The following is a 109,739-nucleotide window of genomic DNA, read 5'->3' as shown; positions in this document are numbered from 1 at the left end:
AAATTATCACACCGACAAAGCCGGTTATAATAGAAAACAAACACGATCCACGTTCCATGGTTTAACGCAGCTTTTTTGTTTCGTGAAGAAACCAAAAATGTTGCAGAATTTTTTTCTTTGGGAAGTTTAGAAACGGTTGAAAACGCCCATAGATACCGGTTTTCCAACTGATACCCGCAAACCGAGACCAATGACCTCACCCTAGGACACCGGGTTTTTCACCCGGTGCCTTAGACATCCATTGATACCGGTTGGAAAGACCAACCGGTACCAAAGTATTTTTGGCAAACAAAAAAAATAAGCCTGTTCGGCGGTCGGCCTGGGGCGGCGCGGCCGGCGCGCGGATCCAGGCGGGCGTCACGGCGGCCGGCGGCAAGCGAAGGAGCCCAGCGTCATCAACAGCCGCTCCACCTCCCTGGCATCCATCTCCGGTGGGCACTCGCCACTACTATGCTCGCACCGCCGCGGATCCACGCGCAGTCCGGTAGTTCCCGCCGCCGGCGCGCGCGAGGCCGCGGCGCGGCTCCCTCCTCTTGTGGGTCACCGGCGCCGTGCTCACGTTGGTGTTCCTCTGGTGGGTCACCGGCGCCGTGCCGCTGGAGGTTGCGTCCATGGCGCCGCTGGAGGTTGCGTCCATGGTGCCGCTCTTCCTCTTCCCTCCTCGAGCTCCGCCGCATGAGCTCGGTCACCACCATGGATCGCCTTCTTGAGCTCCACGCGCACGCCATGGAGGGCCTCCTCGTGCTCCACCGGATCTGGCGCGGTGGCGCCCCCTTGAGCTCCGCCGGTTCTGGTGGCCCCTCGAGATCCGCCGGATCTGGCGCTCCCTTGAGCTCCGCCGGATCTACGGGCCCCACCGCCGGATCAAGGGGCCCCGGCGAGGCACGACGACGGTGGGTCGGGCGAGGCACCGCGGCTCCCACGGCCACCTTCTGCAGCGGCCGGCTCCCACTGCCAGCTCCTACGGCGGCGACGTCCCGCGCACCCCACGGCGGCGGCGGCGGCCGCCGGCTGCCCGTGCGCTTGCGCCCCACGGCCGGGCCGCCGCTCCTCCCGTGCCGGGCCGCCGCTCCTCCAGAGGATGAGAGGAGAAATGAGAGGAAAAAGGAGAAATGAGAAGGGTAGAGAGACGCGAGAGAGAGGACGGCCATCACTCAGAAATATCCAGACGCGAGAGGACATCGGTACCGGGTGGTTTTTTCCACCGGTGCTCATTCTCAAACATTTGGTACCGGTTCGTTTTATCACCATGTGTCATGGTGAGAGAAATAGCTCTGGCACCGGGTCATGGCATGACCCGGTGCTAATGTCTGCTCTATAAGCACCGGGTCGTGCCACTACCCGGTGCCATTGATGCATCGTTTATTTGGTACCGGCTCATGACTTTAACCAGTGCCTTTGTTAGTGCATTGGCACCGATTTGTGCCGTGGCACGTCTTGCCAGCGCTCGGCGCGGGCCAAGAATACTGGCTATTGTTGCAGCCGGTGCTGATGTCTCACATTAGTACTGGTTCAAACAATAAATTGTACTTTTAGCCTAGATGTTTGACCTATTTTTTAAGCAGTGGATCGAGCCATGGCGGTGGCGTCGTATCTCCAGCCGATCGAGGTCATTCTTGTCTCATCTCCCGGCGGCGGTGCGAGCCATACGGCCCGTACCCAACCTACTCAACAACCCGCTGACGTACGCGGAGGTAGGCCGCGGTGCGCCATTCCGAACGGCATCTCGGCTGGCTGCTCCACGGTGGCGCGCATGCAGACCGTCCCCGCGCGCGCCCTGCGAGCGCATCGTGACAGTTTAGTATCGTGACAGCGCATCCATTGAACGAACGGGGAAGATGAGATGAGTTACGCGGGATTATTTTGTCCTGTGGTGAGCTATTACGCTGATGTTCCCATATCTCTACTTTTTTCGAAACAAAATACAAAGGCTCTCAAATGCATGCGCACTCATTCTTATGAATACACGCACACAATTCTATCTTTATGAGCATCTCCGAAAGACTAAACCAGCAGATCCTTAAGATTGGTGAAGTCACTGCTGGTGCCACGCTATCGACGGGCAAATCGTCTACCAGTGAAAGAATAGCGCTGGTTAAATCTTTGGAAAAATTTCAAAAAATATGAGCACCAGTGCTGAGTCAATGACTCAAATCCTGGTGGGCAGGTTCCACCACAGTAAACTTTACCAGCTGCGCTACGCTCAGTTCACATCTCTACTTCTTTCTAAAGCAAGCAAGCAATGATTCCACGATCCGTCAATCCAAATTCTAATCGGGGACTATCAATACCTCATGCGGTCACGGCACGGCCTGTATACAAAGTGCAAGAGCACAAAGTTGATATATAGTCTCATATACTTAGATACAATTTATATTACCCGTAGCAATGCACGAGTAATGTACGGGCGCTCAAGTCCTGATGCTGAATAAGCGAAGATACTTACTGTTACCTTGTCAACTTCGTTTGCTCCACCGTTGCGACATGTGGCCCTAGTTCAGTTGCACTGGTTCAGCATATCGTTTGCTCCACCACTCCATTAATAATTTCGGATTAACATGTCATGCAACTAGAGTTAAATGTTGTACAAAAATTGCTCTTGACTTATTCTCTCACACTTCTGAACAAGCTTTTTTAATGATCCATGTGTTAATTTGAACATATTGCAGTTCTGTTTTAATGTATTAAAAGTGTCTTATCAGTGTTCCAAAATATATAGTTGAACTACTACCAAGTTGATATAGTACTAGTAGCCGTTAGTCACACCTTGTTCATCCTAGATGATGTAACGCATGCTGAATTATGGTTAATCGAGAGTATAATGAATAAAACTCTTCTGTTATTGCCATTCTGTATTCTGTTATTTTTAGAATTTTATTTGATTTTTCAGTAGCAATAAGCAGTACGTAGTGTATTAGTGAAACTAGGATGAATGGCGCGCTACGCCGCGCCCGTAAAGACTGTGTTGTTTTTAGAAAAAACGAAGTATAGAGAATATATATTGTGATTAACTTCTTTTAAATAAAGTATAGGCAATATATGCCGTGACTGCAGTAGTAGTTATGTGCTTTTACGGCGTTTCATTCTGTTTGGCCTGGTCTGCACTTACGAAATCATCAAGTGGGTTGGCCCATTTCACAATTACACATGGTGGCTCAGCAGCCTGGCCCTTCGAAGAAATTGAGAATGGAAAGGGAATGCGCTAGTTTTAGTTTTCTATAGAATCCCTAAAGTTGTATAATAAATAGTACCGATATGAAATGCATCCAAGCAGGAGCAGCTCTGGTGACACCCCTGAATTTGAGCTCCTCAAGGCTCTTCCGGTGGTTGCCATCGTACGGACACTTCATCATGCACCAACCTACAAAGCGGGCTGCAGGGTGTTGGGTGCGGGTGCTACCTTGCCTTCTTCAAGAGGTGCCGTGGTCAAGGCTGGTTTGAGATGAAGGAGGATGCCTGCAAAGTTGAGTAGGACGGCAGGCTTGGAGGCTCGTGATCGCGGAGGAGGAAGAAGAGTCACATGTTCGTTTAAACGACAGTTTAAACAACATTTTAAATGTCAATATTAGCGTAAATAGTAAACTTTAAACGCTAAATGACCAATCACTTATTGTTTAGCTATTTATTGGATTAAACGATCATTTAAACGGGTTACACGATCATTAAATGGGATAAACGGTTGATTAAATGGGTACAGTTAGGCACCGTGCAACATTTACATGGCGCGTAAACAGGTTAAACGACCACCGAGGTAAACCGTGCCAAAGACAAATAGAGGTAAATTGTATTATTTAGCCGGTAAACGGTGTATTAATTATTAGATGATTGTGTATTAATTATTAGATGATTGACGTTTAATAAATGGAAGGTGTAAATAGTATGGACGGATAACAGAACAGAATTAAATATTATTAGATAGGCTAAATGGCAGGTTAACACACTGTTTAGTAAAATAAAGATAAATCCACTTGCATTCTTACATGTATACATATTTATATATGTATACTTGATTTCATACATGCATAAATTTATACACTTGATCTTTGTATGCATAAACACATATCAGTTGAAATTCTTAACTTTGCAATCATGAATATACATATTTGATGATATGATATAAAATTATTGAGCTTGTTTAGTTTCATTTAAATACCGTTCAAACCATGTAAACACTAAATAAAGAGTTACTAACCGTTGAGCACTATCGTTTAAGACAATATTGACCGGACTAAATTGTTTGGAAAGCAAGGATGGCCGTGGCCACGCGTCGAGGAAGCAGAACCGTTTAAGACAAATCCTACCACAGTGGGTGGCAGTGGAAGGCGTGTTCAATTTCTTCACGGGACACCGGCGTCACTCACGCGCTCGAAAATTCTGGCTGGCAGAAAAGCACACAGTCCCGGGTACGTGGCATGCAATCATTTAATAAAAAATGGTAACAGTAGATCGATGCTCCCGTTGGCCTTCTTTTCCTTCGGGAGTAAGAAGGTGCATATTGGGCAGTAGAAGAATCGGAAGGCCACCAGCCTATGGATGGCCTGATTCACCAGCACACGCAGTATGCGGAATTCTGCGGGTTCCAACACAGAAGCTGCAAGGACCTCAAATATATAGAGAACATATCATATGCAAATCAATCTTTCGGTATAAACCATGCAAACTCTGATTTCGGCTACCAGATCAACATCCACTGCCAGAAAAAAAAGCCGGGTAGCCGGTACTAAGTGGTCCACCATTTAGTACCGACCGTAGAGATCGGTACTAAATACACCATCCAAAAAAATAAAACCCCTGATAAATATGCGATATGCGTGCTCACAAGGATTCGAACCCACAACCTCCAATTTTGCACCCAGCTTCTCTGCCATCCCAACTAGGCTTCACATGTGGTTGCGTGAAGGATGCTTTCTTTTTGAATAACCCGTAAAGTATCATTCAGTACCGGGCCAAGACACCGACTGGTACTAAATGTCACCTTTTAGTAATGGCGTGGCCATTTTAGTACCGGACAAAACACCAACCGGTACTAAAAGGTGATATTTAGTACCGGACGGAGGTATGACCCGGTACTAAATGATTTCAAAAGGTGTTAAAATTTAGAACCGGTACTAATATGACCGGTACAAAGGCTGATGGATGAATGACTATTTTTCTTGTAGTGATCACAGGGGGTGCAGAGGGAGTGAGAGGGGGAATTTACAAAAGTGTATTACCCAATTTAAGAGTAGGCGGTTAATTGTAAAATTATCCAATCCTCCATACCTCTTGAATGTTGATCCGGTGGCCTAAATTAGAGTTTGCACGATTTAAACAAATAGATTGGTTTACACCTGATATGTTCTCAAATATATAATTGTGATATTGTTGGGTTAGCGACTTAGCGGGCCAGCTGCAAACCCGCAAAATCTGTTTTGCGATGACCATTGTGGGCTGGACTGCTGTTTTTGGGCCAAAACTAAAGGGGCATGGTGGAAATCCAAAGCCGAGACAGACGCCATCAATCCCGGACAACCTAGGGCCCAGCTGTCCGAAAGCATGACAAAAGCCTTCGTTCCGGCCCGTGTCGAAGCCATTCCATCACAAATTGTCAATTCCAGTTTGCATCTGCTGACCATCTGAGTACAGACGCATCACAAAACACTGTTGGTCCATCCAAAACCTGCATGTATAGGATGATTCCGAATACGGATTCTATCTCCCGGTTGTTTTTGTGCTTTGAATTCACTCGTTTTTTTGTACGGCACAGATTGTATTTGCATTCGTGCAGGCGCTTCTAGTGGGCCCATTGTTTTCTGTCTATGCCGGCCCGTTTGCTTTCTTTCTGCTCATTTTGATTCACTCGTCACTCCCTTCTACACCCCAGAACAACAATTTCAAAATTTGGCTTCACCCATTATAACGACAACCGTCTTCCCGTCCCTTACTTTTTATTACACATCTAGCATCTATTTATCCAAATTTTAATACACATGGCTCAGGAGCGCGCGTCATGCACTAGTAACTATGTAAACTACGTTATCTATGCTCATCTTTCCTGCTGCAGGAAAAAAATAGTTAGTCGTAAATGCAACAACCAATGCTGAGTTTGAGCATTTGTGGACTTGGTGCCATTTATGAAGGCTATCATTTGAATTGTTGCAAAAATACTAACTGGATTGCTTTTTTTTTGAGATTACTCCAACTGGATTGGTGTCCCACCAAAAAGAATTTGATTGGTGTTTCTCCGAAGTTGGGAGAATTCGGAGAATCCACTGCCTATTCAAAATTTCAAGCGTTGCAGGCCCGTTACGACCAAGGGCTGACAAACTGATTTTGTCCGTGGCCCGGCCCATCCACCCAGCGGTTCCCCGCTCCTCCGGTTAGCAGCGCCAGAGCGCCGCCAATCCCCTTCTGCCGTCCTAAACCCTAGACCCTGCTTCCACCTCCGCCGGCCTCCCGCCTCCCGCCTCCTCTCCCAAGCGGACACAGCACGCCAAGCTTCCGGCGCCGAAAATGGGCCACAGCGACGGCGAGCACGAGCTCGAGGGCGACGACCTCTCCGCCGACGACTCTTCGTGGAGCGACGGCGTCTGGTCCGAGGACGACGATGAGGTGGGGTTTTTTTTTTATAACTCTGCCCCAATGTTTTTGCGCCGTTCTATTTTTGACCAAGTTTTGGGGGTTTTGTGAGGGATGCAGGAGTCGCTGTCGTTCGAGGACAGCGGCGAGGGCTCCGGCTCCGACGCCGATTCTGACGAGGCAGCGGCTGCGGAAGAGAGCGACTCTTCGGAGGATGAGGTGAAGCATTCGCGCCCTTGGTGATGGTGTTTGCGTTGCTTCAGCTGCTGATTCACGGACTGTTTTGCTTTTCCTTGTTGCTTGCCTGAGTATTAGAGATTTTAAATGATGTTGCTGTTATTTGCAGGTGGCGCCAAGGAACACCGTGGGGGACGTGCCTCTGGAGTGGTACAAGGACGAAGAGCACATTGGGTATGACATCGACGGGAGGAAGATCAAGAAGCGCGATAGGGAGGGGCAAATTGAAGCCTACCTCAAAAACGCGGACGATGCCAAGAATTGGTAAGTCTTGAACTGCTCTGTTGCAGGCACTTAATCAGCTGTTATCAATTTTGACCACTATTGAATGGATTAATGTTTAAGCTCTGAGAATTTCTCCATGCCAACGAGACATGTTTTAATGCAATATATTCGTTACTTGGGATGATTTGCTCGGTAGGTGGTAAACAACCCTACAGAAATTTTGTAAAAACCTGAAAAATAACATCAGCATACCACAAATAAGTTGCCCTGGAACTTATCAAGTTCACATTGGAACTATTTTCCAATTTAAACATCTTTAGAGGTGTCTCAACTTATTTCTCCCCTGTGTTTTTAGCATGTTAGGGTTAACTGTTTCTGCCAAAACTTGTGTTTCTTGGGGAGATTGCAAGGTTAAAAACATCTCTAGGCTGAATGAGCTAATTGGAGATATGTCTGTGGCCATGGTTTATACATGATATTTTTAACATTAAAGAGTGCCTTCTTAATCTATCCACAACTGATTTCAGCACATCAATTGTAATTGTTGGGATAATAACTCGTGCTAGTTTCATCTGGGCTTACTTGGTATGCTGACATCTCACATCTATCATAGATTCTGTTCTTGAATTATCACCCTACCCAACAATGGCCTTGCTAATCCTTGTTACCTCAGACTTATTTCTAAAGAAGCGAGGATGTAAGCAATAGAACTGCTACATGCTTTTAGGCTCATCCTACTTATGGATTGGGCCTTAGCATTTTGGTTATTACCACTAAGAATGTTAACTTAAACAGTTAAATCACTTCATCCTGATATGAAAAATTGAGCTTTCAATTGCTGTCAAGAAGGCTTAGTCACATGACATTTCTATACATCTCTAGATCTTACAACAGGACATGGAATGATAAAGTTCTTGAAAATCATTTTGGTTTAATCTCTGCCTGACATTTCTCCACATTTATAGTTTTTCTAAGGACATAAAATAAACAAGGGATTGACAATCATTTTGATTCAGTGCTCCAGCCTACATGTCTAGGTTTCTTTCAGAATATGCATGAACCTCTGAGAACCATGATTATTCAAATCAAATATGGAAAATTGGATATCCCTGCACCAATTAGCAGATGCATCCGATTGTTTACCTTCCATACAAACTCTTTATCCTTACACCTTGTACCATTTGGTTGCTGCAACCTTGTGTTCGGTATAATTTTTCTTGCTCAATTAATTCAATCTTATAATTTCTTTTCTTCATCACCAAATGTAGGAGAAAGATCTATGATGAGTATAATGACGAGGAGGTTCAGATTACAAAGGAAGAGGCTAAGATAATTAGTAGATTGCTAAAGGGAAAGACTCCACATGCCAATGTTGATCCATATCCAGTATGTACTACAAATCCTTATCTATTATATATTATATATTTGCTCAATGTGCCAAGTTTAAATGTTAAGTATATGATCATCCAAAGGCGGAACAGCCTAGTATTATTTTTGTGAATGACTGGACACCAGCATGAATTGTGTTACTAAAACTTTTATACGAGATCTTATTCCGTCGATAGTTCATGTGCAATGTGTGCTTTTCTTATTCTGTCGATAGTTCATGTGCAATGTGTGCTTGCTTATTCCTTGCTAATATATGAGCTGTTTACGACTTAGTTTCACTGGTAATAACCTTTACTGATATATTCATCCATAGTATTGAATTTTTATGCATGGTGCTAATGAATGCTATCCAGATTCATGCAAATAGATTGCTCTTTTGCAGTTAAATGATTTCTTTTTGTTTCTCCATATGTTTATAGTGCACAGATGCAGCATACTGATTAACTTGTATTCTAGGATTATGTTGATTGGTTTGAATACGAGGATAAAGGTCATCCACTTTCTAGTGCCCCTGAACCAAAGAGGCGATTTGTGCCTTCAAAGTGGGAGCAGAAGAAGGTACATAGTCCATTTCATCTATCTCCTGTAATTTTGGACCATTCTCTTTATTTGTTTTCAGTTTTTTTTTTCAAAATCTGACTGCTTGGATTATGAATGTGTTATTACTGTTTTCTTTCCAGACTCTATATACTAATTCATTTAAATACTGTATCCCATTGAGCAGTGATTATGCAATGATCTAATGAATAATCCTGACTTAAACATTCAATTTTTTTTTTTATGATTAGCTATCTCTGCCCTTTTTTTCTGAATTCAGCGTACCACTTCATTTCATGTTATAATTACAGTGTTTAAAATTTGACGCCTAGCTGATATAAAATAGAAGTCACCTAGGCAGTGGCTACAAACTTGGTGGTGGTTTTGTAATTCCGCACTGATTATGGGGTAATCCGCATGTCAAATCACCTACATGGTAAAACATTTGAAAGAATGTAGCTACACATGCCATCACTTCACTCACCTGGAAGATATTTTTGGTTGTCCAGGCAAGTAGGATGCTTGCTACTAAGTGTCAGTCTTTATTGATCGTTGGATCATAACCGTATAAACACCACCAAAAGGGCTGCCAGGCTTTGGTGACTGCTAGGGATGAGATAGACTACGCATGAGAGATGACCCATGATATAGACAGCTGGGGAGAGTGGAACTAGATTGTTTCATTGTTTATTACTTAATTGTAAGCTTATCTTTCTAATATTAACAATCATAACTTAATTGTTTAGAGTTAAGATTGATTCATTTCGGCCATACTGCTACAGTATGGTACAGTACTGTCCAATTCCTCTGCACATGGCACATGTGCCAGCCCACAAAGGCCTCCATCATACCACATATTTAGGAAGTAACAGTACTGGATTCTGACTGAGCTATGCATTCACTAGTGAATTTGTGAACTTACATAACTTACTGTTATTCTGTTGCGGAGCTTGTTTATTGTTTGATCAGGACAAAATCTTGTGATGTAGATCCTGCATAAGTGTCACTAACCACAAAGCCTGTTTTGGATCTTCTCTATTTAACTGCTCTGTGATTGTATTGCGTCTTAAGTTATTTGCATCACTGCTCAGTCTTACCTTTTAGCTCATGTGTTCTGGTGGCAGGTTGTTAAACTTGTGAGAGCCATTCGTAATGGATGGATAAAGTTGGACAAGCCAAAGGAGGAATCTAACTTATATCTTTTATGGGGAGATGAAACTGATACAGCAGACAATAAGCGGCAAGGCTTGAGCTACATTCCCGCTCCTAAACCTAATTTACCAGGTATCGTCATTCCTTTTTCAGCATTAGTAGCTTCTATAATAATCTGTTGGAACTTGTTGAAACATGTTTTCACTTAGATTTTCTTATACTCAGTAACTTTCTATTGATTCTTCATGGGTATCCAGGTCATGAAGAGTCATATAATCCTTCTGTTGAATACATTCCGACACAAGAGGAAATAGATTCATACCAGCTTATGTATGAGGAGGATCGTCCAAAGTTCATTCCGAAACGGTACCATGTCTATCATTTTTACTTCCATTCTTCATTGACTTATATGGTCAGCATTTTGAATTTGAAGTCCCTCACTTCACCAGATTTGAGTCTCTTCGAAGTGTACCTGCATATGAGAAGGCACTAAGGGAAGGTTTTGATCGGTGTCTGGATCTTTATCTATGCCCTAGAACCCGCAAAAAGCGTGTAAGTTCAGCCCTACATTATTTCCGTAGCATTTATTGCTTTTAAGGACAATATTTGTCTCTAATTTGTGCCAATCATTTGATGTATCACAGATAAATATTGATCCTGAGTCACTCAAGCCCAAGTTACCAAGTAAAAAGGATTTGAGGCCATACCCAAAAACTTGTTACCTTGAGTTCAAGGGCCATACGAGTCCTGTGACGTCCATTTCAGTTGAAACAACAGGGCAGTGGCTCGCATCTGGTATGTGCTAATGATATTATTTTCTGTATTTATCTGAATATACATGCACAGAACATTTTGATACACAAATGGACTGATAATTATAAGTTTATAACTAATGCGAAAAGAACTCTGATGTTGTATTCACGTAGTCGGTTTTCGATATGTTGTAATTTATTGCTTAAAAATAGTAGCACTAACTATATAAAAAAAAAGGGCTGATCCAGTGCTGAAAGCTCCCACACAAGGTGGGGTCTGGGGAAGGGAATTCCTAGACAGCCTTACCGTTGCAAAATTCTCTTAAAATTCTGCAAAGAGGCTGGTTCGAACCCAGGACCTCTGGGCCACAAGTGGAGAGTCTCTACCTGTGCGCTAGGTCCGCCCTTCTAGTAGCACTAACTATATCATGGAATTGATTTTGCAAAAAGTAATAGTTGTTTCTTTAAGAAAATCTAGAATTTTGGTTAGCTTGAAATTGTAGGTTAATGTATAGCTCAGTTTTCCCTGCATATTAAAGAATGGAAGTATTACACATCTTACTGAATGCACATGGGAAGGGAGGTTAGTAGTCTCCTAATCTAACTGCTAAGCAAACCTGGGCTGAAGATATGTTCTTAATCAAGTGAAACAGTTCTTATATGGGGGATTAATTGTATTAGTATGATATGCAAAAAGTAATAAACCAAAACTGCTTTTGAGAAACAGCTGCAACTGCTAAGGTGAACTTATACTCGGGGGTTCTGTTTTACTACACATGGAATATTGTAACCCTGCGGTATATAAGGTTAACTGACATGAGCAGGTTTCCCCACTTTAGAAGATTTCATGAATTTGAGCATGATAATATTAAGTTACAATTGACTCTTTTCTGAAGGTTCTCGAGATGGTACAATTCGTGTTTGGGAGGTTGAAACTGGTCGCTGTCTTAAAGTTTGGAATGTCGGCGGTGATGTCCGTCATATTGCCTGGAATCCTTCACCTGACAGGCCTATTCTTGCTGCTATTGTGTACGCCTTTTGCTGTTCTAGCATATTTCTCCTGTCTATAAGCTTTATCTATTGTTGTCATTCATTTTTTCTTTTGATGTAGTGGACATGATCTGCTACTTATTAATGCTGAGGTGGGGAGTGAAGAAGTGCAAATGAGGGCAAAAGAGCTCCTGAAGATTGGTGAAATGGTTCCTCAAGATGATACTGGTGTGTTAAATTGATAGCCAATAAAATGTTCCATTGTATTACTGCCTTCTTCAGTCTTCTGAAATACTATATTACTATTATTATATTGCAGATGGTAAGAAACCAACTGTGAGGTGGATGAGGCATGAAAAACTTGATGGAATCACCTTGATTCATCATAAGGTCTGGTACCCATATTTTAACTTAATTTTTTTCCCTTTGAACTTAATAACTTGCTTTGCTTGCTTACCAATTTGTTTCTTCTTCAGGCTGTGTCAAATGTGGACTGGCATTTTAAGGGAGATTACTTCACCACAGTTGTGCCAAGTGATATCCTTTATGAATAATTTCTTATTGATTTTTTTTATTTCCATCTGTTCTTGTTTTCGTTTTCTTTTTATGTGTAGCCCCTCTCAACTTTTAGTTATATTAACTTCCGTGGCCACATTAAATATTGTGGGTCTATGACGTGACATCGTGATTTTGTTCCCCTTGTACACCTTAATTCCTTTGTACGTGATACAAGAGCTGTATTGCTGCATCAGCTCACAAAAAAGAACTCGCACCATCCTTTCCGTAAACTGCCAGGCCTTCCTGTTGCGGCAACATTCCATCCAAGTCAGAAGATGTTCTTTGTTGCTACTAAGAAGTTTGTTCGGGTTTATGATCTCCAGAAGGCAGAATTGGTAAAGAAGCTGGAGTCAGGTCTCCGTGAGATTTCCTCCATCTCAATCCATCCTGGTGGTAGGTCACAAATCAGCTTGATTGTTTTTTTTAAGAATTTTGAAATCTTCTAAGGAGTCGCTCCGAACTGATTGTACCTGTTGGTAGGTTAGTATCAATATTGACTGTATACATATTGTGATCACTTCACATTTCTTATGTGTAGGTGATAATGTTATTGTGGGAAGCAAAGATGGCAAACTATGCTGGTTTGATACTGATCTATCTACAAGACCATACAAGACTCTAAAGTATGTGTCTCTCTTATTTCAATCCCCTTTGAAAATAAAAAACACGTAATTTTTCTAGATAAAGATGTGTTGTCAAGTTTACCATTATAGGCATTGTTAAATTCTATGCATGGTATATGAACAATCCTACTGGTATGGATGCTGGAAGTCTCTCCCAGGAGAAATAATGGAAATTAAAATTGAGCATCGTAAAAGCTTATTTTTCATGTGTGCTCTTCCTTTAAGTTTAGGTTGCTCATTTTCTAATGTGTTCTGATCATAATCTCTTCAGCCACCATTATTTGAGGACTTTCCGCCGACATAATATTTGATGAATGTGTTGCAATATTTGTACAACATGGGCTGTATGCTTTGCTGTCTGGTTTGTGTGGTCACTGCTTGCACTTTTACAGTTGTGGTCATTGCTTGCACTTTTACAGTTGTCATCAACATATTTATTTGTCCACTGCATCATGAAGGTCAAAGTAATCTCTTGATATAAAGTTTGCACAGTTGTCTGCCAATTTTGCATTTTAATCCGTTACTTTTTCATTTCGATATACCAGTAACTTATTTGCTAAATTTCAGGATCCACTCAAAGGATATTACCAATGTTACTTTTCACCGAAAGTACCCTCTTTTTGCCTCATCCTCTGAGGATTGTACTACCTATGTATGTCATGGAATGGTCTATTCTGATCTTAATCAGAACCCACTTATTGTACCATTGGAAATTCTTCGCGGTCATTCTACTTTGGATGGAAGAGGTATGCATGTCATTGGTTCAATAGTTTTTACTCTTTTCTTCTAGATTTTTGTTCACTTGCATAGATTTTTAATTGTTTTCATTCATGCAGTTCAGATACTGGTAACCCAACTATGAAGCTAACGTATCATTCTCTTTTGTTGGGGAACTCATATATAAGTAAAATAGTTGCATTCCTGCTAGATAAAAATAGCTAGGGAAACTAGACCATGTTAGTTTGATATAGTGCTCTTAGTTTTTCTTGGAGATGCCCGACTGAGTGCAAAGATGATATTCATGGCATGACAAACCAATAACTTGATTTTCTTTTTGGAATAAAAAATATTTTGTTATTTACCCTTGGCACAGGTTCATTATGTTGCTCCGGGATATCTCAAGGCAATATTTAACCACTTTTCTGAGTTTGCAGGGGTTCTGGACTGCAAGTTCCATCCGAAACAACCTTGGTTGTTCACTGCAGGTGCTGACTCTGTGATTCGACTGTACTGTGACTAAGCATTCCTGCAAGGACGGTTCCTGATTTTGGCAGGTAAATGTGTAGCCTGTCATTGGGGCTCGGTATGGTGATGATTGCTATATTCTGGTACAAGCCCCTAACAGAAGCTTGGATGATGTGACAATTGGATCGGCTGTTGCGTGTGAAGCCATCAAGTCTGTCAGTTTTGATTCGGTTGACTGGTTTAGTGGAGGATCTTACTTCTGAAGAGAAACATTCAAATGAGTCCAAACTCCTGTAGCTGTGTAACATTAATACGAAAACAACACTTCAAACTGTAACAAAACCGATGTTAGTGGTTTGACAACAAAATTTCCTCGTCTGGAGCTTCAGCTGCTCCAGAAGCTTTTGAGGTGCTGTCACACATATCCCTCAGTTTTGTTAGTGGTTAGACAACAAAATTTCCTAGGGTAGGCCGTTGTATTCTTCCGTTATGTGAAAGCTGTAGCTAGCGGATGTAAAACCCATATCCCTCAGTTTGTACCATGAATCTTATAATACCGGATGCTGTACACCAGGCTCTATCAAGGCTGAGATTATTTACCCCCCACCCCGCTGCTGTGTTCCGATGGGTCCGCGATTAGGACCTGCTAAGTCCAGTCCGAGTTCGAGCCGGTTGCTGCCTCGAGTCCCACAGCAATATATAATCAGACCATTGTTGGCGCTGGACCGACAGCGAGTCCGGAGCAACAGCGAGCACGACCGACAGCTTCGCCAGCCGCGTGCTCCACCTCTGCAGCTGTATCTAAAGGAAAAAATGGAAACTCCTACTCACTCTAATGGTGCGCCTTCCTGGAGGCATCTATCAGATTTCAGAGCCCCGCTGGAAATCAAATCTTCCTGAAGAAGCTCAAGTTGGGGCTGCCAAAAGTGTAATTTCTGAACCTAGAGCGTGTCGTTCACCTGTGGAGCGAGCGCTCTTCTGTTTCTTCTTTTGGCTCTGCTTACTGTTCACTGTTCTCCCTATGGGACTGCTTACTGTTTTTCCCGTCTAAACCTGGTTCTTAGCGCGGCTGTGTGCCTTGCTGTTAGCTGTAGGCAACCAGTGTTAGGCCGCAGTTCGTCTCTTGTGCTACCTGAACGCTGTAAACCTGCCTGACATATTTTGGCTTTGTCGTAATGGATGGGGCTGAGCGTTTTTGCCGCCTCTTACTCTAAAAACTCTTACTCACTCTATAAAAAATAAAGATTTTTTTTGCCTTCTGGCATTGGTTCAGTGAACTAATAAATAATGAAATCCAAAGTATTAAATATCAACAAATAATGGAATCCACCAGATGCCTACTCACGTAAACCACCCTGGAAGATACCTGAAGCGAAAAATGGACTATGGGTTGCCACCTTAATCTACCAAGGGGTTTAGCACTAGTTACCGTCCAGTCTTTGCAGTCATGAGCTTCTCGCCTGGTTTGTTCACACGGCTGACAACCGACTTTCTGCACCAATCATCTTAGGAGTAACCACCAATCTTACAGGTTCACCTGGAAGGTTACAGCAATTCAACATTTGTTGTAACCACAGGCGATCAAAATCGAACGTCTGGGAGCGCTGCTGGTCCACGCAGCTTTGCCAGGTCTCAAATCAAACAAGCCCTTAGGCTAATCCCAGTAGAGAGTTTTATGTTGATGTTTCCAAGATAGCCACGTAAGTAAGAAAACTATGAAACAATGTTTGAAAGTATCTCCCAATGCATAATTTTATATTGTGGTTTCGTAGGATCTATATTGCATTTAATTTAAAGACTTATAGAGTGTTGGTATTCGTGTAGGGAGAGTTTCATCTAGATGAAACTAGTTTCTTCTAGATGAAACTAGTAAGTCTTTCTTCTTAAATTCTATGCCATGTCACCTTATGAAACCCCCACTGAGAATAGCCATAGTGCTTCGACGGACACTCCAGGTCCAACCCAAATGCTCCTCCGCCCAACATTTTTGGCTGAGACTTTGTTTGTTTCCATCAGCTTTTTTTAGCCACTATCACATCAAAAGGAATCTTACAATTTAGGAGTGTCAAATAAAATTTATTTATAATTTTTTTTGACAGATGGGTGCTAATTTGCGAGACGAATCTAATGAGCCTAATTAATCCATGATTTGCTACAATGATGCTACAGTAACCATCCGCCAATTATGAATTAATATATATCATTAAATTCGTCTCAATTTAGCTCCAGAGTTCTGCAGTTAGTTTTGTAATCAGACTTCATTTAATACTAATAAATATCAAGATTCTCTTTGATGTGATAGTCTAAAGTTTAGCCTCTGAAACCAAATAAACCCTGAGACAGTTGGACAGTTAGAGCCACTCAATTCAGGACATTTTGGGCCTAAAGATGGCCACAGTGGGAATTTTTTAAGCACAGTTTTTTTGGACAATAATTAATTAATAGGGAATGTCCTAATATCTGTTTTATAATTAGGGGCGAAACCACATTAAAACATTGTATTGCATTTTGCCAGTCATCCTTGCCCACGGTCGATCCCTATCAGTAGTATCATATGAGCTGTATCATCCTTGGACATGGGCCAGTCAGATTCCAATCGTTCTTTTCTTTATCGCCAGAGTAAAAGCCCGCGACTTTGGTTCCTTGGGCCCTTGCATACAATGCAACTAGCTTGAGAACCTAGCTCCTGTTTGGCAGAGCTCCGGCTTCTCCAAAAACAACTTCGGCTCCGGCTCATTTGGTGGAGCGGCTTCTCTAGTGGAGATAGAGTCATTTTGAAAAACGTTAGGCAAAATGACTTCACATATTGGATTGAGATTGTGAAATGTCTAAATTGTCATTTCCTATATTTTTCTTTATTTTTTCTTTTCCATTTTCTTTCTCTTCATCTTTTCCTCTCCTTTTCTTTTTCTCTCCCTCTTCTTTTTTCCTCCTCTCCTTCTTATCCAATCGCCCACTCCTCTCCTTCCTCTCTGTGCCTCCTGACCGCAGCGCCGCCGGCCTCCCGGCCTCCGCCCGCGCCGCCGCTTTCCGGCCTCCACCCGAGCCACCGGCAGCCTCCGCCAAATCCGCCGCCTCCCGGCATCCGTTCGCACCGCCAGCCTCCGCCCGAGCCGCCGCCTCCTGAGCCCTGGTGAGGGCAAGGTGGTCCAAGAGGGGGGAGGAGCTCCGCGGAGCCGCATGGAGCCACGATTTTGTGGCTCCATCTCCACCGTTCTACTCCAGAGAGCAGAAATTTCGGGGCTTCATCGCTAGAGCCGCGGTGCTCTACCCCGTTTGGTAGGGCTCCGCGTGGAGCCGGAGCTCTTTTTGGAGCCCTGCCAAACAGAACTCTAATGCTACATCAACAACTACCACCGGGCTGATGGAAAGAGACTGATATGAGTTTTGGGTGTGGGTTGCTCACGCACGTCCAAGTGGGTTACTGCCTTACTGGGTTGATGGGGGCAACGTGGGATAGTGGGAGTGCGGGTTTAAAATTTCTTGGCATGTTCTCAACGTGGAAATCTAGAATCTCAAATAATTAGCATATTTTTCTCGAAAAAGCTGAGTTTTTATGAAAAATTAAAAAAATAGTTTTCCGAGCTTTTAATAGCTTTAAACCAACCACAATTTTTAAGAAAAACTCAAAAGCTGAGCTGCAGCTGAAATAAACACATAGGTAGACCAGCTTGTGTTCGGAAAGGCTATGCATCACGCGCGTGATACATAGCCTGAAGGAGTGATTAATTTTCCTCATGTCTTATTGGGCCGAATTTTAGGTTTGCCTTCATTTGTTCCAACTGTTTCCATTCTTTCCCACGTGCGTGCATGCATGCAGGTGAAGACAAAATTGATGATATCATCAACACGAAGGGGAGTTCATACTAAAAAAAACTATAAATCTTAAACCACATCCAAATTAATTTTTGATTGCACCATTATCTTTTCATGTCAAGATCTTCAAAATAAGACCACACTTGTCTATGTTTGCATGATATTTTTGAAAAATAATTTTTTAATACTAAATAATTAATTTCGGTTTCTGGAACAAATATTTTAACAACACGAACAATGTTCGCGATGTTTAATATTTTGTTCGCTGTACATTATTATTTGTTCGGTATATTATGTTTTTTGTTCATCAAAATGATTATTTGTTCGTGTTGTTAAATTATTTGTTCCCGGGATCCGGAATTAATTATTTAATATAAAAGAAAATATTTTTAAAAAATATTATGCAAACATAAGCAAGTGTGATCTTATTTTAAAGATCTTGTCATAAGAAAGATAACGATGCAATCTAAATTTAATCTGAATACCTAATTTAATCGTTATAATTTTTTTAATTTCAGATCTACATGCATGTGAGTGATGTCAGCACTTTCATCTCTTCTGCATACATGAAAAGATTTTATTCTATTTAGCAGATAACATACACAACAATCTCTACTATTAATAGACCAGCTCAATATAATTTACCGAAAAAATTCATCTCGTGATGGTCCTTGAGCGATGGGTAACTGCGCTCTGACTGCTCGTCGGGCAGGAAGCTACGCGCCTACGCCGATGGGGGATGTGCGAAGATGGGCCGTGCACGGAGAAGTACGTCGGACAGTTCTGGGCCTGGGCCAAATAGTTAAAGAAACAGTTTCATGGGCTACAGTTTGGACCGGAATTGTAAAACTTCGGTCCGGCCCATCCAAACCTCGCCTGAACAAATCAATTGCCTCCTCGTTCGTCCGCCCGCATCAGGCGAGGCAGAGGAGAACCCACAGGCCACAGCCAGCCCCCTTCTTTGACAGCCATGTGGGCCATTTGGCAACCTATTTCTTTGTGATTTTTGGTTCAGCCCTGCACATGTATTGACTTTAGCCGTCCCCATATATAGGACATCAAAAACAGGCAACTGAACATGAATACACCAGCCCTATAACCCCAGCTTTGAAGAGCTCAAGCATTTACCAGAGGAAACTCATCCACACAGGAGAACATTGACTATATATATGCTCCGTCTTCTTCAACACTTCGATCTAGGAACAAATAGTGATCCATATGACACGCTTTTAAATTCGTGTTCCATTTATATTCATCTTACAAGCCACAGTACTCCCTTTCAGCGTTTCCTCTTCCCTGCGACAGGATGAACCCTGACCCAGCCAGCATCTGCTCCCTTAGATTCTTGATTGCTTGATATCTCTCCTCATCATGCTCAAAGTTGAGGATCCCGTTGCTGCACCCTTCTGCCCAGTCTCCCTCCAACTCTTCGTCCAGGTCCCGAAAGCTTCGCTCTAGGCGGCACGAATTGGCTCCATCCATCCCTCTATCCGAGAAGGATTCATGCCTCTGCCTGCCTTTTGAGGAAGGAGTGTAGCTCCATGTGTAGGTCTTGCTGATGCCGTCAACATTCAGCTCAATCGAGTGCATGCCACTTCCTTCTGATGCATCGTCTTGGCTGTCATCGCTGCAGTCCCCACCAGTTCTGCAAGCAACTGCAACAGCTGCAGCTGCGCCAGTTTCAGATGCATGGGACAATTGCATTGGATCATTTGCTGGTTCCTGCTCTTTCCTAGTATCCAGATACACTTGGAGCTCGTCGCGCAGCTGATTAACGGCTGCATTCTTCTCCTCAAACTGTAGCCGTGCTTCCAGCAGCTTCATCTGAACTCTCTGTTCGCGCCACTCATCCGCAAGCTGAAGCATCTCACGTTCTTTCTGAAGCTCTTCTTGTGCCTTCTCGGTTTCTCTCTTCAGCGCCTCCACCTCAGCCTTGTCCTCGTCGATGCCTCTGATTAGCTCGCTGTAGATCTTCTCAACTCTTCCTTTAGATTTCTTTTCCCTTTCGAGTTCTTTTGTTGCTGCCTGCAGCGAGGCCTCAGTGTTGGCTAAAGCAATGCTTAGCTTCTTGTTTGCCTTCTCTGCTCTTTTCCTTGACTTCTTCTCACTGTCCAGCTCCGAAACTATGAACTGGAGAGCATTTGCAACCTTCTCCTTTTGCTTCACCTTCCAAGATTCCATTTCTTCTGTAAGTTGCTTTTTTAAGCCCTCGATTTCGTGTGCATCTGATTTTTGTTCTCTGATAAACCTTCTTACATGAGCACGAGCAACATCAAGCTCAGAACGCAGTGCGGAAATGAGCGAGATAGCTGATGGCTTCAGTTCTCCAGGTCCCCAGATGTGGGCTAGTACTTTGACAAGTTCTTTAGATGCAATCAAGCTGTTGTGCAGATCCTGCAGGTTGAATGTTTTCTCCTCGGGACATCTTGAAACATCATCTTGGGAGCATGTACCTACCTAAAAAAGATTAACAATGCCTTTTAACTTCAATGACAAGTGCTATCATTCTTACAAAAAATGAATGTATTAATATGAAATGATCAAATTCAGCAGAACATTTTCCTAAGCGACCAACTAGTGATTGCCATTTCACAATGTTTAGATGGTGTTAAGCAAGAAGAAATACATCATATTCGAGTAAGTTTGCTAGATTTTCAAAGCATCATAAACTCAGTTATGGTAGATAAACCAGTCATATTTGTAGTTGATAAAAGAACACCAAGAAAGAACAAATCAGCTGCATACTAATATTGCTTATCAAAAGGAAAAATCAGCATCACTGAAACTGAATTCATTGCCCTGGAAAAGGAAAAGAAGCTAAAACTGAAACACATGTAAGCTACATAATCAAAGATCTCTGAGGCTGCAATCGTGCTCAAACATCACTTTGAATTATTTTCTATTTAATTGATTATTAGCTTCAAGCAACCTTGCAACCATCCAATTTGCCTTCCCAAAAGGTTCCAAGAGTATTCAACTCTTAACCAATGTGTTTACACCCCGTACACCTAAAAGGCAACTACTGCTCAATAACTAATAACAAATCCTCCTTAACAGCCTATCAATGGACAAAGTATCATTGAGCCACTTCATAGTACAATAAACAATTAAGCTGGTACAAGCTAGTTCATAGCCAGTTGCAGAAGTGGACAAGATGCATGTGTATATCAAAATACTTCCTTGGAGATGCGCATCGTGTTTCCACTGCTTTCATGTTTACACAATCAACTTGCACTTAAAGGTGTCCTATGTCTGAATGAGGCGTCAAAAGTTTACACTTTTGTGAAGTGAAACATTCCTTTTTCCATGCAACTAGGTCGGCGTTCTCTAGATTTATAAGTAGCTTCAGAACTCAACCATTAGGTGGTCATAGACATGATTTCTTAGAGCCTTGGAATAGCATATTGAATTTATGGAAACCAACTTGGGTGTCAAAAGTTATATTGGCTTTTTCAAGTGCAAGATACCTAATTCTTACAACTAGCTAGGTTTACGTTAAATACAATGGATAGCTTGATAACTCAGACTCAGAACCTATTCAGACACATCACACTTTACCTTTTTGGGTTAAATTACTGCAAATTTGCAGTGATCACTTCAATGATGACTGAATCAAGAAACTATATAGCTTTGCAAGTTAGATAAGCTTTCATGTTTACAGAATCAACTTGACCCTGATGGTGCACAACAATGAATGATGCGTGAAAAGTCTTGCCCTTCTGAATAAGTTACAACTAGGTCCGCATCCGTTTCAAAAAAAAAAAAACTAGGTCCACATTTTTCAAATTTATAAATAGCTTCAGAACTCAATAGTTAGCACCTTTCTATGCAGCCCACTATTCAGACTATTCTCAGGTGGTGGTCATAATAATTCTTCCTTAGAACCTTGGAATAGAGCATAAATACAATGGGACAGAGTGTTAAAAGCTATCACTTTTCCAAAGCAAGAGATTCTTTTCTTTCAATTAGTTGATTTATTATGCATCATCAGAAGCTGAGGACTTCACTTTTTGAGATCATAGATTCATAGCTGGACAATTCAGAGCCTATGCACATACTTTCCCGCTTACCATTTTGGTTAAATTTGTGATATATTGCAGGTAGCTTTGGAACTCAGCGGTGGTGTTCTTCCAAACGCAACCATATCACAACAAGAACGAGACTGTATCATGCACAGAAGTTTTAATGGTGTTTCTGGCGACCATTTTCAGCTGAATTGAGCTTATTGTGATTTTGCAAATTGTAATAGCACTACAGTCAGAGCTTTGCCAAATGCCAAATACGGTAAACTGCAGTGCGCAAACCAAATAGACTATTCATGAAAGAAAAATGTTTTAATGGTAAAAGCACAATGGCAGAACAATTTCTGGTTTTATTACCTCAATCGCACTGCCAATGCTCATCATATCCGCCGAGATCCACCGGCCATGGCTGTTGCGCCGGCTTCCCTTGCCATCCGCCTCCAAAATCTTGCTCCGGCTTCTTGACCTCTTGGACATCTGAATTACAAAACAGTCGATAGCACCTTGTCACCCACAAACGCCCCCCAAATAACGCAACCAAATAATCAATTTGCTCAAATGCGGCAGCGCTCACCTCCGTCGACGCGCCGCTCCAGGGAACCAAGCTCCGGCGCGCCGCCGCGGCGTCCGCTTCAAGCAGCATACCCTTGTCCATATTCTGCCAGAACGCGTCGACGAGCCTCCTCGCAGATGCCGACGCCGACGGCCGCGTGCCGTCGGCGCCGCCACGGCAATGCCGGCTCCGGGACGACGACTCCGGCATGTGCCGCAGCGGCAGCAGCACGGCGGGCCGCCTGGACCGCAGCCTCCTCCCGGCCGCCGGGTCCGAGGTCCCCGACGACGACACCGCGCGGCGCTTCCGGATCTTGTTGGCCAGCCTCACCGCGGCAGCCTCGTCGCCGGCAGCTCCCTCCTCCGCATCCCGCCTCGGCATTGCAGCCTCCCAGGATTCTTCTCGCCTCCTCCCGCTCCTCCTGCCCAGCAATAAGGAACAAGCAGAGGGCAATGCGGGTGGTGTCAGTGCTCGGTCTCGCCGGCCGCTGAAGCGGTCAAGAAGAGGGGGAGATGCCCATGATGGGAGGCCGTCACATCAGTCAGACGGACCGATCAAAGGGGAAAGCGAGACAACGAAAGCAAAAGCGGAAAAAGGATGGAATCGGCGCAGCTTTAAAAGAAGGAATTAGAAGCAGCAGGGGAGCAAGAACTGGCGAGCGAAAGCAAAGCGGGTCGATGTGATGTGACCATCACACACACTTGACAGAGAGAGACACACACACCTTTGCTAAGCACAGGAGGCCATTGGGATTTGGGAACCAAGATTCGTCCCCCCTCCTCTCGCCTTTGAACAGAGGAGCAAGCAACGAACCCGGCGACTGAAGAAGATGCAGCTGAATCGTCTCGAAAATGCGCGAAAAAAGGGACCGAAAATCACAGTGGGGGATGGATGGTATGGAGTAAAACGCGCTCGTTTAGCAAGCTGAAAATGGCAAAGGGATAAAGAAACGGGAGGGAAGGAAACAGCTTTCGCGGAGACCGAGGAAGACGCAGTTCCGAGGGCCCAAGAGCCAAACCAAGCTAATGGGAGGCAATGTCCTGCCCCCAAAGAATGGCGGCAGGCACGACCGAGCAGGAACCTCGAGATCGCAGGGGAAAAGCAGGGCCCAAAAGAAAAGGGAGGAGGAGGAGGAAGAAGAGCCGGCATGGGATGGGAGAGGAGAGGTGAGCCCCGAACCGAGTGGCGTACCCATTGATGAGCTGCCTGTCCGCCCGTCCGAGCTCGGGCCGATCAGCCGCTGCTGGCGCTGGCTGGTGCCGCCATCATGAGGGCTTTGGAGCTCCTGCGCAGCGCACGAGTGGGGGGGGGGGGGGGGGGGGGGGGGGGGGGGGAACGGACGGGGGACAGGGATGATGGCGCGGGGTGTTGTGGGTATGGTGTACGCGCGCGTGTATGTGTCGTCGTGTCGACCTGCTCGAGGCCAGGGGCGGGCAGCGCGCGTGAGCTGTCCGGGCCGGGGGCGTGGGTGCCTCGCATGATTGGGGCTTGTCGGAACGGCCGGCCGGCCGGTGGTGGAGCATGGACGCGGATGCGACGGCCGGCGTGAGGGGATGTATTATTGGCCAACAAATATAGCATTATAAAGGTTTAGAAATTTTCACGTTAATCAAAAAATAGAAAAATAAAAATTATCCACCACTGCCATTATGATAAAATTAGTCTAAAATACCCCTGCGTCTAATTAAAAATTACCCACCATTGACATTATGAAAAATTAAATATAAAATATCATTTAGCTATGTATCAATTATAAACATATACTATTAATAAAAACTAAAGTTATCAACAATCAATCAAAATAAAACGAAAATGAGAATAATTATATGCATAATATTATTAAAGCTCAACAAATCAAATTGTTATTATAGGTAGATCATATTTGAATTGTTTTAAACAGCAATAAGACATAATTTACGATAATGAAAAGAATGATGTATGGTAAAAAAAATAGTATAATCTTTAAGTAAAAATACAATGCCACATAAATTTTTAAATTTTCAATACTAATCGCGCAAATATGCGGAGTATACACCTCGTTGGTAGTAGGCGGCCGAGGGGCACGACTGCACGAGTAGTAGGACGGCGGCATGCCGGCGGGGGATACTGACTGGTGCGCTGTACGGGCCGAAGAAGATGGGTTGCGGACCTTGCGGTCTTTGGGGCTTTTTTTTTCCCCGCTATGCACGTGTGTATTTAAATATTTAAACATGCATGGTGTGTATGTGTGAATTTCAACAAATGTCAAGGGGCATTGGACTATTGATTGGTAACGCTCTCCATGTTAGGGTGAAGTTGGTGGAAAGAATGTAACTGTAGATTTATCCTAAGTCAAACTATCCTAAATCTAACTGAATCTAAAAAAGAATATTAATATCTGTGACGCACATACTGTAATATTTCATGATGAATTTGACGATATTCGGATTGTATCATACGCATTTATTATTTTTTCAAATTTGATCAAATTAAACGTGGTTTGATTTAGGATATATATTAAGGAGAGGCTGCCTATGTGGCAGGTGCTCATTCATTTAGCTGACTATCTCATCCATGATATACCGGCTTCCTTGTGCTAAGGGGTCGTGTTCCGCAAAATCATGGGCAGCACAATATAGACGCAGATGATCCTAGATCTCTACCATCCCCCCAGTGTCCCCTGCTCCAATCCAATCCATGGTGTTTTCTTTTGGGAAAATTCGATTCATGCCACCACAACTCCGTGAAATTGTGTGTCACGTTCAAAATCATGCCACTCAATGGCATGATTTTCAACATGAGATCCAATTTCAAAAAATTGGAGTGGCATGGATCCAACTGACCCTTTTCTTTTTCCTAGTAGAACGTACTTCCAGTTTTGTTCCAGCGGGACACCTGCATGTTCTGATGGGGCCAGCAGTAGTTGAGGCTTTGATCACGGTTCAGAAGAATCATGCAACGAAAAGAAACGAAACGAATTTCTCTGCAGCTCGTTGCGGACCAAGGGAACACAAACGTGTGATCATGCGATCTTCCAGGCAGCACATGCGCTGCTCTGCATTCTGGAGCAGGGGCGATCAAGCTGCAACTGCAAATAGTAACTCAGGAATGTTCAGACTCAAAGAGTCTACATGGCAGTATGACCACATGCGGAATGAAGCAAGAATGTAAAAGGTACCATAGCAACAAAAAAAAAAAAACTGTTCCAAAAATTTTGTAAACATTTTATCACACAAAATGCTTATTGCATGGGAGTACGAATGAGTAACTCTGACATGGATACATCAGGTTGCCAAAAAGAAATACACAAGATATTCGCTGATCGCTGAAACATACAAAAAACATGATCCGTGTCATTCTTCTGTTGTTAACAATGGGGGCATAAACCAAACATCAAAACTCAATGCTGTAAGGTGCAGCACTGTCTAAGAAACATCAGCCTGCAAAAGGGGTCGCTGGAAATGAGTATTTACAATGCCATGTCAACACAAAAAAAACTCACAGCATGGATGAAAGAGGCCAGATTGGATGACCAGGTACATGAGTGGTACTTGCTATCTGTACCTCAACCTGCTATAATTGATGGACGCAGGAACGCCCCCGCATATGATCAACCGCCAAAGAAAGGGAAATAACACCATATAAATGCTGTACAAGGAGAAGCAGCACCAGTGATCCTTCCATATCGGCCGTTCTTGGGTGGTACGGTTGTCTTGCTCACTATGCCCTTGCTAAAATAGTCCGCAACGACAGAAAACCCATCCTTCGAACCCCTCAACTGCCTGAAAAATAGGTCATGGTCCCTGGCGTTTTGTTCTAGCTTCTGCTTTGCCTCCATAACAGATCTATATTCAGGTGCACATTCCGGGCATTCTTTTTCATTGTCCCCAAGGCAGCGGAGGTGGAATGAATGCATGCGCATGAAATGGACAGCTGGAAGATCAAGGGTGAAAGTACAAGCTGTACACTTGCTGAGTTGGAAAACCTTTACATTTGTCTTGAGATCTTCAATCTCCCTTTTCATCAACTCTGTCTCCTCCTGTAAAAAGAGTAATGATTCACAGCATGTTCAATTTCAATCGTTGTGGATTATTCTTGCTACCAAGTTTCAAATATCCACTCACAAATCATGCTGCATCTGAAAAAAGATTATGGTGATCCTTCTTTCATACACAAGAAATAGAAAAAAAAAAGGTACTTGTGCATGTGCTTGTTATAGGACTGTTAATCTTTAGGCACGCTCAATTTGCATTATCAATACGACTTAAGTGAAACTCAGGTGTGGGTCATAGTCAATTTCAAGAATTTCACTGCCCTTTCAAGAAAGGGGAGTACCAAACCATTTAGGGAGGTTCTCACGTCTAAAGAAAGGGGAGTACTGAACCATTTAGGGAGGTATTCAGACAATTGCAAGCATCCAGGTTTGATTCAACCATGGGGAGAAGAACTTCCCCGTTGTCTCACGAAAGGGGAGTGTCGAACTATTTAGGGAGGTACTCACACAATTGCAAGCACCCAGGTTCATGCCCACAACTGGAGGCTCTGCCAACAAAGCTATTCTACCATAATTCTCCATATTAAACACTGCGTATTTCACATGAGAATCATTGCAGTTCAGAATTATATTTTAGTATATTAGAAAAAAATGACCGTGTCTAAAATAAGTCGGGAACAATTCATCATATTATGATGTATGGTTAAATAAAAGAAAACTAGAACTTTAATAATATTATCATGCTGCATTGTACGTATAAGACAATTTTAAAAATTCAGTGACCTGGGAGAATATGGTCCAATACATAGGTTTCTCACATGTAAAGGGTAGCTGCTGAATGCTGAGTGTAGCTGCTGAATGCTATGCTACCTCCAGCAACCCTGGTATACCAAGATTGCAGGGTACAAGGGGAAAATAAAACAAATTACTAGAACTACATTTGAGGTAGCATCATCTCAAATAACACCCTCATGTAATGAGTTAATGCCTACAACCAAACACCAATTTGCCATGTACTTATTTTAAATTGATCTTGAATTGTATCTAAAACCATTATTTTTTTTCTATCTTCAATTTATCAAAGAACCAATAACTTCACAATGGGAAACAAATGCCTTCTCCTACATATTTCAAAAGTACTAAGAATGGCAATGGGAACATATATCACAATAACTTCACAAATAAATTACTAACCTGATTCAATGGATTTTCTATCATCTTCAATAAACTTTGATTCTTGCTCAAGTTTGCGAGCAATGTAATCCTTGACAACTGAGAGCGTCAAGCATGGGTTTTTCGATAGTGTCTGTAGCACAACAATGTGAGGCACAACATCCTCCTTTTCAATGTAGGTCAAGACCTCTTTAACTTCTTTAGAACAATCTTCCTCGAGCTCCCCAAAATACTTCAATAGATCACCCCACACGGCCCACAGAGATGGATCCCCTCCTTGAGACGAGCCCCCAAGCTTCTTGCAGCATGCAATTAAACCTTGGTGATCGTGAGCTTGCTTGTAACAACTAATCACTTCTTTGTAAAGTTTTAGTTTCTCATACAGAAAGAACAATCCATCTTTGAATGCATGTGTATTACAAAGAATAAGAGCAAGATCAACATCATACAAAGGATCTTGCATCTCAGATGTCCAAGCAGACTTGAGTAATGCAAGCCCTTTCCTTCTCCTATCAACAATACTCTTTGCTATTTTAGTATCTTCTTCTCCAAGATTTGCTTTGTCTCTTGTTCCAGACTTATAGCCATTTGTAGTTTCCTTACCGTTCGTTTCTTTGGTATTGTGATTCTCAATGTGAGATAGAAGGGAAGCTCAAATCATTTGAAATATAGAGCTCCAGAAGGGTGTTATGAATTTCTGTCTGCGCAGGTGATTCCTTGACTGCTTTGATATAATTTTCCAGAAATTCCATAAGATATTGTGCGCTGTGCACAAATATGTTCACAAAATCCATTGGCGATGGTATGCGTGCCGTTTGAACCTCTTCTTGTTGTAGGATCTCCAAGATCGGTACAGCCTTAACAGTATTTCAACTGTTTCGGCAGGTCTATGTTCCACAAGAATTTTTCCATATTCTTTTGCAGTAAGACCCGCTTGGTTTGCCTCAAGACTAGATATATATTGCAGTGCCTCATCATATCTACCCAGATCCTCAAGTAAAAATTTCAAGTACAACTCATGCCTCCCAGCCTTTTTTGCCACAAACATAGCATGCTCATGATATCCAGCAGCATGGCACACTCTTATAGCAGTTTCCACATCAAACTTTATTTCACCTATCCCATCTTCATCTTTGATGAAATCGTTAAGTTTCTCCACATCTTTCAATTTGGTATAGCAATTCAACAGAAGCGTGGTGTGGTCTTTGGATGCTAACCCTCTATCATGTAACATCTCTAAATAATTTGTCAGGTTGTAGATGCGCTTTGCATCAAGGAACTTCTGTATAACATATGGTGGTTCAAGATAACCAATAGTGTGGATATACTGGGACATAGCCTCATCATATTCCTGTTTCCCATACAGATGGTCACCATACTTCTGCAGCACCTCACCAGTCAAAGCAGGATCAGCCTGCTGACTTTGTACAAGATTGATTGCAACTGTGTAAAGATTTTTCTTGAACAACATGTCAAGCTTACTTTCCATGTCTTTTTCTCCAATGCACAGAATCTTTTTGTCAGCCATAATAAGAATAACATAACCCCACTCACAGACCAAGTGTGAAACATCCCCCACAGGCATGCTATGTGCAATCAGCCGATTCTTAAGGTCATAAACATTAAGGGTACCCTTCAGAGTCCTCTGATCTTCAATAATGCAAAGTAAATAGCCTCGAAACCAACCTACAAGCTTTTTCTCACCATCAAATGCCCAGCAAGGACCCCTACCATCAACTTCATAGAAATACACAGCTTCAGGTCTACCGATAATTAGATCCTGTTGATTGAATATGGAATAAATCAAGTTTGCAGCTAGAAATATAGAGCTCTAATAACAAATGTATTAGAACAACACAGGCCTGATAGATAAAGAAGTGCATGCGCAAGAAAGTAAACAATTGGCCCAAACTATTAAACCAGCCTAAAGTTTCCTAATATCGTATACATTGTCTTGTGGACAAAACCATACGATAAACATATGTAACAAATTGGATAATGATCTGGTAGATTATGAGTCCCTTTTCAATATACTGAGACTATTTGGACAATTGACACACATTACCTGCCAAGAGTATCAATTGCTGCAGCAGCATTTTAGTTGGCAGGTTGCAGCAAATTTGAGGCTTACACTTAGGCGACGAAATAACTACGAAGTTCCAGCTAGTAAAGCTTCTTCTGGTCATGAACAGTACCCACCTGCCTAAATTATTTGTAAGTCGTGCAACTAACCAAACAAGTAACAGGTCATAAAGCATATTGAATTACCCAAAAATTTGCAAACAGAATCCACAAAGCTATATGGTTAGAAATTAGAAAATTAGCAGAGGGACATGTTTAATCCATCCTTACCATTCGGTCACTCATTGCCACAGCATTAGTCTGGCAACCAATCTGATCAAGTGTTTGCCTCCTTGGGGGTTGAACATGCAAGTTGAACAAGGTTACAGAACTAGGAGTTACAGCAAAGAGCTGATGTGCTTGCCCCTCAACTCGAAAACCAAGACCAGTGATAGGCAAACTAGTGCTGCCATCTGAAGCAGCCTCAACCTGCAACTTGAAGCGTGTAATACGCTCACGTGCAATGTCACCTTTGATGCAATAAATGAGACCATTGTCAAGTCCAATGGCAATCAACAGTATAGGTGGTGCTTCTTCTAGAACCATAAATGATGTAATCTGCGAAAGTCAGCAAAATAAGGCAATCAAACTAGAATCACATGTTAACATTAATATAACATATGCAAATCTTCATAATAAAAGATCATCTAAAATGCATTACATTGGGATCAAAATTAATTAGGAGAATTTACCTTTGCTTGAGGAAAGTGATCGGTGAAGACCCGCAAAATTTGAACACACAAAGGAGTTGTTGTACTTGATCCCTCTTCTTGTACTTTGTCAAGGTCGAAAACCTTGAGACATATTGGCGATGACTGCGAAGACGACTGATCAACATCTCCAACGGTGACAAGAACATTCCTTTGCTGATCACATAGACAGATAAGTTGTTATTAAGTATATGATGTTGGTGTAGTAATCACAATGATACAGTGCATAAATGTTTCACGGTGCAGTAATAGGAAATACATAATACGGAACTTGATGGGCCAAAACAAATGAAATCATTGATGCTAAATGTTGATGTAATCAATTAATTCAACAATATACTTGTCCAATTCCCGATACAATTTTCTGGCATTGCTTCAGAACTCAGAGTGTAAGACTTATGATTATCTGAGATTGGCCTGCTTCACGACAGTTGGTCATCATAAGCAGGAGCTGATTCCAAGTCGTAGGAAGAAATATGCCATTTTTTTATCATGTTGTTTCTAATGCACCCTAATTACACATGTACCAGTAGCACACGACATTGACTAGTACAGTAACAAGAAAGCTATCAACAAACCCAACAACTTCCCGAGGCGGAGAACAATCCCACCCGCAGCATCAATCAGATCGAGTCTGCGTGCCATGTACCTTGAGCTGCTGGAGGAAGAGGACGGAGGAGGCGTGAGCTTGGAAGCCGTAGGAGAGGCGGAACCCGCAGTCGAGGAGTCCAACGGTGCCGTCGTCGCACCCCACAGCGACGCGGCTGCGGCTGCCTGAGCAGCAGGTGACGCGGCCCGCGATATCGGCCGGCACAGCAGCGGACGACCCTCCGCCACCACCCCCTCCCCCGCCTCTGCCGCGGGCGGCCGCCTTATCCTCGAAGAACTCGAACTTGCGCCACTAGTACATGTCCGGCCAGCTCGGGGCGGGCAGATCGGGCGCCGGCGGGGTGAGGCGGCTCAGGTGCAGGGGTGGGCTTAGCATTTGGGAGATAGGTATTCAAAATTAAAAATTAGTGCAAAAAAATTGACAGTCTGAAGTATATATTAATGATGCATAGTTGAGTACCAATAACACAAATTATTCATAATATAAAATTGTTCAATATATAGATAATAGACTTACTAAATGATCACCATATTAAAGTAGAAATATCTTAAATTAATAGAGAACAAAATTTTGAAACTAAGAGTATTTACAAATTACAAGATAATTTTATGTTCCTTCATGAGTTGAAAATATTTGATGATATCCTCATTCTTCATTACTGCTAAGTGCTAAAATACCACAAATCCATAAGTTCACTAGGCTTGGCTCGGCTGGCATGCGTCCCTGCGCCGGCGGCCGGTGCGCTGCGTGCGGTAGGCCGTAGGCGGCTGGCGGCCGGAGCCTGGCCGGCTGGCCGGCTGGCCCGTGTGGCTGCGGGCTTGCCTGGCTGCCTGCGACCCTACGCGGGCGGGCCCCGAGCTCCGAGGGCGACGAGCGCGGGTGGCGTCACCGCCTCTAAAATCCTCTTAAAAATATATTTTTATGGGTGTATAATGTCATCATTCATCTTTAAAATATATTTTGCTAAATCAGATCAGTTTTTGGCCGTCATAAGAAAACATGGAACACCCCTACAAATTATTTTTGTAGCGTTGCAATGGACATATAATCAAGGCGGATTCATGGATCGAGAACCACCACACGCATGCACATCCTTTTTTTCGTCCAAAAGCTGTTTTTTCTTCTTCTTCTTTTTATCCTTGGAAAAGATAAAAATAAGCCTCAATAGTTTGGAAGATAGTCAAGGGCAGCAAAGAGCCAATGTAAGACAAGCGTGTTTACTTGTTCAGCTGCCAATTGACGGTGATTTTGCACTTGGCGGGCACGTGTAAGAACTCGTCAACGACGCCGTTGCATCAACGCGTACGTGACTGCCTCTTATTTGTCCAATCAAAGGAAAATGGATCGACCTCGTGCAGCCGTGTCGAACCATTGCCGCAGAAAGTATACCAAAAGAAGAAGAAATTCCTTGTAGAGTGCAAGAGAAGGAAACAAAATGAAATGACCCTAGTTAAAGAGGGTAAAAATCAGTGGAATTTATCTCCTTAACTAACGTCTTAACCAAAAATTAATTCCTCTTTCTGTGTACCGTTTCTACTAGACGTCAAGACCGTACCGCTTTCTTAACTAACGTTGGTCTAAAAGTCGCCCAAATTAAAGAAGAAAAAATTCCTTGTTCATACGATCATGAAAGAAAAGATGTCCCATATCTTTTTTAATTTATATTAGTACACATAAGGAAAACATATGTATTGATGATGTGATAAGAAAAGATGCTTCATACAATTCCCCGCACTTTTTTTATTTACTTTCTACACGACCTTTCGATTATTCCTTGATGAAGCCCTCAGATCGTACAGGGAGATAGATAGATAATTGGCCTTTTGAACTAACGATGGTGCTGATCGAGTTTAACTTGAAGCAGCAAGGTGGACTTGCATGTGACTGCGGCTTCAGTCAGCAGATCTACAGATGATGTGAAAGAAACCAACCACCAACGGACGAATGAACCATTAGCTCTCATCAATTGGTTCGAGTCTTCTTCAGTAGTCCTTGCTCGATCTCTGTTGCTGCAGACTATAGGATTCCGAGCATTCGCCGAGAGCACGTGCCACTTGGCAAAGCCTTAAAAGCATTAGGCAAAAACTTTGCTGAGTGCCACCCACGGCATACGTCACATGACATCCAAAGTGACGGCTACATGGTTTTGCCGAGTGCCACGATGGCAGGCACTTGGCAAAGCCTGCATAGTTTGCCGAGTACCCTACACACGTGGCACATGACAACAACCGATCTTTTGCCGAGTGTCTGGGTAGAAACACTCGGCAAAGCATGGACCTTTGTTGTGTGCCCTTGCCACTACACTCGGCCAAGGTGTTTTTCAGGGTTCACAAAAAGACACCTTTGTCGAGTGCTTTGGAAAAAACACTCGGCAAAGTGGCAAAGTGCCTAGATTTGTTCTGTTTTTATTATTCGGTCACGTATATGATGCCCCACTCAAATATTATCACAGACAGTTCATAAAAGCAAATAAACATTGTTATCGTTCATCCACAACTACAAATGGTCCACAAGTGCAAATACAAGAAAACTCATACAAATCAAGTTCATACAAAGTGTTCCACAACCATAAGTACTCACTAATGTGGCCATTGCTGCCACGGCGATAAATCCGGGTCATGAGGCCGATTATTCGATGCCCCCGAATGATTCTGCACAAAGAAGAAGATTTTACATATGTGAGACAAGATTTAAGCTAGAAACATACAAACTAAATTACTTATACTTACAGGAGTAGTTGTAGGAGGAGGTGGAGCAGAAAATTGCATCCACTAAAATATCTTCTCCATCCTCTGCCGATCGGCTTCTATCCTCAGTCGCTCGGCCTCCATCCTCTGTTCCATCTCCTCCCATCCCCTCCTCTCTTCTTCCGGCTAGGCCTACAACATTTCACCCTAATATTACAATGCAAAACAAACGTATCTAAAAATCAATGAACGACTAATAAAACTGAAATAACCTGGAGTGCCTCCATCTGGAACTGTGTAGTGTCCGGCCATGGGCATATGGCCGAGCTTGAGCTCGTGCTCCTCGCTCGAATCTGTGAGAGTGTGGGAGTAGTGGCCATATCGAGCGTGTTGTCGCCAATCCAGTACTGCCCATGCTTCTTGCCTCCTCCTACCCTCATGACGACTTCTCCATCAAGGGACTGGGTGCTCGAATCGTACTCTAGCGCATGGACCTCCCTTGCCACCGATGTGTACTCAGTGATGCTGCCATATGGACGGTCGCATTGCTGTACGCCGAGGGCGGGTCCTCCGGGTTGTAGTTGACATCGGACGTCGCCATGCCCTTGTGGGCCAAAACCCATGCCTTGAACTAGGAGCAAGGCTGGCCACCATGTGCCAGAGATCGGGGCAAAAACAGTAACATGATTAGAAATTATGCAGAATTGTGTGTTAGAATAAATAAAAGAATTCACATACCCCCCTTATGGTGTGGTGTGCCTGGCATCATCAAACGCCGCTCCCTGCAAGTGTTGTGCATCTCCAGGGCCGTATCTAGGCCCGTGCGGGTGTTGACGCTCACTAACGACCATTTCCAGGCGTCAACTTGATCAGAAAATCATGAGAGTTTGCATTTCTTACACGCATCCTTATCCAATAAAGTTCCTAAATCACACTTTACCTTTTAGAATATGCAAATTGTGTTTTCAAGCTAATATGCAGGTTACAAGCACACTTTGGCCCAACACAAAATCACAGAAAATATCAGAGTACCGATTCAGGCTCAAATGGACCAAGTGAAGCCCAAGAACTGAAGCAAACCCAGCTGGGGCAGGCCGTGCCTCAACTTTAGGACAAGGGGAGACCAAGACAAACCCACTCCAGAAAGTTGGGGGCGGTTGGCAGCCTGGGCAGGCCGACCGACCTACCTGGTCGGCCGGCCAGGCCCGTGGGCCCTACCGCCTCAACCAAGGCACGTGACGCTTCCCTGTTGGCTCACAACGTCGGTTTGGGGTGCTGCGGCTGGTGGATCCCTGCTATAAATAGAAGGGGGTAGAGAATAGAACACACACCACACACCTCTTCCTCTCTTGCATTCCTTGCATAGTCTTTAGGCTTAGTGGAGTTTAGGAGAAGTCTAGGAGTCATCGAGTTGCCGGAGTTGCTCGAGAGTCTGCTATGGGTTCATCTCTAGCTCTCTCTTGTAATATTCGGTCGTTTGTAATAGAATTAGACTATAGTTACCGATATTTGCTTGAAGTATATTCTGAGTTATCGAGTATATGCTTCTTGTCATGGTTGCGTTATTATTCAATGCTTGCATTGCATGATCGCCCTGTGCTGGAGATGGTTAGTCTTTTGTTCTTAGAACTCTATCAACTGTTCTAGTGTCGGTACCTCTGGACTAGGGTACCCCCTCTTGCTATATCCAGACTCGCGTAGTTATCCATGACTGCGCCCTAAGGAGCTGGGCAGCCGGACCCCTGGGGTCCGGCCCCACCTCACTGGACCAATGGTCCCAGACCCGCTTCCCGCTCAGGGACGGGTCCGGTGTCGCCACGTAACCCGGAGAGCGCTCAGGGCCAAAACGGCCGGGGGCCCCATACCTCCCACGGGGTCCCGGACCCCCGTATACTATCCGGACCCCTCTCCGGGGAAGGAACAGACACCCCGCCTGGGGTGGTCCGGAGCCGTCACGTGTCTGCAGGTGCAAGCACGCGCGCGGCCACCAGTCTTCCTTGGGAAGACTCGCCCACCTACCTCATTCAATACGGGAGACGTTAAGTGCGCCCTGGCCAGAGCAGAGCCCGAGGAGACTTTTTGCCAGGCTGTACTGTTGATCGCGCGTTACCAAGGCACTCAGTACAGCCGCTGGCACCACCCACGCCACGCGTGTCAGTCTACTACATCAGTTAGACACGACAGCTTGGCAACGGAGTATCATAACGCCTATGCGGTAGACCCAACAGTCTACGCCGCAACCTACACCGCCTCAACGGACGCCTCGCCGATGGGACTAAGGCTCCTTTCGGTTAGAGAGTCTACAGTGCGATGAAGCATATCCGGGAAGATATTCTCAACCACTGTAACACCATTAAAGTCTATTAATAGTATACTATACATCCTCGTTGGACCCACCTGTCGGGGCCCAACACCTGTGTACGCGCCTCCCTTGCGCTATAAAAGGGATGCGTCCGTTAGAGAAAGACTAAGTCCGGGAGGGGACTTGAAGGCAGAGGATAGACTCATCCACAGACACAAGAGCAATACATCTCTCAGTGGACGTAGGGTATTACGCTCCGGCGGCCCGAACCTAAAGTAACCTTTCTTCTTTTATTCAAGAGAGTAGTTTGTGTGTGTGTCATACTACCTCCTACCATGTTATTATCTTACCCCTGTTTATGCATGAGAATATCCAATCTAGATAGAGCTCACCAAATGATCTATATATTCTCTCACTCATCGCCTTCTCTGCGAAAATATAAATGACACCTCGGTATACCCTCGGGTAAAATGCTACAGCGGTATTCCGTGCGCTTGCGGGTCTATTCGTGGTTCATGAAATACTGCCGTCCCAAATTGGTGTCTGCGGGCGTCATCGCTAGGTGACGTTGGTAGGCGCCAACAGCGGGCCGTGCGGCCGCACAGGCCCGCAAATTTCAGGGGCCCCCAAAATATAATGAGTATAGTAGGTATAGTTATATAGTAGGCTTTGTTTTAGTTATCTTTTGGTCCAATACGAAGCAAGCTGTAGCTCAAATATGTCATAGAAGAGGAAATATGTCGCTCGATTTGTCTTTCGATCGAATCCGCAGACCGCAGTGCAATCTTTTCCGCTTCCACCATCACCGCTCACCAGGCACGACACGAGTCGTGATGTCTGCACTTCCACCTTTCGTACTTCACTGGTCACTAGTAGGCCGCAACGATGTCACCAGGGCCCAGTTCATAGTTTCGCACAGGGCCTCCGGATTTGCCGGTACAGCCCTGTGCATCTCCTCCCAACCCTCCACACACCACTTATCCACCATGTGGGCCCATCACTGGAAATTCCCGGTGACCCACCACGCAAGAACTTACACGACATCAAGTAAATCACATATAAAAGGATAAAATTAAGTGTACTTAGTATTAGAAAAAATCAGTAATGTTCGATATGAACCTGCATATATTGTTCCCTGGTTAGTCTCATGTTTCTTGCCTCAGCTTTTGACACTTTCACCTTAAGGAAGTTGGCATTGTAGGATATGACGGCCTGGACGTGCGCCTCGTAATGCATATCCTTCACGAGTTTGAAACAGGCTGTGTGAGCCAAAGCAGCCACCGTGCTCTCATGTCCGGGCGCGCATCTGTAGAAGTCCTGTATATAGACTTGGCAAATCTTATCATTAATTCACGAATTCCCTTTGAAAGCGATGTACATACCATTGTAGTGTGAGGAAGACTTATCCACAGTTCAACCATCACCCGCTCCGCCTTGTTTCTAAATACCCTATCTTCCCGATCTGGCATATCGAGAAAGGCGACGTAGTGCTCCAACGTGTACCCCGGTTCCATGGATCCACCAAATGCTACCATGCCTGGGAAGTGTTGCCTGCACAGAAGACCCAGGATGCCATTGGGAAGGCGTTTGTGAATATTTGGAGCAACCATCGTCCAATTCCTACGCAAGGGAATAAGATAAATTGTTAGTCTCTATTGTGTTAATGAAAAAGTATTACTTACCTTTCCCCAGTTGCGGAGGGAAGGTCAAGGGACCTCACAACTAGATGTTCATCGAGCCAGAGGAAGCAGAACCCTCTGTCTCCTCCTCCTCCTCCTCCTCCCCCTGTACCTCCTCCTCATCACCAGAGCTGTGAGTGGAAGGTACGTCATCCTCCTCCTCAAGCGACAATGAAGCTATAGGCGATGGTAACCTCGCAACCCCCTTACCTCAAGCCCTACCTCTCCCTCGAGGGCTGTTGGAGGCCTCAGCTGTAGTTGATCTCGATGTCGACCCCTCTTGGAGTTCTCAGCTGCATCGGACCCTCTGCTGTAAATCGCCGACACGGGCCTCATCACACCGCTGCCTACCATCTTTGCTCAATCACCTGCAATTAAAAAGAGTAAACCAATGAGTACATGTATTAGAAATTAATTTGTACAACTAGTAAAATAATCAGCAGGGATCATACATGTATTAGAAATAATCATCATGATCAGGATTAGCTGGACCATATGTCTCATCATCACTATCACGCATGTCCATATAATCTTGCTCGTGCTCCGAAGGAGGAATGTTGTCCTTACTGTCATTGCCTAGATATGATCGCTCAAGTAGTTCTAAGTCCTTCGTATTATGAACCTCATCTCCGGTAGTCTTGTGAAAAACCCTTTCACTGTCTACTTCCATTCCGATCACTTCGGTTAAGTCTACCTCAAAACTCCCTTCTAGCCCATCTTCTTGGAAGAACTTCATCATATGTGTTTGGGTCTATGGTGTAATCTTCATTGTTTGGGATAGGTACTTTAACATGTGGCGATACCTTGTATACAACATCTCAACCCTTGAGACAAATGTCTATTTGGTACCGGTATGAGAGATAATAAACTTGTGTGGCCTGTTGAGCCACAATGCAGACATCATCTCCTGGTACGATGGATGACTGTCAAATTTCGACTAGCCTAAGATTAGGGGTCCGTCTCACTACTTGAGGATCAAACCAATGGAATTTGAATATGATAGGATTCAGAGGTTTGCAACCATAAAACTTGAGTTTGTATATTGCTTCAATTCTTCCATAATACTCGACCCCATCAAGGCCTTGCGTAAAAACTCTGGTATTTGTGGTTTTTCAATTGGGCCGAATCTGCTCGTGCCTTGTTGTGTGAAAGTGATATTCATTCACGTCATAATCGGCAAATGACCTGACCCTATAGGCAAAGCGATCGGCAACCTGTCTCAACTCGGCACTCATAGACGCATCGGATTGCCCCTGCAAGCTCAAGCACGATAGTTCATTATATTATTCGCACGTACGAGGAACTTGTAATGTCATACTCAGTACGTACAAAATTGGATTGTACCTTTTGTTTGAACCAAGAAATGAAATCGAACATTCCATTTCCCGCACCCTGCCTAATAAGGGTATCAGCTTCCTGCGGGGTCCCTTGATCGAGTTCAGAATTGATGAAGAAATTCCCTGTACCAATGAGAAACGAGGGAGTTGGATGCAGAAGAGTGAGTAATCGAGAAAGTTTGTTGAGAACTTACCGCATGCACAGATCCACTTCGGAAAGGTTAGTCAGCACATATAGCATTATATTACGTCACTCTTGGTGGTTTAAGGTCTTGATGGTCGTATCACTTGCACTTCCGAATTGCCCTCGAAAAGTGCTGAGGTTCGATTGATCTTCACTGGCATTGTAACGAGGGGTGGATTATGTATGCTCGGAAGGTTATCAGCAGAGTATTTTGTTGTGAAGTTTGGCACCTCCTCCAGAATGTATGCCTCTGCAATGGAAGTTTTAATTTTGTATTTATTTTTACATTTTGTTCGAATAATCTTTTGACATCTCTCAATTGAATAGCACTGATGGCCTTGCACATGCCCTCCATTCCTATGCTGCATCTGATTGAAGAAGCTGGATGGAACAGCTCTGCACAGCCTGTTTGCAGAGTGCCTGATAAAAACGAACTTGGCAAAGCACAAGGCACTCAGGCAAATAGACGGGTTTCCGGTAGTGAGATGCCATGATGAATTGATGATGTGATACGATGCATTCTGCAGCGGCACAGTATGCATGCAGTCACTGGCCGGCTCGATCCTTGCGGATGAAAAAGAAGCAGGGTTCTAGCTGGACCCTGGATCTTGCAGACCAATGCAAATGTGTCGCACACCAAACCAGAGTACCAGACACGCGTGGCACAGTCGTCGTCGCCGCATGCACCTCAGCATCGTGACTTGGTTTCGTGCTGTTTCGATAGATTTCTCCACACACCTTTACGACCAGATCGCCTCTTTCAGCTTCGGTTCCAAGAGCAAGCAGCTATGCATCGTCACACCACTCAATACGTACGTGCTGGCGATCGCATTCGATTTTGCAGCTGATGAGGTTCGTTTCAACTGCGGTGATGCTACGACGAGACTGATGAATGAACACGTAACAAATTAAATCGGCTGATCGGCTGCTGTTCTTGAATTATTGTATCATATATACGCATGCAGGGATCGGGCTGCTGTCCATCCCCTACGCACTGTCGCAGGGCGGCTGGTCGAGCCTGGCCGTCTTCCTCGCCATCGCCGCCATCTGCTACTACACGGGCATCCTCCTGCAGCGCTGCATGGACGCCAGCCCGCTCGTGGACACCTACCCGGACATCGGCGCGCTGGCGTTCGGCCGCCGGGGCCGCCTCGCCGTCGCCGCCTTCATGTACCTCGAGCTCTACCTCGTCGCCGTCGACTTCCTCATCCTCGAGGGCGACAACCTGCGCAAGCTGTTCCCGGGCGCCGCGGGCTTCCGGCTCGGCGGCCTCCGCGTCGGCACCAAGCAGGGGTTCGTGCTCGCCGCCGCGCTCGCCGTGCTCCCGACCACGTGGTTCAGCAGCCTCAGCGTGCTCGCGTACGCGGCCGCCGGCGGCGCGCTCGCGTCCGTCGTCCTCATCGCCGCCGTCATGTGGGTCGCCGTGCTCGACGGGGTCGGGTTCCACGAGCGGGGCAGGCTCGTGCGCTGGGCCGGCATGCCCAGCGCCGTCAGCCTCTACTCCTTCTGCTTCAGCGGCCACGCCGTCTTCCCCATGATCTACAGCGGGATGAAGGACAGGAGGAGGTTCCCGAGGGCGCTCCTCATCTGCTTCGCCGTGAGCACGCTCAGCTACGGCTTCATGGGCGTCACCGGGTACCTCATGTACGGCGACGCGCTCATGTCGCAGGTTACCCTCAACCTCCCGTCCGGGAAGGTGAGCTCCAAGGTCGCCATCTACACTGTTAGGATAATAATGACTTAAGTTTGTTTCGAGTCAGTTTGATAGTTAGCGTGTGCGTGCGTTGCATGGTTTAGTCCGTAGATTAGTGCGTGTGTAGGCATGCAGCTAGTTGCGGTGTTTGCGTGAGGTAGTTGCAGAGCATCCAGGCATGCACTCACGATCAGTTTGGAGGGCGTCCAAGTCTTGCGGTTGTAGCAGTGGCTCACGTACGAGAAGACCGGATCGCTAGGAGCTCGTGCGTACGCGCACGCGTGATCGCAGGAGTTAGTTGCCAAGAGCTGCGGCTATAAAACAACCATGTATGCACTTCGTTCGGTTCAAGCCGAGCAGAGCATCCAGGCATGCACTCACGATCAGTTTGGAGGGCGTCCAAGTCTTGCGGTTGTAGCAGTGGCTCACGTACGAGAAGACCGGATCGCTAGGAGCTCGTGCGTACGTGCGCACGCGTGATCGCAGGAGTTAGTTGCCAAGAGCTGCGGCTATAAAACAACCATGTATGCACTTCGTTCGGTTCAAGCCGAGCAGAGATGAGTGAATAACAGGCCAAGATACAGGCGTTCGTCGCCGTGGCGTTCGTCGCCGCGGCGTTCGTCGCCGGAAATCCTTGTGTGTGTTCCTTGTTCTATGATCGTCCGTCGATCCTCGGTTCCAACAATTGGTATCAAAAGCTTGGTTGAGAAGAGGGGAGGCGGCCGGCGGCGCGGTGGCCAGCAGAGCCGCGGGCTGCGCTGCAGCACGCTGCAGGGCGCGGGCGCGACGTGCTGCGAGTCGCCGGTGGCGGCACGTGGGCGCAGGCACAGGCGCCACAGGCGTGGCGCACGGCGTGAGCGGCGGCGCGAGGCGGCTTGGAGGGCTGTGATATGGCGTGCGCGTGATGCTCGGCGTGGGTGCGGCACACGCACCGGCCAGCGGTGTGTGCTGCCGGCAAGGCAGCGGTGGGTCGGTGCAGCAAGGAGCGCGCTGGCGGCGGTGAGGCGAGGTCGCCTGGCTGTGTGTCGGCCTGTGCGTGATCGCCAATGGTGGCGCTGTGGCAGTGGATCGTGTGTCGATCCTGCCCGGCCTGATGCGGTCAGTGGCGTGTGTGTCGCCGGAGCTGGAGTCGCAGCGTGTGTCGCCGGAACCGTAGACGACGGCGTGTGTCGCCGGCGGAGAAGAAGCTCGGCGTGTGTCGCTGAGGAAGAAGATGGAGGTGCGTGGCGTCGATCCGCATGTAGGAGGCCGCGTCGTTCGGGCGAGCTAGTGGCTCATGGCGACACTGAGTGGGTGCTGCGGAAGACGGCATGTGTCGCTGGAGAACAAACAACAGCATGTGTCGCTGAAAAGAAGGTTGTGGCGTCCGTGTGGAGATGAGGCATGCAGCGATGGCTGAGTCCGGTCGGGCGGCCGTAGCGGCGGCCGGTGGCGATGAAGACGACGGCGAGCTTCAGCAACTCCGGCAATGGAAGTCATGATTAGGGGGAGTTTGTTAGGATAATCATGACTTGAGTTTGTTTCGAGTCAGTTTGATAGTTAGCGTGTGCGTGCGTTGCATGGTTTAGTCCGTAGATTAGTGCGTGTGTAGGCATGCAGCTAGTTGCGGTGTTTGCGTGAGGTAGTTGCAGAGCATCCAGGCATGCACTCACGATCAGTTTGGAGGGCGTCCAGGTCTTGCGGTTGTAGCAGTGGCTCACGTACGAGAAGACCGGATCGCTAGGAGCTCGTGAGTACGTGCGCACGCGTGATCGCAGGAGTTAGTTGCCAGGAGCTGCGGCTATAAAACAACCATGTATGAACTTCGTTCGGTTCGAGCCGAGCAGAGATGAGTGAATAACAGGCCAAGATACAGGCGTTCGTCGTCGGTAATCCTTGTATGTGTTCCTCGTGTTCTATGATCGTCCGTCGATCCTCGGTTCCAATAAATTGTTGGAATCGAGGATCGACGAACGATCACAAGAACACGAGGAACACATGCAATTGGCGACAAATGCCCCGGCCGCCGAACGGCCTGTATGTTGGCTGTTCTCTATTACATTTTGACTCGGCTCTTGTGATCATTCGTCGATCCTCGGTTCCAACAATTGGTATCAGAGCTTGGTTCAGAAGAGGGGAGGTGGTCGACAGCGCGCCGGCCAGTGGAGCCGAGCAGAGATGAGTGAATAACATGCCAAGATACAAGCGTTCGTCGCCGCGGCGTTCGTCGCTGAAAATCCTTGTGTGTGCTCGTGTTCTATGATTGTCTGTAGATCCTCGGTTCCAACAATCTCATGTCGCAGGTCACCCTCAACCTCCCGTCCGGGAAGGTGAGCTCCAAGGTCGCCATCTACACGACGCTGGTGAACCCGCTGACCAAGTACGCGCTGGTGGTGGCCCCGATCGCCGAGGCCATCGAGGCGGCGCTCGGCGTTCGAAAGAGCCGGCTCCTCTGTGCCCTCGTCCGGACGGCGCTAGTAGTCGGCACGGCCGTCGTCGCGCTGGCCGTGCCCTTCTTCGCCGATGTCGTCGCGCTCACCGGCGCGCTCCTCAGCTGCACGGCCACCTTGCTGCTGCCGAGCCTGTGCTACCTCAGGGTCCGCGCCAAGCTCGGGTACAAGAAGCCGTGGCTGGAGACGGCGGCCTGCGTGGCTATCGTCGCAGTTGGCGCGGCCATTGTTGTGCTAGGCACATACAGCTCTGTAAAGCAAATCGTCCAGAGGCTTAAATAGAGCAAGAGAAGCTGGCAAGGCAATGCATGGGCGGCCATGATGATGCTGCCAAATTGGAGATTGTATTTGTTTGTTAGTGCCATATTGATTTACCTTTTTGACCCTTTTTGTTTCGCAGATAATAAATAGGATTAGGTTTGTCACATCTATAGCATCAGTCTGCATGATTGTTCTGGAGCAGTCATCATAGCTTGCTTGCGCTTATTTGCATGATTTTCAACACAATACATATGCCCCCGTGCATATATAGTTTATCTTGACCCCCTTGAGATGATCACTACCATGGATATTGTCGGGCCCAACCCTAGCTAGCTATTATATATACGGACTTTACTATATATATAAAAGTAAACTCTATTTTTTTCAATCTTGAACTAGCGCGATCGTCCGATTTTGGTCCTTGAACTATGAAACCGGATATCCTACTCCTGCAACTGCCGAAACCGTTCGAAAAACAACCCTGTCCTCAGACTAAGACGGTTTTGCTACAGTATAATTCTCGAATTTCTAGGATTTAAAATATGATATTCATAATTTTTTTATTTAGTTTAATAAAGTATTTTTTATTGGTCCAAGTTTTATTGAAAGTTTTTGAATCCATTCACAGCGCTCAAATTTGAATCAAATTTGATTCCTCAAATTTCTAATTTAAGAATTTTCTATAGAACTTGGGCCAATAAAAAATAATTTGTTAAACTAAATAAAAAAGCATGAGTTATCATTTTTAATGCATTTTTATCAAAGGTTCAGCTAGCCTAAAAATTCAAGGAATTTTAAATTCTACCTATTTTTAAAATTTTATAATTCAAATTTCTTTATGTCTACTGTAGCACATCTAGCCAAAATAGATTCCTTGTATCTTGTTTTACCTCCCAGCAAAATATCATGATTTTTAGCCAATATTAACTATACTTTCTCCATTATTTATTGAGAGAGGTGTGAAATCCTAGAAATTCGGAAATTATACTGTAGCAAAACCGCCTTAGACTGAGGCCAGGTTTGTTTTTCAAACAGTTGCGGTAGTTTGAGGTGTAGGATGTCCGGTTTTGTAGTTCCAGGATCAAAATAATTGTGATAGTTCAAAGTTGAAAAACAGACTTTACCCTAATATATACTGCTTGCAATCCGATCGAGTAAAAAGAGCTTCATGTTAGAGCAAGGCTAACAATGAAGACATGATCTTATCTATCTATAACCAAGCCATGTAAACAATCTAACAACTAACTTACCTGTGCTTGGTAGGGCTCCAGCTACCTTAGAGGTTTGAGATCCTCTGCAGTCACAGAGGCTGTAACTTTGCCACTGACATATAGGTTTGATGGCGCCGGGGTCCATATGTTGGTGACAAAGTCACTGTGAAAATTGACTGCAAAGGAACTTCTCCCGTCCTTAGAAGCAGGTGAAATTAAAAAAAAAAGCTTCATCCAGCTTCTAGTTTATTTTGAACTTCTGTTTTTCTACAATGTTTTTGTCTCTCGTCCACCATAACCGCAGCGAGCAGTATGACATGGCAGTACATACGAGCATCGTTGTACTTGCCGTTATTGATTTACAGTAGTTTAGAGACTTGTTTGGTACGTGGACTGTTGTTGGCTATATATTGCACGGAGCAATATTTTAGATCACTTCAAGCTAGGCAACCAGCTTACCAAACAGTCCACTGCCGAGTCTTCGTTCCTCTGTTGATTGAATCTGGTCCATTGACAGTCAACTCTGCTTTTGGACTATTTCTTTTTATTTCGAGACTTTGCAATTTTCGGATTACACGCCTACGTGCTGGTGACTATTCTTCATCACATTAGCTGATAGTATTCATCACATTAGCTGATTCAAAAGTGACAACACAAAATTTAAGCATGCAACATTGCAAAGAAACTTTCGGTTACAAGTAAAAATCAAACAATTGCTGCAAGACACAGGAAAAGTGGAGTGCACCGGAAGAGTGAAAACCCTTCAAAATGTAGTAAGAGTACGTGACAACTGACAAGACAGCGCCCTTATTCCTCAGTCATAGGCATGTGCACTTTCAAAGATCAACGTCTTCCTTTGCGAGCATCTCCTCTGATGAAGTTTTCAGACCGTTTATACTCTTTTCAATGAAGTGTTTGATGATCCGTTGATTTCAAAAAGAATCTCAGGAAAGAAAGACCACAGTGTCACACCTAATAATAAGTACGTATCATTCACGACCACTATTGTTACAGCTTCTGAGTTCTGACACATGAACAACACCTGCAAGCACCTGTGCAGGTCCATTTCATCCGAAGTTTGACCAAATATATTTCGTGTAAGCCCTTGTTTAGATGCATAAAGTTTTGGATATAAAATACTGTAGCACTTTCGTTGGTATTTGGTAATTATTGTCCCGCCATGAGTTAAATAGGCTCAAAAGATTTGTCTCGTAAATTATAGACAAACTGTGTAATTAGTTATTTTATTTAACTACATTTAATGCTTCATACATGTGTTCAAAGATTCGATGTGACGGAGAATCTTGTAAAGTTTTGGAATTTTGAAGGCATCTAAACAAGGAGTAAGTCTATATTATACACAAGCATTTAGCTTTGAGAAAAGGTTTTTCTTGCATGAATTTCTCTTGATGAAATCGTATCATATTAATGTAGTCGACTAGACGACTACTAGCGCGCCGAGCTCAACTTGGAGGCTTAGGCAAATTCGTCATTTCCCATTAGACCTCTTCTGAAGTTTTGAAAAAAGCAAGAACTTCAAATATTTGAAATTACATGGGCCATGTAACAATTGGGCCTTCTTACTTCTCAACGTCGTTAACAGGGTTGCCCAAGAAGCCAAATGGGTGGACTCCGTCATCAATTCTTCTTCGTCCACCAAAAGCCTTGCTTCTTCGTTCTACTGACGCTGAAGCAATGAAATCATTGACGAGGCTTTGGTTGCATAGAGAGGATTGATGGAAAGTTAGTTTATTTTTCACTTGAAAACCACGCGTACTTTGAATGCATCTCTCTCCCACTCACATGTGATGTGTCGGTGGGATAGTAAGGGAGGCTTCCATGAGGCTTGAGGTCAGCTACAAATGCTGTTTGCAGGGGTGGGTAACACGCACGCCCCTTAAAAATCCGTTTCTAGGGACGGGTCATACCCTTAGCAAGGCAGGACATGGCCCGCCTCTATAAATAGATTTTTAGGGGTGTATCACGCCGCCAACCGTCCCTACACATCGAATAAAAAACAAAAAAAATTGCCAAAGCCGCCACCCGCTCTGGTTCCCCATGCTGGTCGACGCTCCGCTCCCCCATGCCGAGCCACCGCTGCAGCCTCGCATCACGACCGATGCTCAGCCACCGTGCACCACAGCCCGTGCTGTCACCACCGTGCGCTGCGGCCCAAGCATCGACAGAGAGGCTGAGCACGACGGACGGTGTCACCGCTGAGGCTGAGCACGACGCGGATGTCGCCGCCGTCATGGGGTTGGCCTCATCCCAGTAGACGAGGAAGCCGCCGTTGGTGGGGCACAGGAACGCGGAGGCGTTGGCCGCGTAGTTGATGGCAAAGGCTAGGATGAAGTGGAAGTCCGCGAATGTCCAGAGATCTCCACGGTAAAGTGAGGGGGAGGGGAGGTGGCTTCGCGGCAAGGGAGGGGAGGGGAGGTGCCAGCGCTTCCCTGCGCTGCAGGGAAGGGAGGTCGGGGAGGAGAGGTGGCATGTGGGAGAGAAAGAGATGGAGGAGACAGAGATAAGGAAGAGGGAGTGCATGTGTTGCTACTGATGTTCTTCCAGAGATAAGAGATAAGGAAGAGTGCACCTGCACGCCACTGCTTTTCGATTTTTTGGAGGCAGATGACGTCATCATATCCGCCCCTGAAAATGGTATTATTTTTAGTGGCAGATGATGGCATCACTCGCCTCTGAAAATCTATTTCTAGGGGCCGGTCAACTGCTACAGTAGTCTCACTCTCTTTGTAGGAACGGGTTATTTTTTGACCCGCTCCTAGAAAAATAGGGCGTTCTTACAAATTATTTTTATAGTGTAACTAACTCATGAAATAAATATTTTTGGTTAAAGTTTGAATAAAACAAATCTTTCATATATTTAATAATGGTGATAGTAAGTTTAACCGGGAGTAACACCATCCTAAATTTCTCTGTGAAAGAGTGAAGAGCGCTTCAACGCTAGGTAGGGCGGCCACCCAAGTGACCCAACCTCACTTCACTGAAATGCCCGCTCCGCGCATGAGATCCATAGAAGTTACACAACAACAAAAATGGTAAATCCTTGAAAGAGGAAAATTATTCAATTTGGAAATAACATACTAGAAAGCTGCTAGTGTCCGCTAGTGTCACATTGGGGAACAAGCTACTGTCATGCCACAACTTTCCCCAATGTAGCACATCTGCTCATTTTGCACAGTCCAATATACTTTAATATAACAAAACATGAAAGCAACGAATGGAATCTTGCTACTAACTTCCTACATATTGAATTTTTTACTTAATATTTGGACGTTCTACAACAACTAAAAATGATAACCGCAAATTATTTTAAGCTTTGCGTTATACTTATTACTTTGTTATTTTATTATTAAGAAGCGAAACACATACCACCATCATTCCAGATGAATTTTGTATAGTGTGAATCATGAGGAATTTGATTTTTTTTAAAAAAATTAATGGTCACCAACTCGCACTACGGGAAACTCTACATTTGCCGTGTGCCAACGAGTTTGCCGTGTGCAATTTCTCGGGCACACGGCAAAAAATAACTTTGCCGAGTGTCTACAAATAAACACACGGCAAACTCGTGGCACACAGCAAAGCCATGCTTTGCCGTGTACTTTACTTTGGCACACGGCAAAGCTATGTGTTTACTGTGTACATTTTTTTAGCACACGGCAAAGTATTAAAATTGTCGTGTGTTTTTTTTGCACACGGTAAAATAATAAAAAAAATTCCTCCTCTCACCTCAAAACTTTTTTTACTCTTCACATATGACATATGGTGCTTTATATTAAAAATTAGTATATTTTTGTTTTTATTTTCTATAATTAACTAATTAAATTTATTTTAAGCAATTTTTTCAATTAAGTCAAATTTGAACTGCAAGTGATTCAAGTAATAGAATAAAATGAGTAGAAAAATAATATTCATGTTATTTAACCTATTTTTAGGCCTTATTCATGAAATGAAATGAAATTTCGAACATCTTATTCAGAAAACATGACCACGAGCGTGTGCGCTAGTGATTTTAAAATTCTAGAAAAAACAAATAAATTCTGAAAATTATAAAATCTGCCAATAGCTCATGATATCATACGTGGAAGCTATGGTAAAAAATTGAGAAAGTTTCACACATTTTGTCACATACGATGTTTACAAATCGAAGCATCTCAAAGAAAGACTAGTAGCGTTAAGAATGATTCAATTAGATTTTAAAACAACAGTGATGGTTAAATTGTGGTTTGACTATAAAACCTTTTGTATAGACAATAGAGAATATATGTTATTTTATGTGAAATTTTGGTAATTTTTTTAGAATGTTTCATAATTTTAATGTTTAAAATGCAATTATAGAATAATTTAATTTAAGCTATAACTGCATAAATAATAAAATAATAAAAGTAGCAAATTAAATACATATTGTTGAGTAAATTTGACATAGTATTTTCAAAGTGCATCGTAATATATTTAGAAGAACGGAAAAAGAAGAAGAGAACAAAAAAATAAAAAAAATAATTTGCCGAGTGCTATCTATCTAGTACTCGGCAAAAAAGCTATTTGCCGAGAGCTTTCTTCTTGTCACTCGGCAAACAACAGTTGACACATCATCGATCCGCACCCCGGATCCTCTCTCCCCCCATCAGATAAGCCCCCTCATTCCCCCTCTCTCCCTGCCTTCGTCTCTCTCTCCCTCTCTCTCCGACCGTGGTGGTGGCGCAGGCGTAGAGCGTGGGGCCTATTGGGCGCGCCCGCACCAGCGCAGCGGCCGCCGCCGCCCAGGGGGTCAGCCGCCATCCCTGCCCTGCGGCGCGGGCATCGGGGTCGGCCTCGGGGGGGGCCCGCCGCGTCCCTGCGCTCCGCCGCCGCCATCCGCCCTGCACTCCGCCGCCGCCGGCAGTGAATGGCCGGCGCTGGCGGTGGTGTGTCTTCGAGCGCCGAACGGCGGAGGCCACCAGGTGGGGCCTCGAGCAGCGACCGGCCCCAGCGGGGAGCGTACGAACGGCGCCGCCGGAGGTGCAGCCTCGAGCACCAGCCCCGACGCGCCATCCTCGCCTGGTAGCTGCCCAGCCCCGCCTCTCCCTCACCGGCGATGGCCCGGCCCCTCCCCTCCCCAGATCTGTGACGTGGATGGCCGCCGCCGTCACTCCCTCCCCAGATCTGCGATGTGGATGGCCGTCGCCGCTCCCGCACGTGGATGGCCGTGTGCGCCGCCGCCGCCTCCCCCTCCTTGTAGTGCGCCCCCTGGCCCCGACCTGAGGTGGTGTCCCCGCCCCTCCTTGGCCTGCGGCGGCGCGGCACCGCCTCTTCCCGACAGCAATGGCAACGGCACGTCTCCAGCCTTCCCTCGACGGCCTGCAAGCGGCGTAGCGGGGGTGCGGCTGGGGCTGCTGCAGGGCGGCGGTGGCGGCGGACGTGGTGGTGGCTGGTTTTTTTATTTATTCCGAAAATTATTTGCCGAGTGTTAGTTGACACACGGCAAACACTCTTTGCCGAGTGCCCGAACATTGACCCACGGCAAACTTGCCTTTGCCGGCCGATCTATGCCGTGTGGGGTTAAACACGGCAAACTCTTTGCCGTGTGTAATACGGCCTTTGCCATGTGCCTTTGGCACACGGCAAATGTGGCGCATCCGGTAGTGTCGATGAGTTTGCATATTTTGCATATCTCTTCACATTAAACTTTTTTTTGAAACACAGTACAGACACAGACGGTCACATACACGTACGTATGTGAACTCAATTCTATAAATACATGCAAGCAATCCCTCCCTCTATGACCATACCAACTTATTACTTATACCATAACCCCCCTTTTGTACATACACACAGACATTTACCAATTCCTCAAACAACCATTGCTTCCTGGATGGAGGAGGTTAATGCGCGACCAGTCGCGCCGGAGGCGCAGCGCGCGACACCCCTCCCTTCTACTTTGACTTCTACGTACAGTATTAAGTTAAAATTACACTAACTTTTTTAGTACAAAATGACATTCTAAAAAATATTTTATCTCCTTCGTGCGAGCTCTGTTTTAAATACCAATTGCACCGTTGTGTTCTACGTGATGAGACGGTCAAAACAAGATCTCACTTGCATATATTTTGACGATATTTTGCAAAGGTAGCAAGTTGATATATGTTATAGCATAAGTTGCCACAAAAACAGAAGATTTCATGCACATGAGTTACCATACATATAAGATATAAGTTGCCACATATATATGATAAAAATATTTATAATTTATCACAAAAATAGTGCCACATAAGCAAAATATGTTGTAAACATCAATTGCCACGAACAATCATATACATAAGTTATCACAAATACAAAATGTTATACAGATAAGTAGTAAAAAAGTAAGTATCGAACTCATAAGTTTATATATAAATTATCATAAACATAAAAATTGTTATAAAAGTAAAACAAAAGTTGCCATAAAAACAAAATTTATGATGACATGAGTTGCCAAACATATAATATATGAGTTACCGTATATGTAAGATAATAATTATCAAAAAGAAATATTATAAGTTGTGAAAGAATAAAGTTGGCAAAAAAACATAATTTGTTAAAATAGAATCAGTCATATATGTAATATGAATAAGTTGTCACAATGATAAAGTGTTGTACACATAAGTAGTTAAAAAGGGGTAACTTGTCGTACACATAAATTTATATACAAATTGCTATAAAATTAAAAACACATAAATTTATATACAAATTGCTATACAAATAAAAATATTCGTACATGTAAAAATAAAAGTTGTCACAAAACCAACATCTATCATACACGAGTTTCCCCACATATAAGATACAAGTTGCCGCAAATAGAATTAATCATACATTGATACATATGAGTTAACACAAAATAATAGTTGATATACACATAAGTTGTTACTATATTAATATAACATACACTTAAGTTGCTACAGAAAGAGAGCAAGTGATCACATAAGTTGCTATAGTGAAAAACATCGTTAAAACATATGCAAGTGGGGTCTAGTTTTGTTCGTATTGTCGCGTAGAACGCATTGGTGCAATCGATTCTCGAAACAGAGGTACTATGAAGTAGATAAAATATTTTTTAGGAAAGCTTCATATACAGAAAGGGGTCCATTTCCTTCCATGAATGCTATGTGCCTGGGCAAATAAAAATGCAACAGCAACAACGTGCAGAGGTGTGTGGGTTGCTGGGCCATATGTGTATAACACAGTCTGGTATATGGGATTTGCTGGGCCGCGGCCCACGGATACATATTAGGTCGTAGGAGTCCTGCACACGGTCGCGCGCTCGCATCTCAGCGCGACTGATTGTAGGATAGTTTTTTCCTGGATATTAAGGATTACGATTATTTGTCGGTTTGTCTTCCTGGTCCGATGGACCGAGCAAATGGGGGCGGAGCCAGGGGGCCGTGCTGGCCGGGCGTGCTGCAGCATATGGGCCCAGCCCAGTTCATACCATGTAAATCCACTCTGATATTTAGGTCCAAAGCAGTAGGATTAATTAAGTGTAATTTTAGTCCATCTGGTATTTGCTCAATGGTTTAGCTCAGGCTGGAGAGACTTTCTAGCTCCACCCCCCTGCAAGCAAATGCACGTGTCAAAAAAAAAACAAAGCGTTGCACGCGCGCAGTGTGCAGTTGCTGCACGGCAGAGGAAATCCTGGCTTGATCACACACCTTGCTTGAGCGGCGGTCTAGTCATGACTCATGAGTCATCATGGACTCATGGTGCTCGACCACCCATGGCTCCCGGCCAGGCTTTTGGGGTGTATGAGTTTTTGTTGTTTGTTTCGTTTCCCTTTTTACACAGCCAGGCCAGCTAGCGAAGTTTGTTTGAACACCCGCATTTTACCTGTCTGCGCGCATACCGAGCGCTCATCATGCACCGTGCCAGCCAAGCTCGCCACCTATAGCTGTTTTTTGCGTTCCTCAAGAGCCAGACTCACTAGTCACTACCTCATGCATGTAACCAAACAAACTGAAATTGCAGCCCCGCGGGCCTAGCTCGAGGTTGATGCGGGAAACCATTCAATACCTTTATTTGTATGCCCTGAAAAACTGACATTTTGTTTTCTGTTTTTTTTCAGTCTTCGAGAAATGGTTTGCTAGAATAATTTCACCTTGATTAATAGAGCTTTGTTACAATGATTGTAAAGTACCAACAAGTATTTTCAGATACTGTTACTTTGAAATTTTTCTGGATGTTGATCAACGGAAGGTATTTATAAAAATTAAATTAAATTAGTATTCGGTCCCACTTTTGATACTTGGTCACACATTTTTGTACGACCAGGTACTTTAGTTTAGGCTTATATGTACTTCCTACCTTGACCACCGTACGATTGCACAGGTGTGTTTGTTTCAATAAAATCTTCAAAACAAGATCTCACACCACTATATTTTAATGATATAATTTTTTGAGAGAAAATATTTTTTCACGTATTCTAATTTGCCAATGATGTTTGCAAAAATTGCTTATGGGTTTACATCATGTTGCTTTTGCATGCCCGAGTTTAGTTAGGTGGACATTGTCGTTCATATTGTGAAGATAGAATGTTTAGTGTCAATAGTGGATAAGGGTAAACAATTTTGTTAGATAGGTGAATGTTTATCCCATGATCAATAATAGACAACTTTAGTAGATCGATTGAGCATTTTGACTAATTGATTTTGGCATTTTTTTTCATTGTACATAAATCAATTTATGTGTTTTGAAAATTATTTTCGAAATATATTCAAGTGGGGTCTTGTTTTGAAGGTCTCCTCAAAATAGATACAACTGTGCAATCGGATTTTGATTTTGATGCTCGGTGTTGAAACTATGATCATTTCTATTTTGAAATTTTGTGCATGCATGCGCTTTTTTTTCTCTCTTCTTGCCTGTCACATGCATGCACACATCAGGGGCGGCCGTACCACCATTTTAATTTAGGGCCGGCCACAAGTTAACCGCGTCCTAACAATATATATATGAAATAACAACAAATACTAAAGGTAGCATATATATTGTTCCATGCAATAACTAGTAACATTTTTTTGTTATTTTTCACTTGGTTAGCAAACAAATTCACAATGTAGTAACGCAAAGATTCGCAGCATCTACGCTCACACGGGTATGCTGATGGATCGCTTTATTCCTGGTCCTGGCAAGGGCAAAAAAATCTCCCGGGCCGGCACAGTGCGCCCCCACAGGAAACTCTGGCTCCGGGTTGCCCAAACGGCCGCGGCGGAGTTGGGGAAAGAAAGAGGCTGCGTGCGTGCGTCACCATGGTCCATGCATGCCATGGGCGGAGGCGGCTGCGTGGGGCTTTTTTCTTCTGATCTGAGCGGCTGGCCGGCTGGCAGGCAGGAGCCTTAGCGGCGAAGGCTTTCCCTCTGCGTGCAGGGCGCCGGCACTAGACGTTGGCGGGCACCTACAGGGTGTGGATGGGTAGTAGCCCTTCTACTTTTTTTTTACGCCGCCAGATCAAAGGGCAAGTGGTCTGAGATATACTCTGTCACTGGTTCATTTAAAAAACTTTACCGGGGGTGTAAAACGACCCTACCATTTTTTTCATTAAGAGGAAGCCTAACCGGCTTAACCGGGTAGAGAAACCCTCCGAACCTTGATCCATACCTGTGAGGGCCAAGCCTTGCGGCGAGCACAGCGAGAGTTTTTTCTCTCAACAGTTTAAAATTCGTTTCTGATGAGATTCGAACTCACAATCTGTTGAAAGCGCAACACTACCAGGCTTGGACTAAGCCAACCGGCCGCCCGACCTTTCGCGTCACTGGTTCATTTAACCTGCAGTTATTTTTGAAGCATTATATTTTGTACTGCACTTTTCTAAAAGCAGGATGAGGACGTCTCCATCTGCGGTAGTACATTCAGTTCGCTGCCTAACAGAACTGAGGTATGCATCGCATACTCAATCAGCCGATCCTTTCCCAAAATTTTTTGGGAAGAATCTTGCTAATTTAAGTACTAAATGAAGTATATTTATAAAAAAATTTCACAGACGGGTTGTAAATCGCGAGACGAATCTAATGATGGTAATTAATTCATAATCAATCCACAATTAGCGAATGATTATTGTAGCATCACTGTTGCAAATCATGAATTAAATAGACTCATTAGATTCGTCTCGCGATTTACAGCCCATCCGTATAAAAAGTTTTATAAATAAACTTCATTTAGTACTCCATGCATGTGTCCAAATATTTGATGTGATATTTTTTAATATAAAAATTTTGAATCTAAACAGACCCTAAGACGAAAGATCACGTTCTCCTTGCTTCTTGCCAACAATGCAAGGAATTCACCAGGATCATGCAGCATGTAAAAGCTAGACAAGCAAGAAAGCCCTGCATGCGCGCGGTGACATTTAATTTGCGTCACTAGCCTAGCAACCCGTGCAGTAGCATGGGGTAGTTAGAATTAATATAAAATTATCTATCTCACACTATCTTTCGTCTATTAAATAGTCTGATACATACTCTAAAATACATATTTGTCATTATCTAGTGGCACTAGATTTTATTTGCATCACATCTCCATGTGTGTTTGATACACACTCCCTCCGTTCTAAAAAATAAGTCATTCTAGGATTCAGATCTTGTTCCTAAAAACATGTCATTTTACCCTATTTAGTCTGTGCATGCGCATGTAAGAATCAATTAGTACCACGTATTGCTAATAAATAGGGGCAAGTAAGGTTATTTTTTACCACTTTCTTAATCTATCCTAAAATTTCTAAAGTGACTTGTTTTTTGAGACGAAGAGAGTATTTAATTGAATCATTTGTTTGTGAATTGGTATTTCTATCTCTTTCATCATAAATGAAAACATGGTGAAACATATCGTGGGTAGTACTTTTATATAAATAATAACATAAATAACATTAGAGTGGGGGTGCTAAGAAGAGAGATAAAAAGTGAAGTTGATGTGCTATACATTGGAGTGGGGTGCTATCCTAGCACCTCCTAGCACCGGTAGCAAGTTTGAGCATCCGATGCCTAGACTATTTTATTTGAAGCATTTAATGCTAACTGTTGGGTGGGAGGAAAACCGTTGGCTTGGTTGGTGGCTCCGCCCATACAAATAGCCGTGGGTCATTGCAGACAACTAGCAGGCCTTTAGCAATAATGATAGAAATAGTAATTTATAATTATATATTGATGTTTTTTTATATTTTATTGTAATTATATATATTAAATTCAGGTTTAGGGGTTATCTTAGCTTTTAGTTACAATATAATTGGATAATTTATTTAAAACTTCATAGGGTTATAGATGGGTAATTTACACAAAAATTAAAATATATATTTAGATTTTTTATAATGGTAGAGGTGGGTAATTTAGATACATGTTTAGGGGTTACTTTAGTCTAGGTGGATAATTTATTAGAAAAGATAACAGATCCAATGACTATTATTATTAGAGTTATTAGATGGATAGCCGGATGTTTCTGATCTTATGAGAATTTCTAGAACTTCTCTATTTTAGCCTCCAATTTAGTAATAGTAAGATAGTAGTAAGAACTAAATTGAGAAGAGGCTAAATAAAGGGTAAAGTACACCAAAGGTTTCTAAGTTTTTTCAGTTGTGTCATCTAGATCCCTAAACTCTTAAAATGCATTTAGATCCTTGAACTTGTTCCAAGGTGTCACATAGATCCCTAATCTCTCAAAATGCATTTTGTGGTTCATAAACTTCTTCTGCGATATCATGCAGATCCCTAAACTCTCAAGATGCTCTTTTTAATTTAATATAAATGTTGTTTTGCTACTTTAATTTTATAAAATTTCTATTTAAATTTTTATTAAGAATGGGAACAAATTATCTTAGTAAATTTATACAAACACCATGCAAAATATAAATATAGTAGGAAATATTCAGTACTAGTATTGATATCTCATGTTAAACGATAAAACTATAATATCCACCATTGATATCAAATGATCTAGATTAACCCATGATGTATGATTAATAAATTGCTAATTCAAAATCTTAAAATGGTCTTAGCGGTAACACTTCTAAATCAGTTGGCTGAAAAAAGAATAGTTTGATAAACAGTCTGTTTTAAAGTAGTTAACTATTTGCAATTTTTAGAGATACAAGAATTTATCTTGAGAGTTTAGGGATCGAAATAACACATTGAAACAAATTTGGGGATCTTAAGAGTTTACTGATCCGAATGACATCTCTAGATAAGTTTAGGGATCCAAAAATTTATTTTAAGAGTTTAGGGGTCTAGATGACACCTCGAGACAATCACCCATCTATTTTACTCCAAAAATAAAAATAAACCCAACATGCATGGGAACCGGAAAAACAAATTAGAAACTAGGGCCGTGCCCCGCTTTAGCCTGCCAACTGTTGCGCACGAGCCAGCGGCCGCCGCCGGCCAGCCGGCCGGCCGTGTATTAGTGTATATCCTCCGTTAAGTTCAAATATTTTCTCACAACACAACAACGTGAAGACACCACGCATCCTTGGACCATGGACGCCGACCCTTTTTCTCCAGGCATGCGTGCCCACCGCCGCCGCGCCTTTGGTAACACCTGCCTTTTGCTTTCGAGTTTTTTTTGCCAGCCAGCGCCGCGCCTTTCCTCGATTTGCCCGTTGCGTTCGTTCCTTAGCCGTCCTGTAAACCTGCCGCTTTCGTTTCTAGTGTGACGATGAAACGTCTAGCTACGAGCTGCACATGCAACGCAACCCCACTTGCTGACCTCCTCCTCCTGGCTCCGGCTCACCGGCCACCACCACCCTCCGGCCGGCCGGCCTATATAAACCCCTGGCGCCCCACGGGCCAAACTCCATGCCCAACCATCCAGCAACAACACTCACCCAGACCCAGTCACTACTGGTCACATAGCACCGCAAGCACGAATCACTCTCCTCCAATACCCAGCTCGATCGCTTGCTGTTGCTCCGACTCGATCAGCTGCAAGTCCAACAAGATGAAGACGAAGGCGTCATCCTTCTTCAAGCAGGTGGTGTCGGCGATCGTGGCGGCGGTGAAGGCCAAGTCCACGGCGGTGCGCGTCAAGACCAGCGCCCTCAAGACGCGCCTCCTCATCTTCGGCATCCTGCGCAACAAGAAGCTGCTCATGGCCGCCATCAACCACAAGATCGACGCCATCATGGGCCAGCAGCAACAGCAGGAGGAGGAGCAGCAGGCGGGCAAGGATCCGCTCGTCGACGGCGACGACGGCAAGAAGGCCATCGTGCTGTACACGGCGCCGAGCTTCAGCTTCTCCGCGGAGCTCGGCGCGCAAGAGGTGGAGGCGGCGGCGCGGGAGCAGGAGGAGCAGGAGGACAGCGACGACTACCTGACCCACTCGCTGTTCGCGGAGGAGGACGAGCTGGTGAGCGCGCCGGGGTCGGTCATCGACGTCATGCGCGACGCCCGGGACCGGGAGCGGGAGGCCGCCGGCGGGGGCGCCGAGTTCCGGCTCGAGGAGGAGATCGACCACGTCGCCGACGTCTTCATCCGCCGCATCCACCGCCAGCTCAAGCTGCAGAAGCTCGACTCCTTCAAGCGCTTCTGCGAGATGCTCGAGAGGGGCGCCTGATTGATCCATCCGATCCCGGCCTTAACTTCTGCTACCAAGCTGACTAACGCCTGATCCAGGCCACGGTTAATTATGTAATCAATTACTAGCAACTTGGAGAGATGAATTAATTCAATTCGTCCGTGCATGTAGATGGTTAAGTAGAAGGAATAAAGGTGGGCAGGGCGAGAAGATGCTTTCCTTGAGCTAGGGTTTAAGTAGTAGTAGTAGAAGGATGGCAGCTGGGTTTAACTAGTCATATGTTCTTTGGTTCTTTTGGGGAACATTGCTCATGTGCTGAAAGCTTTCCAGGAATCAATAAAAAGCGAGAAAAAAAGAGTGCATAGATTGGAAAAATAATGTACAGTGGGATCAGGATGGACCTGAACTTCTTTCTGTGTTTTTCATTTTTTTTCTTTTTTGCATCTACATATGCATGTATACTTGGATGCACTGTAACAGCTCACATCAAGTCATAGATAGTCTATCGATTTATCACAAAAGGGACAGCCAGATGCAGATATTTGTTACGAAACTAATTTTTTTGCATGTGATATAGTAACAAGCATGAATCTCTTTTCTCTTTAAGAAACAAAAGGAATAATGCACATATACAGCACGCACCAGTAAGCTCACCCCGGAGCTTTCGATCAACCGGCTAACTCATTATTACTGGTGGGGTTTTCTTTCCTGGTGGAAGCTAGGACAATGACAATCTGCTGAACCTGGATGAAGGACCTCTATCTAGTCAGTTTCGTCAGAGACGATAGATGAAGAACGTGACAGGCCTGTTCCGGTAGGTTGAACAGAAACAAGTTAAAGCAATCATCGGAAGGCATAACAAGCTTTAGCTGCATGATACTTATTGGTAGCTGCTGCACATCGATGATCGATCCCAAAGAAACAAAAAAATGTGCTTTGTTTCAACCCTGCTTTTTGGTACACACCCCAAGCCGCATCATAGCTGTGCTAGCTGTATGTAGTACGCCACAGTACTACGCCACAGTCACACCACGCGCATCTAGCTCACTCCCTCCACACTCCACGCCCAGCGGCGGCGAGATCATCATGCGCGATCATACTGAACTGGATCGAGTGGTGGCCAGACAGCTGGCTCCATCCGATCCGATCCACCTGGGCACGGCACAGCCACAGCGCTGCGTCCTGCGTGCGGCGATGGGCGGCGGGAGGACGGAGGCGATCAAGCGCGAGATCGGGAGGCGGCCTACGCGCCGAGCGGGACGAGGTGGACCGGGATTTGTTATTTCTTCTGTTTTGCTCATTAAGCTCATAGATTGGGGTCTCGCTAGTTTACGGTCAACCGTACGGGAGGCTCCCGTACGATCGATTATCCGACAGCAGTTTTGATATATCAAAAAAAAAAACTACCTCCCCCGCCGACGCCGCCGGCCTGCGGCACCGCCTCCCGTCGGCGGCCCGCCGCGCCGCTCATCCCCTCCTTGCCGCCGGACCGCCGAGCCTCCCCTCCCCGCCGCCGGCCATGGAGCAGAGAGAGGCCCGCTGGGCCTCCCCCTCCCCGCCGCCGGCCATGGAGCAGAGGGGGCCCGCCGCGCCTCCCCTCCCCCGCCGCCGGCCATGGAGCAGAGAGAGGCCCGCCGCGCCTCCCCTCCCCCGCCGCCGCCCACGGAGCAGAGGGGCCCGCCCGCCTCTCCTCCCCCGCCGCCGGCCATGGAGCAGAGAAAAAGGGGAGGGGAGGAGGACGGCCGGCCATGGAGCAGAGGAAGGGAGGGAGAGAGAGGAAGGGGGAGGCAGAGGAAAGGGATGGGGAGGAGGACGGCCGGCCATGGAGGAGAGGGAGGGGAAGGGGAGAGAGGAACTGAGGAAGGGAAATTTAGGATGAGAGAGAGATAAGGTTGACTGGTGGGTGGGAGAAGGAAGCAAAGGAGCGTGAGACACGTGATCGACCGTGACTTTGCATTCGTGCGGGCGACCGCAGATTCAGCTTCCCGCATAGATCGTTCTATGCGTTTCTGAGGTTCAAAGATTCGTCCAAGGTCATCAATTTGCGCGGTTTGTGGAGAAAATCTTTTTTTTTCACTCAACATGTTTTCATGATTGTTTGACTATGACAGCATCACAAAATCTTCAGGTTCTAGGAAGGTACATTCATTTCCTTTACCAAAATTAAAATGATTCTAGCTGGTTTCCTTAATAATCCCTTTTGGATTGACCTAAAACGCACACTGCTGATCCATATCATTCAGTTCCCACGGTGACTCTGTGGACTGTGGCTTGTCCGTTTGATGTGCAGCCGGAGCCCGGAGCCGCAAGCCTGAATTGTCGATCGAACTGAAAGATCGGCATTAAACACGCACGCGTACAAAAAGCAGACAAGCGTACACGAAGACAAGTTCTGTCCAAAATTTGAGTTTCTGACGAAATTCAAGCGATTCACGGATCAGAATACAGTGTTACTGTTTAACGCAAGAAAAATCAGCGCTGGGACCATTTCGCGTTGCCGGCGGCCGCCCTCCGGGCCTTCTCCAACTTCTCGTAAACCGCCGCCACGTCGGCGTCTCGCTCCTCGTCGGTGAGCCAGAAGGAGAATTTCTTAGTCTCCACGGCTTCCGCCGCCGCCTGCTGCTGCTGCTGCCGCCGCCGCCTCTGGTGGGCCTGGCCCTTCACGCCGGCGAACGCGTTCACCTCGTCTTGCAGGGCGTCCTTGCCCATCATCATGGCCGCCTCGATGCCCAGGCGGTAGCAGAGCTCGGGGTCGCCAGGCTCCCGCTGCGCCGCCGAGGCGGAGGCGGCGGAGGACGAGGGCGCCCCGCGGGCCTTGGGCGGCTTGGGAACGTGGTGATGCGGCGCGGCGGCCGGTTCCCGGATCAGCCTCGAAGAAGCCGCGCCCTGGTCGGCGTGGGCACCGCCGCCTCCCGACGAGCCTACGGCAGCAGCCTGGTGGTGCCTTGGCTTGCCGCCGATGACGACGCCGTTGGGTCTCGCCGTGACCGGCAGCGACTCGGACCGGCTGGAAGCTCGTGCGGGAACGCCGCCAGCGGCGGCCACCGAGCGCGCCGCGTGGGGCTTGGCCGTATTGTACTGGCGCGGCGACGGCGAGGCGTCAGGTGGTTCCCGGAGAAGCCGCGGCGAGGAGCTCGACGCGGTTGCCGCGTGAGCGCTGGCGGAGTAGGAACTGCCGCCTCCCGTGGAGGAGCTGCCGGCAGCACCAGCCTGATGCCTGTGCCTTCCGCCGATGACGATGGTGGCTCCGTGGCCGTGCTTGCCGGGGCTAGATTCCGTCCTTTCCGACGCCGGCGCGCGCGGCCGACGGTTCTGGCGGCGGGTGTCGGCCCCGCCGTCAGCGGCGACGTCGATCTCGGACGACCACGCCGCGGTTGCCGCCACTCCGGCACCTGCTGCGTCCTCGTGCTTCCTCCGCTTCCGCTCTTTGCCGCTGTCGTGCATCACTGCCGGCGCCACCGGCGTCGGCGGTTGGCCGTGGACGGCGGCGGCGTCGCTCGCCGCCGCGTGGCCCTTCGTGAGCGTATCCTGCGGCGGCATTGCCGGTATGTATGCCGGTCAGCGGCGGAACACGGCGGAGGCCGGCGATCGCAGGTGCCAGGTGGCCTACTAGCTTTGCAAATTGCAAGCAAAAAATGTACTCGATCGGGGGGCTTGATCTCGCTGCCGCCTCGTTCATTTATAAGCTCTCTCGCCGGCGTGCACGGGGCCGTGTCCGATGGCGACTCGCAGCAGTGGAAACCCTGGCCAGGCAGAACACGAGTCCCGGTCGGAACGGAACGGGAGTGAGATGTGATGTGGCCGCGCGCGGCGGCACGTGACGTGGCAGGCGCGGTCTCCGGGCCACGCGTTCGTGTGTTTGGGCCTAGTTCGCAGGCATACTAATAATCTCGTTCCTGGGTTGTGTGTTTGGACCGCCGCGTTGTCAAATTTTCGAGTTCCTTCCGCTTAAGAAAACCAAACATCGTAGTCCTCTCGTGAAAACACATATATACTAATAAAATATGGCAGAAATCGACATGAGATTCGTTGCAAATATATATCTTTGTGTGCGTCAGTCTCAGTAAGGGTGCACGAGAAATTTTATATAAGCATTAAATGTCGTATTAGCAAATTTACTGATATAGCGGGATCTTTATAAGAAGAGAGGAGAAAATATTTTATGAAATATGAGAGAAGCTTCGTTACCATGAAATCCAGCTTGTACAATCACCAAATTCTCATTTTTGATGACTTCTCACAATACAAATATATACTGACACTGGTTTTAGTATTTAGTCCATGCCGTCTTGTCAAATCATCATTAACCGCCCATCCACAGAAGTTGGCTGTTGGCACTCGTGAACAAAAAAACAATGGGAAGGCAGTGGAGAGATTAATCGGAGAAGGGGATAAGCACTGAGCCGCCGATGACGCTGCAGATGGCCCACTTGCCCCCCGGCCTGGCCCATCGCACCCAGCCCAGAGTCTTCTTGGCGCACCACTTGTGCAGACTGTGCAGTAGTCGTGCTACTTGCGTGTCTGACAGGCGGGGCTTCTGTTAGTTCTCATATATCAGTGCTGCTTCGCCTCGCCTCGGTGTTTCAAATTATCTACCATATTTTCAAATATTCTTTACGTGTATTATAGAGAAAGATTATTCAAATAAAACATTCGCGCTATTCTTAAGTACCTCTCCCACGGAGGAGACACCGTGGGACGTAGCGATTTTTAGTAGATAACCTGTAACAATTTTTAGTAGATAACCTCATAGTAACCATAATCTCTTAATTCGTAAATAAAAATGGTAAATGTTTAATATCAAAGAAGACTTCAAAAATACTCCCTCCGTTTCAAAATGTAGGTCGTTTTGACTTTTCTAGATTTACATATTTTGCTATGTACCTAGACATATGTTATATTTAGGTGCATAACAAATACTATGAATATAGAAAAGCCAAAACGACCTATATTTTGGAATGGAGGGAGTAGTAAAGTCTCAATCCTACGGTCCAGCTTCGTTTCGTGCTACAACAATTGAAATTATATATGACAATCTCCGAGATTACTAACGGTATATTCTCACCTTTTATGTCTCACAAAAAAGACTATAGTGCAGTGATAATGTATGCTTAAACCACTCCTCTATCTATGAAAAAATGCAACTCTTCTTTTCCAAGAAGTCAAATAAATTTAAATTTAACCATATTTATATAATAATACAATTTATATTATAAATATGTATTATTAGATTAATTATGTAATATTTTTTATACTAGATCTATTTGGAGATATGAATATTAGTAAATTTTCTATAATTTTAGTTAAATTTTCTATAATACGAAGACGGGGACGGAGAGAGTATCTTATAAGGAAAAAGGTATTTATCTCCTGATGGCTTCGTATATTTCTTTTAATCCTTGGAACGATGTAGATGCCAACGATGCATGTGTCATGTGACCAGAAGGAAGCACGAAAGCCACGTCGTCGTTCACTCTGTCCCGGTTTCAGTTGCCGCCGCAGCGGTTTTCTTTACTCCTACCAGAGGAAACCTGCCGGGTCCTGTCCCATCGTGTCCTCCCCTTTCAGTGACACGCGGGCCACATCATTCGTGGGTCCGAACGGTCAGTGGAATAGCTGCCCAGGTCGCGCGCGAGCAGGCATCGCCTTCGTCAGTTCGTCCCCCCTTCCGTTGACGCGGACAAGCGCAGAGCAGAGACCACCACACTCCAGCCTGCAGTCTGCGGAGAGCAAGGCGGCGGGTTTTTCCTAGTAGCTGCAGTCGATTGCTTGACATCGTTATCAGCCCGCGATTGCCCTGTCCCCCTCCTATAGTTATATCTCCAGAAATTGCAGCGCCAAGGTGGAAGCAGCACTTGACTACTTGAGAGAGAGAGAGAGAGAGAGAGAGAGTTCTTGGACGAATCCATCAAGGGAGTGGAGAGCGGTCGAGGGAGGAGAGGAGGGGGCTTCGGAGCTGGGAAGGGAACAGGGGATGGAGATGGACAGCCCGCGGAGCCCCGAGGCGGAGATCGGGCACCGGGTGGAGGACCTCTGGGAGGTGGCGGAGCCGCAGCTCTCGCCGTCCGAGAAGCTCAACTCCTGCTTCGAGGACATCCCCGTATCGTCCTTCCCGCGCACGCAGCCGTCGCAAGGTATGCTGCTACCTTCCTCACCAGTTTCGCACCGATCCCTGTCTTGGTTCAGACTTCAGAGGCCGTCAATTCCATCTTTCTTGCGAATCCGACAAAAAAAAAAGACATCTTTGATGCGGCGAAACGCGCGCGCACACACACACACACTCGTCGCAGGGTACTAGTATCATCCTGCTTATCAGCTTCGATGCGCTCCCTTTCCGGTCCTGGTTACATGCCGTTAGTTCGGTCCTGAATCCTGATTCGTATGCAGCGAAACGGAGAACACTGAAAGTAGCATTGTGTATGAGTTTGGATGCAATTAGATGCAGTCGACGAACAGTTCTCTCGGTGCCAATTGCATTTGCATCTGTATTATTGTTCGTTTGTTGGTGGTGTTAGGAGCCCCTTGCTCATCTGGCAGCTGGGGCTGGGGAGCTGATAGCTCTAACAGAGTCAGTCCACCATTTCGCCTTCGGTCATCAGCATTTCATCCTTTTCTGATGACTTCCACTGGAGAAACAACTATGGTCTTCTTTGTTTCCTTATGTAGCTCTTGTAATCAACTTAGTAGGCGTGTCTTTTCTGAAGCAAATGCACAGGCCGTGTCAAAGTGTTCTTGACAGAGTGATAGTTCGATACTATTTCTTGGGGATCAATATAACAAAAAATACTGTTTCAGTCTAATAGAGAAAGTTTTTATTTTCTTCCCGGACCTCTACAGCAGTTTCGCTGAACCTTGGAAAGAAGATAACTTTCTTTGTTGTCGTGATATGTGGCCGAACATTGTGATTCTGGTTGTTGGTTAAGGGTCCTTTTCCTCCCTTGACCAACTAAGCAGGAGCCAGGGAGCACTTTCTTTATTGTCATGATATGTGTCACTTTGTGAGTTGATGTGGATAATTATCAGCTTGCTCAGAAATGGCCCACCTGACATGATTGAAATATATATCTTCTGGAACAGTGAGGGTCCATGTTACCATTTTTCTTTTTGCTCTTACTTGTGATCTTATCTAGAGAACTAAGGTGTTGAACTGGCTAAAAAGGTATCTCAGCTAAGCTCCTCACAAATGTTTCTTCATTTGCATCAAAATGAATGTGCTTATACATGCTGGCTGACATGGATCATTTTGGACGTGCTGTGCCAATAAAGTCATGCAGAAATGTACAAAGATGCTTAGGTCGCATTCCAATAATAATAAAAATTTTCTCTACCCTGTCCCATATCTTCTTTCTTGGACACAATCTTCTGTTATCTGTTTAATCAAACAGGTGATGCTAGACTGAACAACTCCCACTCAAAGTCCAAGCAAGTTGGCAATGACAAGGCAACACCTCCAAAACTAAAGTGAATAGCATCAATGGCATGCCAAATATTCTTGGTGGTGCTGTTCCATTTTATATCCTAGAGCAAACATCTTTACTCTTTGATGTTCATGTACGCGCTAATCTAATTGATGATTTGCTTATGCATTCTTATCCATTAAATAAATGTATGCTTTCTTGAGTTTGCAGTTTGAACTTCCAGATCCTTTGATTTTCTTCAAACATTTTTTCAGCTTCTTAATTAAAAATATCAAATCCAAAGGCACAAAACTATTAAACTTCAAAGGTTGTTTTATGGTACTGATGAATATTCCATGTAATTATTTTGAGTTGATGGGGTACTGGAATACCTCAATGCTTTTTTGAAATTTCTTTTGTAGCCTAAGTCCTCCCTGCATTTTTAAATATAATCAAATAAAATTTTCTGGCTTTGAATGTCTAATGTGATGTTTCTCATGCAGTAATCGAGATATCCTCAGATGCCAGTCTTGCTGAAACTGTCGAAATATTGTCCAAAAACAAAATCCTGAGTGCACCCATAAGAAATGTTGAGGCTACAGAAGATGCTAGTTGGATGGACAAATACATCGGTATTGTGGAATTCGCTGGTATTGCCATGTGGCTGCTCAGTCAGGTCTGTAACCATGCACTGGAACATATATAAGCTTCTCAGTTCCCAAAGTAGGTAGATTGACTAGATATGTATAATTAACCTGGTAGTCAGAATATATTGATCTACTGCAGCTCTCTATGATTTATGTATTTCTGTTCAGTCTGGATACCATGATTTCGAATGTTGAATTATCTGCTGAATTTGAAGATTGTAATTTAACTCTGGACAACATACACAAACCAAAATAAAATATAAGCTACATTGAACTGTCCATCAAGTCCTTTGCTGCAGGATTAGCCCTTCCATGGTCTTGTTAGTATGAGTATTCAAGTTGATCATAATCCGGGTCCCTTTTCCTTTTCTAGGGGAAAACAGTATGGGAGGTCTCTACTCTATGTAATTCTGACCAGCGACAAATATTAGATATTTTAAATAATAACACGGTTCAGTAAACAAATAACCTTATGATGGCAGGAATCATTTTTTAATTAATATCACTATCACCTATGTACTGATATTTTATTCAACACTCATCTTTCTGAAATGATTTTTTTCTGCTTGGCAACAGTCTGATGCTACAGCTAATGGGATGGCTGGTTCTGGAATAGGATCACCTGTCGCCAATCTAGTTTCTAGGTTGGGTTCCTTCACATTCAGAAGGACATCATCCGGCAGGGTAGAAACTGCTACTGATTCTGAATCAGATGAAGCTGCATCTGTTGGTGGAAGTTTTTTCGAAACCCTCACTTCCTCTGAGTTCTACAAGAATACAAAGGTGATCTTCTGTTGCACTGTATTCAAAAATAGTTATAACCTGGAAGCACGGATCAAACTGAACACAAATTGTGCCACTGTAGGTTGGCGATATCTCAGGGAGCTTCCGGTGGGCACCATTTCTTGCACTGCAGACGTCTGACACATTCCTTACCATGTTGCTGCTTCTGTCTAAGTACAGAATGAAGAGCCTGCCAGTAGTAGAAGTTGGAGGAGATAAGATTGAGAACATCATCACACAATCCTCTGTTATGCACATGCTTGCAGAGTGTGTTGGACTCCCCTGGTTTGAGAGCTGGGGAACTAAGAAACTTTCTGAGCTTGGGCTTCCTATCATGAAACCGTCCAAACTTGTCAAGGTACCTCTGAACAACCTATGCTTTTAATTCATATAATTGCCAGACATCTTAATCTGCTTTTTCCGCATTTGAATGGTAATGAGAATTACCCAATTTCACTTTCCTTTCTGCTCACAATCAGTTCACCTGGAAGTTATCAAAAGCTAAATGAAGATGGAATGCATTAAATCCATGCTGTGTTAAAAAACCCTGCCTGGAAACAAGCACATGACTTGTGTTTGTGTATGATATTAGACCTATAACTGTAGCCTCCTTTACAGGTAAATGAAGATCAGCCGGTTCTAAAAGCCTTCCAACTGATGAGGGAAAAAGGAGTTGGTGGTCTACCAGTCATGGACACGAGTGGAGCAAAAGCAATCTGTAACATCAGTATCAGAGATGTTCAATATCTTCTAACTGCCCCCAAGATATACAAAGAGCACAGGTTTGTAATCCTGACACTTCCTTTGTTGATAGGCTTTCGCACTGTAGGAACTAGGAGGACCATTGCAACTGATAACCCTTTGAACTGTTGAATGCGACACAGGACAATCACAACAAAGGATTTTCTCACTGCGGTCCGACAGCATCTACAGGAGCAACATGAGACCTCACCCTTTCTGCACGATGTGATCACTTGCAAAAAGGATGATACGATCAAGGACATTATACTGAAGCTGGACTCTGAGAAGATTCACAGAATCTACGTCGTAGATGACAAAGGGAACACTGAGGGGGTCATCACATTGAGGGACATAATCTCCAAGCTGGTGCATGAACCGCGCCACTACTTTGGGGATTTCTTCGATGGTGTTGTTCCCCTGCCTGCAAATAGCACTGTATGAGACAGCTTCGTGGTCCAATCGCACTGATGTGCCTGTGCAAATGTACATTATGAACCGCTTTCTTCGGAGATCGTTGCTGTGTATTCCTTTTCCCAACCTCCTCATGTGACCAGAGTATGACAGTTGTTGCACGGAAAGTATATCAACGACCACTGTGCCAGGTGTTGTGTCCGCATCTACCGTAAATATTGGTGCTGCGACTAACCAATTGGTGAACTTCTTGTACCGCACCATGTCACAGACATCATGTTGGCTCCCGAAAGACAGTGTCATCACCGCAGGGTCGAGGTTAACGACATACATGTTTCGAAATAAAGATTTTTTTTCTTTTAGATGGTTTTTGGATATTGAGCCTGAAACAAAGTGTGTGAATCATGATTGCATCGCATGGCGCCGGACTAGGATGAAGAGTGTTCGCCTCAAACTGAAGAGTGTCAAAATAATTAGGGATTAGAAAAAGTGAGTATGAGAATATTTTGCATTGTAGCTCTATAAATTTATTTAGGTTCTTCCGAATGAGATGAGTATATGTATTCTTGTATATGTTTTCATTGTTAATTGTAAGAGTAATTAATGTTTTCATTGCAATTATATGAGTAATTAATCATGTATATGTTTTCATTGTAATTAATTACTAAGAGTAATTAATGTTTTCCTGATAATGAGAATATAACAGAGGTGTAAGTAATATTTACTTCTTAGAAATGCCTTTGCAACATGATGCCTTCGAGCGTCGTGCGTCCGCTCGGGTGGATGTACGCAATCAATTGAAGCGCATCGGACATTCACTTGAGTTTCGTTTCGAAGAGCGTGTTGGTCTTGTGAGTGGTCGTATTCGCGTTGGATTAAGAAAGCGTTTTACATCTTCACAATTTCAAAAACAGATCATAAATTTCAGCGTGAGTTTAATGTTGAGTTGCACGGTACAGATGATGATCGCGAGTTGATAGCTCAATATAATGCAAGGTGAGAAGCGTTGGGGTTGACAGAATTTGACTGTAACATGTCAAGACTTCGGGAGGCGATTCACGAGGCATTGGTTGATAGGTCCCGTGAGTAGGTTGTATTATCCTGTCTCTTAATATGAACTGTTTACTTTGTCATGTTGTGTAATGGATTATGTCGACTTTTTCATTAATCATGGTGTAATCGATTATGTAGACCTTTTAATTAATCATTGTGTCATGGTTGAATTAATTATCCAAATTATATGGTGGATATTGCATAATTTTTAATTATTCATGTTATGTTACATGTAATTTAATTTAGTTTGGTTACATTTAATTTATTCGATACGTGTAAAGAATTGAAATAGATCCCTTTCAATTAGTTCTATTTTTTTAAAAAACAATGCAGATGGACCGGCAATAGATATACAATACTGACCGACGTTCTAAAAGGTCTGCATTATTTTTTGGCTGTGGCCGAGACAAACAAGCAGAATGATTTCATGTGCCGCCCGTGCGTAAATTGCAAGATTAACAAGGATTACTCCTCTTCACGAATCCTTCACAGCCATATTTTCACAAATGATTTCATAGAGAGGTATTTTTGTTGGACGAAGCATGGAGAAAAGGGGTTTACCATGGAAGACAATGAAGAAAAAGATTTTGACGACCACTTTTCCGGAAATACTGGATTCAAAGCATTCGATGATGATATTTCCATGGAAGATCCCAAACCAGATGTAGTAGAAGATGATCCCGACGACGATCTGGGGCAAGCATTGCGCAATGTGCGGGCAGATTGTGAGAGTGAAAAAGAGAGGTTGAAGTTCCAGATGATGTTAGAGGACCATTAGAAGTTGTTATACCCATGCTGTGAAGATGGATTGAAGAAGCTTGGCACCACTCTGGAGTTGCTGCAATGTAAGACAACAAATGGTGTAACTGACAAGGGATTTGGTGAATTACTGAAACTTGTTAAAAAAATGCTTCCTAAGGACAATAAATTGCCTACCACAACGTACGAAGCCAAACCGCTTGTTTGAATTCTAGGATTGGAGGTGCAGAAGATACATACATGCCCCAACGATTGCATCCTCTACCGAGGTGAGTACGAGAATTTGGATGCATGCCCCATATGCTATGCATTGCATTACAAGATTAGAAAAGATGATACCGGCGATGTCGAGGGGGAGCATCCCCGAAAGAGAGTTCCTGCCAAGCTCATGTGGTACTCGCCTATAATATCATGTTTGAAACGCCTGTTTAGAAATAAATAGAATGCTAAGTTGATGCGATGGCACAAAGAGGAAGGCAAGCAAGACTCGATGTTGAGACACCCCGCTGATGGGTGACAGTGGAGAAAATATATAGAACCTACCCTAAATTTGAATTGGATGCGAGAAACATAAGTTTCGGTTTGAATACGGATGGCATGAATCCTTTCGGTGATATGAGCAGTGGTCATAGCACTTGGCCTGTGACTCTATGCATGTACAATCTTCCACCATGGCTCTGCATGAAGCGAAAGTTCATCATGATGCCAATGCTTATCCCGGGCCCAAAGCAGCCCGAAAATGACATTGATGTGTACCTAAGACCATTGGTCGAAGAACTCTTATTGCTCTGGCGCGATGAATGTGTACGGATGTGGAATGAATACAAACAGGAAAACATCAACCTACGAGCATTGCTGTTCGTAACGATCAATGACTGGCCTGCTCTTAGTAACCTGTCAGGACATTCAAACAAGGGATATAGAGCCTGCACACACTGTTTAGATGATATCGATAGTATATGATTGACTCAGTGTAAGAAGGTTGTATACATGGGTCATTGTTGGTTTCTTCCCATCAGACATTCTGTACGAAAGAATGGCAAGCATTTTAAAGGGCAAGTGGACCACTGAACAAATCCGATGCATCATAGTGGTAAGGACATCTTTGACATGGTAAAAGATCTAGAAGTTGTTTTTGGAAAGGGACCTGGTAGCCAACCTGTTCCGAGCGAAAACGGAATGACGCCCATGTGGAAGAAAAAGTCTATATTTTGGGAGCTACCATATTGGAAAGTCTTAGATGTTCGTCATGCAATTGACGTGATGCACCTCATGAAGAATCTTTGCTTCAACCTGATAGCATTTTTTGGGAGTTTACGGAAAGACAAAAGATACACTAGAAGCACGTCAGGAATTTCAATGTATGGAAGAACGAGATGTCCTACATCCACAATAGCGAGACAATGGATGAGAGTACTTAAGTCTTGCCAGCTATACTCTTAACAAAGAAGAGAAGGAAAGCATGTTTCAATGCTTGAGTAGTATCAAGGTCCCATCTGGATACTATGCCGGGCATTTCTGATGCCATTACCAGAACCAGGCTGAACAACCCTGTATCTGAAGTAGACGTTACGAAATACCCACAGGGACCTAATATCATTCACTTGATTACTTATTAGTCCCATGATCATGTTGTCACACAATCACCAAAATCACGCACTATAGCCTATAATGGGGCCAGGTTTCTTACATAGGGCCATGGTCCTATTCTTAGAGGGTGTTTGTGTTCCCACCTAAATTATATAATCTATCACATAAGCAAACATCTTAAAGAATATCTATAACATGAAGCCTTGGTGATTTGCCTTCATCTTCAAGAAGAGTTGGTTCATTTTGGTGGAAGGATATCTTAAAGTTAGTACACTCTTTCAAAGGCCTAGCAATGGTACACGTGCTTGATGGTAATTCTTGTCTCTTCTGGGAGGATTTATGGTTAACAAAGTGCCAAGAATCAATTATCCACATCTGTTCTCTTTTGTAAAGACTAAAAATATCTCTGTCAATTTCGCTCGTAATGCAGGACCTGAGACACTCTTACATCTTCCTCTTTCACCCTTGGCTGCTGCACAACTTATTGAACTTGCGCAAGATTTGAATTCACTTCCAATAATAGAAGAGCAAGATATCTGGTCCTACATCTGGGGTTCACCTTTTTTCTCCACTTCCAAAGCTTATACCCATTTAACTGGCCACATGCCAACGCATCCTTTCTTTCGGTGGTTATGGAAGGCTTCTTGTCAGAATAAACATAAACTTTTCTTTTGGTTGCTTCTTCAGCACAGACTCAGCACCAGAGATCGACTCAGGAGGAGAAATTTGAATTTGCCCTCACACAATTGTGTCTGCTGCAATTTGGGGGTGGATGAAACACTCTCACACTTGTTGTTCATGTATCCTTTGCGCAAGCATGCTGGATCAAGCTTAACATTATGTTGGTGGAAGCTGATCCAATAGCAGCCCTGGAAGAAATCAAAGAACAGATCAATCTCCCTTCCTTCATGGATGTCATAATAATGTTCTGTTGGAGCTTATGGATGTAGCAAAATGATCTTATCTTCAGAGGAATTCCACCTTCTCCAGCTGGCTGTCTTCAGTGCTTCAAGAAAGAATTTGCTCTAGTTATTCTCATAGCAAAAGCACGTTACAAAGAGATTATGTTAGAATGGATAGAAGCCTTTGTGTAATTGTTCATATTTTTTTTTCTTTCCTTTTTCGTTTCTTGAGCTTTTCTTGCTTTTTGTAACAGACTTTTTTTCTTTCTTTTTTAATATATTATAACCAGTAGGGGATTTCCCCCTCCTGTTTCTTCAAAAAAAAAAAAAAATAAAGCAAACATACTATGGATTATAGCTAGATTATTTGAATTTATAGGCTAGATTATCATAATCCAATAAGCTGCTCTCCCTTAATTAGCTTATAGATTACAATCTGGATTATATAATCTTGGGTGGAAACAAACCGGCCCTTGGGCAAGCATTCTGTAAATTTCATAACCTTAATTAGGTAGCACATCGATTTAGTAAATTGGAGTAAAGGACTAAATCAGAAATATCTTTTATTGCACTTTCAATACGAGTGGAAATTGAAGAGAGTCAGACATTGGTATCTTGTCTTGAGACCTTTGTATTTTAGAAAATAAAAGAAAACTCTAACTTTGGCTTATAAAACTTTAGGACAATTACGTATCACACCTATTCAACAGTAAGCTAACATATCACACAACTGGCGACGAAAATTTGCCGAATGCTAGGTCCGCCACTGCATGATGTACATATCACACGCACAAACCATAGGCATTTATTTCATCTGTTATAAATATGAGTGGAGCAACAATACCATTGACCACTCCACTCCATACAAAACATATAGGCACGCCAAACATACAAGTCACAAGCCACAGCAGCACGGCACACACACCACAAATGAACACACAAGACAAGGAAGCAGCAATATACTAGCAGCGGCGGCATGCATACATAGGAGGGCATGTCGCATGCTGCGGCTGCACAGGCTCAAGGGAATTCAGCTCCTGAACTGAATCCTCTTGTTTTTTTTTTTATTTCTCACACTGGTGAGACGACAGAGCACACAGGCCCGTCAGCATCACACCATCTTCTCCAACAAGATGGCATGATGACCCTCACCTTCAACAGTTCAACCTGACGTAGCAGTGATGGATGGACGGCTGGATCCATCGGCCGAGGAAGGCCGACCGTACCAGATAAACCGAAGCAAAGCAAACCGATGAAGATGCAAACCACAACTACACACACAAATGACGAAGGAAACAGAGACACCAGCAGGCCAGCAGCGAGCGACTCTGGTGTCTAGCTGCTGCAGTACGTCCAAATGTCCAATGAAGGGGCGACCTGTTCTGGATTGCCTCAGCTGCAGGAGTTGGAGAGGAGAGAATCAAATGACCCATCAATTCGGATGAGCGAATCAATGCAAAGGAGTATAACCATACCAGTCACGCTCATGCACAGTGTATATATATTCATCAGCTACACTAGTGATTGGTAATTAATTGGTTAGAATCATATATAAATACTACCTGCAGCATACCCACACACACACACTAGCTAGCTAGCTATGACGAGAATATATGAGAAATTTCGATATTTAACCCTAACTTCGCAGGCCTCACGTGTTCTAACACTACGTTCGCAAGCCTTTCGAAATTTGACATCGTGCCTGCGAAGTGTTTCGAAACAGGGGGTTTTCACCTATTTTCCATTTTCCCTCTATTTCCATTAATCTTTGCCTTTCCCAGCCAGCCTAAAAAGACCTATCTACCCTTTGCCGTATACACTTGAATCGATCAGGAGGGATCGAAGCCATCATTCTCCGTACTTCAGACTACAGATCTTACAGCCTTGTTTTTTCAAGTGGACTGATGTTGTTTTCCCCCAAAAATTTTTGACAGCATATGGCCATAATTTTTTGATTTAGGGATGACAAGTTGCATGATATATATATAACATACAAATAGCACATAAACATTGCAATATATGTAGCATCAGATAGCATTAGGGGCCTCATAAATAGCACATAAACACATGGTCACAACATCATCCAGTTCCACAAAAGCAGCCATGAAACATAGTATTGGGGTTCATAGTTTCCCAACAAAACAGCAAGACAAGTTTAGCTAAACATAACAGTTTTGCATGAAGAACATCATTTTTTTGCCTTCCTTGGAGTGATCTTCTTCTTCACAGCTAATTGCTTCCTCCGAAGGGGGGTGACTGTAGTAGTAGGAGAGGTCGCAGTAGTAGTATGAGAGGTCGTAGCAGTAGTGGCTTCACCTTCCATGGTTAATGCCAGCTGCCTGAAAACAGTAGAGAATTTGCAATGTAGAGATGACAACTCATAGACATGAAATTTTAATCTTATTAATTTGTTAAATATCTTACCTTCGAGTCATAGGACCAGGACTTGTGGTGATAGTAGTTCTCTGTATGTTGGCACAAGGACTTGTTTGGACTTCCAAGCTTAAAGCAGTTTGGCAACAAAAATCAGGTAACGTGAAGCTAGGAAAAATGTAGAAACAGTAGGAATAAGTCAAGAAAAAATTCAGATATGTATCACCTCCTTGTGACAGGACCAGGACTGTTGGTCATAGAAAAAATATGTCCAGCAGCTTGCGGTTCAGCAGCATTACTTGTCGCTGCTTGTGCAGGATCGTCTTGTGATGCAACCTTCTTCCTCTTGCTGCCACGGCCAGGGGGCCTCCCAACATTCCCTTTTTTTGCACGGCTCTTCCTGCAAGAGTTAAAATAAGAAATTATGAGATGTGCTTTTATCAATGTACATGAAAATGTAAGAGATTACCTCTTTTTAGTTCCGTTTAAAGGGCATTTCGGTGAGGTAGATCTGTGGCCAAATGCTAGGCATCCCTTACACTGGACCTGGTACAAGCCTTTGCCCCTAGGCTTGTTTCCCTTATCCTCCATAAAGCTAGGAAATCTGTTCTTTCTTTGTCTCCCACCTGGTCTCTTGGAAAGAGGTGGCAACAACTTAAACCCAAGTTCCACATGTGGCCATTGAGACTTGTCAGGAAATGGTCTGATCACCCCAGCATATGCTTGTCTAAACATTCTAACAGAATAGTAGTCATGAAGGTATTCATCCCAAGGAGGATTTCTTATTGTGGTAATTTGTGCCAAAGCATGTTGGCATGGTTTTCCTGACACTTGCCACTCTCTACAAGTGCATACATGGTCTTTAAGGTTGACTACATGCCTTATGACTTTGTGGGTTGCAGTGATCTCAGTGACTTCTGCTTCATCCCTTGCACCTTCTTTGACCTTTAAGTGTTTGAGCTCTCTACTCAGTGCATTAAGTTGACGAACTACAACTGGTAGCATGATATGGCCTGCAAATTTTTCCCCTATTCTTCTCCTTTTTGCATACAACACCATGAACTTAGATCTGAGGCTATCTGCAATATCAGTTATTGGAAGGTCCTTAATATCCTTCACCCAATTGTTCCACACCTCAGCCACATTGTTGGTAATAGCATCACACTTTATCTCTTTTGAAAACATGCTCCTGGACCATTTTAGACTATGGTTTGTTCTCAACTAAGGCGCCACCTTGTCACTAGCTTCACAAATCTTATTCATCAGGTAATCATGATAATCTGGCTGACAAGTCCTAGCTGCAGGATACATCCTTCCAAATGCAGGACCTTGAAATTGTTTCACAAAATTCTTCATCAAGTGTAGAAAACATTCCCTATGCTCTGCCCAAGGAAAAACTGTTTTGACAGCATTTGCTAATCCCTTGCAAGCATCTGAACTTATACACAGAACTGGGGGGGGGCAGCCTATGGCCTTTTGCAACTGACTCATAAACCAGGTCCAATTGTCAGTTGTCTCGCCATCAAAAAAATCCAAATGCAACAGGAAACATCCAATTGTGGCCATCCAATGCAGTAGCTGAAGGTAGGTGGCCATTCCATCTCCCATTGAGAGCTGTGGAATCTATGCTCAAGTATGGCCGACACCCATTTAGGAAGCCATCAATGCTTGGTTTCAAGCAACAAAAGAATCTACAGAAATATACACCTTCTGGCTTCTCTACAACATCTATCTCCACAACACTTCCTGGCATAGTAGCCTCTACTTGTGCTTTAAATCTATACAAGTATCCAAAACTTTCTTCCCATGTGCCATAAATTTGTTCACAAGCCTTCTACATACCAAGCCACATAGTAGAGTAACCAATTGTTATTTGATACTTATCCTGTAACTCCTCTTGCAACTTTGTTGCCATCATGTTGGGAGTTTTCATCAAATATGGGACTGCTTTCTCTGCTACCCAATGGTATGATGCCATCTTGGTCCTTACTCTCCCTGTGGATGAACAAAAATGCTTTTCCGTGTTCAAAGTAACCTGCCAAAGAACCACACATCAGTAAGGTTACAATGAACAAAAATACAATGAACATGATTTGTAAATTTTATTATGAGCAACAAATGGAAAGATAACACACAGCGTACGCACTTTCACTTGCGGCTTGTTATGGATCATCATCCTTGCCACAATATGCCATTTACATGAACTTGCTTTGCAATAACCCCGGTACAGATCTTTACAAGATTTCTCCGTCCCAAGCTCAAATTGCCCTTTTATGGCATGCTGCTTCACTGCTGCCCTGAACTCGGGCATGCTAGCATAAATGGTGCCTACTTTCATTGGAGGGTTCTCCCTATCATATACCACAGCTTCCTCACCAGGAATAAGATTATGTACAGGCAATTCAGCTTCCTGTAGGTCCTCCTCAGCTACATTAGTTTCATTTTCAGCCTCAAGTCCATCATTCTCAGCCTCAAGTCCATCATTCTCAGCCTTGTCATCCTCAGCTTGCAATCCAAGTAACTTATACATTGCATCATCATCCATCACAGCTAGAGCAGCACCTATTCTATCTTCCGGAATTGGAATAATTTCCAAGCTATCCCAGTCCACCACATGTGCTATGCCTTCCTCTGCACTTGATTCTATAGCTGCCCCAACCGGACCACTAGTGCCCACATTGCTTGATTCTATAGCTGGCCCAACATTAGCAATATATTGTACACCTCCACTACCATGTGTACCAACTAAATCATTGATTGATTCCACTAATGTCACCGCTGATTCAGTTTCCTTCTCAACCACATTAACAAATAAAAATAGCTTCTTCTCATCCTTCAGCTCAAAGAAAGCAGCAGACAAAACTGTATCATCCTCCACCTTTCTTTCCCTTCCTCTGCTCATATCAAAGTGGCTAATCTTTGCTTGCTGCCTAGGGCCCCATTTCACCCGGCTTGCCAAGTCTTCCTGTAGCCTCTCCAAATTGTAATTTCTACAGTCCACAACCCATTCATAGTACTTGCGTGGAATTTCCATAACAGAGGCACCATCAAGGACCACTGAGAACTGACCTACATGAACGCCTAGTACAAATGCTGCATCCGGATGGACCCTACCGAGTAACGGAACAAAACAAAAGCATATGCATCAGTGAGCATATGCAAGACACACGACATCTCCCCACTTCAATCCTAAAAAAAAACAGCAGAAGCTTAGGGATTTTAGATCTTATGTAGCAGAAACTTCGAAGAGGATCATGGCTCTCCCTCAGGCCAGTGGATTCGGCCCGTTCTTGCCGGCACCCGAAACCCTAGGTAGGGCGGGAGGGCAGCCACATCCGCGGCGCTCCTCCTACGCACGCCCAGCCCTCGCGGGACCTTGCCAGGGCCTGGTCAGGGAGCACGCGGGCGCCGCCGCTTGCCGGAGATGGGGCTGCCGCTCGTTGGGATGGGGGCGACGGGAGCAGGCCTCCAGGGAGCGGCCTCCTAACGATACGGTTTCTGGGATGAGAAAGGGATCGATCCCCTCCCTGATCGATACAATTAGATAAGGCAAGGGTAGATAGGTCTTTTTAGGATGGCTGGGAAAACTAAAGATTAATGAAAATAGAGGGAAAATGGAAAATAGGTGAAAAACCCTTGTTTCGAAACACTTCGCACGCACGATGTCAAATTTCGAAAGGTTTGCGAACTTAGTGTCAGAACGTGTGAGGCCTCCGAAGTTAGGGTTAAATATCGAAATTTCTCAGAATATATATGTGGGAAACTTTGTGCTTGTTTTCATTATTACGTGCTAATATAATAGTGCTCCTAGCTAGCTCATGATATATACATATATATGACAACAATAAATATACGGAGTAGTGTACAGCATGGTGGGCAAGCAAGAGGTCTCACCGGAGCACGGTGCCCCTGAGCAGGGTCTTCTTGTAATACCGGGAGTGGATCGGTTTGTAGTCTCTCTTGTGCGAGCCATCCTCCCACTCCAAGCTGTCCCACCATTCCTTCTCGCAGTCGCACTCCACCACCTTGTTGCCGCCATGGCCGACGACCGGAAGCCGCCTGAGGCTCCAGCAGCCCCTGATCTTGACGGTCTCGAGATTGGGCGCGGACAGCCTCAGCTCACAGATGTGCAATAGCATGGGGAGCTCGTGCAAGTGGATGCGCTTCAGCTTGGGCAGGTCTAGGGTCACTGGCTGCAGCTGCCGCTCCACATACCTCTTGGTGTCGATGTCCAGAGGAAATACCTCCGTGAGATCACCGCACCACGTGATCTCGACGGTCTCTAGTTGACACAAGCTCTCGAAAAATGTGCCAGCCAAATCCGTGGACAAAGGGAGTACAGTCCTAAGCCTGGGGCAGAAGTCCTGGTGCAATAATGTCAGGTATGGAAATGAACGGTAAAAGCCGGATGATGATGTCCGTTTGTAGATATAGCGTGCTTTCGGGAGCTTTGACGCCCACAATGTTCTCATGCTATACGTTAATAAGCCACCAAGCGTTTCCTCACTTTTGGGACAGAAGACATGTTCCAGTTCAGGGCACCTCTCGATTCTGCACCACTCTAGGTTATAAAACAAAGGTTATTCTGAACCCAGATAGCTGGTAGCCGAAGGGATGCTAGTGATGAACAAGCTATCGTGCACATGCAGGATCTTAGCAGCACGAGATACAATTTCTGGCACATCAATAGTACTAGCTTCTTCACGGCCTCGCGGTGATTTTGTCCCCATCATCTGGTCTTGTATGTGAATGTAGCAGCTCTCTGGTGAAAGATGAGGAGCATCCGGACAGGGCCACATCTGCATGATCCCTGGAGCATCACCATCGCCTTCAGTGGCCTGCTGCTGGTGATCCAAGGTGATGTCTGCGTATATCGCAGGTCCAGGCTGCCCCTGCAGGCTCACCAGCAACTGTTGATCTTTGCTACCACCAGCAGCAGCAGTAGAACAAGCATGAGATGAGACCTCCATATGTGTCTCACGGGAATTGGAATACACTTTCTCAAGCGACACAAGGAGCCTTGCATCCCTTACAGAGATATACCAACCAAATTCACTGGTCCGTCGGATGTCATGCATCACTGCTGGTGTTGCTGCGGATGACGATGATGATTCTGTAGCAGCAGCAATACCAATACTCCCCTTGGCCTTTTCTCCCCTAGAACAGGCAGTTGATGCTGACTGCGTGGTGTCAATGTACAGCTTGAATTTTAACGCGTCACTATCTGGATCTCTCAGGTGATCTGGCCACAAGATGGCACAAAGGTTCTCACAGTCAAGTACGCAGAGTGAGGGACCGAAAAGGCGATCAGAGGGAGGGTGAATGGGAGCCAATTAAAAAATTCACAAGCGAAACCGGTTTGGTCAAGTCCCAAGAGTACACCCAAACCCTCTCTTCTAGAGTGTGCAAAGTGTAGCTATAGCTGAGCTAGACACCAAGCAAAAACTCTAGGAGCAAGCAACGAAGAGATCGGATCAAGAGCAGAGAGCAAGCAACAAAGATAGCACGGTATATGAACACTGGTTAAACCGACGTGCGAAGAAAATTTTCACCGGTTCAACCGACGTCACAGAGCCGGCAGCAGATAAGAATCACTCACCGGTTAAACCGACGCTACGATTTAAACAACATCGATTCAACCGGCGATAGTACACCGGATGATCCGACAAAATCAAACTCAAACGTCGGTGTAGTTGTCCAGAGAGGCAACAAAACGAACTGTACTGAGCACCGGTTGAACCGACGTTGATGAACTTCTATACGCCGGTACAACGAGCAAAAACAGCACGCAGAGAGAGCTTAGTAAAGCTTCACCGGTTGAACCGATGCTCGTGGAACTAAAGCACCGGTGTAACCAAGCAGAAAGTCCAAAAACCCTAAAGTGCGAAAAACAAACTCACCGGTTGAACCGACGCAACATATCACAAGCGTCGGTTTAACCGGTGATAGGAAAAAGTTTGCCTGCGCCCAGAAACGATTTTTCCAGCCCGCGACCTTTGGAAATCTTGATGATTGGGGTATCAAATCAAGTCCAAAGGAGCTCAAATTTTGGGGAGATGAAGATGATGACTTCAAGAACACATCCCCAAAAGAATTCACCGAAAGTCCTCACGGGTTAAAAGGAATCGGAAGACATTGGAGCAAGAGCGGGGTTTTCTCTAGAACGCAAAAACTTCAATTCGTGGAGACTCGTAATTCCGGGGAATTTAGCACTAGGCTAGATGGATTAGAAGCACCCCCAAGGAGTCACAAAATCATCTAGAAACCGCCCTCAATCTCATGCACAAAGAACAAAATGGGAGAACCAAAATTCATCACACAAAAGACATTTAAAGTACAAGATTGATTCAAATTCAAAAGCCCCGAGGGCACAAGGAGGAGACGGCCTCCTTTCCCGATCAATCTTAGTACAAAGTCTCAAGAATCCATGGATGAAATTCTACCTGAGAGAGAGGAAGAGGGAGGAACAAAGAGAGAGGGAGAGAGGGCGACGGGAGGAAGGGGCAGGCGGCTGGGCTGGGAGAGAGAGAGAGAGGAGAGAGTGGGTGAGAGACATTTAAGCCCACTAACTCTAGTACTAAAAGACTAAACTACCCCTAGACTTAACTAGACACTAGAAAGCCCATAGGGGCAAAACTGGAAAGAGATACAAGGACTCATCCGACGGCCAAGGTTCTTTCTTCGAGTCAAAGTCTTCTCCGCGATGCCGCCGTGGGGATGAAGATCCGGTCCGCGGTTTTGGAGGGTCCGCGAAATCCGGGTAGGTGGCCGGTTTTGAGAAAACCGCCAAAACTCCACGCACGGGAAGATTCCCGCCTCCACGCCGTGGCCCTAGACGCCGTTCCCGCCTCGGCCTTCTGACGGCCCTAGACACCGCTCGACATCCGTCACCTCCTCGCCCGCAGCGAGGCCCTAGACGCCGTCGATGCCCGTTCCTCCGCCAGTCCTGAGATCGACGCCCGTGCCTCCACGACTTGGCGTCTTCAACCGCCGTCCGCCAACTTGGTTTTGTGGCGCAAACCAAGAAACCCGTCATCCACCAGTGCTTGCGCCCTCGATCCAGGAGTGGATGCCACAGCTGCCGCCCGGCCCGAGCTCCGGTCCCGGCTGCCCTTCACCGCCGTCAACCGCATGGTCCATCGGCCACAGCACCTCCACGGCAGCTCTCCGTCGACACTCGACGCCCGTCTACCTGCAACCAAAGACCAAGCACACGATCACACCGCACGATTGATAATTCACTCATCACAACCAGGAGTGAGTACTCTACATTCCTCAATCTCCCCCTTGATGAGTGCATTGTCAACACACCACAATCGAACCAAAAATGAACTAAGAGAGAAGCAAAAACCGAGAAGAACAAAGAAGATGAAGAACTTGAACAAGTGACAAAAGCTCGAAAGAAACAAGAACAGGTCACTTGACCAAGCAAAGATCGATTCCCTAAGACAAGGGCAACGGCTCAACGCAATCGATCAAACACAAGCATGACTCCTCAAGGACAGAGGCAGGGCTCGACACAGTCATGCCAGAAGCGGAGGGAAAACCAGGAAAACTAGGAAGCAAACAAGACCGAAACTCCCCTGAAACTCCCCCCTGAAATGCATTCCCCCTCACCAGTGCAACTCTCGCCACATGTATGCACTCTCAAAGCCCTGTGCACAACAAGTTTTTGGTTCTCTCAAAAATCAAACAATTCTCCCCTTGTTCGATCACTAAACTTCTCCCCCTTGTTGGCACATGCACACATCAAGGCTCAACAGACCTAAAGCTCCCCCTGAAACTGAGACTCCCCCTGAAAATATGCTATGCAATGAATGCAATGCAGGAGGTGTAAGTGAAAGCATTTAGGGATACAAGGATATGAGCAACATCTAGTCACAAGCATGTGTGCATCCATAAACAAGACCTGCATCTAGCTCAACGGGGTATATCAAATCATGTCTAGAGCTTAGCAAGTTCAGTTTAGCAGAAATAAAAGCATCACCCAGGATCTAGCACTAACAAGTAGGGAATGGAAATCAGTGCTAATCAAACTCATACAGGTGAGCCAAAAATAGCCAAGGCATATTGCAAACATCCATTATGCAATCAAATTATATCAAGCAAATGTTAATGCCATGGGTTGAAAGCTTGTCATGCTTTACTTAGCAACGAGGCCAAGCCTATGCCAAAGGCAATCATAAGCTTAAGACACTCGTTTCATTCATGCACAGCCTTGCCCGGGTTCTCACAAGTGCAAAGTGAGCCGTCCCGAAAGCTCGATCAGTGCGACAAGCAATCCCACCTGGATCTTCTCATTCCATTTCAAGCACAATTCAAGTAATTTTATCAATTTTTAGATCATGTCAAATATGAATTGCTAAACCAGGATGAATTGCAACAAGTTAAGTATCAAGAAGCTACACTAGCATAAATGAGATAGCAAAGCATATCAACACGCCCTAACATGCTAGTAGCCAAGACAGGGTGACCATGTTTTCGAATTTTCAAATCAAAATAGCTTAACTCAGAGGATATCATATGCACAGTGGAGCAAGCTATTCATGATCACGTTTATAAACTCACACTAACAAGCACTAGGAGGTCATAGCAATGTATACAAGAATGCTAGTGCAAGTGAGGTAATGCAAAAATGATGAAATGTACAATGCAAGTGCAAAATGCAGCTACCAAACCTAGAAAAACGAAGAGAACAAGGAACCAAGACCTACAAAGCTAACCTAAGAAAAACTAGCAACTAAAAGGGGTAACAAACCCCAAGCTCCCCTCGCAAGCGAGCAAAAGTCTTAAGCTCAAGTGGTTTGGTAAGGATATCTGCGGTTTGCCTCTCGGATGGTACATGGATCATGTCTATGTGGCCTCTCTCATGGTTATCTCGCAAAAAGTGGAACCTGATGTCTATGTGTTTGGTTCTGGAGTGGAGCACTGGGTTCTTTGCAATGCAAATGGAAGACATGTTGTCTACAAAGATGGGAACCCTACCAAAACTCAACCCATAATCCTGCAAGGTTTGTTTCATCCAAAGAATCTGAGAGCAGCAGCTAGCAGCGGCAACGTATTCTGCTTCTGTGGAAGAGAGTGCTACACTAGCTTGCTTGCGAGAGGACCACGAAACCAGCGATGTACCGAGAAAGTGACAAGTGCCAGAAGTCGACTTGCGATCCAACCGGCACCAACCAAAATCGGCATCCGAGAAACCAACTAAAGCAAGAGATGAATCCGCAGAATACCAAAGACCGAATTCAGGAGTGAACTTGAGGTACCTGAAGATGCGTTTCACCACTTGCTTGTGGGAGGTGCGCGGTGAAGCCTGATATCGCACACAGAGGCCGACACCGAACTGAATGTCCGGCCGCGTCGCCGTCAAGTACAGGAGGGAGCCGATCATGCTCCTGTACTCCTTCTGGTCCACTGCCTCGCCGTCCAAGTCCACATCAAGTGCCGTCGATGAGCTGATCGGAGTCGGCTGAGGAGACAAGTCACTCATGTCGAACCTCCACAGCAAGTCCTTGGTGTACTTGGCTTGATGGACGAACGTGCCCTGGGAAGTTTGCTTGATCTGCAGCCCGAGGAAGAACTGCAGCTCACCCATCATGCTCATCTTGAACTCCCTGGACCTCTGCTCAGAAAACTTGGAAACAAGAGCGTGAGAAGAGCCACCAAAGATGATATCATCCACGTAAATCTGAACCAACAAAAAGTCAGAGCCAGAGCGCATGAGGAACAAAGTTTTATCAACACATCCTATTTTAAAACCTTGAGCAAGCAAGAAATTTTTAAGCCTATCGTACCAAGCTCTAGGCGCCTGTTTCAAACCATAAAGAGCTTTCTGAAGTTTGTAAACTCGGTTTGGAAACTTGGGATTTTCAAAACTAGGGGGTTGTTTCACATAAACTTCCTCTTCAATAAAACCATTTAAGAAGGCAGATTTCACATCTATTTGGAAAACTTTAAAACCCTTAGAAGCAGCAAAAGCAAGAAAAATTCGAATCGTTTCTAAGCGTGCTACCGGGGCAAATGTTTCCTCATAATCTATCCCTTCCTTTTGGCAAAACCCCTGGGCTACAAGTCGAGCCTTGTTCCGCGCTACCAACCCATCTTCACCTTGCTTGTTCTTGAAAACCCACTTGGTTCCAATGGGGTTACAAGCAGGTGGAGGTTCAACCAAAACCCAAACCTGATTCCTTTCAAAATTTTCGAGTTCCTCATGCATGGCATTGACCCAATTGGAGTCAGAAAGTGCGTGTCTAACATCTTTGGCCTCGAAAGAGGCAACAAACGCTGAATGAACAAAGCCAGCGATACTTGTTACCTTGGACCGTGTGACTTGCTCATTGAGGTCACCTAGCATCTGTTGAGGTGGATGACGACGCTGAATGTGTCGCGGTGCTTCCCTTGTCGAAGTCGCCTCCTCCTCAACCAAAACTGGTGTCTCCTCAGATGCAGCTGGAGAAGGCCGATTCACCTGCTCGATCGGCCCCCGGGAAGTGGATGTAGTCGGGTCGGGGCCGTCGTCATCATCCGAGCTCGTGGCAGAGGCGGCTGGGTCCACAGCATGCATGGTAGCCTCATCATCACCCTCCGCAGCTTCTTCCTCCTCATTTTAAAAGATGGGGGTGCCGAGCTCATCATCTCCTGCAACCTCAAAGACAGAAGAATTGCACGGTGCAGTCTCGTCGAAAGTGACTTCACAAGTCTCTCTGACGATGTTAGTATCAATAATCAGCACACGGTAAGCTCTACAGTGAGAAGCGTAACCGATAAAAATACCGTCAGACGATCGAGACTCAAACTTATCAAGATTTCCTTCCTTCAGCACAAAACACCGACAACCAAAAACTCTGAGATGGTCAACACGAGGCTGGCGTCCAAATCACAACTCATAAGAAGTCTTGTGCATGAAAGCACGCAAGAAAATACGATTGGACACATAACAAGCGGTGTTAACCGCCTCAGCCCAGTACTTTCTAGGAGTCCTATGCTCATTCGAGCATCGTCCTAGCCATCTCAACTAGCGTTTGATTCTTCCGCTCTACAACCCCATTCTGTTGTGGAGTGTAGGGGGAAGAATACTGGTGTTCAAGACCTTGATCACTGCAGAAGGTGTCAAAGCGAGCATTTTTGAATTCTGTGCTATTGTCACTGCGAATCGCTCTCATGGCATGGGGTAGCTCGTTTTTCAACCTCAAGATCAAGTCTCGAACAAACTCGAAAGCCTCATCCTTGGTTCTCATGAAAAAGACCCAAGAATAGCGAGAAAAGTCATCCACGATCACAAGAACGTACCACTTCCCACCAACCGACATCACCCGAGAAGGACCAACTGTGTCCATGTGTAGCAACTCTCCAGGGTGAGTGGTCATCACTTGATTAATCGGCGGATGAGAGGTGGCAACCATCTTCCCGTGGCGACACGGGTGGCAAACAAGATCCTTTTCAAACTACAATTTGGGCAATCCTCGGATCAGGCCAAGTGAGCTAAGTTTCGACAACAAGTCAAAGCTCAAATGTCCAAGTCACCTATGCCACTTCCACAAATCAGAAGAAGGACCAGCCAACAAGCAACAAGGAGGACCAAGAGAAGTTCCAGAGAAGTCAACCAAGAAAACCCGATCGTGAGGTAAAATCCGGCAAACCAAATCTCCTCTGGAATCTAAAACACGAGAACAACCCTCCTTGAAGCAAACTTCAAACCTCTCATCAAGAAGTTGCGAAACAGAGAGCAAATTGAACCCAAGGTTCGAAACCAAAGCAACTTCTCTCAGGGTAAAGCGATCGGAAACATGAACATCGCCAATTCCACGTACCTTTCCTCTTCCATTGTCCCCGAACACAATGTACTCCTTTGAGCACATCGGGGTGAGGCTGGAGAACCACTTGTCATTACCGGTCATATGTCACGAACAACCGGAGTCCATGATCCACCTGTTCTCCAAGCCTCCAGCCTGCACATCAGTAGCGAGACAAAGGGTGAGCAAATGTCTCAACACTGGGGTTAGCAAAGTGTGAAGCAATCCAGTGTCGAGCCATTTGCTCTACAGAAGGATTGGCAAAATTAGGCAAAACGTATCCCCCGTCCCGTCTACCGCGAGCCTGACGACCACCACCACGAGGAAAGCGTGGTGTCTCGTAACCACCAAAGCCTTGGTCCCATGGTCCATAGCCGTACTAAGGACGACCAGGAGCACAACCGGCAAAGCGATCACCCGCTAGAGCACGGTAATCACCACCGTCTCCCTGTCCTCCACCTACACGGCGCGCCCAAGCATCTTGCCTACCACCACGCCGAGGAGGACCATGCACTCGAGCAGAGTACATTTCCGAGTTACGTCTCTCCTGCTCATGCCTCACAGCCCGCTTCCTCGTGAAGCAAAACTCCTCCAAGTGACCATCTTTGTGACAGTACTCGCAGTGGTACCTCTGCTCTCTCTTGGGAAGTGGAGGCCCCGCCTTTGGACGGGAAGGAGCAGCCCCTTCTTCTGGACAACCTGGGCTATGGCAGCAGGTAGCGTATCGAGGGGATTCCTCAGCTCATTGGGCTTTGGAACCCAAACCTGCTTCTGTGGAGGTGCTTTCGGTGGTTCTTTAAGCACACCATCCACGGGGTCAACAAGCGAAGGCTGTGTGCTCGTACTAGCAGTGTTTAGAGCACTCAGAACTCCAGCAGCCTTGCTGATCTTACCATACAACATGTCAAAGTCTGACTGCGTGTAGGTGTAACTGACTCCAAACCCATCACCACGCTTAAACTACTTGATCATCATGCCCAACTGTGGCTCACGACCAGAAACCCAACTAAGAATCGCCCTAAGATATGTGTTCTCATTCTCCAAGTTGGCTTTCTCTACTACAAGATCATCCAAATAAGAAATCAGACCAGGGCAAATAAGACAATCAATAGGTTGGCTAGACTCCATGACCTTAGTCTTCCCCAAAGACTTAATCAAAGCATTCTTCTCATCTAGCTCCGACCTAAGCGTGGGACAAAGCTTACAAGCACCAAGCAGAACAGGCCTAGACCTAAGCTCCTCTAGCTCACACACAACAATAGCAAACTTAGACTGCAAAGAAGCTAGATCAGACTAAAAGATGGAGCACTCATCACATTCGAGCACATCACTAACGATAGGAGTGTCCTTGGTCAGTTCAAGCTCATGCTTGGCCCTGGCTAGCTCGTGAGACACGTCAGCCAGTGAGATCTTGGCAACATCTAAGTTCACTATGTTCTCATCATGCTTAGCACGGAGAGCAACAAGATCATTCATGTGAGATATGCAGCCAGCGCACTCATCCTCACCAGATTTCTCTCTAGCACAAGCCAGCTCAGCCCTAAGCCGCTTACGCTCTCTAGCTACTTCCTTAAGCAACTTTTTCTGATTGTCGAGAGCGGCGTACAACTACCTAACCTCAGTATCAAGCATGTCGATAGTGGAATTTATCTTTGAATCACTCTCGGATCCAGGAGAAGCATCGTCGTGCGTTGGTGTTGCATGTCCACCTGGAGACTCACGAGCACCATTGGCCTCACCTGCCATGGTGCAGAAACTCTTGCGCCGACCAGCCGCCAAGCAAAGGCCGATGAAGCCAATGGCTTCCTTGTCCCTCTTCTTCTTCTTCTTGTCGTCATTGTCGGAGGTCCATGAAGAAGAGCGGTCGATGTCGGATCTCTTGTCAAGGTCGCTGAGCTGCGCCAAGAAAGCCTTCTCTCGCTTCTTGGCATTGTACTGGAAGCGCTTCTTGATCGACTCCTTGTCGAAGCGCCCTCCCTTGTCCCGGTCACGGTTGCGGTGCTTGTGGCGCCGATGCTCCTTGTTGGAGCCTCCCTCGTCGCGGTCGCGGTGGCGGTAGTAGTCGAAGTTGTTGTTCTGGCCACCGCCGGACTTCTTGGGGCAGTCGGCGACGAAGTGGTTTGGATCACCGTAGTGGTAGCACCCGGGGTTCTTTCGCCTCTGCCTGTTGTGGTAGACACGCTGGAACTTGCTGATGAGGAGGCACAAGTCGTCGTCGCCCAGCGTCTCCAACTGGTCATCTGTAACAGAAGGCAAAGAGGCAAGAGAAAAGCCAAGAGCAGAGTTAGCGTTAGAGCTCGATCCACCTGGGCCAGTCACAAGAGCGATGCTCTTGGAAGGAGGGGCACCATTGAGCTTGGCTCGTGTCTGGTTATCCACCTCAGTCACAAGAGTTAGCCTTGAGCTTGCTGAAGAGCTCATTCATGATCAGAGTCTCATAGCCTGCAGACTCGATGATCGTGTTCACCTTGAGATCCCACACAGAGCGGTCAAGTGCGTAGAGCAACTTGAGAGCCTTCTTATGCTCTGTGTAGTCAAGGGCATCATCAGATCTGTTAGCACTGACTTTGTTCACAATCGATTGAAACCGACTGAACATGTCGCCAATGCTATCACCCGGCCCCTGTGTGAAGTTCTCATATTCACGCCGGTGAGTCTCGAAAAGTCTAGCCTTAACCTGAGGTGTGCCCTCGTGGTAGTTCTCAAGGCACGTCCAAATCTTGTGGGCTTCCTGAAAACCCTGGACGCGTGAGAACTCCGAACGAGAAACGCCAGCGAACAAGGCATTGACAGCCTTGGCGTTAGCCTCGTGCTCGGTCACTTGAAGAGGAGTGACCCGAACGGCAAGCACCTAGTAAGCCTAGTTCTTGGTTATATCCCAAACCTCGGCTCCCAAGCTCTGCAAGAAGGCCCGCATGCGAACCTTCCAGTAAGCATAGTCCTCGCCGGTAAACACAGGGATTTTACCAAGACTTGCCATGGTCGCCAAATGGTTTTCGAACCGGTTAGGGTAATGAAAACCTTAACCAAGCTCTAATACCAATTGAGAGACCGAAAAGGCGACCAGAGGGGGGGGGGTGAATGGGAGCCAATTAAAAAATTCACGAGCGAAACCGATTTGGTCAAGTCCCAAGAGTACACCCGAACCCTCTCTTCTAGAGTGTGCAAAGTGTAACTATAGCTGAGCTAGACACCAAGCAAAAACTCTAGGAGCAAGCCACGAAGAGATCGGATCAAGAGCGGAGAGAAGCAACAAAGATAGCACGGTATATGAACACTGGTTAAACCGACGTGCGAAGAAAATTTTCACCGGTTCAACCGACGTCACAGAGCCGGCAGCAGATAAGAATCACTCACCGGTTAAACCGACGCTACGATTTAAACAACATCGATTCAACCGGCGATAGTACACCGGATGATCCGACAAAATCAAACTCGAGCATCGGTGCAGTTGTCCAGAGAGGCAACAAAACGAACTGTACTGAGCACCGATTGAACCGACGTTGATGAACTTCTATACGCCGGTGCAACGAGCAAAAACAGCATGCAGAGAGAGTTTAGTAAAGCTTCACCGGTAGAACCGATGCTCGTGGAACTAAAGCACCGGTGTAACCAAGCAGAAAGTCCAAAAACCATAAAGTGCGAAAAACCAACTCACCGGTTGAACTGACGCAACATATCACAAGCGTCGGTTTAACCGGTGATATGAAAAAGTTTGCCTGTGCCCAGAAATGATTTTTCCGGCCCGCGACCTTTGGAAATCTTGATGATTGGGGGATCCAATCAAGTCCAAAGGAGCTCAAATTTTGGGGAGATGAAGATGATGACTTCAAGAACACATCCCCAAAAGATTTCACTGAAAGTCCTCACGGGTTAAGAGGAATCGGAAGACATTGGAGCAAGAGCGGGGTTTTCTCTAGAACGCAAAAACTTCGATTCGTGGAGACTCGTGATTCCGGGAATTTAGCACTAGGCTAGATGGATTAGAAGCACCCCAAGGAGTCACAAAATCATCTAGAAACCGCCCTCAATCTCATGCACGAAGAACAAAATGGGAGAACCAAAATTCATCACACAAAAGACATTCAAAGTACAAGATTGATTCTAATTCAAAAGCCCCGAGGGCACAAGGAGGAGACAGCCTCCTTTCCCGATCAATCTTAGTACAAAGTCTCAAGAATCCATGGATGAAATTCTACCCGAGAGAGAGGAAGAGGGAGGAACAAAGAGAGAGGGAGAGAGGGCGACAGGAGGAAGGGGCAGGCGGCTGGGCTGGGAGAGAGAGAGAGAGGAGAGAGTGGGTGAGAGACATTTAAGCCCACTAACTCTAATACTAAAAGACTAAATTACCCCTAGACTTAACTAGACACTAGAAAGCCCATAGGGGCAAAACTGGAAAGAGATACAAGGACTCATCTGACGGCCAAGTTTCTTTCTTCGAGTCGAAGTCTTCTCTGCGATGCCGCCGTGGGGATGAAGATCCGGTCCGCGGTTTTGGAGGGTCCGCGAAACCCGGGTAGGTGGCCGGTTTTGAGAAAACCGCCAAAACTCCACGCGCGAGAAGATTCCCGCCTCCACGCCGTGGCCCTGTACGCCGTTCCCGCCGCGGCCTTCTGATGGCCCAAGACGCCGCCCGACGTCCGTCACCTCCTCGCCCATAGCGAGGCCCTAGACGCCGTAGACGCCCGTTCCTCCGCCAGTCCCGAGACCGACGCCCGTGCCTCCACGACTTGGCGTCTTCAACCGCCGTCCGCCAACTTGGTTTTGTGGCGCAAACCAAGAAACCCGCCATCCACCGGTGCTTGCGCCCTCGATTCAGGAGTGGACGCCACAGCTACCGCCCGGCCCGAGCTCCGGTCCCGGCTGCCCTTCACCGCCGTCCACCGCACGGTCCATCGACCACAGCACCTCCACGGCAGCTCTCCGTCGACACTCGACGCCCGTCTACCTGCAACCAAAGACCAAGCACACGATCACACCGCACGGTTGACAATTCACTCATCACAACCAGGAGTGAGTACTCCACATTCCTCACAGAGCTCACGGAGGTCCGCAACCAAAAATGCAGTGAGATCTAGTGTTTTCACTGCTGTGCCTGTAATGTCTAGGGTGTAGAGAGGCAAAATATATTGTCCAGTACTTAAGAAGAGATTCTTCAGTTTAGTACATCCCCTGAAGGAGATATGTCTTAACCCATTAGGAAAGTTTTGAACAATGGCTGTCTCAAGGCAGCTACTATTATTTCTGCTTATCCCTGGCCCAGATAATCTCCTCATGGAATCATTGGTACGGTTTTCTGAAAATTCAAGAAGCTCCATCTTGTTCATCTCCGAGAGCAGGTCATCTTCTGAGCAACTACAGCGGACAGTAGATTTAGTTACTCGAAGCTTGCGAATGTTAGGCAGACGTCCCTGCAGCTGGCCCATGTCCCAGTTTGGAGCTCCCATAACATTTAGCTCCCTGAGCTGAGTCATCAGATCCATCATCTGTGCGGACAAGATCTGATCACAGCATGTGTAGCGCAGGTCCAGCACCCACAGCCTGTGAAAGCAATGGCGGCTTATTTCCTCCTCTTGCCGTGCTCCATCTGCGGTGATCCCAATGTCTTGGCAATGGTCAAGCCACAGAAACCTGAGGCTCTGGCAGCAGAGGAACGGAAGTGATTGGAAGTTGAAGGTGCAATGTGAGAGCTTGAGAATACTAAAGCTTATCAGAGCAGTGCTGGAACTCCGTCAGGGATAACACCATCCGGGACCCGAGTAAACCCATAAGCTGGTGAAGACCAATATGGCTTGCTCTTGACATACCTTGCCAAGTGAGAGGAGGACAAATGCTGGTAGTAGTCCACATCCAGTGGCATCTCGTGCTGCAGAGCAACAGCGGCTCTCCAAAGCACATCATCATCGTCATCAGCAGCGCTGACGTCTCTCTCCCCGTGTTGTAGCCAACGACGTATGATGCCATCACATACCCAGTAGTTGCCGCCGTGGGTGGAGAGATCATAGTGTGTCCCTTGACTACCTCTGGAACACAGCTCCAACATGTACAGTAGACACTCGGCCACTTGTGTAGGCTGATGTATGATGCCATAACTGGCAATGTCAATCTTGCATGCTGCAAGCAATTCCTCAGTGTCCTGATGCAAAAGGTAGCGCCAGACCTCCTCTTGCTCCTCACGGCTAGGGGCCATCGAGATGAAAACATCAGTTGTTCCTGCGCTGTGCATGGCCTTGTCAACTTTCATCCGGGGTTTGAGCCGGAATCTCCCTTGAAATGTCCACAACACCTTGTTGGTTGAGTATCCAGTCAGAGGAAAACCACACAAGCTGGCCAGATCGATCTCCTCGTTGCTCCCATTGTGCAAAATCACTAGAAACCTGCGGTCCATCTTCTGTACGTGTCGATGCATCTCCCTGCCGACCTGTTGTACCTCAGCACGGGAGTCCTTTTTCACACCGAGGAAATCGTCCTCATCTTGCTTGTCGAACATCTCCATCACTTCAACGGGGAGCTCCAGCTGCTCAGCGACTGCCCTCTGAAGCGCCCTCCTGCTCTCCCACTTTGAGCAGTCGATGTGGATGACCTGCTCAAACTCTAGTCCAACTGGTGAAGTTGCACTTGCAGCGAGGCGCCGTGCTACGGCTCTGAGGACGGCCGATGCCCCCAGGCCATTCCAGCCATCGAAGTAGATCACATTGTTTCTGCTACTGGCAGTTCTAGTAGTATCGGTGTCTTCTTTGAGGGCCTTGAGAATTTCTTCAGCGGCATCGTCTATCGTGTCAGCCCCAATAATCTGCACAAGGTGCTCATCACTTGAGACTAAGGTGGAACGAAGACAAGAGATCATGCTAAAAGATGGAACCGATTGGAGTAAAAGATCAGTGGTCAATTTGTTTGCTCGGCGTGTCTCCGTGGCGCAGATCTTCAGCAATAATACTGCAGCCCCCGATTCACTTGGGAGGGAAGAACGATCTAACCTCCAGAGCAGATCGGCTCCATTTTGGTTATACAATGCAACCTAACCCATCGCTGCTAATTACTCTCTCCGTTGATCTAGACAACAACATACACACGTACAGGCGTCAAACTAGGTAAGTGCAGCTACATTATCCAAGTACGATAGCATGCATTGCGATGTCTGTGCTATATATGTATCAAGTTTCTGAACTAGTCAATTTCTATGACGAGCAAGCTACATACAAATGGACTTATGTTTGCAATGGAAAGCACCCAGAAGCTCGGTTACATACCAGTTAATACGTAGAATTGGCATTCACTCTTAGCAGGTAGACAGAGGCCACAGAAATTGAACCGAACAATTGGCAGATGAACGTTTGTGTGTGTGCGCGCGTGTGTTGAGAGAGAGAGAGAGAGAGAGAGAGAGAGAGAGAGAGAGAGAGAGAGAGAGAGACCGGGAGATATTAGTGGAAGACTTTAGCCCGAAGCAAAAAGGTGTGTGAATGGTCCAGATAAACTTTGCTTTTTGGCAAATGTCCGAATGAACTTTTCCTTTGCATCTCATGTGATGATTTTTGTTTGTATCCAGCTGGCCGTTGCAGGACTTTCGAAACGTGTGATAGTAATGAGTAGATTGTGCAGCACAAGCATCGGGGTTGGGGTGGGTGCGGGGGCCGGGTCGCCGACGGTGGCTCATCGGCTCGTTTGCTCGGAGAGTGCTGGACAAAAAAACTCGTAACTCGTTAGCTCGCTCAGCTCATATATATTCAGGTCAGCTCGACTGACTATGTTTTCATAGCGAGTTGCTCTAGCCCAGGCCTCTTTTTTGGGCCCGTGCGGGCTATGCAACCGCACAAGGTCTCCAAATTTGAAAGACCCCCCAAAATACGCGGCATATATTCAGTATAATTTTGTAGAGGCTTTAATTTAATTGATTATTGGCCCAGTTTGTGGCAAAGCGTGGCCCAAGTTGCTCTTGGACGATAAATCGTCGTACGCGTATTGTTTGCCGCTTCCTTCCGCACATCGCGCTTGTCGGCTGCGGTCGCTTGGTATTCATTTTAAGAAACACTAGGCCCCAGTTCATTGTTTCGTACATGCCTCTGGATTTGTCGGTACGGCCCTGCTCTAGCCTCTACTGCAAAAAAAAATTACCGCGACCTTTTTTAAACACCTCCAAGACGGGTAGAAATTTTAACTGCCTCGGCTAATGGTAGGCATTAACCGGGATGGTTATTTTTTATTAACTGATACGGTTACAAACAACCGCAAAATCATTAATCGAGACGGGCATTATAATACAACCGCCTCGGTAAATCAGGCTCCGGCGTCCAGCCCATGCTAGCCCACACCAGCACCCCCAGCATATAAAAGCAAGCACAAACCCTAAATCACTCAACTCCCTCCCTCACCCCTGCAGCCACCTAGCCCCTCACTCCCTCCCTCCCATGGCTTTGGGGCGGCGCTCACTGCCGCGCAGGGCCATGTGGCTCGGCGGAGGTCACACAAGACAGACCCGTAGGACCGGCTGCCGTGGGGACCCTGCAAGGTGGCCGCAGCAGAGGAGCGAGGGTTAGCCGTGGGGACCTTGTCGGCACAGAGGAGAGTTACCTGCAGTGGCTGTGCAGAGAGGGAAGAGCGAGTAGAGGCAGCGGCGGATCTTGCCCGCGGCTGCTGCTACCGACGGTGTGGAGACGAGCAGGCGGAGCGGGGGAGAGGAGCGAGCGGAGGCGGCGGTGGATCTTGCCTGCGGTTGCTGCCGCCGACGATGTGGAGACGAGCAGGCGGAGCGGGGAGAGGAGCGGGCGGCCACCGGAGATGAGAAGGCGGCAGTTACGCATATCCAGCTCGGGGATGGCTGACGGGTGAAAGAGATCGGGTGCTCTAGCCTAAGAGGGGGAGGCGGTGAATTAGGCACAAATAAAATCTTAACATATGGCTCCAACTAGTTTGCACAAAACTTAAACTAAAACAAGCTATCTAGATGTGCAACTACGGTTCACCTTAGTGTGAAACCCTCATCCTAAAAGAGTTTTGCAACCTATAGCCAATTCTAGCAAGATACTACACTAAGAAAGTAAAGGCACACAAGTTGCAATATGAAATGCGGAAGCTAAAGGAGAGGGATTAGAGAAAGCAAACTCTCGACACGAGGATATATCCCGTGGTTCGGTTTGCCACAAAGGCACCCCTACGTCCACGTTGTTGAAGCACTCACGAAGAGTATCGCTTCCCGGCAATCAAGTCTCTTCCGTTAACACAATCACGGTCACTTTGATCCCGATCTTTACTAAGGGAGATTGCCCACAAAGGAGGGGTCTCCGTCCCCCGCACAATATTGTCGACGCCACTCTACACCAAGCCGGAGGGTCGTTGACTTGCCGGCGAGCCACTAATGCTCCAAGGAGGCCGGCGCACCGAGATACAAATTTGGTTCACTCTGGAACCACAGCACAAGGATCTAAACCTTGGTTGATCACTCACTCAAGAGCTAACCTAGCACTAACACTCACAAAGCTTGTGCTAAGGACTAAGGATTTGAACTCTATGATCTTGGATGGCTTGGAGGTGTTCTTGGGTGTGTGTGTGTGATGTCTTGGGACTCCAGCAAGCTTCAAATGGCCAGGGGAACACATATATATATATATGCCTCCAACATGAACTAGCCGTTTAGAGCCGTTGGGCACATTTCTGCGTAGGCATCGGAACTTCCGGTGCTTGGGCATCGGTTCTTCCATTTACTAATAGTTTGAACTAGCCGTTGGGCCTTTCTGACGAGTTCTACAGCTGAAAAATTGTACCATCGGAATATCCGGTGGTAGCATCGGAACTTCCGGTGCTAAAGGAACTTTCTGGGGTCAAAAACATGCTCTCTGGACAATAGTACGGGCATTGCACCGATTCCCTTTTTTGTAGCATCGGAATTTCCGGTTTTTATAGAAATCAGCTTCAAGGTGCTTCGTATTTTGGCCATAACTTTTTACTCCGAACTCCGATTTGGATGATCTTGTACTCTTTGGAAAGCTTGTGAAATTTGCTAAAAGATTCGGCTAAATTCCATCTCATTTGACCAAATTTTGAGCATCGGAATAACCGGTGATAGGCATCGGTTCTACCGGTGCCACACAGAAATCAGCTTCTCTGTGTTTTGACCATAACTTTTTACTCGGAACTCCGATTTCGATGATCTCGTACTCTTTGGAAAGCTTGTGAAATTCTCTATAAGATTCTGCTAAAGTCCATCTCATTTGAATAAGTTTTGAGCGTCGGTTAAACCGATGCTTGTTGGAAGGTCCGGTGCAGGGTCATAGGAAGAACCAGTGCTACTGATTTTTGCATAACTCGTCCAATTCAGCATTTCTTTGAGTTCTTTCTTCATGTTTTGCTTTGCTAACCTTTTTTAATACATTTTTGGGACCTAAAAAGATTCACTTAACAAACTTGTTAGTCTCATTGATTGCGTTGTCATACGATCACCAAAATCACTCGAAAGGGCATAAATGGTGCCATGTTCGTTACAATCTCCTCCTTTTTGGTGATTGATGACAACACAATCAAAGCAAGCATAAAAGTTGCAAAAATTGACAAATTGAACCACTTATACTTGCTTGGATGCTTACCACTATCCAATGTTGGTTTGGCCTCCCCCTAAAGCTATGATTCCCCCTTTTTTCCCCTATTTACTACTCTTCTCTCATATGTTGACTTGATCCACTTAGACATTTCTCCCCCTTTGGGATATGCTTCTCCTCCTTGAGAAAATACTTTGCTTTGATCCATATTTCTCCCCCTTTGGAATCAAATCACCTAAAAAGTCTTGCAAAACAATATAGATCAAGAGAAGGTTAGTAGCCTAGTGAGTTAGTTCTATGACTCATGATCCAATTGTATGATATCAATAAAGATACCAATTAAAAATTTCACTATGGTGGATTTCAAAATCACGAAACTAGCATGACATGAGCTATGTTTTCCATAAGTATGTGCACAAAATGATAATGTGAAAATCAAGTGCACAACTAGATGTTCTAACTAGAAAGCTTAGATCATATCATGCACGGAGGTAGCTCTAAAATAATAAGGAATGACAAAGATACTAATTGAATGAATTTAGAACCTTACATACCTCCGGGGGACAACTTAGTTTACCTTGCATGTACCAATTTGAAAGTGACTTGCAACCAATTGAAAGTCTTTAAACAAAGAGCACTTGGTACACCAAGGTTAAGCAAATATATGAGCACATAGCCTATGAACTTAGATATAAGCATTTAAGTTCAATAGAACATGGCTCAAAGCACAATTTATCTAATCACTCTCATAGAGTTGTTTGTTCACATTTGAGTCTCCTTTGGAACCCAGACCATTTGAGTCCCCTTCATGTTAGTAATGATTTCCTTGGGCACCCAAATGTGGCGGTTCCAACTCCTTTTCTTCTTCCCAACCTGTGAGCAACCACCTTGCCATTAGTCTTTTTTTTTATCATATAGGAGGTGCTATTGCTTTTGTTCCTCCGATTGGGCTTGGTGTAGATGAGAGAACTCTTGATTGTGAGTTTCTTCTTGTTCTTCTCATCCGGAAGCTTCTTTCTTGGTTGAGGACACTTGTTGGACTTGTGGCTTTCTTTGTGGCACTTTGAGCAAGTCACGGTGGACCCCTTCTCAGCTTCTTCACCATGTCTTCATGGTTATCTTGAGAAGGTTGGACATTGCTCTCTATGCCTTTGCCCTTCAATCTATACAAGTCCTTCATGAGCCTTTCCACTTCTTGCTTGAGCTCATCATTTTCCTTAGCAATGAGATCATCACATGATTTTACAACAACATTCTCATAACATTTCTCATTGCAAGGGTTAGAACAAGAATCATCAATTAAATGAATGCAAGAAGTTGAAGCATCTACCCTAGAGATAGGAATTTCACAAGGGATAGTTTGCTTCATTTCCAAAGAGTCATTATATCATTAATGCTCTTAAATTTTAATTTGTGCTCTTCATGCTCCTTACTAAGCAAATTGAATTTGCACATTAAATCTTCAAAATTTGTAGCAAGAGAAGCATTTAGATCATTGAGAGCATTAAGATTTTTAATTTCTTTTGATTGCTTCTTAATGACTTTTTGGTGCTCATGAACAAGGTCAAGAAGTTCATCAATTGAAGGAGAGTCGGAGTCATCGTCACTTACATCGCTATCCATACTTTTGGCCATAAAGCAAGTGTTGGATGATGATCCCATGCGGGTGGTGAATTTCTTGTTTGATTCATCACTTGAACTTGCATTTGGTTCTTCGCCACCGCTTACCCATTCACCAAATACGGCATATGATTCATGCTTGGGCTTCTTCTCCTTCTTTTGCTTGTTCTTCTTGAATTTTTTTCTCAACCTTCATGAGTTGATGGTGAGGCCCATCTTTGAGAAAGACCATATACCCCATTAAATTGATTTCCTTCAAGCAATTGTTCATCTTCTTTACTTGCTTGTAGAGGTTGGGGTTCATTGGCTCTTTTTCATCATTTGAGAAGCTTCTTGCATCCTCTTTTTCCTCATCACTTGAGCTATCTTTGATGGCTATCTTCTTCAACTTCTTGAGGTGTTTACATGCAAGTGCGCTATGTGTTGGTGAAGAAGATGGCGCTTTTGCCTTGATGTCACTGCGTAGCTCATGGACGATCACCTTGTTGAGGACTTGATTTGGTGTCATTGTGTCGAGCTCTTTCTCATATAGAATTGTGGTCACCAAATCATAGTCCGGCCTTCGGAGTGAGTGAAGGATCTTGCGAATGAGTTCCAAGTCTTCAATTTGCTTCACACCTAAGGAATTAATCTCATTCACAAGAGTGTTCAAGCGTGAGTACATTGATTCGGCATTCTCATCATCAAGTTGTTTAAAGCTATTAAGCTTATCAATGAGAACATGATATCTTTCGTTGGCAACATCCTCCGTGTCCTCATGATTCTCAATGATAGTCTTCCATAGCTCTTTAGCATTTGCACAAGAATAAACACGATTGAACACATTATCACTAAGAGAAGACAAGATTATGCATTTTGCGGTGACATCATATTGCTTCTCTTGTTGACCATTATTTTTTATACCCTCACTCACAACTCTCCAAACGTTTAGTCCCGTCGCTTGGAGATGGGTTTGCATTAACACCTTCCATCGTTGGAAGCCCGTGCCGTCGAACCGTGGAGCGGGTCTAAAAGGATCCATCCTTTCCCCCTAAGAGCTAACTCACTAGGCGGTGAAGCCTACAGATCTAATGAGCCGGTAAACACAAATTTGCCAATAGAATTGGCTTTCTTTGTGAGAGAAGTGAGTCCCGGCTCTGATACCAATTGAAATAGATCGAGTGCTCTAGCCTAAGAGGGGGTGAATTAGTCACAAATAAAATCTTAACCTATGGCTCCAACTAGTTTGCACAAAACTTAAACTAAAACAAGCTATCTAGATGTGCAACTACGGTTCACCTTAGTGTGAAACCCTCATCACAAAAGAGTTTTGCAACATATAGCCAATTCTAGCAAGATACTACACTAAGAAAGTAAAGGCACACAAGTTGCAATATGAAATGCGGAAACTAAAGGAGAGGGATGAGAGAAAGCAAACTCTCGACACGAGGATATATCTCGTGGTTCGGTTTGCCACAAAGGCACCCCTACGTCCACGTTGTTGAAGCACTCACGAAGAGTATCGCTTCCCGGCAATCAAGTCTCTTCCGTGAACACAATCACGGTCATCTTGATCCCGATCTTCACTAAGGGAGATTGCCCACGAAGGAGGGGTCTCCGTCCCCCGCAAAATATTGTCGACGCCACTCTACACCAAGCCGGAGGGTCGTTGACTTGCCGGCGAGCCACTAATGCTCCAAGGAGGCCGGCGCACCGAGATACAAGTTTGGTTCACTCTAGAACCACAGCACAAGGATCTAAACCTTGCTTGTTCACTCACTCAAGAGCTAACCTAGCACTAACACTCACAAAGCTTGTGCTAAGGACTAAGGATTTGAACTCTTTGCTCTTGGATGGCTTGGAGGTGTTCTTGGGTTTGTGTGTGATGTCTTGGGACTCCAGCAAGCTTCAAATAGCCAGGGGAACACATATATATAGGCCTCCAACTTGAACTAGCCGTTTAGAGCCGTTGGGCACATTTCTGCGTAGGTATCGGAACTTCCGGTGCTTGGGCATCGGTTCTTCCGGTCACTAATAGTTTGAACTAGCCGTTGGTCTCTGATTTGGATGATCTTGTACTCTTTGGAAAGCTTGTGAAATTCTCTACAAGATTCTGCTAAAGTCCATCTCATTTTACCAAATTTTGAGCATCGGAATAACCGGTGATAGGCATCGGTTCAACCGGTGCCACACAGAAATCATCTTCTCTGTGTTTTGACCATAACTTTTTACTCGGAACTCCGATTTCGATGATCTTGTACTCTTTGGAAAGCTTGTGAAATTCTCTACAAGATTATGTTAAAGTCCATCTCATTTGAATAAGTTTTGAGTGTCGGTTAAACCGATGCTTGTCGGAAGGTCCGGTGCAGGGTCATAGGAAGAACCGGTGCTACTGATTTTTGCATAACTCGTCCAATTCAGCATTTCTTTGAGTTCTTTTTTCATGTTTTGCTTTGCTAACCCTTTTTAATATATTTTTGGAACATAAAAAGATTCACTTAACAAACTTGTTAGTCCCATTGATTACGTTGTCATACGATAACCAAAATCACTCGAAATGACATAAATGGTGCCATGTTCATTACAGCGGGACCTACTGCGGTGCGGATCAGGCGAGCGGCGGTGCGGCCTGTGGCTGTGGATGGGCTCGGTGGGCCTATGGATGGACTCAACAGACATGTCCATTGGATTTTTCATTTTTGTTTTTTTTTACCAAGGCAGGTACCAAACCGCCTTAGAAAATAGCTCAAATACTGTGATCTTAGGTTCGAAGTGGTTGTGTTTGCCCACCTCAGTAACTGCCTCCGTTAAATTTATTGTAGTAGTGAGAGTTTTAGCTTGTTAGCAAAACGAGCCAGCTAAGGTTGGCTCGTGAATTGCTCGTGAGCTTAACGAGCTACGAAGAAACAATTGATATATGTAGTCTGTTGCTACTTTTACTCATGAATATAAAAGGTGTATAAAGTGCATGTGATTGTGCTTTATTGCTTTTATGTGTGTTGTGCATGAAAGATAGAACTACCAAACTAGTATGTTGAAATGATGAATTGCCGATTATAGGAACTATTAACCGTGAATTAGGAACAACGAATGCACCACCTCAGTAACCGCCTCCAAGTTTATTGTAGTAGCGAGAGTTTTAGCTTGTTAGTAAAACGAGTCAGCTCAGGTTGCCTCGTGAATTGCTCGTGAGTTTAACGAGCTACTCCCTCCGTCCTGAAATATAGGGCATTCTAGGATTCAAAATTTATTCTTAAATATAAGATATTCTAGGTTGAAAGTGGACCTAACCATCTTAATTATGCATTGTTTTCGGATTTTTTTTCAATAGAAAGACGTGCATGCAACTATGTAGGAGAGGTGCATGTGGGGGAGGTGCATGACAAAAGAGTATGCTACTTTAATTAACATATATTTAATAACTCAAATATAGTCCCAATGCATAATAATTAGAGGTAGAAGAGTCTTTTCTATACAACCATAATTTGTCCTAAAAATTCTAGAATATTCTACATTTCAGGACGGATGGAGTACGAAGAAACAACTGATATATGTGTAGTCCGTTGCTACGTTTACTCACGAGTATAGAAGTTGTATAAGTGATGCAGGTGATTGCTTTATGCTTTTATGTGTTGTCCATGAAAGATAAGCTACCAAACTAGCATGTTGAAATGATCAATTGCCGATTATATGAACTTTTAACCGTGAATTAGGAACAACGAATGCACTTTACAGTTATACTTAGTTTTTATTAAATATTAGTAACTAATTTTTTTAACGGCAGGAGCTATATTTTTTGTCATTGGCTCATGAGTCAAATAAGGCCCTGTTTAGTTTCCAAAAAAATTTGCATGGTACTCGTCACATCGAATTTTCGGACACATACATGGAGCATTAAATGCAGTTGAAAGAAATAACTAATTACACAGTCTAGCTGATTAGCACGAGGTGAATCTTTTAAGTATAATTAGTTCATAATTGAATATTATTTGTCAAGTAACAACGAAATGTGCTACAGTACCAAAACCCAAACATTTTCACCAACTAAACACACCATAAACTGGCTTGCGAACTAAACGCGCGGAGCTGATGTTTTGCATCGCTACCATAACGAGCCTAACCGAGCTAGCTTATTATCCTAACAAGCCATATGACAAGCCGAGCTGACTCATTATCCAGCCATAGAAGCTCAGATGACTGCTTCGTCCTCGTGCAAATATTACATCAGACATCTTACGTTTAATTATAGATATATTATTACCTTGCAAATATTAATCTGTTAAAGGGCATACTAGTGTGAGATATATCATTATATTGGTCTGGATAAACTAGTATCCCATAACTGATTATATGAACCGGTGAGAAATCCTAATCATCAGAGGTTTGAATAAAGTCTGTCAATTTTGTATACGTCAGAATATGGCAAAAAAGAAAAAGAAAAACAATCAGGTTCTAAGACCAGCAACACAGACCAAAATGCTAGTGATACAAAAGTTTACAGATGTAGCCACTTATATCGGGCAATTCGACCTAAACTGCTTTTCTAGAAATTCAACAAAAATCACAATGTTGTCGCAATGTTGTGAAATCTACAATCTTACTATTACTAATTGGAAACTCAAAAGGAGCCTCCACATGAAGTCTAATTGGAGACTCCTTTTGGGCCTCCACGTGAAGTCACCTAGAATTCTAGGTGGACACCCTAAAAAAATAGTGAAACCATAGAACTTTTTCACAAAAAACAGAAACATCCGGCCATCCAACTCTAATCATAATAGTCATTGAATTTGTTATCTTTTTTAATAAATTACTCACCTCTGCCATTATGAAAATAGATTAAAGTAAACCCCTAAACATGTATCTATATTACCCACCTCTGCAATTATAAAAGAAATCTAGAGTAACCCGTAATCTTCATGTAAATTACACACCTATGCCATTATAAAAATAATGTAAATAACCCCCTTAATTTGTATTTAAATTATCCAACTATATCATTATTAATGTTGAAGTAGCCTCTAAATCTAAATCTAAATTATATAATTATAATAAAATATTAAAGTGCACCAATATAAAATTCTAAATTACTATTTCTATTATTATTTAAATAAAAATACCACCCGTGATATGTGTTACCGTATTCATGTACGGTGGAAGAGATAACAATATCAATTCACAAACAAATAGTTTAATCAAATATATATCAAATAAACAAGATGTGGTGCAAAAAAAATCTATTACAATTGGATAATCATAAATACATATATTAGAGTATGTGTTGGTATATTTAATAGATGAAAGGGGTGTAAGATAAATAATTATATTATTAGCTATAAATATTATTTTAATATTAATTCTAATTAACTCGTGCGGAGCAAAAGCAGTGTGCGTGCGCATGTGTGTTTAGAGAGATAGAGAAAAACCGAGAGATAGTAGCGGAAAACTTTAGCCCGAAGCAAAGCGGTGTGTGAATGGTCCAGATAAACTTTGCTTTTTGGCAAATGTCCGAATAAACTTTTCCTTTGCATCTCATGTGATGATTCTTTGTTTGTATCCAGCTGGCCGTTGCAGGAATATCGAAAGGTTTAAAGATTAAGGATCAAACAGTGTGCTAGTAATGAGTAGAGAGTGCAGCACAAGGATCGGGGTTGGGGTGGGTGCGGGGGTCATCGAAGGTGGCTCGTAGGCTCATTGTTGACGACCAAAATTGACATGAGTCAGATTTGCTGGGCAATCTGAACAAACTGGTAAGACCGAATGTAAACCGATTAGACCGGTCTGTAGGATATTGTCAAAGCAGACCGTTCGGTGTACATGGCGAACAATTCGCGCGTCAGGATGATCGGATGTCCGAACATTTTGATTTGGCCCCAGCAGAGTAATGTTCGGAAGTCCGAACGTTCGGACTGTCCGGTTTCATAGGCGGACAGTCCGCCAGAAGAGCGACCGGACATCTGAACATTCTGGCCCAGTCCAGGCAGAATACTAAGTTGCGACCGTCCGGTATCCACAGGCGGATTGTCCGCCAGTCGGGTGTTTGGACCTCCGAACATTTTGGCCTGTTCCTAGCGGAAAACGAAGGCGTGGACCGTCCGGTATCCACAGGTGGGACACCTATGGTGTCTGTGCACTAAAAGCCATTCCAATTAACTCAAATAAATCATAGGAGGGAGTTGGAAGATTTAATTCAGAAAGAAACAGTCAAATACAATTCAAACTACACATTTTGATATTGAATGTGAGAGCAAAGATAATTAAAACATACTCAAATCATGTTTAAAAACATGCAAAAAACAAGTTTGGGTTGCAGCTAGTACCTTAAATGACATGTGCTTAATTCAAGTTTGGAATTATAAAATAGTTCAAAATGTGAACTTCAAATGAAAATTTGCCTAAAACAAAAGTTGTACATCTTGAAAAGATACACAAGTTTGGTATTCAACACTTTTTCAGTTGAGCCCAGGAAGGCAGAGATAATTTTAGTTTACAGAATGGTCCCTGAAATTCTTAGAAATCACAAAACGGTCCCTACCTCCATCTCCCTCTCTGTTTCGCCGCCGCCCGCCCGTACGCCGCCGGTGGACCTCGTCCACGGCGCGTCCACGGCCAACTGGACCCAGGAGAGTCGCCAGTGACACCTGGACTGCCCCTTGGCCTTTCCTCACGCACACACGTGTCCCTGGACACTTGGGCGCTTGCCACGCCGCCCGCCATGCGCAGTGCCGCTCCGGCTGGCCGCCACCTCGCCGCCGAGCGCCTTTGGCCCGGTCCGACCTCCCCCAGAGCTCATTTGCTTCGCCTCCAAGCCCTCTAGCCTATAAATAGGACCAGAGCCCCCCCGCAGTCATGCGACCCCTCTCTTTTCCCCTTTCTCCGCCGTCCGCCATCGCCGGCGAGCTCGAGCTCACGCGGACAGGCCACTCCCGACCCACATTTCCCCACACAACCTCACCAGCAGCCTCTCCTAGCTCCAGTGAATCTCACGCACTCCCGAAAATCCACCCAAAGCCACCAACGCGCCGCCGCCCAATCGCGCCGCCACCGGTGAGCCCTCGGCTCGCAGTGGACCGGCCGATTCCGGCGACAATTGAGCACAAGATCTAACCCAACAGCTTCCCCAATCCCTCGCGGTGCTCGTGCGCTTGACGTTCGGCCACCCCGAGCCCTCCTTCGTCCACAGCGCCGACGACCCGAATGCCACCGCCGCCATTCCCGCCGGCGAACTAAATTCCGGCCACCCCAGCCTTGAACACTGGTACTGGTAGGTAGCTCAAGAACTCCTCTACCCCACGTGCCTCCCAGTCGCAGCACTGGTAAGCCCTGCTGGAACACCACCGGCAAGCCGTGCGGCTGTAGAGAAGGCCGACAAACAGTGAACTTTGAAAATACATAAAAAATCACAGAAAAATCGTAAAATGCAAACTCAACTATTCTGGAATCCTTAGACTAAAATCTACAAGTTTTGTTACATGTAAATCTTCAGAATCTGTCTATATTTTAATCTATGAAAAAGAATAGGATAAATAGTTCATAAATGTTCTGGTAGTTTGGTTCATTGGCTAACTCTGATTTTTGGATATGTTGATCCTAGTAGAGTTATAAGCCACTGGTAAAAACATGAATATGATTTGAAATCATTTACTTGTTTAAATGGTCAAGTTCCTTAGATCTACTAGCTAGCTTCATACATTAATGCTGGTAAAAATAAACATGTATTAGTCATGAACTTTTTCTGAATGAACATGATACTGAATACTTGTTGTCATACAAATTTGTGAGATTTTAGATTTAGTTTACTATATTTCTTGTTTAATGCTTGTTGGACGAATTTAATTAATAATATATAGTTACTGTGTGTGGAAAAAATCTGGATTTATTCCTGGAACCTTGCTTTAGCCATGTAAGCATATCTGCAAATTTTGAGTTATTTTTGCTGAGTATTTCTGTAGTTATAATTCATGCTTGTGATATCATGCTTAGATTTGCTATTGTTGTTCTGGATGCAATACTTTATATTTGTTCATGATATTTTGATATGTTCTTACTTTGTATGAATACTTTCTATAGTAAAAATTTCATATGCAGTACTGGTCATCTTGAATCTCAAAGAAAAATGCAAGTTCATATATAGTTTAATGCATAAGTAATTAATCTGATAGAAATATTCCTTGATAATTTTTTTGAAGCATGTTTATAACATTGCTAGGCTCTGGTGGAATTTTGAGATCCATAACCTTTGTATAACTCTCTGAGGAATTTATTCTTGTTGCTAGCATGTTAGTTTTGTTAATTTTATAACTCCTGTTTCATGAGTAGATAAAATCTAGAAAATTTACAATACTGAGTATATCATATCTGAATGTTTATGTAAAAATTGTAGTTCCAGAAACCATGCCTAACAAATTGTAAAAATTCGTGAAGTCTCTAGATTAATCTGTTTGCATGGTTTCTAATGGTTAGATGCCTTGTTGTTAAATGCTGAAAAAATTACTGTAGATGCTAGTCTATCTAACCTGTCCTACATAATATTTTCATCACCAGATCATGAGTATATTTTTAGTTATGAAATAGTGAACATATACTTGTGTTTTAATTCTAGAAAATGAAACACACCCCACACACGTATTCATGAAGTAAGTTAATTATAAGTTCTACTCTATAAATGACTACCCATGAAATGAAATCACAAGATCATCACTACATCAACATTTTGTTGGACTACAACCTTATCGTGAAGGAAAGAAAGATCAAATCATATTGTAATATTGAATCTTTGCATTGCATATAGAATCAGTTCATCTCGTTGACATTGATTACGAATTGGTTCCTTCGGACTCTCTTGCTGCGACAGACGTTAATCTTAATTGTACTAACATGAACCAAGACCTGGGCCAAGCCCCAGAAGCCTCTCAGCCTGACAGTGCTCAAGAAGGTAAGCCCCGGTGCATAACCCATTATTTTCCGCGTTATTATTCATCTAACTATTTGTATATGTTGTAATAATTTTATTTGCGCATTTATGTTTTCTAGGCGTTAATCGAAAACCTTAGATGCATGATCCCTAGGAACCTATGTTTGACATCCGGATCTTTTTATAGACTAGTTGCCCCGCTAACTAGAAACGGTAGAAGTCGAGTGGTTTCCTGCCTCTCGCGAGCATATAGGATTTGACTGACTTTACCTTCCGCTGAAATATAAGGACAACGGGCGGGGTTATGTAGTTGTGATACCCCGCTCATGTAGTCGAAAATGGTTAAGGTCGCGGTATGTGGCTCATTTCATTAAGTGTTTGAAAGTACTAGCCACATGCCGAGAAATATGGTAATCGGTAAGCTTAAGTACCTGATTGGACCACCGAGTGGGATGCTGGTAAACCCTCTTTGTAGAAGTAGGGTTTAATTTTTTTCGTGACGTACGGGTGCAGAGTGGTCGGACTCTGTAGTTGGGGAGGGTACCCTATTATCCACGGACCGGAAAGAAAGGGGAACAGCAGCGTGGGCGAAAGTGATGTCGATCCCCATGCGTGTGCGTTAGGTTCCCCTGGCCAAGTTGAAATTTGATTCAGAGTCGTCCGCCTCCCACGGCATGAGACTGCTTAACATTTTCGGTCACATAGAGTAATAAGTGGAACATGTTGATGATAATACTGCTGGTTGATTAAATGATTGCTCTACCATGTTTGTGTAGAGTTAGATGCAAACTTAGAACGGTTAATCCAACTAGAATATGGCAAAATTAAAATATGAAAATAAGGATCAACTCTTAGTGGCGTTTTGGCAAAACAAACCCCACAAACCAAAAGGCCTACATGTCTAGTTATCGGAGTATGGTATATCCGGTGACGGGTAAGTCTTGCTGAGTATTAGTATACTCAGTCTTGCTTGTGGCACTATTTTCAGGTACTAACTTCGAGGATTTTATTGCGAGTCTGACTTGGCCGTGTACTTTGCCTTCGGGCTGGTCTGTCGAGTGGGATGGCCCTTCAGCTGGTGTTGACCACCCTCCCACTGAGTGACGTGTTTTGTACGGGTTTTATCGATGCGTCACATGTTTCTCTAGATGTCGTTTACTGCTTCCGCTGAAACTATGACACTTGAATAATTTGAATAGTTGGAACTCTGTAGTACTTTACTATTCTGAACATGGTTTTGTAATAAATTTACTTTTCGCTGCAAACTCTGAGATGTATGAGACGATCTGTGTTGTAATCTCTAGGCTCACCTTCGTGTGGGTGTTGTCTGTGCGATCCTAGAAGAGCGTGGCCTTTATCGAGGCTTCACTCGAGGACTACCAGTGCGTGCCGAATTGGGTCAAAGTTGCCTAGCCACGAAGATCAGTGCACCCGGGCCCAATATTTTGGGTGGTTCCGCCACAATAGGCATACAGTCCGCAAGTCAGTTGTTCCAACATCCGAACATTTTGGCCTGGTCACAGTGGAATCTGATTAGGATGTTCGCACATCCAAACATTCTGGCCCGATCCTAGTGAAGTTCGAAGGTGCGGACCGTTCGGTATCTATAGGCGGATCGTCCGCCTCAGGGCCAACCGGTCTAACCGGTAGGCTCGTCCGGTTAGACCGGTCAAGGCTGTGTAATTGTAACATCCCGAAAATTCATCCAAATAAATCACCCGCTAAAAATATTATTTTCTAAAATCTTTTTCGTCGCTGAGCTCG

At 44.9% G+C, this 109,739-nt stretch overlaps 8 protein-coding genes, 1 long non-coding RNA gene and 1 pseudogene across 11 annotated transcripts; 5 read left to right on the top strand and 5 right to left on the bottom strand.

The window, feature by feature from the left end:
* Nucleotides 1–6,355: 6,355 nt before the first annotated feature.
* Nucleotides 6,356–14,812, top strand: LOC120682141 (ribosome biogenesis protein BOP1 homolog). Of its 2 annotated transcripts, none has more exons than XM_039963896.1 (17): nucleotides 6,356–6,591; nucleotides 6,679–6,777; nucleotides 6,905–7,059; nucleotides 8,289–8,406; nucleotides 8,866–8,967; nucleotides 10,071–10,230; nucleotides 10,356–10,428; nucleotides 10,548–10,650; nucleotides 10,743–10,893; nucleotides 11,747–11,879; nucleotides 11,962–12,068; nucleotides 12,160–12,230; nucleotides 12,317–12,377; nucleotides 12,564–12,791; nucleotides 12,937–13,021; nucleotides 13,589–13,767; nucleotides 14,176–14,812. In XM_039963896.1, the coding sequence occupies exons 1-17, from the start codon at nucleotides 6,493–6,495 to the stop codon at nucleotides 14,259–14,261; spliced, it is 2,010 nt and encodes a 669-aa protein (XP_039819830.1). In that variant the 5' UTR covers nucleotides 6,356–6,492; the 3' UTR covers nucleotides 14,262–14,812. The 2 variants fall into 2 exon arrangements, with proteins under 2 accessions (XP_039819830.1, XP_039819829.1); XM_039963895.1 differs by having other exon boundaries at nucleotides 10,356–10,464.
* A 4,316-nt stretch (nucleotides 14,813–19,128) lies between these two features.
* LOC120682677 lies at nucleotides 19,129–23,924 on the bottom strand. Of its 2 annotated transcripts, none has more exons than XM_039964656.1 (4): nucleotides 23,789–23,924; nucleotides 22,619–23,018; nucleotides 22,402–22,521; nucleotides 19,129–20,479 (listed from the first exon to the last, which is right to left on the bottom strand). In XM_039964656.1, exons 2-4 carry the CDS (start codon nucleotides 22,976–22,978, stop codon nucleotides 19,280–19,282), a joined length of 1,680 nt encoding a protein of 559 aa, XP_039820590.1. In that variant the 5' UTR covers nucleotides 22,979–23,018; nucleotides 23,789–23,924; the 3' UTR covers nucleotides 19,129–19,279. The 2 variants fall into 2 exon arrangements, with proteins under 2 accessions (XP_039820590.1, XP_039820591.1); XM_039964657.1 differs by lacking the exon at nucleotides 23,789–23,924 and adding an exon at nucleotides 23,322–23,781.
* Nucleotides 23,925–25,837: 1,913 nt separating this feature from the next.
* LOC120681056 lies at nucleotides 25,838–37,708 on the bottom strand (annotated as a pseudogene).
* A 2,626-nt stretch (nucleotides 37,709–40,334) lies between these two features.
* On the top strand, nucleotides 40,335–43,777 carry LOC120681055 (amino acid transporter AVT1I-like; the record flags this gene model as incomplete). Its single annotated transcript, XM_039962605.1, has 2 exons — nucleotides 40,335–41,042; nucleotides 43,349–43,777. Coding segments are annotated over 2 exons (1,137 nt in total), but the record flags the coding sequence as incomplete, so codon positions are not given.
* A 13,983-nt stretch (nucleotides 43,778–57,760) lies between these two features.
* LOC120681472 lies at nucleotides 57,761–58,698 on the top strand. Its single transcript, XM_039962969.1, has one exon. The coding sequence runs from the start codon at nucleotides 57,913–57,915 to the stop codon at nucleotides 58,525–58,527; it is 615 nt and encodes a 204-aa protein (XP_039818903.1). The 5' UTR covers nucleotides 57,761–57,912; the 3' UTR covers nucleotides 58,528–58,698.
* A 5,305-nt stretch (nucleotides 58,699–64,003) lies between these two features.
* LOC120681474 lies at nucleotides 64,004–81,697 on the top strand. The gene is made up of 3 exons (XR_005677881.1): nucleotides 64,004–64,379; nucleotides 75,040–75,044; nucleotides 81,668–81,697. It is a non-coding gene; the product is annotated as an uncharacterized LOC120681474 (long non-coding RNA).
* Nucleotides 64,167–69,038, top strand: LOC120681470 (SNF1-related protein kinase regulatory subunit gamma-1-like). Its single transcript, XM_039962967.1, has 6 exons — nucleotides 64,167–64,622; nucleotides 66,389–66,561; nucleotides 67,109–67,315; nucleotides 67,398–67,673; nucleotides 67,934–68,097; nucleotides 68,200–69,038. The coding sequence occupies exons 1-6, from the start codon at nucleotides 64,463–64,465 to the stop codon at nucleotides 68,495–68,497; spliced, it is 1,278 nt and encodes a 425-aa protein (XP_039818901.1). The 5' UTR covers nucleotides 64,167–64,462; the 3' UTR covers nucleotides 68,498–69,038.
* LOC120681473 lies at nucleotides 73,588–80,426 on the bottom strand. The gene is made up of 2 exons (XM_039962970.1): nucleotides 79,039–80,426; nucleotides 73,588–74,167 (listed from the first exon to the last, which is right to left on the bottom strand). The coding sequence occupies exons 1-2, from the start codon at nucleotides 79,614–79,616 to the stop codon at nucleotides 74,164–74,166; spliced, it is 582 nt and encodes a 193-aa protein (XP_039818904.1). The 5' UTR covers nucleotides 79,617–80,426; the 3' UTR covers nucleotides 73,588–74,163.
* On the bottom strand, nucleotides 74,828–77,948 carry LOC120681471. The gene is made up of 5 exons (XM_039962968.1): nucleotides 77,291–77,948; nucleotides 75,614–77,179; nucleotides 75,371–75,544; nucleotides 75,196–75,288; nucleotides 74,828–75,110 (listed from the first exon to the last, which is right to left on the bottom strand). The coding sequence occupies exons 2-5, from the start codon at nucleotides 76,327–76,329 to the stop codon at nucleotides 74,960–74,962; spliced, it is 1,134 nt and encodes a 377-aa protein (XP_039818902.1). The 5' UTR covers nucleotides 76,330–77,179; nucleotides 77,291–77,948; the 3' UTR covers nucleotides 74,828–74,959.
* Nucleotides 81,698–91,855: 10,158 nt separating the features above from the next.
* On the bottom strand, nucleotides 91,856–94,322 carry LOC120680525. Its single transcript, XM_039962025.1, has 2 exons — nucleotides 94,187–94,322; nucleotides 91,856–93,989 (listed from the first exon to the last, which is right to left on the bottom strand). The coding sequence occupies exon 2, from the start codon at nucleotides 93,781–93,783 to the stop codon at nucleotides 92,647–92,649; it is 1,137 nt and encodes a 378-aa protein (XP_039817959.1). The 5' UTR covers nucleotides 93,784–93,989; nucleotides 94,187–94,322; the 3' UTR covers nucleotides 91,856–92,646.
* Between the last annotated feature and the right edge of the window lie 15,417 nt (nucleotides 94,323–109,739).

Source organism: Panicum virgatum, chromosome 7N, assembly GCF_016808335.1.
Source record: "Panicum virgatum strain AP13 chromosome 7N, P.virgatum_v5, whole genome shotgun sequence".
In the NCBI taxonomy this organism is placed as follows: Eukaryota; Viridiplantae; Streptophyta; class Magnoliopsida; order Poales; family Poaceae; genus Panicum; species Panicum virgatum.
This window is presented reverse-complemented; position numbering and strand designations above follow the sequence as displayed.

Bases quoted from the DNA above. Each gene is read 5' to 3' on its own strand.
- LOC120682141 (XM_039963895.1), top strand. From the start codon at position 6,493: ATGGGCCACAGCGACGGCGAGCACGAGCTCGAGGGCGACGACCTCTCC. The intron at 11,880-11,961 runs GTACGCCTTTTG...CTTTTGATGTAG, and splicing joins CCTATTCTTGCTGCTATTGT to TGGACATGATCTGCTACTTA. The intron at 13,022-13,588 runs GTATGTGTCTCT...GCTAAATTTCAG, and splicing joins AGACCATACAAGACTCTAAA to GATCCACTCAAAGGATATTA.
- LOC120682677 (XM_039964656.1), bottom strand. From the start codon at position 22,978: ATGCCGAGGCGGGATGCGGAGGAGGGAGCTGCCGGCGACGAGGCTGCC. The intron at 22,522-22,618 runs GTGAGCGCTGCC...TTTGTAATTCAG, and splicing joins GGAGCGGCGCGTCGACGGAG to ATGTCCAAGAGGTCAAGAAG. The intron at 20,480-22,401 runs GTAATAAAACCA...AATCTTTTTTAG, and splicing joins GCATTGGCAGTGCGATTGAG to GTAGGTACATGCTCCCAAGA.
- LOC120681472 (XM_039962969.1), top strand. From the start codon at position 57,913: ATGAAGACGAAGGCGTCATCCTTCTTCAAGCAGGTGGTGTCGGCGATC.
- LOC120681470 (XM_039962967.1), top strand. From the start codon at position 64,463: ATGGAGATGGACAGCCCGCGGAGCCCCGAGGCGGAGATCGGGCACCGG. The intron at 64,623-66,388 runs GTATGCTGCTAC...TTTCTCATGCAG, and splicing joins GCGCACGCAGCCGTCGCAAG to TAATCGAGATATCCTCAGAT. The intron at 67,674-67,933 runs GTACCTCTGAAC...CCTCCTTTACAG, and splicing joins AACCGTCCAAACTTGTCAAG to GTAAATGAAGATCAGCCGGT.
- LOC120681471 (XM_039962968.1), bottom strand. From the start codon at position 76,329: ATGTTTTCAAAAGAGATAAAGTGTGATGCTATTACCAACAATGTGGCT. The intron at 75,545-75,613 runs GTAATCTCTTAC...TAACTCTTGCAG, and splicing joins TTAAACGGAACTAAAAAGAG to GAAGAGCCGTGCAAAAAAAG. The intron at 75,289-75,370 runs GTGATACATATC...TGATTTTTGTTG, and splicing joins CCTGGTCCTGTCACAAGGAG to CCAAACTGCTTTAAGCTTGG.
- LOC120681473 (XM_039962970.1), bottom strand. From the start codon at position 79,616: ATGAGAACATTGTGGGCGTCAAAGCTCCCGAAAGCACGCTATATCTAC.
- LOC120680525 (XM_039962025.1), bottom strand. From the start codon at position 93,783: ATGATCTCTTGTCTTCGTTCCACCTTAGTCTCAAGTGATGAGCACCTT.